Source organism: Camellia sinensis, chromosome 9 (assembly GCF_055761805.1).
Source record: "Camellia sinensis isolate YWXY chromosome 9, ASM5576180v1, whole genome shotgun sequence".
NCBI classification, from domain to species: domain Eukaryota; kingdom Viridiplantae; phylum Streptophyta; class Magnoliopsida; order Ericales; family Theaceae; genus Camellia; species Camellia sinensis.
In genome coordinates, this window is record NC_138969.1 from 574,918 (window position 1) to 719,096 (window position 144,179).

At 36.9% G+C, this 144,179-nt stretch overlaps 2 protein-coding genes, 1 long non-coding RNA gene and 1 pseudogene across 8 annotated transcripts; 2 read left to right on the top strand and 2 right to left on the bottom strand.

Annotated features, from left to right (window-relative positions):
• The first annotated feature begins 25,438 nt into the window (after positions 1-25,438).
• Positions 25,439-91,848, top strand: LOC114298406 (vacuolar protein sorting-associated protein 54, chloroplastic). Of its 5 annotated transcripts, none has more exons than XM_082885965.1 (20): positions 25,439-26,721; positions 28,186-28,248; positions 36,193-36,272; positions 39,625-39,742; positions 49,188-49,262; positions 51,615-51,771; positions 51,955-52,043; positions 53,817-54,073; positions 64,008-64,179; positions 64,300-64,383; positions 64,470-64,602; positions 64,729-64,897; positions 65,242-65,395; positions 76,965-77,046; positions 80,596-80,675; positions 83,552-83,713; positions 87,905-87,972; positions 90,957-91,037; positions 91,152-91,421; positions 91,530-91,848. In XM_082885965.1, exons 1-19 carry the CDS (start codon positions 25,891-25,893, stop codon positions 91,285-91,287), a joined length of 2,991 nt encoding a protein of 996 aa, XP_082742091.1. In that variant the 5' UTR covers positions 25,439-25,890; the 3' UTR covers positions 91,288-91,421; positions 91,530-91,848. The 5 variants fall into 5 exon arrangements, with proteins under 5 accessions (XP_082742091.1, XP_082742095.1, XP_082742093.1 ...); XM_082885969.1 differs by having other exon boundaries at positions 25,501-26,721; positions 76,965-77,929; positions 80,603-80,675; XM_082885967.1 differs by having other exon boundaries at positions 25,501-26,721; positions 80,603-80,675.
• LOC145798442 (uncharacterized) lies at positions 40,551-47,779 on the top strand. The gene is made up of 2 exons (XR_014339298.1): positions 40,551-41,462; positions 44,775-47,779. It is a non-coding gene; the product is annotated as an uncharacterized LOC145798442 (long non-coding RNA).
• Positions 43,201-44,702, bottom strand: LOC145798441 (plastidic glucose transporter 4 pseudogene; annotated as a pseudogene). Its single transcript, XR_014339297.1, has one exon. The product of XR_014339297.1 is annotated as a plastidic glucose transporter 4 pseudogene (transcript).
• A 23,067-nt stretch (positions 91,849-114,915) lies between the features above and the next one.
• On the bottom strand, positions 114,916-116,463 carry LOC145799002 (protein FAR1-RELATED SEQUENCE 5-like). The gene is made up of 3 exons (XM_082888507.1): positions 115,940-116,463; positions 115,501-115,789; positions 114,916-115,344 (listed from the first exon to the last, which is right to left on the bottom strand). The coding sequence occupies exons 1-3, from the start codon at positions 116,461-116,463 to the stop codon at positions 114,916-114,918; spliced, it is 1,242 nt and encodes a 413-aa protein (XP_082744633.1).
• Between the last annotated feature and the right edge of the window lie 27,716 nt (positions 116,464-144,179).

Sequence of the window (144,179 nt, forward strand, 5' to 3'; positions counted from 1 at the left end):
TTGTTATTTAAATTTTATGATGTTCCAAAAAAAAATTGGAGCATCTTAAATTTTATGATGTTCCAAAAAGAAATTTGAAGCGTCACACTTATAGTCGCGAAGGGGGCAGAAAGTGGAGGCGGCAGGGAGAGACGAAAGCGAAGGAAGATCGCGGTGGTGGGCAATGAAGGCGGAGGGAGATTGTAGTGGTGCGCCAATCTTCTTCTCAGGCAAAGGGTAGTCGTAGTGGTGGAGAAGAGGCAACGAGAAGAGTAGATGAGGGGAGAGGCAGCGGCCATGGAGGGTGATGGTGTAAACTGATGGTTTGAGAGAGTTCAAGTTAGGGTTTGGGGAAAGGGATATTTTGGTGATTTAATTTTAGGACAAAAATGTAATAAAAAAAATCATTAAGTGTGTGGAAAAAGAAGAAGTGGTGTGTGCAAATAGAAGCTCCCGAAAATAAGAGTGAAATTTAGCTTTTTCATACACTGAGGAGATATTTAAAGACCCGAATATCGCAGTCGCGGTCCTAACATTTGTGGGCACAAATAACACATTCGCGGGGACGGTCTACCCCATCACAAGTATGACCAAGCAGCTCACCGCCCATCACGAGCCATGCAATATTCTTGGCCCAAGCACTTGAAGGTGTATTTTGGTCACGGCCAATGGCGGGCGCAACCTCCATACTCACGGACTCGACCCTATTTGTCGTGGGTGCGACCACACCAACTTGGCAGATAAACATAGCAATGCCGAGTTCGAAACTGAGGCCCCCAATGACAAAAGTGTTAGAAATGGTTTTGGGAAATTAAATTTTTCCTAAACTTTGGTCTATTTTTTAGGTGGGACCCATGCACCAAAGTTGGCGGGTCAAAGTGGTAACGCGTTCTATGTCGCGTTGTGATTCACTTAGTATATTTGGTTGCTCAAAACCATTATCGAGTGAATAGGAAATTGAAGCCAAAGTGAGCTCTATGGAAATGAAATGTTTGGTGGAAATTCCTTAAGGTTTGAATAAAGGCTTGTCCCACATTGGTTTGGTGGGAAGAATTTTGTGGGTTTATAAGGCATGGGTTTGTAACTTGGGGAGGGCCCCAAGAGGCACCCCAAGTTTGTAGAAGGAAGATGTTATGGTCAAATTGAGCTAGACCCATTGGACCCAAAAATAAACACACACGCGCGCCATCGCCGCCGTCCGGGCGAGCTGGGCTGCGCTTAGGCGCGGGTGCGTGGTGTGAGGTTGGGTTGGGCTTATCCGGCCCAATACTTATCTTTTTGGTCCAAAAACATTTAAATTCAATTTTATTTTTTTGGTAAAATAAAATCTGTCCAGTTTAAATTTCAATTTTTTGAATTCAAATTTGTTGCATCTCTTCAGAATTTTCTGTACAAGTTCATTGTCCAAACAGATCCGAATCTATCCAGATTCAAACCCAAAACAGTTTTTATCTGTTTGAAATTCAAACTAGATCTGTTGATCTGTCCGAACAAGTACCATACTTGTTGGATTCAAACAGAACAACCACCATTTTCATCTATAAATAGACTAGTCCTCACTTGGTTTTTTCACTCAATTTTCGTCCAAAAAATTCTACAATTATTCTCTACATTTTGCTGCATTATTTTCTTGTGAAAAAGTGTATAAACACAAAGTGTGTTCATTGTGTTCATCTGTGTTATTTATTTTATTTTATTTTCTGGTTTAATTTTTGTAATCAAACAAATTCTCTCATTTCATTTATTTCTTCTGTATTCCGTTTGTTGTTAAGTATACAAACATAATTTTTTTTTAAATACAGTTAAGATTGACCAACAATCTTAAGATAGACTTTTTTTTTTTTGGTGTCTTCATTATATTTAATTTTTTGTGATTTCACAAAGTGATATTCTGGTTGGAAAATATAAATAGTAGTAATATACTGTTTGACAAATAGTAGTAATATACTATTTATTTTCTTTGACAACTAGTAGCCATATATTGGTGTCATTAACAATTGCAGAATATTAAGTTGTATTATAGAAAAATTATTGTGGTATTTTATTTTTCTTGTTTTAGTAACAAGAAAAATAAAATTATTTTGTGTTACAATTTCTTTTATGGTTTTAGTAAGTAGAAAATTAATTTGTGTTTTGGTTTTTTCTGATTTTTGTAATCAAAAATTATGGCTGCTGAAAGTAGTACTCCAAATCCGATCGTTACAACGAGTCCGATTTTTATCCAGAACCAAGTTCAAGTTCTGATAAATCATGGAGAAACATCGAGAAAATTTAGTGGCACTGAGCTTAAGAGATGGCAGCAGAAAATATTGTTCTATCTTATAACTCTAAATTTGGTCTTGTTTCTCGTTGAAGAGGCTCCAGTACTTAGAGAGGATGAAAGTGATCGGCAAGTTGTTGCCGCTGTAGATGCTTGGAAACATTTTGATTTCTTGTACAGAAACTACATCCTCAATGGCCTTAACAACATGCTGTGTAATGTTTACAGCCCTCTGAAAACAATAAAAGAATTATGGGACTCTTTGGAGAAAAAAATACAAGACAAAGGATGCCAGCACAAAGAAATTTGTTGTCGGTAAATTTCTGGATTTCATTATGGTAGACTCCCAAACGGTAATTTCTCAAGTTCAAAATTTTCAAATAATTTTGCATGATATTCATTCTGAAAGTATGTCTCTTAGCGAGTATAACAACCCTCACTTTACTCTAGTCATGCTTGCATATATTACATGATCTTGTCTTGATATGTTGTATTTGCAAAACCTTGATTTGTCTTGCATAAGTGTTACTTGCATGCTTTGTCCCTTGTTTGGTATGTGTGTTTAGCCTAGGTTAATCCAAGCTGAGGTCACCTTAAGCTTAGAACCATCTGGGAACCACTTTGGTTGACCTCCACCTTCACCAAGGCATGTTGGCCGAGATGTCATCATCTAGGCCGAGGTGTTCATCACCAAGGCCGAGATATGTATTATCTAGGCCGAGATGTTATCTTTGCGCCTAAGTGATCTTGTTCCTGGATTGGTGCAACCTAGACCGGGGTGTGGCACATCTAGGCCGGGGTGTGGCACAGCTAGGCCAAGTGTCGTCCTTCCTAGCCGAGATCATTGAGACCTTACTTGCCGATGCCTTGTTCTTAGCCAAGATCATTACCTGCCGGAGTGCCTATGCCATCTTGCTTGTTGAAGACACTTTGTCATAGTCTTGTCTTTTCACTCAGTCACTTTTTTAGAAAAACCAACCAACCATTGCCACGTGTCTGAGCTGAGTGTTAAATCAGCCGACAGAGAGAGGAATGCATCATTTTGTATCATATCTCATTCTTGAGGAGAGAGAAGTTCTTAGAGGAGGAATAGATTTCCAAGCTTGATCCTTAGAGTTTAAACCGTTTGATTCGTATTTTGAGGTTAGAATCTTAATCTTCTCTTGTTGTTCTTATTGATCATCTAGCTGCATTGCATGATCGAACCTGATTTGCAAGCCATGTATCGATTTAAAGTTGGGTTTAGAAAGAGAAGGTAGTATTCATGTGTTCTTGAGGAAAAGCCTTGTTTGATCCGAAAGTTTGCATTAAGATTCTTGCTTTTATGTTTGTTTTCATAAAATCTTCGAGTATGGGTGCCCAGGTCCATGTTTTGAATTCAAAGCATGAAATCTCAGATTTTGTAATAACAAGTTATGCTCTTTGCATTCATGTTCTTCATGTTCTTCAAAGAAAGGGAACCCCAGATTTTCCCGACTTCGTTTCCTTGAATGTGGCCATCGGGACCACACCTCGGCAAGGAGGTGTGGGACCTCGGCCAAGACCTGGTTGGTGCCCATTATGTTTTCCCGAGATGAGGAACAGTGTTTTGTTTTGGTTCGACTTAGTTTTGAAGGAATGCCGAGATCATTTGCATTCATGTAAAGCTTGTTTGATAGTGCATTCAATGGGATTTGTTATGTGCTTGTAGGCCTTGGATCCTTGCTTGTAACCCTGACGTTTGAAGAACTATGTGAGTGGTATTTTTAATAAAACTATGTTATAACGTTTTGATAAAGCTTTGCTTTGTCTTCTTTTGGAAAAGTATTTGTTAAGCATGAATGACTATCCCTATTTTGTGTGTCAAGTATTAGCCTTGGTTTTGGTAAAACCCTTGAAAGTCCGTACGTGCTAGGGGACTATAAGCATTTGTAGCACAACCCTTGAAAGTTCGTACGTGCTAGGGGACTATAAGCATTTGTAGCACAACCTTTGTTAATGTTATCCGTTGAAACTTGAAAGCCTTGAAAGACTTTGATTGATGAAGCTTGAAAGATTGTTAGATGAACTTGATTCATCCCATGTTTTGTTACAAGCTATGATTATGTATTGTTTTGTTAAAGATCTCGGATATCATGCATGCAAACCCTTTATTTCTTGTACCATTCACTGAGTATCCAAGCTCACCCTCTCTATATATATGTAGGTGATGAGCAGGACGGCGGCAACACCTAAATGTGCTTTGCAACTTGTTTTGGATTCGCATTTTGTAGCATCTTGAAAATCATGCTTCTTAGCTTGTATTTCATTGTATTTTGTATATGATGGCTCGAGAAGCCTTTTGGTCAAGATGTATTTTTGTACTTCATTTTATTGTACCCAGGTTGTAAGACCTTGTTAAGATGTACGTCATTCCATTTGACTTATGCACAACTCTTATGGACTAATTAGAATTGTATATATTGCTTCCGTACTTGTGAGCCCCATATATTTATACTCTGATTGTTTGTGAATTTTGGAAGATGGCCTTCGGTAATCTCGGATTACTGGCCATCACGGCACCATTCTACTAGGGGCGGAATGGGGTCGTGACAGCGAGTTGAGGAGGATAACTGAAAGGCTGAAAAGAGGAATAGTAGAAATCACATTGAGTCCAAGGCTAATGTGGTTGAACAAGTGCACAAACCACATAACAAAAAAAGGAAGTTTACTGGAGATGGTCCTAAACAAGGCAACAACAATGGCAATAAAAAGTTCAAAGATAAATGCTATAACTGTGGCAAGATCGGGCATCGAGCTTTTGATTGCCGCCGCCCTAAGAAGGATCGCGGAAGTACAAGCAAGAAGACCATCAATCAGGCCAATGTGACAGAATTAGATTATATCTCTGACGGGGTAAATGACATTTATCTCTCTGTTGTGGTGTCTGAGGCTAATTTGGTTGGAAATCCCAAAGAATGGTGGGTTGATACTGGGGCAGCTCGTCACATTTATGCGGACAAGAAGATGTTCACAACTTACAATGAGGCTGCAAATGGTGAACAACTTTTCATGGGAAATTCTTCTACTTCTACTGTGACTGGACAAGGAAAAGTGATCTTGAAGATGACATCAGGGAATAAACTGACCCTCAACAATGTACTACATGTACTAGACATCCGAAAGAATTTAGTTTCTGGTTCTTTGTTAAGTAAAAATGGTTTTAGGCTTATTTTTTAGTCAGATAAATTTGTATTAATAAAGAGTGGTATGTATGTTGGTAAGAGATACATGAGTGATGGTCTCTTCAAGTTGAATGTAATGACGGTTATACCAAAACTTGCTATTAATGAGAATAACACATCTTTTGCTTATATTCTTGAGTCGAATTTATGGCATGGTAGATTAGGACATGTAAATTTTGATGCTTTGCGTAGATTAATTGGTTTAGATTATATACCAAAGTTTGAAATTGATCCTAATCACAAATGTGAGATTTATGTAGAAGTGAAACTAACTAAGGCTCCATTTAAATCGTTTGAAAGAAAAATTGAACCTCTGGAATTAATTCATACAGATGTATGTGGTCTTAAATTTATTCAAACTAGAGGAGGCAAAAAGTATTTCATAACATTTATCGATGATTGCACAAGATATTGTTATGTATACTTACTTAGAAGTAAAGATGAAACCTTAGAAATGTTTAAACTCTACAAAACTAAAGTTGAAAATCAACTTGGAAAAACCATTAAAATGGTTAGAAGTGACAAGGGTGGTGAATATGATGCGTCTTTAAATGAATTTTGTGCACAACATGGCATTATTCATCAAACTACAGCACCTTATTTTCCACAGTAAAATGGAATTGCTGAAAGAAAGAATAGAACCCTTAAAGAAATGATGAATGTCATATTACTAAATTCAGGCTTACTGCAGAACTTGTGAGGGGAAGTAATATTGTCTACTAATTATGTTCTTAATAGAATATCCCACAAGAAAACTAATAGCACTCTTTATGAATTATGGAAAGGTCGACCACTTTCCCACAAATACTTAAAAATGTGGGGGTGTTTGGCAAAGGTAGAAGTTTCTATTCCTAAAAAGACTAAGATAGGACCAAAAATAATGGATTATATGTTTATTGGTTATGCTCAGAATAGTAGTACATATCGGTTTCTGACTTATAAATTAGAAATACCTGATATAAATGTGAACACTATTATAGAGTCAAGAAATGTTGTGTTTTTTGAACATGTCTTTCCTTACAAGAAATGATAGGAATTAAGTTCATAGAAAAGAACTTATGATTGTACACAAAGTGAAGAGACTAATGACAATCAAACACAAGAGACTAGTAATGGTCTCGACCAGCAGGATATAACTGATGATGAACCAAGACGAAGTAAGAGAGCAAGAACATCAAAATTCTTTAGTCTAGATTTTCTGACATACCTATTAGAAAATAAACCTTAAAGCTTTAAGGAAGCAATGACGGGTCCTGAAGCACCTTTGTAGAAAGAGGCTGTTAATAATAAAATTGAATTCATTATGCAAAATCATACTTGGGAATTTGTGGATCTTCCACCGGGATCTAAACCTCTTGGATAGAAATAGATATTCAAGAGAAAAATGAAAGTAGATGGTTCAATAGACAAGTATAAAGCAAGACTTGTGGTAAAAGGTTACAGACAAAAGGAAGGTTTGAACTATTTTGACACATATTCTCTTGTGACAAGAATAACATCCATTCCCATGCTTATTGCTATTGCAGCGTTGTATAATTTACAAATACATCGAATGGATGTTAAGACAGCTTTCTTAAATGGTGATCTAAATGAAGAGATCTATATGGAGCAATTCGAAGGAGTTGTAGTGCCAGGGCAAGAAAAGAAAGTTTGTCGACTTGTAAAATCTCTTTATAGATTAAAATAAGCACCTAAGCAATGGCATGAAAAATTTGATCATGCTATGCTTACTAATGGGTTTAAGATAAACGAATGTGACAAGTGCGTCTATGTTAAAAACACTGATCAAGGATATGTCATAGTTTGTCTTTATGTGGATGACATGCTTATCATTGGAAGCAGTCCAAACATGATCAAATCAATTAAGCAAATGTTGAACAAAAGATTTGATATAAAAGATATGAAGGTCGCAGATGTAATATTAAGAATGAAAATTACTAAAACATCTGATAGATATGCATTGTCTCAATCACATTATATTGAGAAAATTCTTAGTAAATTTATCAAGGATGATATGAATGTAACTAGAACACCTGTAGATATCAGTTTTTATTTATCAAAAAATAAAGGTGATGCTGTGTCTCAGTTAAAATACTCCTAGATCATTGGAAGCCTAATGTACCTAATAAATTGTACTCATCCTGATATAGCTTATGCTGTCAGTAAATTGAGTAGGTACACTAGTAACCCCGAAGAAGACCATTGGAAAATGATCATTCGGGTTCTTAGATATCTAAGATTTACCCGTGATCATGGTTTAAACTTTACTCGATATCCAGCAGTACTTGAAGTTTATTGTGATGCCAAGAGACGGAAGGGAGAATGGGGGGCAACTAGTCAAATAAAGGCTTTCCACTTTACTATTAGCATCATATTATCTTAAATAGTTATTACTATTGTCATGTATGTTTCTTATAAAAGGGATTTGGCAAATGCATAATTTTATGGATGGATTTAACTAAAATAAATAAATGGCTGCAGATCATCAGGCTTGCAAGGAAGTTGCCAGCTGGTGATGTGAGTGCACTGAGGGCTAATGCAGCCGAAGAACAGGAGGAGACACTAGATGAAGATGACCTGACTTCTTAGCTTATCTTGCCTGCCAACTCATCTTGATTGATCCGCGTTCCTTTTTTACAAGTGTGTGTATTTTCCTCTGTTTATATGCAAGATATGAACATAACTTGGTACTTTGACATTTACAATGTGCTCTTGTTCTATATTCTAGAATGTAAAAACACTAGTAATGAATGGGGAGTACTAGCATATATGGATATTGGACAAATTTATTTGATATTTTCAAATTTTTTTTCTTTTTTCTTTTTCGTGTGTATGTACAAACATAATTTTTGTACATTATTCTCACACAAAATGATGTGACCTTCTGTAGTTTTTTCCACTGTCAAAACACTCATCATTGTGACTCATATTTTAAAAACATGCAAATGATTCCTAAAGTATGCATATTGTATCATTTTGATTTTCAATATTTTAAATATGCCATTTTGGTCCCCAATCTTTTAATGTTGTCACTAAAAAGGTTCTACCTCTAGTTTTGTCACAAATTGATCACGGAAGTAAAGAAATTTTGGTCAAACCACCTATGACATCAATAAATTTAGGATTAAATAGACATTAGGGACCAAATTAAAATAAATCAAATACTTTGAGGACTATTAGGGACCAAATTAAAATGAATCAAATACTTTGAGGACTATTTTGTTTCTTGTTTTGCAAATGTATATATGTTGTTTGACAGGAATACTCTTATCTCCATTGTTAATTGTGGACCAAATCAGTGGAGAAGTTACTGATGAAAATACCCTTATCAATTTGATACCCTTTCATGCGTTCAAAAAAAAATTTGATACCCTTTCCTAATTTTTCCCTCCTTATGGAAAAGTTATTCAATGGTTTTGCGATATATATCATTGTCCATTATTGTAATTTACAAAAGTGGACTTACAACTTTATATTGGGACATGAAAAAACAATATGAAAATTTTACATTTAAAAAGAAAAAACTCTATTTATATATAAAATTTATATAAAAAACTTCACAATAACAATGTTGCAATACTATTTTTGTATACACACATTGCATCAATGGAGCACAGATTAGTTTTCATCATCTAGGTTCTCAAGATCAGCATATAGAATGGTTTCCTTTACCTCAGGTTTGGGTTGGAAATACCCGACAGAATCATCCTTTCATCCTAGGACTTAATTTCATCCTTAGCTTACAAGGTGGCATGTTACTCAGTCAAAACAACATTAGTTTCTTCAAGCGAACTGTAAATACACCAACAGCTTATGCCCTTAGCACCATCGCCCACTCCTCAGAGTTGCGTGCGAAGCGTGGTGGTACCATAGGAGTAGATTCAGTTCCAGCTAGTTTTTTATTTCCAAGTAGAAATATTTTTCCCGACCTAGCCCAAAAATACATACCTAATGAGATAGCAAATACGTCTTTCGAAAATTTAGATACAGAAAATTATGATTTAGAAGAATTTGATTTTGAAAATAAGGAAGATTATTGGAACCTAGAAGATTTTAAACAACCAGCTAATTTAGAATTAATTTTTGCAAAAATAGGAAAAATAAAGAAAAAACAAATATACAGGAGAACTGAAAATGATTTAGATGAGATAATAAGATTAGCTGAAACAACAGAAATTTTAGGAGAACAGCCCATGAAATATTGGGAAAGAAATAAAATTTTAGCTAGTCTAGATATAAAAAACAAAGATTATAGGATTACCTCAGCACAAATAGATCATACACCAGCAGACATAGAAGAATTTAGAACACAGATCAAAGAATTACTAGATCTAGGAGTAATTAGACCCAGCAATAGCCCGCACAGGAGCGCATCATTTATGGTTAGAAATCATGCAGAAATAAAAAGAGGAAAAGCTAGAATGGTGATAAATTATAAAAGATTAAATGATAATACAGAAGACGATAAATATAATATACCAGATAAAGACAACCTCATAAATAGAATACAGACAGCAAAGATATTTAGCAAATTTGATTGTAAGTCAGGATTTTGGCAGATAAAAATGGAAAAGGAAAGCATACCATGGACAGCCTTCTGTTGCCCTCAAGGACATTATGAGTGGCTAGTTATGCCTTTTGGATTAAAAAATGCACCTTCCATATTTCAGCGCAAAATGGATAGTATATTTAATAAATATAGTTTTATACTGGTATATATAGATGACATATTAGTGTTCAGTCCAGATAAAAGTAGTCATATAGATCATTTGTATATAACATTAGAAGAATTCATAAATAATGGAATAATAATCAGTAAGAAAAAGATGGTATTAAATAAACCCTACATAGAATTTTTAAGAACGGAGCTAGGAGATGGAAAAATTAGGTTACAACCTCACATAGTCAAGAAAATTTTGGACTATCCAGATAAATTAGAAGATACAAAGCAACTGCAATCCTTTTTAGGAATTTTAAATTATGCACGAATGTATATTCCTAACCTTAGTAAAATAATAGGACCCCTTTATAGTAAGACCACACCCACTGGACAGAAATATTTCAATCAGCAAGATATAGCTCTAGTCAGAAAAATAAAAGACATTTGTAAAAACCTACCAGACCTACAACTTTCCTTAGAATCTGAATACATAGTTGTAGAAACAGACGCAAGTCAATTAGGATGGGGAACAATATTATTAGCTAAACCCAGTAAATATGATAGTAAAAATAAAGAACGCATTTGTAGATACAGTTCTGGAAAATTTAAAGAAAAAGATACAACTATGACCAGCCTAGATTTTGAAATACTAGGAGTAGTATACGCAATAAATAAATTTAGATTATTTTTGCACAAACCTTTTACAATAAGGACAGATTGTGAAGCCATAGTTAGATTTCATAACAAACTAAACGAGCGTAAATTAAGTACTAGAAGATGGGCAAAATTTTTAGATTGTATAGTAGGACAGGGATATAAAGTAGAATTTGAGCATATTAAAGGAAGCGATAATAAGCTAACGGACTGGTTAAGTAGAAAAATTTATTTAGAAAAAGAAGATAACCAGTTTAATTTTTGTGCAGATAATGGAGAACAGCAAGACCATGAACTTTGGGGGATTTTCTCTTCCCATTCATGAAGGCAGAACCAAGTTCAGACCCTTAACAGGGATTGAGCTAGACCCAGTTCAACAGTGTCTTTTAGATAACCTTTGGACCAGCCAAAACCACCCAGCTAAACGCCTTTCAGCCCTAAACTCTCTCTGCATATATTTTTCAAAAATCCAAAACAAGCCCTTGTCTAAAAGTTTTTCTTTCTATGTAGTAGCTAAAGGAACCAAGCCCGGTATTTACCATGATTGGATAGAGGTAGAACCTTTAGTCAAAAATTTTCCCACACCTCAGTTTAAAGGATTTTATGATTTTGAGTCAACCAATGCCTATGCCCGAAGACAAATAGGAACCAGTTACTTTATTAGCCAGATAGCTAAAGATTACCTGGACACATTGAGCAAGATGAGATCTACCATCTTTGCTACCAGTGGCGTTCCAGTCAGCCAGACAAGTGGAAGCAGTAGTACAAGCAGCAGTAGTTCTAATCCTCAGATAGATTCCCAGAATCCGCTCCAAATGTGCAGACATTGTGAAGGCCTTTCCAGAAATTTCAAGAAAATTATGGATAAAGGCAAGAAGGTCAGTGAAGAGCTAGACCAGCTCCGAGACGAAGAAAAACAATTGAGAGCGACCATTAGAACCTTAACCAACCAGCTTAAAAAATTAGCTCCAGAAAGAACACCTACCTCCTTACCTAGCCCAGAAATCAAACAACTCACCAGTGAGGAATTTGACCAATTGAGTGCTAGAATGTATTTCTTCAGGCATTCTATCATTCGATCCCTTTGTGAGAAAAACCAAGTAATGGAGGACCTAAAACCCTATATTTATACCTTAGCTGGAGATAGCAGAAACGACGAGTTAGTCATTATTCAGCAGTTTCTTCAAGATCTCTCCATAGCAAGAGTTGACTGCCCCGGCCTAGCTTACCAATGGACCTATACCTATGAAGATGAAGAGCAACCCTGCTTAGACGAAGAAAGATGCAATAAGAGGTCAGAACATTTTGGTAGATGTCATTGTAACCTAGACTTCAGCATTTGTCTTTGCCAGATAAATTTAGCTACATTCGAGCCGCTGGAGATAGAAATTAGGGGCGAAACTTGTTATCTAATAGCTCCAAAATTGTTAGATTACGGCTTTGTCTCTAGACTAATTTTCACAGATCCAGATCAGACAGATAACTTCGGACACAAGCTTGCTCATGCAGTACTATGCGTAATGGAAGAACATCATCCGTATGTGGAAGCTTTAATAGATAGCAAACTACCAGAGTGGAAGGAAATATGGTGCAATCCAGCTAAACACAAAATGTACCTCAGAGGAACTTCCACATTTCCGGGATACCCAGGACTTCTCAATAGGAGACCCTGGCCATGCAGAAGATTTTCACTCAAAGACCAGCTCAATAAATGGAGAAAATTTGCTAGAAACTCTCTCCTAGCCTATAATGGAAATTATGGACATCTAGTCTGTGAAGATAGACATCAGAAGATACATTGTAATTTAGCCATCCCAGGATATCCATTCAGCAAAGAGACATTTATCGATGAAAGTCAGTACCCAAACTACCAACATGGCGTCTCTCATGAATCACCAGTGATGGGAGAAAATGATCAAGAATGGGACGATGAACCACCCATGGGAGGTGGAGATGATTTTTACGAACAACTTTCAGCAGCAGATCTTGACGACCTAGCAGATAGAATGTATGGATAAAAAAAAAAAAAAAAAAAAAAAAACAGGGGGTCCCACTACAAGACTCATATAATCTTGTAAGGTTTCTACGTGACTCTTCCAATTTTGCATAGCATTCAAGAATCCACCTACAAACATCACTCCATGGGTCAGCATCAATAATTGGCTCTCCGTCAGAAGAAGACAAAAACCAAAGAAGATAGAGATTCTCCTCAGATATCAGAAAAAATGCACGCCAAGAAAAGACAAAAAAGATTTTTGTAGATATTTTGTGAGTCAGTCAGTAATAAAGGTTTTCCTTCAATCACTACTTTAATAAAGTAGATATCTCTTATCCTACTTTATTAAAGAAAAGCTGTGAAAATCTTTATACGTGTCTTATTATAGTGTCAAAATTTTGTCAAAAAAGAAGGATTGAATGATATGCGATGGGGCCCAGAGTAGTACCCGATATCATTATCCTAATCTTTTATTGATAAAATTTATCTATATCTAGAATAGTGATTTGAGTCAAGCATATAATTGAGTCAAGCATATAATTGTATACATATAGGTCTTGTCTTTATATGCACACAATTTTCAATCTTTCGTCAAAGATGGCATAAGATTAGAAAAATTTTCAAAAGCCTAAAAAGCCTAGAGTCTAGGATAGTCATAGGACTAGATTAGGATTCTTGTTTTTATCTTTCTTTTGAGTTGTATAAATTGGCTTGCATGCCAACGGATGAAGCAGAATGAAAAACACCACTTCACTCTGCATTGTAAATTTTCCAACCCCTCTCAAAAAACCTCTAAGTGTATTAAGTTTTTCAGAGTTTCAGAGTCTGTAATATAATCTCTGTAAGTATATTTCTTATTAATATGAAGTGTGAGTAGTTTCTCTTTTTCCTTAAATATTTCGAAAGGGTAACTCTTTTATTCTAAAAAATTTATTTTCTTTTTGGAAAAACTACGTTTATGGAATGCTTGTTTGCTCATTTATATTACATGCTTTGAACCTTCGTAGTATCTTTAGTTTTCTATTTTGTTACTGAGTGACCTTAGCTGAAGAGCCCGTGTGAGCCGTGGTTAGGCGTTGGAGGGCGAATTGTAGGCAGAAAAGGAAAAGTAAAAAATGGAAAATAAAAATATACTATGTTGAACGAGGCTTAGTCTCAAGGTGGGAGTACATGTAATGAAAACAAACATTTCTTAAAAATAGTTTTTACCATAGAAAAGAATTTTAGAATATAAGGAGTACAACCCGAGTAGAAATATTAAGGAAATATTGTCCATATAAGAATTTCAAAAAATCAAAATTTATATGCCCTTAGACGAAATGTAACGCCCTCAAAATAACAACATTAAACCCATCAGATAAGACATGCATTTACATATAAACTAACCACATACTTTTATTCATTAGAGTTCCATTACATAAGTATTACATGTTAACATCAAAACAAAATGCCCTACGGGCTTACAGCTTTCCAAGTTAACACTTGGTTACAACAAAGAGTACTAACTCGTTTACACATTAAGCCCTTGGCTTGAAATTACATGTAATACATCAAAAGTTAAGCGACAAAAGTATGTCCGCCTCTAGCCTCCCAGCTATGTCCTTGGAGGTGGCATGCTACCTGCACCTGAAAATGATATTCCCATATAGGGTGAGCCACAGCCCAGTAGAAATACACTAAACCAACCATGAACAATGACTAAAATATTAGCAATTGACAGATGGCTAACACAGTTACATTCACATAAATTACACATTTATGTCATACAACTTATGAGTCTAAGTTACCTTTCATTTTCCCTTTTTCAACAGATAAGCATGCTAGCTCTATCATCATTTCCACAGATATGTATAAAAACTATATCCCACATTCAGATAAGCATATAAGCTATATCCACATTCTCAACAGATATGTATAACAACAATATCCCACATTCACAGATAAGCATATAAGCTCTATCTTCACTTCTCTAGACAAGCATATGAGCTGTGTCTACGGAGTTCATCCCCTATCTTCTCCCAACACTATCCGGTTTAGAGGTACATCCCCTATCTTCCCCTAAACCGCGGAGTACATCCCCTATCTCCTCCTCTACACATAACGTATACAAACACATTGGTTCTATATACAATCACCCAATACATACAATTAATGTATTCTATCAACCGTCAAGTTCCATGACACATTCCATTGATTAGTTTCTGTTTGCCTAATCATCATGCATTGTCTACAACAATCACGACTATCCTCCACCGATAGCCCAAAGCAGTTATTTCTAAACAGAAAATAAATGCACAATGGATATTCAATCAACATTTCATTTCCTCATTTCTCACAATTAATTATCCCAATTAATTAAACAATGTAATTAGGTTGTTATCCATAATTACCATTTCAACCCTTAGGTCCCATTTTCATCAATGATTCAACATTTATTCCATTTCTCCATGCCAAACATGCATCTAGGTTTATTATGAATAAAACCCCAACTTTTGTAAAATTACACAAAAGCCCCAAACTTTTACCAAATTACCAAACCAAGCCCAACATCTCAAAATACCAAAATTTAAAGACAAAATCCATAGAGAGGAGTAGGATATCCCTACCTCAAAGTTTGAGCCAAAAAGGAGATGAAGACTCGAAGATCAACTTGCTCCAAATCCAAACTTTTTCAGATTAAATCAAAGCTCTCAACGCCCTCTATCTTTTTAACAAAGGCTCTAGGCTAGATTCACACTCTAGGGAGATCAATTCTTAGAGAGAATGTAAGTTTAGAGAGAGAGAGTCTCGGATTTAGGGTTTGATCAAAGAAAGGAAGTGAAAAAGTGATGTTTAAAACGCTACTGTCCGCTGATATAAAACACGCTCGCTCAAGCGAAGCCTTTGTCGCTCGAGCGACCAGACACAGAAACTCTCGCTCGAGCCAAGAAGTTCTCGATCGAGCGAAGAAAAACCCAGACCGCTCGAGCGAAGGAAGCTCGCTCGAGCCAAGAAAGGCAACTCTCAGGTCCAGAGCCAGACGCGACACTCGCTCGAGCGAAGCCACCCTGGCTCGACCCACCAGACACGAACCTCACTCTCGCTCGAGCGACCAACTCCTCGCTCGAGCGAAGGTCCAAAAATCTGGGCAGCAACACTAGGCTCCCAAACACAACCAACCTGTAACAAACCTGCCCAACACATCTTATAATTCAATATACAAAGTAAAGAGGATGCAAACATGATAATAAACAACTACCAACATCCACGGACACATGTCCGGATCACTGTACAACAAGGGTAAACCCGGGATCGCTATACGAAAACCTTAGGAATAAAATTAAAATTAGTATTGAACTAATACAAGAATTAGAAGATCAAAAATTTAGATATCAGTTTCTTTTAACATTAGCTTTTAACAGATCTCTAGAAAATTACAGTTTAAAAAATCAGTTTCTTTTATCATTAGCTTCTGGTAGATCCCTAGAAAATTACAGTTTAAAAATTTCTCAAATAAATAGACAGCTAACTGAAAAACAAGAGGACTTAAAAATAGCTATACAACAGCTTGAAGATCTATAACTGTAGAATTAGTCAGATAATTCTCAGCCCAATTTCAAAATAGTGGTAAACCACTAACTCAACCCCACACACCCCAAATAGCTAAGCAAATAGAACAAATTAATCAAATTCAAGATAATTTAAAACAAAAATTAGAAATTTTAGAACAACTTGTAAGGTCTTAGTTTATGAGTAGTGATAAGAAAGCTAATAGAGATTACCAGACTATTTTAAAACAAGCAGAAGATTTTCATAATAACCCGGAAGGAATTAGTACTTATCAAGGAATAAATCAATCAGATAAAATAACAGTAAGACAAAATAATATAGAAATTTTATTTTTAATTCGATTGTGCGAAAAACTTGAATACCTATCAGAACAACTACATAGTTTAGAAAATCGTCTAGCGTCTTTAGAAAAAATAGTTCAGAAAGAAAAAGGAATAGAAGGACAATCTAACAAACCTCAATCTCAAGTAAACGAGGAAGATATAGCCAGATATTTTGAAAAGCTTAAATTACCTAGGAAACCAGTGTGTAGAATTTACAGAAAATAAAAATGTTTAAACATCTAATAAAAGGAAGTAGTAGTAAAAAGCGTATTGATGATGAAGATGTTAAAGTGGAAGAATTTATAGATGTAGAACAGCAGATAGAAAAATTTAAAAAGGAAAAGTTAGAGTTAATTCCAGCTAAATATGTGTATAAGCTAGGTAAGATTCATAAAAAACAATATTTATTTAAACACTATGGTGAACGAATGATTAGCGTGACTCAAGAAGATGGAAAATAGAGCTAAATTTAATAGAAAGAGAAAGCTATAAATATGCAGTAAATGAACACCTTAAAATGACTCATTTAGGATTAGTAGTGGTAGGAGTTAAGGCTTTAACCAGAGAAAATTTAGGAACTAAAGTATTTATATGTCTCTATGATGATAGGTTTAATGATGTTGGACAAAGTATTTTAGGAAGTTATGAACTAGATATGAATTCAAAAGGAGGAATAGTTTATTTTACACCAGACTTTTTATTACCAACTTCAACCTTCCATAAAAAGATAAAAATAGGAATAAAGAGTAGAGGATATAAAATGAAAAAGGGAGAAAAGAATTTATTAGTTTGCACAGGATTTTTAGGTCTAGCAGTCTCAGAAAGCAATACTCACTATAGACTTACTAATGATCAGATAGTTAAATTATTAGGCGCAAAAGGAATAAAAGCATTACTAGCTAAAAAATTTAATTCTGAAGATAATGCAGCACTAGATTGGAAACTAGGAGATTTTCTAGGACAAAAGAGATTAGCCCCTCAAGATAATTTATTATACCAAACAGCAGATGGAAATTATGCAGTAAGATTTACTCAGTATACTTATGTAGCACCAGAAAAATCTGAAGATGATGAATTCAGTAGTATAGATAGGGAAGAAAATCAAGATAATCGTAGTGAAATAAATCAGCTTTACGTAATGACAGAAGAAAAAACTATATCACAAAATAAGATATATAATATTGATGAGATAGATTTAGAAAAATTTACCCTAGAAGACATGAATAAAATACTAGATGCTAGATATTATGAATACTTAGCCAGAGGAGATACTCATGACGAAGCAGTGTCATTTTTGGATCAGGAATTTCATACGGAATATGTAGATGATATCATAGAAGATAATATACATCCCAGCAAAATATTTAGAATACCAGAACAACCTAACCACCTAGAAGAAACTTTTTATATGACTATAGAAAGTTCAGGAACCAATAATCCACAACCAGCTGTAGAAGATCCAATAGAACCAATGCAGTATGCAGTAGGAGGAAGAAGACCATTAGCCAGTTCAGGACGTAGTCAAGCAGACCCAGATAAAAGCTATATATTTCATGGAAAGCGTAGACAACTAGATAGGAGTATAGAATTACAGCCAGTCCATAATCAAGGAACCCTTTTAGATTTAGCTAGATTCGACCCTCAGATATGGCAGGAAGTAATAGAAAGATGGGAAAAAGATGCAGTAAAAGCATGGATGACTAGCCCCTATGAATCAACAGATATGTGGGAATATATGGAGACACTTTTAGGAGATTCAGCTTATAATATTTATTTAACTTTTAAGGGGAAATATGAAGAAACAATTAAACAGCTCAAAGAATTAGGAAATAACCCGTGGAATTTTACAAATTTTATTAAAGAGATACTTATAGGATATGATCCTTCTAGAGGAAATGTCTCCGCTCAAAGCATAGCATTAACCGAGTTAGACCAAATGACATTAGGAAGTTGGAAATATATTGTACCTTTTAGTAGAGAATACTTAGCCATAGCAGCAAGAACTGGAAAAAGCTTTGATGAAGAAATAGGAAATAAATATTTTAGAAAATTACCAGGAGAATTAGGAAGAGAGATAGAAAACAAATGGTCAGTTTATTATGCAAGTTTACCAGCAAGAATAGCCACTGGAGAATTAAGAATAAGAGGAACTTTAGGAATAGGACCTAGAATAATTTTTACATTTTATAAGCTCAAAGAAAAATGTATAGAAGTAAAAATACAAAAAGACTTGAAAAAACAAAGTTACGGCTTTTGTAGCAGTGTAATATATACTCCTCAGCAATATGAAGATGAACATAATGGGAAAAAATACAAAAAATATGGAAAATATAAAAAAGAAAAATATTGGAAGAAAAATTATAGAAAACCATGGAAAAAACAAAAATTCATTAGAAAAAGTAGAACTTTTAATAGGACAAATTATAAGAAATTACCCAGAGAAGAAAAAGATAAAAGAAAACAAAGATATGTTAGAAAACCCAATAGCAAAAAATGCAATTGTTTTATATGTGGAGAACCCAATCATTTTGCAAAGAACTGCCCAAAAAGACAAAGACCAAATACTAATAAATAGATAGAAAGACTACATATTATAGAAGACTTAGAAGAAGATATAGTTAGCATAACTAGTGATGATTCAGAAATATATAGTATAGTCAGCGATTATGAATATCAAATAGAAGCCATAAGTTCAGATAGTGATTCAGAAAGTGATACTAATATAGATAATCTTTTAGGACAACTCAACCAAGAAATAGGATTAACACCTTCTCAAGAAACTTTCTTTATGATGGAATGTAATCCAGATACTGAATGTCAGCATAACTTTCAAATAGGATTAGGATTTGATACCACTAGATGCAGCTATTGTAATTGGTTTCCAGCTAAAGATAAACGAACTCAATGTTTATTATGCAGTATAACTTATTGTATAGTCTGTCTAGAAAAATTAAACATGACACATAAAATAGCATTAGGAAATACTAAAGAAGATCATAGTCTAGAAAACAGAGAATTACATTTAACAATTAGAGAATTAGAACTACAAGTAAGAAAGCTTAAGATACAAATACACGAGATAGAAACCAAGACTAGCTTTGACATAGAATGTTTAGAATTAGAAAATAGACAGCTTAAACAGCAGCTAGAACAATTTCATAATAAGTACCCTTTAAAAGACAAACTGATTGAAGAGCATATGAATTCATTAGAATTAGTCAACCTAGTTGATTCTCAACCCTTTAGTCAATATTCTAAAGCCCAACCAGATACTACATCCTTACCATTTAATTATCCGGTTATACCTAAACCAAATCTAGTTGAGATCTCTTGTGTAATCAAGTTTGCAGCAAAAACCCTTAGTATAGATGCCATGATAGATACAGGAGCTAGTAAATCATATATTGAACAACAAGTAGTTCCCCCAGGATGGAGCACGACTTTAACAACCCCAGCTTTAGTTAGTATAGCAGACGGCACTAAACAGATATACACACATTGCATCAATGGAGCACAGATTAGTTTTCATCATCTAGGTTCTCAAGATCAGCATATAGAATGGTTTCCTTTACCTCAGGTTTGGGTTGGAAATACCCGACAGAATCATCCTTTCATTCTAGGACTTAATTTCATCCTTAGCTTACAAGGTGGCATGTTACTCAGTCAAAACAACATTAGTTTCTTCAAGCGAACTGTAAATACACCAACAGCTTATGCCCTTAGGTACCATAGGAGTAGATTCAGTTCCAGCTAGTTTTTTATTTCCAAGTAGAAATATTTTTTCCGACCTAGCCCAAAAATACATACCAAATGAGATAGCAAATACGTCTTTAGAAAATTTAGATACAGAAAATTATGATTTAGAAGAATTTGATTTTGAAAATAAGGAAGATTATTGGAACCTAGAAGATTTTAAACAACCAGCTAATTTAGAATTAATTTTTGCAAAAATAGGAAAAATAAAGAAAAAACAAATATACAGGAGAACTGAAAATGATTTAGATGAGATAATAAGATTAGCTGAAACAACAGAAATTTTAGGAGAACAGCCCATGAAATATTGGGAAAGAAATAAAATTTTAGCTAGTCTAGATATAAAAAACAAAGATTATAGGATTACCTCAGCACAAATAGATCATACACCAGCAGACATAGAAGAATTTAGAACACAGATCAAAGAATTACTAGATCTAGGAGTAATTAGACCCAGCAATAGCCCGCACAGGAGCGCATCATTTATGGTTAGAAATCATGCAGAAATAAAAAGAGGAAAAGCTAGAATGGTGATAAATTATAAAAGATTAAATGATAATACAGAAGACGATAAATATAATATACCAGATAAAGACCAACTCATAAATAGAATACAGACAGCAAAGATATTTAGCAAATTTGATTGTAAGTCAGGATTTTGGCAGATAAAAATGGAAAAGGAAAGCATACCATGGACAGCCTTCTGTTGCCCTCAGGGACATTATGAGTGGCTAGTTATGCCCTTTGGATTAAAAAATGCACCTTCCATATTTCAGCGCAAAATGGATAGTATATTTAATAAATATAGTTTTATACTGGTATATATAGATGACATATTAGTGTTCAGTCTAGATAAAAGTAGTCACATAGATCATTTGTATATAACATTAGAAGAATTCATAAATAATGGAATAATAATCAGTAAGAAAAAGATGGTATTAAATAAACCTTACATAGAATTCTTAGGAATGGAGCTAGGAGATGGAAAAATTAGGTTACAACCTCACATAGTCAAGAAAATTTTAGACTATCTAGATAAATTAGAAGATACAAAGCAACTGCAATCCTTTTTAGGAATTTTAAATTATGCACGAATGTATATTCCTAACCATAGTAAAATAATAGGACCCCTTTATAGTAAGACCACACCCACTGGACAGAAATATTTCAATCAGCAAGATATAGCTCTAGTTAGAAAAATAAAAGACATTTGTAAAAACCTACCAGATCTACAACTTCCTTTAGAATCTGAATACATAGTTGTAGAAACAGACGCAAGTCAATTAGGATGGGGAACAATATTATTAGCTAAACCCAGTAAATATGACAGTAAAAATAAAGAACGCATTTGTAGACACAGTTCTGGCAAATTTAAAGAGAAAGATACAACTATGACCAGCCTAGATTTTGAAATACTAGGAGTTGTATACGCAATAAATAAATTTAGATTATTTTTGCACAAACCTTTTACAATAAGGACAGATTGTGAAGCCATAGTTAGATTTCATAACAAACTAAACGAGCGTAAATTAAGTACTAGAAGATAGGCAAAATTTTTAGATTGTATAGTAGGACAGGGATATAAAGTAGAATTTGAGCATATTAAAGGAAGCGATAATAAATTAACGGACTGGTTAAGTAGAAAAATTTATTTAGAAAAAGAAGATAACCAGTTTAATTTTTGTGCAGATAATGGAGAACAGCAAGACCATGAACTTTGGGGGATTTTCTCTTCCCATTCATGAAGGCAGAACCAAGTTCAGACCCTTAACAGGGATTGAGCTAGACCCAGTTCAACAGTGTCTTTTAGATAACCTTTGGACCAGCCAAAACCACCCAGCTAAACGCCTTTCAGTCCTAAACTCTCTCAGTATATATTTTTCAAAAATCCAAAACAAGCCCCTGTCTAAAAGTTTTTCTTTCTATGTAGTAGCTAAAGGAACCAAGCCTGGTATTTACCATGATTGGATAGAAGTAGAACCTTTAGTCAAAAATTTTCCCACACCTCAGTTTAAAGGATTTTATGATTTTGAGTCAGCCAGTACCTATGCCCGAAGACAAATAGGAACCAGTTACTTTATTAGCCAGATAGCTAAAGATTACCTGGACACATTGAGCAAGATGAGATCTACCATCTTTGCTACCAGTGGCGTTCCAGTCAGCCAGACAAGTGGAAGCAGTAGCACAAACAGCAGTAGTTCTAATCCTCAGATAGATTCCCAGAATCCGCTCCAAATGTGCAGACATTGTGAAGGCCTTTCCAGAAATTTCAAGAAAATTATGGATAAAGGCAAGAAGGTCAGTGAAGAGCTAGACCAGCTCCGAGACGAAGAAAAACAATTGAGAGAAACCATTAGAACCTTAACCAACCAGCTTAAAAAATTAGCTCCAGAAAGAACGCCTACCTCCTTACCTAGCCCAGAAATCAAACAACTCACCAGTGAGGAATTTGACCAATTGAGTGCTAGAATGTATTTCTTCAGGCATTCTATCATTCGATCCCTTTGTGAGAAAAACCAAGTAATGGAAGACCTAAAACCCTATATTTATACCTTAGCTGGAGATAGCAGAAACGACGAGTTAGTCATTATTCAGCAGTTTCTTCAAGATCTCTCCATAGCAAGAGTTGACTGCCCCGGCCTAGCTTACCAATGGACCTATACCTATGAAGATGAAGAGCAACCCTGCTTAGACGAAGAAAGATGCAATAAGAGGTCAGAACATTTTGGTAGATGTCATTGTAACCTAGACTTCAGCATTTGTCTTTGCCAGATAAATTTAGCTACATTCGAGCCGCTGGAGATAGAAATTAGGGGCGAAACTTGTTATCTAACAGCTCCAAAATTGTTAGATTACGGCTTTGTCTCTAGACTAATTTTCACAGATCCAGATCAGACAGATAACTTCGGACACAAGCTTGCTCATGCAGTACTGTGCGTAATGGAAGAACATCATTCGTATGTGGAAGCTTTAATAGATAGCAAACTACCAGAGTGGAAGGAAATATGGTGCAATCCAGCTAAACACAAAATGTATCTCAGAGGAATTTCCACATTTCCGGGATACCCAGGACTTCTCAATAGGAGACCCTGGCCATGCAGAAGATTTTCACTCAAAGACCAGCTCAATAAATGGAGAAAATTTGCTAGAAACTCTCTCTTAGCCTATAATGGAAATTATGGACATCTAGTCTGTGAAGATAGACATCAAAAGATACATTGTGATTTAGCCATCCCAGGATATCCATTCAGCAAAGAGACATTTGTCGATGAAAGTCAGTACCCGAACTACCAGCATGACGTCTTTTATGAATCACCAGTAATGGGAGAAAATGATCAAGAATGGAACGATGAACCATCCATGGGAGATGGGGATGACTTTTACGACCAACTCTCAGCAGCAGATCTTGACGACTTAGTAGACCGAATGAATGGGTAGTTTAAAAAAAAAAAAAAAAAAAAAAAACAAGGGGTCCCACACTACAATACTCATATAATCTTGTAATATTTCTACGTGACTCTTCCAATCTTGCATAACATTCAAGAATCCGCCTACAAACATCACTCCATGGGTCAGCATCAATAATTGGCTCTCCGTCAGAAGAAGACAAAAACCATAGAAGATAGAGATTTTCCTCAGATATCAGAAAAAATGCACGCCAAGAAAAGACAAAAAAGATTTTTGTAGATATTTTGTGAGTCTGTCAGTCATAAGGATTTTCCTTCAATCACTACTTTAATAAAGTAGATATCTCTTATCCTACTTTATTAAAGAAAAGCTGTGAAAATCTTTATACGTGTCTTGTAATAAATTATAGTGTCAAAATTTTGTCAAAAAAGAAGGATTGAATAATATACGATGGGGCCCAAAGTAGTACCCGATATCATTATCCTAATCTTTTATTGATAAAATTTGTCTACATCCAGAATAGTGATTTGAGTCAAGCATATAATTGTATACATTTAGGTCTTGTCCTTTTATGCACACAATTTTCAATCTTTCGTCAAAGATGGCATAAGATTAGAAAAGTTTTTCAAAAAGTTTTTCAACGGATGAAGCAGAATGAAAAACACCACTTCACTCTGCATTGTAAATTTTCCAACCCCTCTCAAAAAACCTCTAAGTGTATTAAGTTTTTCAGAGTTTCAGAGTCTGTAATATAATCTCTGTAAGTATATTTCTTATTAATATGAAGTGTGAGTAGTTTCTCTTTTTCCTTAAATATTTCGAAAGGGTAACTCTTTTATTCTAAAAAAATTATTTTCTTTTTGGAAAAACTACGTTTATGGAATGCTTGTTTGCTCATTTATATTACATGCTTTGAACCTTCGTAGTATCTTCAGTTTTCTATTTTGTTACTGCGTGACCTTAGCTGAAGAGCCCGTGTGAGCCGTGGTTAGGCGTTGGAGGGCGAATTGTAGGCAGAAAGGGAAAAGTAAAAAATGGAAAATAAAAATATACTATGTTGAATGAGGCTTAGTCTCAAGGTGGGAGTACATGTAATGAAAACAAACATTTCTTAAAAATAGTTTTTACCATAGAAAAGAATTTTAGAATATAAGGAGTACAACCCGAGTAGAAATATTAAGGAAATATTGTCTATATAAGAATTTCAAAAAATCAAAATTTATATGCCCTTAGACGAAGACCTTAGGAATAAAATTAAAATTAGTATTGAACTAATACAAGAATTAGAAGATCAAAAATTTAGATATCAGTTTCTTTTAACATTAGCTTCTAACAGATCTCTAGAAAATTACAATTTAAAAAATCAGTTTCTTTTATCATTAGCTTCTGGCAGATCCCTAGAAAATTATAGTTTAAAAATTTCTCAAATAAATAGACAGTTAACTGAAAAACAAGAGGACTTAAAAATAGTTATACAACAGCTTGAAGATCTATAACTGTAAAATTAGTCAGATAATTCTCAGCCCAATTTCAAAATAGTGGTAAACCACTAACTCAACCCCCACACCCCAAAATATTCATTTTTATGTATAATTTTTTTTTACGTATACGGCATTATTTTTTAAGAGAGGGTAAAAACATGTGTGGACACCTAATAATTTTTCGTAAAGGCCGGAGTGATTGTAAAAAAGATTCAACATGCTCTCAGACATGTCAATATGGGTCGGACGGTCTAAATGAAAAAGTTACCGGGGTGGTTCTTTTAAGTTGCCGAGCCCGGCTGGTCCATTATGAGTTTATAAGAATTGGCTAATCGTTACCCTCTCCCGTCTTCCAGTCCAAACTCCAGATCCATATCAAAGCTGAGAGAGAGAGAGAGAGAAACGCAGCGATCTCTCTCATTTGCAAAATACAACCAAGTTGGAAAATTGTTTCTCTGTGAAACCTTCTCAGCTCTCTCTAGAACACTTCTTCTTCTTCTTCACGTAGATCTACTTCACCTGCTCTTTTTACTACGATCGCAGTATACATTTCTCCGATTGCTCATTGTTGCTGTTCCAGGGTTCAACCAATTGGGTTCAATTCATGATCTTGGGATCGTGAAAATGGATTCGCAGCCTTCCCAATCGGGAAGGTTCTTAGACCATAGTAGTAGTAGTAGTAGTTACAGTGAGAAGGGCATTCACCTTGGCCGAACCAGTTCGTCCCCGTCCAAATCAATCTCCGATGGCAGTAGCCAAAGCTTAGCTTCAATTCTTAACAACCCTCATGTCGGCAAATCCGGCGTTTATGGCTCCGACGCCTCGTGGGTCGGGTGGTGGTCGTCGTCCACTGCCGTGACTGCTTCCGAATTCGCGCCTTTGGCGGCGAACAAGGTCGGCTCAGAAGTGAGCCGATCTGATTTTCAACAGTATTTGGCTTCGATCTCGGAACCGTATGGCCGATTTGAGGACATTCGAAACCATAGCAACAAGGAAAGTGTTGATTTGGAGAGCATTGGAGGTCAGGGCGAAGCGTTGGTGGCGTGTCTGCGCGAAGTCCCGGCATTGTATTTCAAGGAGGACTTTGCGTTGGAGGACGGAGGCACTTTCCGGGCGGCGTGTCCCTTCTCAACGATGTCGGAGAATTTGGTGTTGCAGGAAAAGCTGTCCCAATATTTGGATGTGGTCGAATTGCATTTGGTAAAGGAGATTTCACTGAGGTCCAATTCATTTTTTGAGGCACAGGGGCAGTTGGAAGATTTGAACGTGAAGATTGTGGAGGGATGTAGTCGGATCAGGGAACTGAAGGAGACCATAAGGCTCTTGGATGCGGACTTGGTGGATTCCGCCCAACAAATTCACGACTTGAATGCTACAAGGAGTAATTTATTGGCTCTGCAACAGAAATTGAGGCTTATATTATATGTCAACCAAGCTCTTTCAGCTCTTAAACTGGTATTGTTCTTCTTCTTCTTCTTCTTGCTTCTATAGCTACATGCATAGTGTGTGCGCGCGTGTGTATGGTATTTTTATTTTCTTTCTTTCTTCTGATAAGTAAAATTCTACAAGAGGTAGACAAGTACACGGCAGAGCAGGGGGCCTAAGCACATGGCAAGTATACAGCACCACATCTACATGGCTCCTTTAAAAACTGAAATCACATATAGTCGCTACAAAGACTACAAATTATTTAGACAACCAGAAGGAGAGTATTAGGTATGTGTCACCACATCGAGGGTGTACTGGAAAGATCGTTGCTTTATAATCAGGATCCTCCTTTCCATGGAGACGGGTTTGGGGATCCAAGGCACCCCTGATGAAGGTTGTATTTTTTGTGTGGTTGGCTACCCATGTGGATTTGTAAATTTACAATATGTATGTGTATGCATATGTGCATGCATTCAAGTTTTTCCTTAAAAGAGAATGAAACTTTAATAAAGAACAGAAGGAGATGTGTAAATAAGGATGAGGCATCCTTCTGAGACAATAATTGAAGACTAGCACAAAATGAAGAATACATCCTAACCTCATAGCACAAGCTCATGGAAGGTGAATGCAATGATTGAAATTTTATTTTGGTGTGTTGTTTTGGTCATCTTCGAAATGAAAACATTTAAAACAACATTTTGGAAATGCGAGGAAAATAGAAATGAAGGCTTTGTGGCATGGGGGCAAGGCATAAGCACTTGCAAGCAGAGGTTGTGGGTTCAACTACCCTAGGTGGTAATCTAGCAATTAAGCACCGACTTTCACTGAACAAAAATAAAAATAAAAATGAGGTAAACAGTAATTGGAAACACATGATAATGTTTGAAAACAAAACTAAAACCCATTTAAATGTATACATAAGCCAACAATTAAATGATTGAACATGTTTGAGTTCTACTCATCCATTTACATAAGCGATTTAGGTGTGCAATTTGGTACTACGGCCTCATTTGGGGAGTAATTATATTAGTCAAAAAGTCAAAAAGTTACTATAAGTTGTCAGATCACTTTTTTTACGTTTCTGCACATCTTTTCATAAATAATAAGTTTCTAAAATAGCTTGTTTCCAAATGAGGCCTAAATGTTATTGTGAACCGAAAATCATTAGATTAAAGTCTAAGAAAGCGAGTATCAGATGCAACAGTTTCCCATTACTGTAATCATCGTAATGACTTTGGGTGGAGTTTGTCATTTCAGTTGTCTCTTATGGAAAAATATTATTCTTTGTTGAAATGCTCTGTTTCAACTTGAGTAAAGAGAAATTGATGGATTCATGTTTAAAATTCACTTAGAAAAATGATACTTGCTTAATCATTTTAAGGACTGTATCAAATATCAATGATTTTAGAGACTACGGATTTAATACCTAACTAGCTATTTTGTTAATTATTTGTATACAAACTGATTGTTTTCTTTTTGCTTCTTGCACAGCTTGTTGCATCCGCAGATTGTGCTGGGGCATTAGACGTCACTGATGATTTGCAACATTTGCTGGTATATTCACAACTACTATGAATTTGTTCTAGTTACTGAATGTTGTGATTCTAAAGTTCTAAAAGTCGTAGTTTAGTCATCCTTAACTTGTTGTCTATGATTAACTTTTTGGTTCATGATATAGGTTCTAAAGCTTTGGCCTTCTTCATTCAATTTTCACGCCATATGAAAGAAATATTATCTATACACAATCTATGCATTTTTTGTGTATATCTATAGATGTCTTTGGAAAGGAAAGACACAAAAAAGGTACAAAGGATGACAAGAAATCCTCGATGAAAAAAAAAAAAAAAAAATGGAAAAATAAAAGATAACAAAACTACAAATCACACACAACTCACCAGCCCTTACTAATTAGAAACAAAATGATCTCCTTGAGTGCCAAAGACACTGCAATCCAAAAGAAGTCAAATTGCACACTTTTTCTGTGAATCTCATCCAACATATCCTCAAGGATTCATTTTTTGCCCCACCAAATACCCCAAAGCACAAGCTAATCAATGCAAGTAACATTTTCCTAAAGAACTTGGCTTGTCCTATTATAACCAAAACCCCTGAAATTTATTACTAACATTTGAACACAGCACATGAAGCAGGTATCACCCAATCCACCCTTGCCAAACCAAATACCTTCGACCACAAATCCAAAGCCACAGGAGAATGCAAAACTAGATGATAAAAATTTTCCTCTTCTTTCGTGCACATAACACGCCATTGTGAACATAAATAGCAATTAGATCTCCGTATTTTGAATAGGATGTTACATAACTTAGGGGTGGGTGTGGGTCAGTTGCGGCTACGAAACTTCCAATCCGCTATCCGTTTGTCAGATTGGTGGATTAGAGAAAATCAATCCGCATCTGTTTGCCAATCCGGCAGATGTGGATTGAGCGAATTGGCGAATTGATGTGAATCGGTTTGGCGATTTAAAATTTTATGAATTTTCAACATAATTCAATTTGTGTACTTCTTCTTCTTCTTCTTCTTCTTCAAAAAAAAAAAAAAAAAAAAATTACAATCAACAACTTAAAAATGTATTACAATCTCTGCATGCCTCATCCACATATTATAATCACAGCATATTTCATCCACATAAAGTATTACAATATGTGGTTCTTAAAATATAAAAACAATTGAAACTTCCAAAATCATGAACAGAGCAGTAGTAGAGATTGTATGCCTCTATATTGTTACATCTATATCTGTTTTTGAAAACAAAAACCAACCAACATATATCATCTCTTTTATTTATTATTTTTAGAGTTAAATTTAAATACTAAAAAATATAGATAAATAATACATTTATTTTTTTCAATTCAAAAAATATATTCAAGTTGAAAACTCTTTTTCAACATAACATATTCAACAGAACTATTTTTCAAATGAAAACAGAAACAGAATATCTAAACAAATTGAAAATAGAAAGTCTTTCAAATTATTAGGGGTGCTCACGGTTTGGCGGTTCGGTTGCGGTTAGAGGAACCTTAAATTCGCCATCCGTCCAAAATTAGGCGGATTGAAAAAAATCAATCCGCAACCGTCCGCTCGTCAGCACGCATTCATCCAAAGTGCAGCGGATCGCTTCGATTTGGTTGGTTTGAACGGATCGGTATATCCGCTGCTCACCCCTAACGTAATTCCATTTTTTGTTAAGTTATAAGGTGATTTTAGCCACTTCCAACCAACCTTAAGTTTTAACTCCACAATAAATAATTTATCAAAAAATAAAAAAACTCCACAAGAAATAATGATATTGGCCTTTTCTTCCTCCCAACCATATTGGAACCTCACAAAAAACCCCTTTTTTATTAAAAACAATTGAGCCCATACCAATGAATTATTATTGCTACTGTATTTTCTGAAGAGTGATAGCATCCATAACTTCTGCTGCCGCTCTTAGAGCTTGGCTTAGCCAAAAAGCTCCACCCAAGTCCAGCGATAAGGATTAGCTTCATACCCTATTTTCCTCTGTAACTCTATTTTCTAACCTCTACAAACTTTGTCAATCTGGATAATGAAATTTCTTTTCTCAATCTTTAAATCCCCATCATGAATTCTATATGGTCTGATGTTGAAATGGTATCCGCTTGGAAAAGATCTTAAAAGAGTGATTAGAAAGAGTAATGCAACTACAACAATAGAAACAAAGATACAAAGAGCCATCATGTGAATTGAAATGAAATTGAAAGAGAATGGAAGAGCAAAGAAGGTAGAAGATGAAGGGTTTACGGTAACAAACTCACACATGAGAAGGAAAAAATGAAAAGATTGTAGTTTTGGGGAAGAGAAAGAGTTAGGGAATGAGTTAGACTTCATTCCCTTTTATATTGATAATACTAAGTAATTACAGGAGTGCCATAAGGCATAACATAAGGAAACACAATCACACAATTACGTATTTCCTATTCTAATGCTTCCCCTCAAGCTAATGCGAACATATCTCTCATGCCCAGCTTGTTGAAGATGCCATGAAATGATTTGCTCCCTAGCCCATTGGTGAGAACATCGGCTAGTTGGTCTTTAGTCTTCACAAATGGAATACATATGATACCACTAGTGAGTTTTTCCTTGATGAAGTGCCTATCAATCTCCACATGCTTAGTTCTATCATGTTTAACTGGATTATGAGCTATGTTCATTGCGGCCTTGTTGTCACAGTATAGTCGCATAGAGTCATTCTGATGGATTCTCAAGTCTCCCAACAAAAGCTTAATCCATAGTAACTCATTTACACCCTGAGTTATAGTCCTGAATTCTGCCTCAGTACTAGATCTAGCAACCACATTCTGTTTCTTACTTCGTCATGTGACTAGGTTGCCACCAACAAATTTGCAATATTCGAAAGTTGATCATCTGTCAGTGACGGATCTAGCCCAATCTGTATCAGTAAATGCCTCCACACTGAGATGGCTATATTTTGAGAAATAGAAACCCTTTCTAGGAGAAAATTTTAGGTATCTCAGGATTCTCATAACTGCCTCTAAGTGGGAAGTTCTCGGAGCATGTATAAACTGACTCACCATACACATGGCAATGGCAATGGCAATGGCAATGGCAATGTCTGGACGTGAGTGGGATAAGTATATGAACTTTCCCACTAGTCTCTGGTATCTCCCCCTGTCTACTGGATCTCCCTCTTGATCCTTCCTCAGTTTCTGGCCCGGTTCTAGAGGTGTATCACAAGGTCTACCTTCAAGCATTCCGGTTTCCTTTACCAAGTCAAGTATATACTTCCTCTGGCATTTGAAAATGCCATTCTTGGACCAAGCTACTTCAATGGCCAAAAAATACTTCAAATAGCCTAAGTCTTTAATTTCAAACTCCTTGGCTAAGTATTCTTTTAAACGAGGAATTTTCTCAACATCATCTCCTGTCAGAATAATATCATCAATATAGACAATAAAAAGCTGTGGTCTTTCCATGTGAGGAGTGTTTCACAAACAAGATATGATCATCTTGACTTTGCTTGAACCCATAGTTCAGCATAGCTTGAGCAAACCTTTCGAACCAAGCCCTAGGAGATTGCTTTAGCCCATAAAGTGACTTTCGAAGCCTGCATACTTTACCGTTGGACTTTGCATCCGCAAAATCAGGAGAAATATCCATATACACCTTTTCTGCTAGATCTCCATGAAGGAATGCATTCTTCACATCAAACTGATGAAGTGGCCAATCCAAATTTGCAGTAAGAGAGAGTAAGATTCTCACAGAATTCATCTTAACAACCGGTGCGAATGTCTCCTGGTAATCCACCCCATAAGTTTGAGTGAAACCTTTAGCAACCAGTCTTGCTTTGTATCGTTCTATGGAACCATCGGTTTTGTGTTTTACCGTGTACACCCACTTATACCCAACTGGATTTTTGCCTCTAGGTAACTCCACTAACTCCCAAGTGCCACTCTTGCTGAGAGCTTTCATCTCTTCCATCATGGCATGCTTCCATTCAGAAATAGAGAGACCATCCTGAAAATTGGTAAGTAGACTCACAGAAGACACTTTAGACAGAAAGGCTTTATATGACGAAGACATATTAGAATAAGAGACATGATTAGTAATCGGATGCTGAGTACATGACCTAACCCCCTTCCTATTAGCAATGGGAACATCAAGATTTGAAAAATTAGGAATAGGAGTACTAGAATCAGAATTACCTGGACTCTTAGGACACTCATCTGGAGAAGAAGTTGGCAGTAGAGGAACGAAAGTTGTCTCTTGCATCCATGTGGCTTGCTGTCTGTCCTTGTCCCTGATATAAACTTTGCTTGTCTTTTCTTCAACAACTGCTGGCTCATCATCCTCTATATGGTCAACCACGGGCGGAAGTGGAACAAGAATCTCTTCACATCAAGGCTCCCCTTGAAGGGATGACGGTGATACCGGAGAGGGCGGAAAGTAAGGTTGAGACTCAAAGAAAGTGACATCTATGGAGACAAACCATTTGTGAGTGGGAGGATGATAACACTTATAACCCTTTTTGGTGACAGAATAACCCAGAAAAACACACTTAATGGACCTATTTAATTTACCACGAGTGGGTGAATGATTATGGACAAAGCAAACACAGCCAAAAGTCTTAGAAGAAATGGAGAATCCGAAAGTGGTAGACCCAAACAAAACTTGAAGAGGTGTTTGTTTTTGAAGACGATTAATCAAATAAACGGCAGTGCAAACTGCTTCCCCCAATAGGATCAAGGAACCTGCATCTCAAAGGATAGACAATGGGCGACATCAAGGAGATGGCGATTTTTGCGTTTGGCAACACCATTTTATTGAGGGGTATTAGTGTATGAAGTCTGGTGAATAATGCCATGAGTGACGAAGTAAGTGACAAGACCAGAGTTGATATATTCCCCCCCATTATCAGAACGGAGAATTTTAACAACCGCCCCAAACTGAGTACAAACCATTTTATGGAAGTTTTGAAACACAGAAAACACCTTGCTTTTATCTGTCATCAAATATACCCAAGTGGCCCTGGAGTAATCATCTATGAAGGTACAAACCATTTTTGACCGGTTAAAGACACAAAACGGGACGGACCCCAGACATCAAAATGAATAAAAGAAAAAGGAACTGAACTTTTATTAATAGGAGCAAAAAAGGCTCTATGTTGTTTTCCAAGTTGACAAGACTCGCATTGAAAATCAGACATTATTTTTCTCAAAGACAGAAGGAAATAAATACTTAAATAATAAAAAAGAGGGATGGCCTAAGCAACGGTGCCACAGCCAAATGTCGTCCTTGGTGGATGGGAATTGAATAGATGAATGGGTCAGCTTGTCTGTCTGATCCAGAATGTAGAGACTATGGTTCTCTCTACCACTGCCAATCCTCTTTTCCGTGATAAGGTCCTGAAAAAGACAATGATCAGGAAAAACGTCACGCTACAATTTAAGTCACGGGTAATACGACTCAAAGATAAAAGATTAACACTAAAATTAGGAATATGGAGGACAGAAGACAAAGGAAGGGAAGAGGTGGTATGAATTAAACCTTTCTCTGACACAGATGAAAAAGTACCATCAACAATACACGCTTTGTCCTGACCAGAGGAGGGGTTATAATCTGAAAATAAATTTGAAGAGCCAGACATATGGTTGGAAGCACCAGAATCAATAATTCATAGTACAGGCGTATGAGATAGCAATGCACATTGAGAGGAAGCCAATTTACTTGAATTGGCAAAGAAAGAAGAGGGTGCACCTGGAGCAAAAGTGGAGGCTCGACGATCTAGCAAGTGTCGAAGAGCAATCTCAAAATCCGACGCAGAGAACCGCGAAACATCAACAGCAGGGGAGACAACCGGAGATGAAGATAGTGGCTTAACCGTGCCTGAAAGATGTGCCTGAGCATTGGCCTCTCGGCCTCTAGATGGACCAGACCTACCCCCTCAAGTACTAGGAAGGTCTCCTCGACCACCAGAAGGAGCCCCATGTAGCTTCTAACAGGTCTCTCGTGTGTGGCGAGGTCGACAACAGTAGTCACAGAAAAGATCATCCTTCTTAGAGGAAGGACAAGAACCACGAGTCACACGGTCGCCATCGCAAGGGGGTGCAGAGACCGGGGCCGAGCTTAGGAGTGGCAGAGGGAGGCATCGCAGAGCAACGACTCTCCTCATTCTACACAAAAGCAAAGGCTTCCTGGAGAGAAAGAAACACATTCATGCCAAGGACTCTACTCCGCACTGGATCATACTCCACATTTAGGCTTTCTAAAATCTTGAAGACTCGTTCTTGGGCACAAACTTTCGGTAACCCATAGAATCAGTGGGACAGACTGGTTTGTAATCCTGAAGATGATTAAGTTGCTTCCACCCATTGCTAAGGAAGGTAAAATACTGAAGGATAATCATCTCATCTTGTACCGACTTTTCAATGGAGCAACGTAACTCGAAAGCCTGGGAAAAGTTCCCCTTCCGGGAGTAAGTAGTAGTCATGGCCTCCCAAATATCTTGTGCAGTGTCCATAGAGAGATAGCCTTCTTCAATCTCCGGGACCATAGAATGGATCAACCAACCCATAATGAGGGAGTTAGTGATCTCCCACTGATCATAACTCAGGTCCGTGGTGGTGGGTGCCTGTATCCTATCATCAACATAACCCATTTTCCCTCTGTTCGTCAAGAAAATAGTCAGACTCTGCGACCACGCTAGATAGTTCTTACCATTGAATAGAGAGGTGGTGATTTTTAGGCCAGGGTTGAGATTATCAGTCATAGTAGAAGGTAGAAGGGAGCTCTCGCTCTTAAGCGACTGAGAAGTTGTTGACTCACTAGTGAACTTTGCCATGAATATTCTACTAAGGAACCTTCGAACCCAGGGCAAATCACAAACCCGGAAGATAATAGTAGAAGGAAAGGCACAACTCACCCTATGAAAGCATAAAGAAGAATAGAAAATTGTTTTTTTTAATTTTTTTTGGTTTTGTTTTGTTTGTTTGTTTGTTTGTTTGTTTTTTTTTTGTTGTTTTATACAGAGACGACTAGTTACATGCGTGAGGCTAGCCGACGAACCAGGGAGCACCGAAGGCCCTAGTTGACCACCTAGGAAGCCACGACAGTCCTAGTCGAACAAGTTAGGGCTGCTGACGAGCCTGGGCAATCCTGGAAGAGGGAGGCTGCCGACAGACCCCTAGAAGGCCAAAGGGGCTGTCGACTAGGCCTAAGAGGCTGTCGGGAGGCACAGGGAGGCTGCCAATGGACTGAACGAAAGTGTGGGAGGTTCGGATTGACTATAGGGGGCTTGGGTGATAGGCTACAGAAGTCGACAGAGAGAGGTGACTGTCGACAGAGGTATAGGCTAGGGTTTAAGCTCTGATACCATGTAGTTTTGGAGAAGAGAAAGAGTTAAGGAATGAGTTAGACTTTATTTTCTTTTATATTGATAATACTGAGTAGTTACAGGAGTGCCATAAGGCATAATATATGGAAACACAATCACACAATTACGTATTTCCTAGTCTAACAAAGATGACTCACCATAGAAGAGGAATCATTTGTGAAGATGAAGATACCATCTTTCAAAAAATTCCATTTCCACCATATTGAATCTGACTTCAGTATCAAAACATTTCTGTCTCAAGTTCCAGTTCATAGTATTTCTGCAGCTATAGGTTTGTCGTTGATGCATGAGACTGTTGAGAAGGTTGAAATGGTGAAGAAATTTGCTGGAGAAGAAGCCCAGATTGCCGAGTAATTAGTTAGCTAGAGAATGTAACAAAATACTGATAGGGCTGAGGCCTGGTTGTTTTCTGTTTGATATTATTTAGAAGTTTTGTGTCTCAAGAGTTTCAGTGTTTTGTATCAACTTATGCTGAAAGGCCATTAAATGTAATGCTTCCACACTCAAAAGTTGAACCACTACAAGAAAAAGAAAAAAGGAGCTTTCTTGGCTTCATATTCATTGTATATTGCTGTAAATCTTACGTTTTCATTGCTGTTTGACAGGATGGTGACGAGCTGGCTGGTCTACATTGCTTTCGTCACCTTCGAGATCATTTAGCAGCTTCAATAGATACCATAAACAGGTTAGTCTATTCATTAGCGGTGACTCTTTCTTCCCCTTTATTTTATTTTATTTAATATTTTTAACAAACTCTATGGTTTAAGTCATTAGTGAAGCTTCGCATTTGAGGTAACTAAGGGAGGGAAGGAATCTCTCTTTTGGTTGAAACATTTGAAAATGATACTTTGTTGATGAAAGTAGATGAGTACATAATGCTCCATTCTTATGAGCTATGGCTATCAAGATTGAGAATGATTATTGGAATTTGAAGGCAGCCACTTGAGATTAGGTTTGTTGTGTGGATCACATATCATGCCACCCTGCATTGACAACATCACCCGATGGAACCAATTGGGTGGTGGCATTTTTATTAGTTAGTATAAATTATATCTTGTAAAAGGTTTATTCAACTTACATGTTTTGAAATGAAAAAACCTTGCTTCTTTTTTGATATCTTGATGTAGCAGAACATGAATTCTGGATCCATTTAACTTAATCTTTTGTTAAGCCATATTTGTGATGGAGTCAATCCTTATTTGCTAAAAAGATGGCAGTCTATATGGAAAATGTATAGGAAACTTATAGACTTTGGATATGAAATAATAATTTAGTTTATTGAAGGTGGATAGCAGAAAAGGCCCAAGCATGAGCCTAGCACAAATTAATTGTAATTCCCACATGATAAAAACAGAAAAATTTCTCAAGAAGAAGTTATCCAATTTGATTGTTGTATATTGCTATCATCAGATGGAACAATTGAGGATCTCCAGTAATTGACCAAGCCGCTAATAGATAAACAAGTGATGAATGTGGATGATGAAGAGTGAGCTAGCTGTGGAGTTCCCTTCGAGAAGATGGTGGACACTAGTATGGCTGAGGCCCAAGCCACTAGAGGTGGAAAATGAGAGAGGTATAAGGCCAGCCTTAGCAGAGAGAAAGGATGGTAATGGAGAGCTTGTATGCCGGAGGAGCAAAGGGGATGCAATGGATGCCTGTGTGTGTAGGGTGAACCTCCTTTATGTAGAGCGGTGAGCCAGGTTGAACCAACTCAGATAGGATCAGACGGCTCAACTCCCTTGACTAGGCAAAATGAAGGGAAATTGGGTGAACCCTGCAATCTCTAATGCACGCCTCATAGGATGTATCATATAAAGGTAGGGGGCAGGTAATAGGTATGATACATCCCTTTCCAGATATTAGAGCAGCTTAGAGGTAGGTATGATATGAATGAACCTTTGAACTCTAACCTCCAATCCACAAGACCTATGGCGGTCTGAAACAAGGTACTTGGCCTTGCCCCCGACCCAAGCAACGTTGTTAAAATGTCTTGGTCATTTAGGATTGGAACCTCGCTTAGTGGGGCTACCTGTGAGCCAAGTGATTGAGCATGCTTGATTCGAGCACAAGTTGGTCTGGCAAGGCCGAGCGCAACAATAAAGCTTGGCCTGCTAATTGGCCTACATGTGTGTTAGCTTCAGATGACACGTGGTGTACAAAGCTTACAGGGGAAGCTATCGTAGGTGACGTGGTGACAATGTGGTGATGCCATGTAGTGGGGGCTTGACCCATGTACCTACAACGAATCCGTTAGTAAAATGGGTTTTACAGAGTTTGTCTTCCATGAGCCAAAACCCACCCTAGATGGAGTAGGATGTGACCGGCCAATAGCCACGAGCTACTAATGACCTACTTATATCAAGTGGAAGGTGCATTTGAAAAATATATGGAATTTGTTTAAATTCTCGTTTATTAAGTGAAAGCGTGCTGATTTAAATCTGTGTAATCCTAGTGATATAATAAACTCATTAGACCAAGTGCTTAAGTCTCAATATTTTCCGTGTACTGTATACAAAGTAATAATACATCTTCTATATATACAAGGTTCTCAATACAGATAACATGGTAATCATCTCAAAAGACCAACTGATCTCCATATGCATCCAGTGCAAATTACATGGAAAGTCTGTCCTCCTAGCACATATGTTTAAAAGACGGTGAGGCAATTGTCATAACATTTGAATCATAGACCCAAGGACCAATGTGCATGGGACTTTCGAAAAAAAAAAAAAAATGGTAGCTCCCCCTCTTTTAAATAAGTTATTATTTCTGAAATTTGATTGTGAATAAGGTACTTAAACATAAGGACCTTCATTATTTGAAGCAAGTGTGGAGACTTCAACCCCCTTGCCACTTATTTCCCTGTTAAGTTGTATGTTGGTTGCAACTTGGACCCCTCTAAAATTAAAGATTTTTCAGGAATCAGCTCTTTAGACCCACATACCTTGTGGTAGAGATAAGAGGAAGAATTATCTTTACCACCCAACTACTCACAATGGTATGGAATCAGTGCATTTGAAAGATTACATTCTTATGCGCTTAGTATGCTGTTTCTCGTTGGCCTTTGGCTTAAACAGTTCCCTCTTACATGTGTTAGGTTGATGAAAGTTAGAGAAGAGATACATGTTAAGTATATATTTAGGGTATGCACGTGTATGACTAAGAAGACCATCTTTTCAACCTTAGATCAACACAAACCCATTGGTACTAGGAGCCAAAGTATTAATTGCAGACTGTGTTTCTCTAATGTACCCATTGGTGTCTTACTGGTGGCAGAGAGAAGGTTGGGTTTACCGATGAAAATGAAGAGGTTGACTCATATGGTATAAGGTTTAGGTTGGATTGTTTATGGGCAGGTGGACGACAATTTTGTGTATATCAGTAAGCAGGTTGGATCGGTTTGTAGGAGGGTTGACAAATTTTAAACCAAATGTCAACCGACCCACCATTTTTAACCATCTAACCTACCCAAACCATCTCGGGTATTTTGCACACCCGTCAGTCTTATTTGATGTGCCAAACATGGGATAAGAAGTGATGTCTATGGTCATGGGGCCTTATTCTTACCCTTTAGTTCCCTTACTCATTTGAAGCAAAAAAAATAATATATATTTACTTATATTCCTTGCTTAGTAGTTGTAGCATTAATTGTATTTTTTTTACTAAGATACACTTCATTAACAGGGGCCATCCTTTGGTCCTTTAAATTGAGGGTGCTCCAAGAGGTAGACTGGATACAAAGTGCAACCTAATCTTTTGCATTATATGCAGTATGCATATAATGGCTGCTTTCAGACTCAAACCCGCAATCTCATACTTAACAGCCTGAGCTTTTACAGACTGAACCAAGCAATGGCCCTTATATTTTGGTTACTAACTAATGGAGCTTTTCTTTTTTGTAACTGTTTTGTAAAATTTATTATTGCTTTCAATACATGCTTCATTTGGTTACAAAAATGTCTTTCACACAAAATTCAGTAGTATACATTAATTATTACAAATGTGTACAATGTGACTTACCAAATTCATTATTGTAGCATTCTTTCAGCAGAATTCATGCGTACATCTATACATGATGCTGGTAATATAGATGCAGTAATATTGTCAAAAGCAAAAGCAAGGGAAAGCCTACCCACAAATGGAAGAGATGATGAAGTAAGCATGATATGTGCTTTTGAATCACACAACCATTTGCCATGTTTTGAATCATAACCTTATGATGTTCAATTTTCTTTCTGTTATTTTAGTGTAGTTGATTAATTTTAAGTTTGTTTCAATGTCTGGCACGCTTAATTCTCCTTTTTTATGGCTTCCCCCTCCTAAGTAGGGGAAGAATTATAGTCCTTTATATGTCTGGGCCTATTTGTGTCTGGTCCACAGCTGGAAATTGACATTTCTTCTGCATAGAAGTAAAATATGATAATGTAAGATTTACTAAGGTAAATTAGTTTTTTATCTGGTAATCACAAGGATATAGAAATTTCAACAATTTGTGGGTCGGTAAGGCGAGATGAGGCTAAGTCAACAACTCAATCCAGCTAATTTTTGTCCATTGTTTTCATCCTGTTAAAATATGAGGTCTTTGTAAAAATTTTCACTTAATTCTGATTGGTCAAGAAAATTTAGTATGCATTTGAAGATCTAAGGCAGAGTATCTTAATGTAGTTAGATTCAAGTCTTTGCTTAATTTGGTGGATTTTAGTAGTTACCAATGATTCAAGAGATTGAATATTTGTTGAAAGTGTTGTGATCCCTGAAATTGAATGTGCAACCTTCAATACGCAAATGACAAATTTCTTTTAACTCAACCTTAATATGTAATCAGCTGCAAAAGATCTCGTTAACTCATTATTCGCAATGTCCTTCATTCCCAAAATTGATCTAGATCAGGCTGGAAAAAATCTGTTAGTTAAAAGCATTTTCCATCTTAATTTATCAATTTTTTTTTTTTTTTTTTTTTTCCATCTTAGCTTTTTTTCTTCTTCTTTTTTGATAGGTAAGATAAAGAAACTCAAATTTGAGATTGGGGAAATGTGATCTAAGCCACCACGGTGTCCCCTAGGACATTTTCCATCTTAGCTAAACTATGACTAAAACTTGTAGTTAGAGACTAAATAAATTAATACTAATGCACGGAGGACTATTGGAAGTAAAGTAGTAAAAACTTAAGCTAATTATAATTACTAAATCCCTAAAGAAGTGTGAGTTGGTACTAATATTCTTATCTTGAAATGTCCATGCAACCTCCTACTATTAGTTGGACATTGCTCTAATATAGGAGGAGCACACTATCACAGCCTCGAATTTTCTAAGCCACCTGTGCAGCCTTGGATGCTTGACATCCCACTTGGTTTGCACCTAAGAAAGCCTTACTGGGAAGAGAGCTATGGAAGTTAGCGCGCACAGATTTTAGAGAGGAAGACACTTTAGAGAGAGAAGCTCTTGGAGAATGTTTTGCTTTTGTTCACTTGGTTCTCCTTGGATATGCCTTGGATGCTTTGGCCAAACAAGGCCTCCCCTTATAGAGCCAACCTAGCCTTCTAGGAATGCTCTAGAACACTTATTAATTATGGTGTGTAGAAGCTTCATGCAACTTTCTACAACCTTACAAGAATATTCTAGAACCTATTCTAGAATCATCTCTGTACAAGAATCCCTCATTCTTTCAAGTCTTCCAAGAGGTTCCGGATTCTTCCATTAGCCTCCTATGTCAGAAGCATGAAACAAACTTGAGGCTCGTAAAATGTAAGAAATCCTAGATACAAGAGCTATTAGACTAACATTTTTCTTAAGAGGCCTCCAGATCTGGACCTGTTTCATAGCTTCCATGTTTTAACCAGTTGTCAACAAATGGAGAACTGGATGAGGAACATAGGTGTAGAAATTTTAATGTATAAAGAGAAATAGAGAATTGTATAGATATTGATTGTATTATTGATTGATATAATGTTATATTTATTACAATGATTCATGATTCCTATATATAGAAGAGGGTGAGTGTGTAGGAGGTAAGGAGTAGGTGAAATGGAGGTGGTAGTGGTGTAGTGGGTTAGGTTTAGTGGAGTAGGTGAGGTGGTAGTGGTGTAGTGGGTTAGGTTTAGTGGAGTAGGTTTAAGTGGGTGAAGTAGGTGATAGGTTTTAACAGCCCCCCGCAAACTCAAGGGGGATAGGAACTAGCCAACTTGAGTTTGGAGAGAGTAACAAAACAAGAAAATACATAAAAATAAAAGAGGATAGGAGACACTGTATGGTCGTGTCAGACCATTGGTGAAGACACTGGATGGTGGTGTCATAACGTTGTAGAGGACACTGTATGGGGGTGTCATAACGTTGTAGAGGACACTGTATGGTGGTGTCATAACGGTGTAGAGAACACTGGATGGCGGTGTCAGACCGATGTAGAAGACAGTTTATGGGGTCATGTCGGACCGTTGTAGCAGACAATGTTGTGACAGTTTACAGAGTCTTGCTGGACCCTTGTAGAAACTAACCGGAATCAATGTCGGGACAGTTTACAGAGTCTTGTCGGACCCATGAAGGAGCTAACCGGAATCAATGTCGGGACAGTTTACAGAGTCTTGTCGTACCCTTGAAGGAGCTAACCGGAATCAATGTCGGGACAGTTTACAGAGTCTTGTCGGACCCTTAAAAAATACACTGTATGATGGTGTATATAGGCTGCCCAAATATATATATATATATATGGATATATATAGTGAGCCCTCAAAAGTCGCGCCCTCAAAAGGCGCGCCCACTTCATCAAAAGGCGTGCCTGACAGAAAGCGTCGAGCCATCAAAAGGTGAGCCGGAGACGCGGTGAGGCACGTGAGCGACAGAGTGGCGTGTCGGCCTCGGCTATTTAACCAAGGTTGAGGCGGAGGCTGTGCAAACCAGTCTGAAACCGCCGAAAATCCTTTGAAAAAACTCTTCCGTTTCTGAGAGAGAGATTCTGGAACACTCGGTTGCCATTCTGTAACCAACCTTTCTCTGAAACACTCAGCAACCCAAAAAACATGGCCTCTTCTTCCCTTTCAGCTACCCAGAACATGGCCTCTTCTTCCCGTGGTCTGCTCACTCTCTTTCCTGACCTCAACGAGTCAACAGGAGAGATAACTGGTGCGGTGGCCCGTGAATCTCAACCAAACACCTCTGGTTTTGCTCCGTTGAACTTTCCGATGCGGTCGGTGGAGCAAAAAATGGCAGTGTAAACGGATATTGAGGCCAATCAGTATACATTGAAGTCATGTGTGGAAACCATGACTGAGGTCACAAACTTGTCGCACCGGCTGCAGAGTAGGACAAATGAGGTGCAGCAGTTAAACGCCCAACTGGCTCTGCTCCAGCGCATGTATAAGGATGCGCGAGCAGAGATAAGTGTGCTAAAGGCGGAAAATAAGGAGCTGAAGCGGAAGGCCACCGTTATGTTCCGATTTGGAAGTCCGCCATATGCTGTAGTGGAGGAGCAGGGTGGAGTGATCGTGCCTAGTGGAGTGGGAAACACGGAGGCAACACCGTCAAGGGCCGCCCAGGACGGAGGCAAGAAGAAAAGACCGGCGGCAGAATAGAGGAAGTGAGGTCGGTGGGTGACCGTCTGCAGAAAAGAAAACAAATCGTTTTGTGTTTGTTTGTTTGTTTTTTTTTTTTTTTTTGTGTGTAAAAATGTGATCGGGGTTTATCCCTGAGAAGAATAAAATATGGTTTGGTGTGCAAAGCTAGATGGTATGAATGGAATTTGAAAACGATTAAAAATAATGTGAAAGAAAAATAAAGAAAGAAATAATAAAAATATATTTGAAATCAAAATGAAAGATGGGGGAAATAAGGAAAGTGGTTTGGAGAAAATAAATAAAAATAATGGATTTTGGAATCAAATGGAGGAGAGTGTGAACATATTGACGATGAAAAGTGGGAACCAACCCATGTGGGTGGAGGTGGTGTGTAGGGTGTTTAAACACTTAATTAAAAGGAAGAGAGAGAGACTTTGCTTTCTGTGCTGAAATAGAAACTGTGCAGGTTACTGTCTTACACTTCTTCAGGCTTGACTCACTGCTCTCTGTTTTTACTTCTCACACACTGACCGTCCAAGTGAGTGACAAGGAAAGCAATAGCATTGAAGCTGCCATTCCAGCAAAGCTTGTCATTAAAAGACTTTTCCTTCCTTGTTTGTCCATCAAAGAGGATGCTATTGTTGTACCAAAAACATTTGATGCCCCAACGAGAGCACTGGCTGCAACATCAGATGCGATTCCAACACTGCGAAATACAGACGTAGAATAATATACAACAGCATTTATTCCAGTCAACTGTTGAAACAAGAAAAGTGCTGCCCCAACACTGACAACTTTCCAATAGCGGCTACTAAAAAGATCAAACCAACCAGCTTCTGGTTCTGAAGAACCTTGACTAGCTGCACTTAAGTCATTCATAACCTCAGCAACTTTTTCTTTTCCAAATAGAGTTTTTATAGACATTTCAGCTTGAGAAATTTTTCCTTGCTGATAAAGCCACCGAGGGTTTTCTGGAGAAAATGCCATTCCCAATGCCAATAGAACAGAGGGTATCATTGCAATACCAAACATTGACCTCCACCATAAAGGGTTTCCTGCTAAGGGCAACCCAGCCACCAATGCTGCAAGAATCCCAATACAGATAAACAGTTGGTTGACAGATCCAAGTGTGCCACGAATTTCAGTTGGTGAGATCTCAGATATGTAAAGTGGCACAATAGCAGATGAGATGCCAATTCCAATTCCAGCAAGTAAACGGCAAGAAGCTCACATCAAGACAGCTCGTTGACTTCTACCTGAACCGAATCCAGGAGCTGAATCCGGTGCTTCGCGGCGTAGTGGAAGTGATGCAGAAACAGTTGAGAGATGAGAGGTCCGGCGGGCGGCCAAGGCAAGGCTGCCGCCCGCCGGTGAAGCGAAAATGCTAGGCTCAACCTTGCTCTGATACCATGTAGAAATTTTAATGTATAAAGAGAAATAGAGAATTGTATAGATATTGATTGTATTATTGATTGATATAATGTTATATTTATTACAATGATTCATGATTCCTATATATAGAAGAGGGTGAGTGTGTAGTAGGTAAGGAGTAGGTGAAGTGGAGGTGGTAGTGGTGTAGTGGGTTAGGTTTAGTGGAGTAGGTTTAAGTGGGTGAATCAGGTGATAGGTTTTAACAATAGGATTATTGAAGCATGGGGTAGCTGATTCATGATGCTATGTTGGGTAAAAGTGGATTCATTGTAGTGACCAAAGTTAACTAATAAATTTGTCTTGATGATGCACGGAGCATTCTCTAAATGGTGATTGATATCTTTACCCTTTTTTGTTATTGTTTCATTTATTTTGTTTTGTATTTTTTGTTTTTGTTTTTGTTTTTTTTTGTTTTTTTGTTTTTGAAGGGGCGTGGGGATTCCAAATACTGCCCCTAACATTTTACAACTAGGCACTTAGAGCCCACATGATGTTTGAAAGATAGGCAGGGCCCTCCTTTGAATAAATATAAAATAGAACAAAAGTAAAGGAGAATACGATCTTCTTTCCCCCATTTCCTTTCCCAAATTGAGTTTGAGCATCCTTGGAAGCATCACTACCATTGGTAGGAGCTTGCAAACATTGCATCATCTCTAACAATGTGGCAATTTTCCTTCTCAACTCTTTCATCTCATCTTGTTGATTTGGATCGCCAATGTTCCTTCCAAGCAAAGGATTCATCTTAACTTCATCTCTCAAATTCGCAGCAAAACGTCTATCTTTACCTCACCTTCTACCTATACCTTTGTGAGCCATCTCAAAAAACAGCATTGTATCAATTGTGAGTCACAAGATCTGAACCAAATCTAACAAAGTTGGTAACAATTTGGATTTAGAATTGATCAAATCAAATATCAGGTTAAATTCAAATCGCCACTTCAATTTCTGTCCGAATTGAGTTAATTAGGTTTGAATTGGATTAACAAACCATATCTTAGGAACTATGAAGCACGGGTACTCCAAAAATGGTGCCGTACGAGTACTGGTATGATGGTACGCATACCGGGTACGACAAATACATTTGGGTACGTCATGGGTATGGCACTGATACGGCGAGATTTTTTTTTTTTTTTTTTTTGTAGCTACTAGAATTTATTACAACCTTTATTATTCTTCTTTCAATTTTGAAAATATCAAGTAATTTATTTCTAACACTCTTTACTCATGAGTTATGGTTTTGTTCTCTTTTGTATCCTATTTTAGACAATCAAAAAAGAAAAAGAAAGAATTATATAACTTTTTAGACAAGCTGTTCTCTTTTTAGTTTTGATATTGAAATTTTGATTTGTATGTTGGATATTTAGCTATAATTTTTTTTTTTTAAAAAAAAATGACATACCCCAGCTGTACCTGTACCTGTACCTGTACCCTACTTTTGTAAGAATTTACTGTATCGGTGTACCCATATCGTACTCGCACCCGCACCTGCACCCGCACCCGTGCTTCATAGCTTAGGAAATTAAACTAGATTCAAAGCGGAGAAGGCTTTGATGAAGTCACTTGAACCATTTAGAGTCGAATCATCTAGATAGTGTTAGAATTTTTCGAAACTCTAATCACGACTATGAATTGAGGGTTGAACAGGCTTTTCAAATCGAAATGAATCTCCTACTGATGGTAGTGATGCTCCCAAGGATGGTCAAATCGAATTTGAGAATCCTTTTGGTGTCTGCAGAAGCGTCGGGCGAATCTGGGAAGATTTGAGTACAAATGGGAGAATAACATCAAGGTGAGCTTCTTGAATTTCATGGAAGTCTCAATCTGGATGGGTTTGCAAATTGTTGAACGCTAATGAACGAGTGTTTGTATGTGCCAAAGGAAGAATTTCCACTTGGTGGGAACAAATGCAAGTGAGTAGACAATGACGAGTTAAAAGAAAGATTAGGCATTGGGAGAAAATGAAGAACAAGCTCAATGAGCAATTCTTGCATTTCAACTATATGCAAACTTTGTACCAAAACTTGTATAACCTCAAGGAATTTGGTAGGGTTGAGTATATGAAAGCATTTTATCAACTTGTTGCAAGAGTTGATCTTAATGAGAGTGAAGATCAAATGGTTGCAAGGTACGTAAGTGGTTTGAAGTTCTCCATCCAAGAAGTACTTGGCCTTTACACTTTGTGGTCCTTTTCAGAGGCTAATAATAAAGCTTTGGTGGTTGAAAAGCAACAAAACCTAAGTGTTTCAAGGTCCCAACAGCTTTGTGAAGTCGAAATCAAAGTTTGATTATGAAATCGAAGTCGCAGGTCAAAGTCGAATTCGATGCGATGTTTGATTTACTTAGTTGATGTGCAATTGAACATCATGTAACGCTATCAAGAATCGATCGAAGATTCATACGACTTTGTAACTGTGATCGAAGGCTACTATTGGCTAATATCGATGTCGATCGACAAGCCTTGAAGCTCTATAATTCTTCTCATGATGGAGGTTTCTGACTTCAAAACTTTGATTTTCTTTAGAGGCTCGCAATCAACACTTGCGAACTCAACCAAAAACAATGTCGACACTCAATTGATTGCTAGAAAGGCTTCGAATCTCAACCAGATGTGTACTTGCTTGTTTAAATAGAGGTAATACAAGTTTTTGAAAAAAATTTGCCACTCGAATCCGAAGGAATTCTAAATTAAATCATTAGTTGGGCAACAATTAGGAAGGAAAATGATCAAACCTAATGCTTTGATACCAAATGATGGAAACAAATCAAGAGGATTGATTTGTTAGAGAGAATTCCCAAATCTAGGGATACAAGAGATAGAGCTGTAAAATTACAATCTCAAATGATCAGAACTGATTATTAGAAGTCTAAACACCTATTTATGGGCATGGGGCAGACCACACACAAGTACAGCTTACGAACTAACTAAACTATGAATTGAACTACATCACAAAGGGAGAAAATTTGAAAGCAAGGTTTTAAAAAGTGGCTGCAACCGTTACGTAACGGTTGTGGTAGTTACCGCCACCCGTTATGGCCACTATAGCGGTGTGATGGAAATTCACATGTGTAATGGCCGTTTCGGTGTTACATAACGGCTGTGGGGGTACCATAACGGTCGTAACGGTCTGTTAGACACTGTTACACCTTTTTATAATATTCTGAATAGTTTCCTTTTCTCAAAAAAAAAAAAAAAAAACAAAAACAAAAACAAAAACTTACAAAAAAGAACAAATACTCAAGTGATCCAAACTCAAAGAAAAAATCTTATATGATTTTTTTTTTATATAATTTGTGGCACAATTTTTATTTTATAATCCTTTCATTTAATAATTGTGAAATCATTATTAGTAAAAAATAATTTGTAGACATTTAAAATCAATTATTCTTAAAATAATTAACTATTGAAATAAAATGTAAAAAGTTCTTTTTATAGTGATTTGAAAATATGAAATATATTGGATCATGCTTAAAAATTAACAAAAATTGATCAAAATTTATTTTAAATCTCAATAAATGTGATTTTGAAAAAAATATATGTATGTGTATTGGTAAGTTTTCTTCAAATTGTGCAAAAAATAAAAAAAATCACAGTTCTGGTTACCACAACCATTTTGCTACGGCCTTTACACCCCGCAACCGCTACCGCGTTACCGCAACTGTTACGGCGACCACAACCGCATTTCAAAACCTTGTTGCAGAGACTTCTGGGCATGGAATGTTGGTGGATGCTGGTATAGTGGTGGAAAAAGTTGGTCATGTTTATGGGTTACAGAAAATAGAGATAGAAAGGAAGGTTCAAGATGTGGTTTTTATCAATAGTAAGGAAATTTCATTGGACAGTCTTTTTAAAAAATTTATTTGAAGTAATCTTGTTTTTTGGCATGTTATTTAATCTTACAAAGGTAATTTCACATTACAATGTCAACTAGTCAAAAAAATTAGGATGGCAAAATATGAAATTGTATGGCTGGGCAAAATGAAAAAAGGAAGAGTCGCATTGGAATCTACTAAAAATCCTAAGACATTTCAAACAATAGCCTAAGTTATTGAATAGCTGTACAATTTGTATTTTGAAGCTTTCAAATATTCCTTCTGCGTGTTGGCTCATTTGTGCTGTTATGTCAATCCATAACTGCATGCTTTGATGACCATCTAAGATGCCAGTACTGAATCAACCATTACCAATTATGTACTTAAAGTAAATGCTATCTTGAGATTGCTGCTGTTGTATAACATCTACATGGTATTTAGTTTTTCATTTGCTCACCCACACCATTTCGTAATTAAGTTTTGGACAACAATGTCTCCTTTAGCTTGTGTGGCTCCATCTTTGATATCTATTGGCTTCTCCTTTTGGGGCTGCAATTGTTTGTCTCCTCGATGCCTCAAATACAAGATACTGGGCTGGCTGAGTGACTTTTTGAGTTAGGCATGTTTAGAATGTTTTTGTCCTTTCTTAAAAGTTTATCATCAGTGCTCTAATGTGATATGTTTAGAATGTTGTCCACTTCCTCTGTGTTTGATTATTTTTTCCTTAAATCTGTGCAAGTTTGTGTTTGATATTGGGAACAGGTTCTTTGCTTAAATTATTGAACTGATGATTGGGGTTGACTTGATAACAGATTAAATTAGATGAAGAAGAAACCTCAAGTTTTCGAGATCGACTCCTACCTCTTATAATCGGGTTGCTGAGAACAGTAAGTAATTACTTGCAGTCTTCATGTCTGACACTTCCTGTTATGGATTTATCTGAACTATGTTGTGCAGGTGTAATAGTTTTTTCATGCACATTATTCTTCTTAGGTTTTTATTTTACTTGCTTTGGCCTGTGGAATGCACATTGTAGCATTTATTACAAATTTTTTCTGTTATTTTTATTTAATATCTTAATCTTTCTATTTGGCTTTATTTATTTTTTTCCTTTCTTTCTCTCTCTCTCTCTCTTAATCTTTCTACTGGGATAAAAATCAGAAAATATTTGAATTTAAAAAGACGGTCGAAGATAGAAGGATGAAAATTGTCATGTGAGGAGGATCAACCTCACATTACAGTAAAAAGCTTACTGCTGTCTGCTACAAGTATTTCTACTAATGTGGGTCACTGGATTCTTTGATTGGCCTATGTTCACTTAAATTGGACTGCGTCTACAAATTGCAGTGTTTTCGCTTTGTTCATTAAGATTGCTGCTTTCATGACCATTGGGCGATCACACAGTTTGCTTGAATGATATGAATGTGGTCAGAGGTCATGAAATCTGTGAAAATTGTAGAGCAGATAATAAGAATCATTATAAAAGTAACAAACGACATTCAAAGATAAGAACTGGGATCTATATGTGGGAAAGGAACACATGGAGCAGAGCGAGAATACATACAAGAGTAATTAGGTTGAATCCCTTTCTCTGTCGCTTCTGCCTTCTTTTATGGCCTTGTTCACCACCTATTTGATCTAGCATGGGATTCTTGTCCAGTAAGGACTCCTACCATTGCGGATAATGTTGATCCCAAAGACCTAGTGTCGTACTTGCATCTTCTACGAATCAATGGGACCATGAAACTGGGCCGGCTTGCTGACCGAGCACACTGCTCTTCTCCGTTTGACTGTGTCATTGATCATGGGAACCCAACCTAGCTCTAGGTAACCGAGCCGAACCTGATTATTTGGAAGCCGATTTGGGCTGTGCCAGTCGACACCTGGGTCGTTGATGATTCACAACTCGCTTCATTTGCCCAGTCCCAAACTGGGCTCAATCTCACTGGGCCCCTGACTAGCCCCACTTGGTCACTCAAGTAAGCCTTTATATTGAGCCATCGCACAAGCTCATTGCGGGCCCAAGACATAACCTGGCAGCCCAATGGGCTATGCTTGCCCAGTCAGAATTGCTCCCACAGGTATAATGTCTGAAAAAGAATTTGGTGTTATGTTGTGAACCTTGAGATGTTGTTTAAGAAGGATTTGAGATGTTTCTGCCCGTTTGTATGGTAATTAGAAGGATGTAAGAGAAGAAATAAGGCCCTTAGTTGTGATCCTGTCAATTTTGAGTTCCCCTACCTCATGGGTGGGCACAGACCCTACTTCCATCTTTATTTGCACAAAGTGGCTGTCCTTTGAGTTCTACCTACATATTTGCAATTGTTAGCCAAGGATCAAAATTTCGTTTTAGTATTTTGTTTTGGTTTGCTTGGAAATAGATACATTTTGATAGCATTCTGGAAACATAAGGGAGATGATAAAAGAATTTGAAAACATATGAAAATTGCCTGGAAGCAAAAAGTAAAACCTCCTTAAAAGTTACTACAATATCAATAATCAAATAAGTGAACATGCTAGGTCCGTGAATATTAAAAACTTATAAACAAAAAGTTTAAAGGCCTAGTTGGGAAAGGAAGTTGTTTATTATAAGTAAAAAACATTATTAAAAAAAAAAAAAAGAAAAAAAAAGAAGTCTAGTAGCTATAGGGATGAAAAAAAAAATGCCAGTAATAATATTTATAAAGAAAAAGTACCTTGCAGTAATAAAGTACGAAAATAAGAGACTCAAATAATGTCGTTATCTTCTGTATTTCTTCTCCTTTTTAGTTTCTCAAATTCTCTAATAAATTTAATATTTTTCTTGGTTCTCAGCTCCTTTTTTATTTTTATTTTTATTTTTTGTGGCAAAAAAAGGCGAATTGAAATGTCCTTTGTCAGATATTACTATTTGATTGTGAAACAAATTTCGGTATGTTTCATTGTGTTTTGATGTGTTACTGTATGTTTTGGCGGAAACATTGGAATTTCATTATTCCACTAATGTTTTGTTTTGGTTTCCTACGAAACTAAAATATTTCAGCTGGTTTAATGGATTTTTGTTTCAGTTTGAAGATTTATTCTTGTTGCTCAACTCTCAACTTGTTATCTCATTATTGTCAATTCTATTTGCTAAATTGTTATTGTTATTTTTCCCCCCATGGACAATCCTATCTGAAGCTACTGATTTCACTTTGTCAAAGTTGGATTGGCCAATGTCCAATTTAGGAAATTTCTCAAAGAATACTGGTTATTTTCAGGCAAAACTACCGTATGTGTTGAGAATATATTGTGATACACTTACTGCTGATATGAAAACTGCTATCAAGACTGCAGTTGCAGACCTCCTTCCTGTTCTTCTCACCCGACCTTTGGAGTCAGATTTTACACCAGGAGAACGAATGGTGGATGCAGATGGTGGGTTAAACAATCTAAACTGATTATCAGTATTTACATAAAAAAGTGTGGTGCAAATATTATTTCAAGTCAACCCTGTTTATTTTCTTGCTTGAATCTCTACACAGCCCATGTTTGACAGTTGGAACAAGTGTGCGATGTTCTTTTACTGTTTTTTGTTTTTACTCACTTATGCTGACTCAGGTGGTGGCTCATCGCTTGCAAGCAAGTTAAGGAGCTTGTCATCTGAAAGCTTTGTTCAACTTTTGGCAGCTATTTTCAATATTGTACGGGTAATGTAGACGTGGCCATTCCTTTTATACCGCTTAGGTTTTCTTTATTGATGTTTGTTTGTATTCAAACCAAAGTTAATTAAGTTGTTGAGAATAAAATGTGGTATGTGACATACTCTAATAATACTTTAAGATATGGGTAAGCTTGCAGTGATAGCATATTTTTGAATGTGTTGAGGTATCTTGATGCAAACCGTATAATCTGTATATAGGGTAATGTTTATGGATGCCATTCGTAAAAGGGCGTTTGTATCATTTCTAGTTTTTAAGCCTAAAGTGGCCTGGCTGAATCTATTTGAAGGTTTTTGGGTCTTTGGGGTGTGGGTTGTTATCTGTGTAATATTTTTGAGGGTGTCAGAGGAATGTTTTGTATTTTGGACAATTAGTGCAAAAGTTTTGAGTTGGCTTGGCTTTATATAAAAAAGGTGCTGATCTGCAGAGAAAGGGTCTTTTGCTGAGAAAATACAGATTTGAGTGAAGGACCGCTCCAGAGAGCTACAACTCCTAACCAGTTGGTGCTTTGAAGAGTTGGAGGCTAGGGTTTTCAGGATTTGACCATGTGTTGTCTACCGATCTCTCTGATGCTATTGTATGCGCGAAGAGGTCATCAAAGCTGTTGTTTTGCTTGTCCAGATCTGGAATAGTCCCAGATTCATGTATTTCCCTCGTGTTTGGGGAAGAAGCATCACTTGCTGCCTTAATATTAGTTCTAGCTCCAGTGCTATGCTAGAATATTATGTTTATTGGTTCTAGTGTACTTAATATCATACAGTAGAAGTTGTTTGTGCTCGGTTCTTGTTCTATTTCCTGATTTCAAGTGTCCATAAACTTCATTGGTTGGTTGCGTCTATCTGCCTATTTGTTACTTCTATTTGCAACAGTTTGGCATAAGGGTTCAATCTATTTGCATCATTTCGCTAGATACAAGAGTGAGTTTCTCTAAAATATGGACGGGTAATGGAGCAAAATATTGTTTTAAATCTATCAAATTGTAATGTTTGGTGTGCTACCATTATTTTTCTCCTGAAAAGACTTCTATTTCTTCATTTTTATGTACTCATTCTTAGAAGGGAAAAAAAATCGGTGAGAAAAAAGGGTGCACTTTTGTAATTAGGGCAAGCCCACTGCTCCTTGCTGTCGAGCCAAGTGCTCACCACGCCTTGCTGTCAAACCAAGTGCAAGTCTTCGCCCACTGATTGTAATGAACCCACAAGCAAGCCATGCCAAGCATTCGGTCCAAGTCCATCTTGTGCCTTGCATTTGCTATGCTGCCCATACTTGTCCACAGGCTAAGTGCCGCTGCCACTTGGTCACTGTCATGCATCCACCTTGCTGTCTAGGCATGCCTCCCTCATGCCTTGGTCTGGTTGACATGGGCGCAAGGTGCACAAACCAATCATGCAACCCTCATGTCCAGGGAGCTAACAGCAGTCCACTTTACAGCCCATAAAAAGTTAAATAAATTGCCCCCCCGACATATAAATCGTAAGAAAATATTATAAAAAAAAAACATTTGAGCCTAAAACCAGTTAATTCCCTAGGAAGGTTTTAAACTAGAATCTTGCCAAATAACTACATCACCCTTGTAATCCAGTTTTCCTTTTATCTGGTAAAGTTTTCCAATGTTTCATTGTGTCTCCTTTGCGAAAGTGGATATGCATAATTATTGTAGTAGTATGTAATACTGTAGTAGTCTGGTACCAAATTTAATTTTAAATTTTAATCATTATTTCGTTGCAATGTAATTTGATTCTTTTCCTTTAGTGATTGCAGGCACATTTAGTGCGGGCCTCTGAAGTAAAAAAGGCCGTTGAGTGGATTATGTGCAATATTGATGGTCACTATGCAGCCGATTCAGTTGCTGCTGCAATTGCACTGGGTGCAGCGGTTGCAGAAGCAGCTCAAGAAACTGATGGTCAAGCTGGTTCCTTTCTGTTATATTCTCCTCAGAGGAATGCTGCAAAGATGCCTTCAATGCAAGGAAAGGCAAATAATGGAGCTAATTCATCAAATGTGTCAAAGAATTTCAGGTGACCTATTATTCCTTCTTGATCTTAAAGCTGTGATGTTGCTTATATGTTCTCGAGTGTTGTGTAGACTCCTCCCCACTTTTGGAAGGAATCCTATTACTGTGATTCAAATTGAAGTTTTTATTCAACTTTTTTTTGGGCCTTATTAATTTGCTCATCTTATTTGTACTATGGAAGGAGCTCCATGCTCTACATTTGTTTATTCCCTCATGGATTTCCTTTCCCATTTAGCCACTCTTTTTTTGTTCAACAACAAAGAAAAATTTATTAATAAGGGAAAGAAGAGAAGTACAAAAAAAGTACATCTTGCACACTACTCTCCAATCCTTACTATTCAAGGACAAAACAATCCCCTTGAAGGATGGAGACATTGAATCCCAAAAGGGGGCAAAATAACAAATCATATCCCATAATGTCTTCAAACATCTTAAAAATTTCTTGTATTCCTTTCCAAATTCCAACCAAATAACTTGAAACATTGGACAAACTTCACTATTCTAAAGAACTCGAACTTTATTATCTGAAATCAATCATCAACATTAGAGTAAGCTAATATCCACTCCAACTCTACTAATCGAAACAACCTCCATCATAAGGCCAGAGCTACATGGATATGCATGAGAAAATGATTAATACTCTCCTCCTCCCTCCTACACACAACATAATGTACAGTTGTGGATGTGAATAGCAATTAGGTCTCTTGATCTTCAAGCATGTCATCGTATGAGGGCTGAAGATAGGTACATGTGGATCATCACTATCCATATTAAAATAATTTGCAAGAGAAACATCAGATGAATGGATAGTTCATAATCTCTTGTCAACCACACTCTGCCTGAAAGAAACACCCTCAAGTATAGATAACAAAGAAGCAAGTTTGTTAACCTCACGATCATCATATTTTTGAAAGAAATTGAAATTCCAAGTAATTAGAGTGGAATAAGATGAAACTAAAGAAGCAATAGACACGGGATTGATATAGTCGATACAATCTAGGAAACAAATGTAGAAATGGAACCTCATGACTCCAAGCAACTTCCCAAAAACAGATTTCCCTCCCATTTCCAACAATTTAACGAACAAATGAGGAGAATTGAGACAATCTGTTCATGGCATCATCTTTGGTATGGGAGGAGAGGTTGGAGCTGTTTTTTCAGGTATTTGGCCAGGATTATGGTCGGTAGAGGAGCTACAATTATTGATGATTTCAGGATAGAGGATCATTTTTTTAGGACATTTTGTTTCATAGCGAGTTGAACGATTTGGAGGTGGAAGACTTGTTCAGGCTTCTTCGGATGCTCTACCGGAGTTTGTTTAGGGGGAGGCAGATGCTCTGTTTTGGATGGCTTCTAAATCTGGGAGGTTTTGAGGCTAGTCTAATTATGGTTCTTTTGGTCTGGAAAGATGTTTCCTTTCCTAAAAGGCTATTTGAGGGACTAAGGCCGCAACCAATGTGGTCTTTTTTGTTTGGACTGTAATGCACTAGAAGATTCTTACTATTGATTTTCTTATTCAGGGAAGCAAAATCATGTGAACTGGTAATGTTTATGTAAGATATGGGTGCAAGTTTTCTGAATGAATCTCTATATTCAATTGTGTAATAATACAAATAATACATATGATTATATAGTAAACCTAACCCTAAGACTAAAGGAAACACTACTGTATATACACCTAAAACACTACCATATATATAAACCTAACCTAAAGGAAACACTGCCATATATATATACACCTAAAATACTGCCATATATATATACCTATACAATCTCTGAAAAAAGGAAACACTGCCTAACTTAATATTCTTACACCTCCTCTCAACTCAAGGTGTTGTAGCAGAAAATACTGAGAGTTTGCCAAGAAACTGAAATCGTGCAGTGGTGTGAGTCTTGGTAAAAAAATTAACAAGTTGCAAAGCTCAAGTGACAAAAGGAAGTGAGATAGAGCCGGACTGCAGATGCCGATAGACAAAGTGACAATCAATCTCAATGTGCTTTGTTCACTCATGGAAGACAATGTTATGGGCAATCTGAATAGCACAACGGTTATCACAATAGAGGGAGGTCGGAGAAGACTGAGGGACGCCCAAGTCAGAGAGAAAACAACAAAGGCAGACAACTTTAGCAGTAGCGTAAGCCATATCATGGCACTCAGCTTCGGCAGTAGAACGAGCAACAACAGTTTGTTTTTTGCTTTTCCAAGAAATCAAGGAATCGCCAAAAAAATACAAAAACTAAAAGTGGACTTACGATCGGTAACATCACTAGCCCAATCAGCATCAACATAGGCAACTAAAGCCAAGGAAGTAGTAGAGGACAACAACAATCCTTAGAAGATAGTACTACGAAGATAGCGAAGAATCTGAACCAAAGTAGCCCAATGTGTAGAACGAGGATCAGAAATGAACTAATTAATCACATGAACAACATAGACAAGATCAAGATGAGTAACCATCAGATAGACTAAGCAACCCATGAGTTCCCCATATAAAGTAGGATCAGGCAGAGGAACACCATCAGTAGTATTAAGTTTCACATTAAGCTCAATGAGGGTATCAGCAATCTTAGTACCAGTAAGACTAGCATGGTTAATAACTTCATTAACATACTTGGCGTGAGACAAAAAGTAGTCATTGGGAGAAGAAGTCACCTCAATAACAAGAAAGTACCGCAATGGGCCCAAATCCTTCATTTCAAAGGTGCGGAAGTGATGCTACTTGACCTCAGAGATAGCAGAAGAATCAGGGCCAATAATAATTATATCATCCACATACAGTAATAAGGCAACAAACCCAACAGAGGTATGGAGGAGAAACAAAGCAGAATCCTGGGCAGAAGGATGAAACCTAAGCTCAGTAACAGCAGTCTGAAAGCGATCATACCAAGCATGAGGAGATTGCTTCAGACTATACAGAGCACGCTGAAGACGACAAACCTATCTAGAGGAATGGTGAAGGCCAGGGGAAGGACACATGTAAATCTTTTCAGCGAAATGACCATTAAGAAAAGCATTCTTAACATTCATCTGATAAAGAGGCCAATGATGAACAGCAGCGACAGATATCAAAATGCAGACATTAGTCATCTTAGCAACAGGGGCAAAGGTCTTCTTATAATCAATACCATACTCCTAAGAAAAATCGTTGGCAACCAGGCGAGCCTTGTAGCGCTCAAGAGAACTATCAGAATGAGTTTGGACTTTATAGACCCATTTGCAATCAACTAGATTCTTACTAGCAGAGAAAGAAACCAACTCCCAAGTACTAGTTTTCTGCAAAGCAGACAACTCATCCTCCATAACTTGAATCCAATGAGGATCCTGACAGGCCTCCTTGTAAGACTGAGGTTCTGAAAAAGAGTGTATAGCAGACAAAAACATACAGTAGGAAGGAGAAAAACATGTTTTAGTAAAACCAAGTTTGATTACCTGTTTATGGATGTGAAGGGGATACTTATGGTTAGCAAGATTAGAGTCGTCAGAAGAAGGGGGATTAGCAGCAGGGGTAGAGACAATTGGTAGAGGGAGAGCCTTGCGACGAGAATAGACTAACAATGGAGGGGGAGAAGGTGGAGAGGATGTACTAGACGCATGGAGTACAGTGGAGAAGGACTTAGCAGGAGGGAGGTTAGAAGGAGAAGAGGGAACAAGCTCATGGGGAATAGTAGAGATGTATTCATCAGGAAGGACATTAGAAGGAAATAGATCAATGTGAACCAAATCCTCTTTGGAAACTGGAGTCGTGAGAGGCGGAAGCTGAAAGTAAGCTAGACGTTCCAAAAAGGCAACATGGCGGGAGATATAAAGGCAACGGAAAACATGATCGTAACAGCGATAGCCTTTCTGAGTAAGACTATAACCCAAAACGACACATAGGACAAACCGAGGACAAATCGGGCACTAAGTTTTGTCCAATCTTTCTGGGAAAGAAGGTCAAAACACGCAGACCGAAAAACATAAAGGAGAGAGTAATTAGAAAGTTGGAAAAATAGAGTCTCATAACGAGAACGACCAGATAGTAGGGCGTAGGCATATGGTTAAGAAGAAAAGCAGCGGTAAGAACGGCTTCCCCCCCAAAAGGGAGCCGGAACAGAGGTAGAAAGGAGAGATCTAGCTGTCTCAAGAAAATGACAATGTTTACGCTCAGCACGACCATTTTGGGCAAGAGTATCAGTACAGGAAGTTTGGTGAATGGTACCTAAATTGGCCAGATACTCACAGAACTCAGTTTTAAAATATTCGCTACCCAAATCAGGTCGTAACAATTTAATGGTAACTCCAAACTGTGTAGTGATCGTAGACTGAAAGGTGCGGTATATTTGGTAGAAGTCAGATTTGTGAGTCATAAGATAAACCCAAGTATAGTGGGTGCAATCATCAACAAAAGACACGTAATAGGCAGAACCCCTTTTAGTGAGAATAGGAGAGGGTCCCCAGACATCCGTATGCACAAGAGAAAAAGGAGAAACAGAAATAGTATGCATGAGAGAAAAAGGAGAAACAGAAATAGAAGTACTTTTATTAAATGGTAAGGTGGACATTTTGGCAAATTTACACCCTCGACATTCATCAATTTGATCAGGAGAAACTTTACCCAACACTCTTGACTGAGCTAAAGACCGTAAGTGGTCAACAGACAAATGACTTAGGCAAGAATGCCATAAATAAAACTGACTCGATTGAGAATCTAATTGAAACGAGGAAAGTGCAACTGGATAGATGAATAGAGGGAGATGCAAGTTTCTACTAGATAGAGATCTCCAACTCTACGGCCAGTCCCAAACTGTTTCTTGGACACCCGATTCTGCACACAACAGACAGAAGAGGAAAAAATAACATTAAAATCAGAACTATTAAGTTGGCTGATATATAATAAACTGACAAATAACTGAGGAACATAAAGAACAGAGGGAATAGTAACTGCAGACATGGCAGGGGGTAAGACTGACCTAATAGACAGAATAGACATACCAGACCCATTAGCAATATTAATAGTAATAGGAAAGGGAGGGGGGATACAGTTTTGAAGTAAGGAAAGGTGAGTCATATTATGAGAAGCACTAGAGTCAAAAAGCCCGACAGAAAAAGATATACCTGAAGAGGACCCAAACAAACCTGAATGAAGAGAGGAGGCAAATGGGAATGGCTGAGAGGTGGACAAGAGGTGCTGAAGCTGAGCAATCTGAGCACTTAAGGAAGCCAAGTCAGGATCTAGAGCCGGAGTAGATGTAATATAAGTGGCAGGAGGGCGAAAGGTATTTTGAGTAGGAGCTCGGGATTGTGATTGAGACTGCTGAGAAGACGCACGACCTTTCTTAGGATAGTTGTACTTCCAGTGGCCCCTCTGATGGTAGAAAACACACTCATCGAAAGTTAGGGGGCCCTTTCTTGGGCTTTGTAGTGGTCGGAAGCTAATGAGATAGTGGGGTCGACAACAAAGAAGGCTGAGTAGGATCCAAGAAAACAGATAGAGACAAAGTTTGACTAAGGGGAGCTCACGAACAATAATATCCACAGAGGGAAGAGGAGACTGGTAAAGGATGCCACCACGGATAACCTCATACTAAGGGGAGAGAGCCGATAAAAACTACACTAAACGACCCTGTTCCCGAAACTCAATATAAGCATCTAAAACTTGAGGCTTGATGGTTCCATAAGAGCCAAATGATCCCAAAGACTTGTCATCTCTATATAGAAGTCCTGAATGGACTGATCCCGTTGATGAGCACCCTGAATGGCTGTTTCCAACTCATACCGCTTGGCAAAGTTGGACTATCAATAAAAACTTTATGAAGAATCCCACACCTCTTTGGTAGTATTGTATTTAGAAAACATCATCCCCATACAGTCATCCATAAAACTATGAAACCATGTCAGAACTTGGTCATTATCACAATCCCAAGCGTCACAAGAAGTCAGATATTCTTCTTTTTTCTGGTTTGATGGACAAGGAACAGATCTAGAAACGTAGCCTCATTTTTTCTAACCAAGAAGAAAATTCTTTGTAACACTGGCTCAATAGGCATAATTGGCACCAGTGAGTTTGCATGAGATGGCTTGAATTTTGGTGTCTGACATTGTAATTAAAACAAAGTTTATAGAAGTTATGAGGCTAAAGTATAATAAAGGAAGAATCTGAAGAGAAAAATATAATAAAGGAAGAATTTGAGGAGCCAAACCAAAATCAACTCCTATTATAGTACAGATTTCCAGACTCAGATGAGAGAGTGAGAAATAGACCTCCGCAAGATGAGAGAGAGAGGGAGCAGACCTTCACGCGAGGCACGAGAGAGGCAGAGACAGATGACTAGAGTCCTCTCGACTCAGATGGGCTGCGACGAGGATCTTCACAACCTAGACGAGTTACGACGATGGGTCACAACTAGCACCCAGATGTGCTCGATGAAACAAACGAGGCAAGAGCCCAAAGAACTAGAGAGGGATGAACTGGGTTCTTTGAAGCAAATGACCTTCGATGTACTAGATGGGTCTCGCGAGCCTAATCGAAGCAAAGGCTTGACTTAATGCTAACTAAAGAGTTCAATCAAGTCCAGAGAATAGAGTCGAACCAAAAGTCAGAACTAGAAAGGATTTCATGATGGCTACTAGGGTTTGAAAACTAGCTCTGATACCATGTAAGTTTTCTGAATGGATCTCTATATTCAATTGTGTAATAATTCAAAGAGTACATTTGATTATATAGTAAACCTAACCCTAAGAGTGAAGGAAACACTGTAATATATATACACCTAAAACACTGCCATATATATAAATCAAACCTAAAGGAAACACTGCCATATATATACACCTATACAATCTCTCAAAAAAGGAAACATTACCTAACCTAATATTATCATAATGGCTAGTCAATGGACCATCTTCGTATTCATTGTTCAGTGGCCCACTAGATTGGTCTTTGTTCCTTGCTTTGTTTGAGATGTCTTGGGTCTTCCCTTCTTCTGTCTTGAAGTTGTTATTCTCTTGGAAGGGAGCCAGAGTTGAAAGCAGTTGAAAGAGGTCTTGGTGTTTGGGCCTCTTGTCATTAATGTGAACCATTTAGTGCAATAGAACTTTTGATGGAGTTGTGACTCTTATTTTTGTTTTAAAAAGCATATTTTTTGTTATTTCTTATAGTTTGTTCTCGGGTGGGGTTGACCCATCCTTGGGACCAATTTTGGGCTTTTATTGAGCTTTTACAGCAGTTTAATGTATAGTTTTGACCTTTATTTTGTACATGGGTGGCACGCCCTTGGTGCTTCTTTTTTTGAATATATATCACATAAAATAAAAAAAATAAAAAAAGAAGAATTTCCATGAAGATCTATAATTTCTCCAATTCACCACATGCGAATTTCCATACTTCTAATGATAGCATCCCCACTCTGTTTCTATTAATTTGGCTGTGCAGTGTGGCATAAATTATGCAATCCTCTTGAAATTTGGTGTTAAGAATTTTTCATTTTTTATTTTTTATTATCTTGGTTCATAAGCTCTTTATTCTTAGAAGAGGTTTTGTTGGATATGACGTTGACAATAATGTTATCTAGAAGAGGAGAAAATTACAATACTATTCATCCAACGTCTGTTACAAAATGTGTTTAATACAAAATAAATAGAAAACAACCCTAACTATTAAGAGAGAACAAAATACAAAAATTCCCTTAACTCAAATAGAAAACATAGAAAAAAAAACCAACAACAAAAAAATACATCCAAAAATACCTCTTCATAAATGCGCCAGTCTTTGTTTGCAATCAGTGCATCGAGATCCATTGTAGATAGTTACTTGGGGTTGGTAAATCCATAAAAAGGTATATTAAGGAAGTAGTGCAAGAGCAGTTCATTGTGTTTGGAAAGAAGCAATCTATTTTTTCTTGCCTTCTGTGGTTTGTTTTCTTGATTTGATTGAAAATGGTTGGAATTTGGGAAACTACTTTCCACTGTGTCGCGGATTTCCCTCTCGAGGCCAATTCCGTGACGGTTTGCATGTCCTGTGTGGCCTTTGGAAGTGTCTTTGAGAATGGCATTGAGATTCCAAGTCATTGATTCGACACCCCAACTTGGCCCGAAGGTTGGCCCCAATCTGCCCAATGCATGCATGCCAACAGCAGCCAGCAGCAGCCCACACCCGCCCTCGCGCCCACACCAGCATCAGCAGCCTATTGGGGCAGATTTTGACAGTGAGTTTGAGGCACCAAACGACTGAGTTAAAGGCCAAAAGTTTTCTTGGGATGAGCCCTAGGGTGGAGAGTTTCTGCATCCAAGTTTGGTGATTTTTCTCAATTTGTGGAAATTTTGAAAAATTATTATGACTCCTCAAACATAAAGCATGTTTCCTTTTGCCAAGTTGAAGAAGGCTCAAAGTGCTATATTAAGGGTGGAGTGGAGAGCCACATGCCAGCCTCCTTGGGCCAAAATCTGCAGTGGGCATCCCCAAGGGAGATTGGGGGTGGACTTTGGGCACCAAAAAGAGGTGTTCAAGGTCTCCATGTGGGATAGGGAGCCCCATGGACAGTGCCATCAAGGGGCATGAGTGCCAGCACCTCATGGTCTTCTCGACATGAGGTTTATGGACATGCATCCCTGATGTCCCACGTCTTCTTGGGGGTGTCCTTACACCGATTGAGCTATCGAGGCGGCACCTCGAGCCTCATGTGCCAACTCACGAGCTAGGTTTGGGTTCGGCCTTGCACATGTGGTACTTGTGGCTTAAGGCATGAGGCAAAGAGGCAATGCTGCACATGTGGGCTATCAAATGAAGGCCCACATGTGCTTGCTGACCAAGACATTGCCTTATTCGGACAACACATTAGTGCAACGATAAGGACACGCAAGGGCCTTAGGCGGAATCTAGCACATGTGCATGCATGACGACTATTTTTTTTTTTTTCAAATTCTTATCTCTTTGATAAATATATGTTAGTCCTAGAGTTCTTGAGTCTAGGTAATTTGTTTGGCAATTCCGTTTGGACAAACTCTTTTTGGATGCAATCCTTTAATTTTGTTAAGTTATAATTGTTCTAGTCTATAGGTTCTGTTTTGCTTCTTATTTAAGGCGACTCCACTTGTTTTGGACCTAAGGTTGAGTGCGTTGGGGTGATCAAGACTTTGCCACGTGGTAGAGTTAATGAGGTCACTTCTTGAGCCATGAAGTGTGCGCTCAAGCAGTCAAGGTCAGGTTGGACACTTTTGTCATGCAATCTGATCCAGATTTAGCTGACTGACTGACTGACTGGGGTTTCTCTCTCCAAGGATGAAAACAATCTCAAAGCTCATGGAGAAAGAAATTGACAGATCTATGAATCTATGGTGATGGAGTGAGTTCTTCAAGGTCAATTACACTTCAAACCTTTCATACTTTTCTCTTGTAAGTCTTTTGGTGGTTCTCAAAGGTGATTCGGGAGATTGTTAGTGGATTCTGACAAGGTGAATCAAGGCAAGGGAACCTGGAGTGATGAACGTGGACTCGGCAAGATGGTCTTTGATCCGTGGGATGTTGATTCATTTAAGGGATTGTAAGCTAACTTCTGTAATCACTCAACTTTTGTGCCTGTGGATTTTTCCTGAATTGAATCTTCAATTAAGGTTTTCCACGTTAAAATTGTTTGTCTCTTGTCAATTTAATCGTTTACATTTTATTGTAATTTTAATGATGGATTTGATAATTATCTCTAGATCTAGGCTAATTGTCCTTATTTGGATCTACATTGTTCTGATTAGTTTAAGTTTCTTGAGTGGTTGTGTTGAACTCCTGAAAAGTCTGTATTTGCATTGGGATTTTCAATATTCGTTCTCAAAATTGACTAACTGCTTCCTAAACTGTTCTTTGGATTGTTGGCTTGTTTGTCATGGGTTTGATCTATAATCTTTTTTTCAATATTTGCAAAAAGTATGTCGCCAAATGTTTGAAATTATCTGATATTATTTTCCTTGACAGAGCTGATGTTTTGCGAGAAAACACAGAAGCTGTGTTTGCAGCTTGTGACGCTGCTCATGGAAGATGGGCAAAGCTTCTTGGGGTCCGTGCTCTTCTTCATCCTAGGTTGAGATTGCAGGAGTTCTTAGGCATATATAATATCACCCAGGAGTTCATAACTGCTACTGAGAAGGTATTATTATTATTATTATTTTTATAATTTTAGGATAGTATCTTTTCTCTTAATTTTTCCACTGTGAAGGTGACTTTCAATTTGTTTGTGGTTATGATGCCAAATTACTGACATAAACAGATTGGTGGAAGGTTGGGATATAGCATTCGAGGAATGCTACAGTCACAGGCCAAGGCTTTTGTTGATTTCCAGCATGAATCTAAGGTTAGCTTTTGTTCCTCTGTATTCACTAGTTTTTAGTGGCATGTTACACCTCGTTACGGGACTTGCTATTTCACTGCTTGTTATAGATGGCAAAAATCAAGGCGGTACTTGACCAAGAAACTTGGGTTGAAGTGGATGTTCCTGATGAATTTCAGGCCATCGTCACTTCTCTGTTTTGTTCTGAGCCTTTAACTGCTGAGCACACAGATGATGGTCAAGGTAATGTTGCAAACAGGTTACATTGAAATGGCCTCAAGCAATGATGGTTCACTCATGGCAGACAGACTGAACCATCAAATTCTCAGCACCTTATTGCCCAAACTAAATCTATTGAATCATCTACAGATAACACTGCACAGGTGAATTCTTTGCCCGTGATTGAGCCAACTGAGAACAATAAATCTGATGTTTTAACTTCTCTGGGTCAGAGCAACAGCACTAACAATAAGCAACGTGGAAAATCTTCCTCTCAAACACTTTTATTCAGAGGTGTTGGTTATCACATGGTAAACTGGTTAGTTTTCTTGTTTTACCATTATCTTGTTCTTTTCTTGTTTTTGTCATCTGTCCTTCGATCTTCCTTCTTCCTATAGAATCTCAGATTCCCATTGCAGTTGGTATGTTTTCCTCTCATAATAATTGTTTTTTATGCATCTTTCTGAGGATTAGTTGATACCATATTCAGAGCTATTTAATTTTCAATACGGTCTTCATATTCGATAATTGATTAATCTCCAATTGTGACTGATATGTCTTTTTTAATTTCTCATCCAATATTTATCTCCATGAATCCAGCTTCAATGAGCATTAAAGAAATTTACTGAGTGAACTAACTTTACGGCGTTTCTTGCTTATCAGCGGCTTAATTTTGCTGAAGATGTTGTCGGAGTACATAGATATGAGTAATTATTTGCCAGTGCTGTCTTCGGAAGTTGTTCATCGTGTAGTTGAAATCTTGAAGTTTTTCAATACAAGAACTTGTCAGCTTGTTCTTGGTGCTGGTGCCATGCAGGTATTTGTTTTTGGCATATATTTTGATTTTTTTGGACAAAAATTTGCTAAAAAAATGTCACTGATGGAATGCTACCACACACAAAAGAGAAGGAAAAAGGAAAGGAAAAAAAAAAAAAAAACTATACACCTCCACATCCAAACTACTTCTGACTCCCAAATCTCAACTATACAAATAGCTTATAAATGAATTTGCCCAATACATTGGAACCTCTATACCATCGAAAGGCATACAATTCCGCTCATCCATATAATCCACATTAGGCACAAGGAAATCAACATCCACAACTAGTTCCTATGCTTCCTCACTTGAACCCTACCAACTGTGAAGGAGCTCAACTAGTCCATGAGGAAATACACACCCCACCCTAAACTAATATTACATTGAACTCCAAAGCTTCTCTCATCGCATGGCAATGGGCAAGCAAATGTGTTAAAAATGATGTATTATTGATAGATGTTGATTCTGTTACAATTGATTGATTATATAGATGTAGGTTAGGTGGTGGTAGGTGAGGAGTAGGTGAGTGTAGTAGGTGAGTGTGTGGTAGGTGATGGTAAGTGTGTGGTAGGTGATGGTAAATTCTAACAGCCCCCGCAAACTCAAGGAGGATAGAAACTAACCAATTTGAGTTTGAAGAGAGGAACAAAAGCAAGAAAATACATAAAAATAAAAAAGGATAGGAGATACTGTATGGTCGTGTCAGACCATTGGTGAAGACACTGAATGGTGGTGTCATAACGTTGTAGAGGACACTGTATGGGGGTGTCATAACGTTGTAGAGGACACTGTATGGGGGTGTCATAACGTTGTAGAGGACACTGTATGGTGGTGTCATAACGGTGTAGAGGACACTGGATGGCGGTGTCAGACCGATGTAGAAGACAGTTTATGGGGTCATGTCGGACCGTTGTAGCAGACAATGTTGTGACAGTTTACGGAGTCTTGCTGGACCCTTGTAGAAACTAACCGGAATCAATGTCGGGACAGTTTACAAAGTCTTGTCGGACCCATGAAGGAGCTAACCGGAATCAATGTCAGGACAGTTTACAGAGTCTTGTCGGACCCATAAAGGAGCTAACCGGAATCAATGTCGGGACAGTTTACAGAGTCTTGTCGGACCCTTGGAGATGCTAACCGGAATCAAATGTCGGGACAGTTTATAGGGTCATGTCGGACCGTTGTAGAAACTAACCGGAATCAATGTCGGGACAGTTTACAGAGTCTTGTCGGACCCTTAAAAAGTCGCACCCTCAAAAAGTGTGCCCAATCTATCAAAAGGCGTGCCATCAAAAAGGCGTGCCCAATTCATCAAAAGGCGTGCCATCAAAAGGCGTGCCCATTTTATCAAAAGGTGTACCGGACATGATGGCGAGGCGCGTGACTTGGCTTGCGCGCCCAGGTTGTCGTCTAGCGCCGAGCGGCGCATGATACGCGTGGCTGCCTTGGCTATATAACCAAGACGAAGGCAGAGGCTGAGGCAGAGAAAAAACTGAGAGAAACCTCTGAAAAATCCTTCGTGTTGCTGAGAAAGAGAGTTCCTTGTGCTGAGAGAGATAGTCTGTAACACTTTGTTGCCCAGAAAATGGCCTCGTCTTCCCGTGGACTGCTCACTCTCTTTCCCGACCTCAACGAGTCAACAAGAGAGAGAACTGGTGCGGTGGCACTGGAACCTCAACCAAGCGCCCCGGAGTTTGCTCCGTTGAACTTTCCGATGCGGTCTGTGGAGCAAAGAATGGCAGTGCAGACGGATGTGGAAGCCAATCAGTATACATTGAAGTCATGTGTGGAAACCATGACTGCGGTTACAAACTTGTCGAATCGGCTGCAGAGTAGGGCAAATGAGGTGCAACATTTAAACTCCCAACTGGCTCTGCTCCAACGCATGTATAAGGATGCGCGAGCAGAGATAAGTGTGCTGAAAGCAGAAAATAAGGAGCTGAAGCGGAAGGCCACCGTTATGTTCCGATTTGGAGGGCCGCCATATGCTGCAGTGGAGGAACAGGGAGTAAATGTGCTCGGTGGCGTGGGAAATTCGGAGGCAACACCGGCAAGGACCGTCCAGGACGGAGGCAAGAAGAAGAGACCTGCAGCAGAGTAGAGAAGAAAAATCCCACTGTGGGTGTTTGTTTGTTGGTTGGTTTTTTTTTTTTTTGTTTTGTTTTTTGGTGTAAAATTGTGATCGGGGTTGATCCCCGGATATGAATAAAATAAATGTGTTGTGCAAACCCGGATGGTAGGAAGGACATGCAGAAAAAAAAAAAGGGTGAGAATGTGTGAATTGTTTTATTTATTTATTTTTTGTTGAAAGAAAGAAGATAAAATAAAATAAATAAAAAAGAGTATGAGTGTGGGCAAAACCAGCAGGATACCTAATGGCCAATGTAATATATCATACTATAATAATATAATATATTATAATAGAACATACCAAATTGCTTTAGTAGCATATGGCGGAGGGACATGCCCATGTGGGGCTTTTTTTTTTTTTTTTTTTTGTTAAAAATAAAATAATAAAATAAAGAAAGTGTCACAAAAGGATGCACATGGTTCTGAGGTGGTTCATAATAAGAATAAGAATAAACGGAAGTGGGAATAAAAGGGAAATATCGTGGGGGGCATGTGGGGGCATATGGGTTGATTATTAGAGAGAGAGAGAGAGAGACCAGAGATTCGAGACAACACAGCACCCACCTTTGCTTCTGCCATACAGAACTCTGTTCCGGCCATCACTTTTCTCATGGCAGCAGAGCTATATGAGCAAGCAATAAAGTATGAGAAAGGATCGTTCATAACGTCAAACGGAGCATTGGCTACTCTCTCTGGAGCTAAGACTGGGAGGTCCCCCAAGGACAAACGCGTCGTCAGAGACGAAACTACTGAGGATGATCTTTGGTGGGGAAAAGGTTCACCAAACATCGAAATGGACGAGTTGTTGAAACCCAGTTGATTGCCCACGATAAAGAGGTTTACGACATCGCTTGGGCTCCCCAGAGTCATCGCCATATTTGCGCTGCTGGGGATGAGATTAACCAGCTTCAGTGGTCAGCGGCGCTGCCTGATTGGATTGCAGTTGCCTTTTCAAACAAAATGCAGCTTCTGAAAGTTTGAGATCTCTGGTCCACGGGTCCAGTGATGTGCAACTGAGCAGCAATTTTGTGGGAAGGTCTACCTGGAAGCATTAGTGTCAATGCAAGGTCTACCTGAGAGAGAGCCGTGGGCCTTGGTGATCGATGGCGCAAGTGGCGAAGCCGGACTTGGCGAAGAGAACGGAGGTGAGCTGAATGAGCCAGCTTGACTCGCCGGTGAAGCCGTGGACGACGGCGACTATTCCGATGATTCAGTTATGGGATTTGTGGCAGCAGATGAAAGGTATGTGTAGAGGTCCGGCGGAATAGGTTGAGGTCCGGCGGGCGGCCAAGGCGAGGTTGCCGCCCGCCGGTGAAGCGAGAAATACGAAGGTATTAACCTTGCTCTGATACCATGTTAAAAATGATGTATTATTGATAGATGTTGATTCTGTTACAATTGATTGATTATATAGATGTAGGTTAGGTGGTGGTAGGTGAGGAGTAGGTGAGTGTAGTAGGTGAGTGTGTGGTAGGTGATGGTAAGTGTGTGGTAGGTGATAGTAAATTCTAACAAAATGATTTACCGATTTCTCATTCTATTTGCACATATAACACCAATTCAACTGTAATTAATGGATATGTGCTTCTCAGACTGTTGGTTGGTTGTTAAAACAACGAGATACTAATCTCTAACTGATAAATGATGTCCTCTTATGTTATCGTTTTTTAGTATGTGCTCGTATTTATGATGTTGATGTCTGTCCATGGTTATGTAAAATCTTAGCTTCACCATGAAATAAATTTTGGCCAGGTTGAACTTCTATTCTTAAAGCTTATGTTCTGACAATAATCAGCATAGTATGTAGACCATTTTGGTACTTGCAGTCCACCTTTAAATAATTTGGGGAAATAACGCTTCAGTTGTAACTTCAAAATTATTTACAAAATAATGAAAAAGTTTATGATTTCAATTATTAATATTTATAATGTTTTTCACTTTTTTGTAAATCTTTTCCACTGACACACTGTCAGTGTAATTCCCCCAAATAATTTCAAGAAGAATCACTTAGAGACCCCTGTTTTCAAGGAAATTGTTTGAACCTTATTACTTTCATTATGTGGTTCTCTGTTGTTCTCCCACACTTAGAAACTTAAGGTCTTTGGTCGGACAGATGGGGTATTGGAAGGGAAGATGAAAATGATCTAAAATTTAATCCTTGGGCAATGGAAATTGCCTCCCTTCTTTTTGCAAGAATGATCGGAATGTATGGTGTAAGGGGTGTCGATACTATTGGTATGCCCTTGTATATTAAGGAAGTGTTGTTGTTTGAAAAGAAAGAAAGAAAAAAAAAGAAAAAAAAGAAAAAAAAAAAAAGAGGAAAGGTCTTCTCTCCTCCATTGCCTTCTTTTTGCCCACTTTTGTGGGATAGATAAAATAGAAGGCACCTGGTGGACCAAACAAGAGGGGAATTCCTTCATTTCTCTCTTCCTTTCTGTCTTTCTGTTCCTATGAAATGATAAAAAAATCTATCCATCCTTCCTCTTTCTATTGACTCTTTTGTGAACTCCCATTCTTGTACCAATTATCCATCACAGAAATATTGACATATATGTGTCTTCCATCCCAAAATAATAGTCGAACAGGAAAAATTCAAGTAGTAGTTTTTACTCAGTTTCCTACTATGCACTTACAAAAACAATTATTGTTTGACCACATATTTTGACAACCCTCAACCCACATCATACATTGTTGATGTTTATGATCGGTCAGTAGCAATTGCTACCTGAGGCCTTGCTAAACTGAAGTATTGTGCACCCGATATGTATTCATTTTTCATAATAATATATCATAAGTGTATAATAAACATGGAATAATTGATGTACATCAAGGATCAAAATTTCGTTTCGGTATGTTGTTTTGGTTAGCTTGGAAATGGAAACTTTTGGAAACATTGTGGATATATTTCAGAAACATGAGGAAATGAGAAGAAAAAAAAATTGAAAACATTTGAAAAATGCCTAGAAAGAAAAACTAAAACCCATATAAATGTTAATACATTTTCAATAATTAAATAGTTGAATATTTTGAGGCCTATGAATATTAAAGTTCATGAACAAAAGGGTTAAAGGCTTTATATTGGGAATAGGTTTGCAAAATTCTAGTACTATTAAGGATGGAAAAACAAAAATAGAAAAAGTACTTTGCGGTAACAAAGGAAGAGAACAAGTGACTTAATTATGCTTTTTGTATGTTCTCCTTTCTATCTGTCCCCTTCTCCTTTCTAGTTTCTTAGATTCTCTACTATATTTAATTTTTTTTGTTTATTCTCAAATAAATTCTTTTGACAGAAAGTGGCAAATAGAAATAAATTCTCAACTCCTTGTTTCAGTATGTTTTGTGGTGTTTCAGTGAGTTTCGGTGTTTCACTATTTTTTTTTTTTTGTTACTTGATGTACATATCATAATCCATTCATCAGAGCAAGTGCCCAAGTCCCAATCTTCATTTCATTACCCAAAAGGCTTGATAGAACAAGTCATTACAACCTGGCCATTCCCGCAGGCCACATCCACATACACGCCGTTGTCTCATAGAGATAATACGTTGTACCTCATAATTAAACATAGCACAACTTCATTCAGATCACCATATTACACAAATGCACACAAATTCTAGAATCCAAATCTCAAGTTTCATCCTCTGAAATATGTAAATGAATGGGATGAGCTTTACTAAATCGGTGAATAATAAGAATACTGGAGCATACATTACACCATGGATACATACATTGTAATCAAACATAATATGATCAATGAATAATCAAAGATAACATGATCTCCTTTGAAAATCTTCATAATCATTATATAGTCACTCATCACAAGGTAGCTTTCAAACACTTTTCTATACATGTAAAATGCATTGTAAAATGCATTTAGAATATAGCAATTGATACAGAACATAAGCATAGCATTGTACATATATAGAGCATTTGATACCGAAATCCCCTTTTGGTCCATCCACTTTCTATTGTGACAGTTAATCTCTTACACTTTAGGTCAAGAGTTATTTACATGGAGACCCCCTAAACTATTGAAAAGTATTACTTTGACCCCTTGAACTATAAAAACGTACAAATGGACCACTTAAACTCTTGAGAAGTATCGCTTTGCCTTCTAAATTATAAAAGCATACGAATGGACCCTATGAAGCACGGGTACTGGTACGATACAGGTACGTCGATACGGTAAAATCTAAAAACAGTAGGGTACGAGTATAGCTTGGTACACTTTGTAAAAACATATTTATTTTTAATTTAGAGTAATGCAAAAATTAATTAAATGGTTTAATTTGTCAAGATCCGACCTATAATTAACATTTAATGCCAAAAGTAAAGGTATAAATCAAAATTAAATGTCAATATATTAGATAACTTACAAACCATAGTTTAATTTTAAAATCATGCTAAGTATAAAACTAAAAATAAAAAAGAAGTCTAATGAAAGGAGTTTTGAAGAAAATATTGTTTCAACTGAGGTATGGTATGGTTTGGGTATATACGAGGTACATTGGGGTACGCTAAAAATTAAGAAGAAAAAATTTGGGCACGTGTTTCATGTACCTCATACGTATACAAAAGTACCATGCAAAGTACCATACGCCGGTAAATACCAGGTACGGGTAAGGCATATTGTTCGAAGTACCCATGTTTCATAAAATGGACCCCTAAATTATAAAAACATAGCAATTTGACCCTCTAATGGAAGAGGTCAAAGTGAAACACGTCAATAGTTTAGAGGGTCTATTTGTATGCTTGTATAGTTTAGGGAGCAAAGTGATACTTCACAATAGTTTAGAAGGTCAATTTGTATGCTTTTATAGTTCAAGGGGTCCAAGTGATACTTTTCAATAGTTTAGAGTGTCTCCATGTAAACAACCCTTAGGTCAACTAGCAATGTCATTCTCTGTTCATCTATCGTTAATGAGGTTGAAGGGAATTGGTATGCATTGTTGGACCCCTTTCCTTGTAGCTTAAGATTTTGGGACTTGTGATCTTTCTCTATATTTTTGGATGTTTGCATCTCTAAATGCAAGATGGGATTGTGCGTGATGGAGTGTGTAAGAAGGGTTAACTTGAGCCCACTAAATTAATTGGGCCTAATCAAAGCCCAATCGGAAAGTCCAAAAATTGGTGAGCTTGGAGAAATTATTGTCAAATGGGCTAAGTGAATTCTATTAAACAGGCCCATAAGAAAGTCAACAAATTAGGCCGAGGAGGATACATTTTAGGCATATATGTCTAAAAGAAGGTCGAGATCATACGGGTGTTCGAGGAGGTTAACTTTTGCTTCGGAAGGGATGAAACCCTCAGAGGAGATCCATTCTCCGAGGTATTTGCGTAGTCTTGAAAGGGTTCGGAATCACGAACCTAGAGATTTATTTGAGCTCGGACTCGAAAGGGTTCGGAACCACGAACCCAGAGACTTATTTGAGCTCGGACTCGAAAGGGTTTGGATCTACGAACTTATAAATCCGAAGCGTTTGGCTTCGAACGGATTTGGACACAATCTAAAAGCCACTCCATTAATGAGTCCCAGAACACTTGCGGGCTCAGAGCTTTGCGGCATCTATGCACCAAAGCCATGGGCATAATAGAGTTCAAACAAAGGACCCAATCTCGAGGACGGTGAGCGGAGATAAATTCACTCTTAGGTTAAACTAGTCTATACCTAGGTCAAGGTAGCACAATCTAGGGGGGTGCTTGAGACTCAACAATATTTGCGGTAGGGCGTTCTCTTGAATTACCCCTGACCCTTACGGCAGGACGTCCTCTAGGACTACCCTTGACCCCTTGGGATGATTGGAGATCATTGGTTGGGTGTGGCTAAGAAAAAGGATTTGCCGAGAGGTTGATCTCCTCTTCGAGGTTTTCCTCATCCTCAGAGAGGTCACATTCTCGGACAAGGTGATTAGAGGTAATATTTCCCATGTGCCTTGCACATGGGCTCCATCCTATATCATGAGATGTCTATAAATAGCACTCACCCATAGCTTTACAAGGGAGGGATTTTGGATAGACAATTCTTGGGAGAAAATTAATTTCCCTTCTCCATCATCTATCTTGAGAGTGAAAAGTGGGAGAGCCTTGCCATTATTCTCTCTCTAACTACTTTGCATTTTTTTCCACCCAATCTCTTATTTCCATCATCTCTTTGCTATTGTGTTTCTAGTTGCGACCGTTAAAGAATTTAAGCCTCTCACCATTTCTAGAGAATTCGAGTTTTCTGGCAACCTTCGAAGATCTTTGAATTTTCTGGCGAGCCTTTGAATTTTTCGGCAGCATTCTGGAACCCACTGATACAAAGTGTATTAGAGAGGTTGATATATATATATATATATATATTCTTAGCCCTTTCCTAACAACTTAAACTTTTGGAAATAGTGATGATCTAAAAAAAATTTACTTATAAAATCCCAAGGTTGGCCTGGTGGCAAGGCCTTGGGTCTTGGGGGTGTGCTCCTTCTAATGTTCAAGGATCAAAACCTCTTAGGTGCTAACAATTTCTTGGGACTATTGGATTGGGGAAAACCCTTTGAATTAACTATGGTGCACTTGCGAGAAATGCCTTACTGTGGGCCTATGCACCCCTAGGGATTAGTCGGGCTTTAATTCGAACACTCCGGTGCCAATCCAAAAAAAATATTTGACCATTTCGAGTTGTAGTCATGGTTCTAAATCTCGGTATCGGGCCTATCGAGTGATACGTATAGAGAATCAAGTGTTAATCGTGAATTTTGTTTAAATCATCAGCAACCCCTCAATATACTCATTTTTACCTTTTTAAATATAATTTTTTACAGTTAAATCAATATTTTGCTATATAGAAGCATTATTTTACTACAAACTAGACGAATTTTTAATTTATTTGTAATGATTTCAACTTTTTTATTGTTGCATTTATAAGTTTTAACCTATCAGATACCGATACTCCTTGGATACTTACGGATACATATCAAATACTTAATTAAAAGTATCAGATGCTGCTTAATTAATTTTTCATTAATTTTGAAGTATCGGATACTTAGTTTTGAAGTATCGGATGCTCCAAGTCACATATTATCGGATATTTCTTAATTAATTTTGAAGTATCAAATGCTCCAAGTCACGTATTACTCCTTTTACGAAATTAGAATTGTATCATTTCTTGCATAACATCATAATATAATATAATTATAAGGATAAATAGAATATTTTTACAATACTTTGCTTAGTTTTTTTTATAAAAATAACATAGTAAGCTAAAGTAATAGAATTCATCAAATTGACATATCTTCATTGTATCATGCATGTCCCCTATAACTACATAGAAATAAGGATTAATAAGATAATATAACAATAGTAAAATTAAATATCAATAAATAAATAAGCAAATAAACTTGCATATAATATTTTTGACAAGTGCAAAAAGAAAAAATATAGAGTGAAGTTGTGAATTGTTTTGATATTATAATATCAACATATTAACTTGATATTGAAATGAAATATTTGCAAGACCTATTGAAAATTTAAAAACTAAACTAGCTACTAGCTTAAATTAATATCTAATTCTTAAAGATTAGTATTTTGCATTATAAAGTTACTGTGATTTCTCAACATTCTTGAGCTTATGTGTAACTTAATACTAATAATTTTTTTTATTTTTTTATTTTTTACAAACGTATCCTGGCCGTACCGTATCTTATGTTTTTAGGTTTTATCGTATCGTCGTATCCGTATCGTATCATATCCGTATCTTGTATCCGTATCCATATCCGTGCTTTCTAGGTTTTAACAAATAATTTTTAGATTATAGTCAGTTTTTAAAGGTGAATGCGTAACTGAGGCGTTTTACCCCTCATGAGGCGTAAGCATTTATAAATTAAATATTTTAAAATAGTGAAAAACAAATAAAAATTAAATACAGAGGTATAAATACTTTTCTGCTTAAGGCATCGAACATTTCACTGCAGAGAATGAAGCTTGCCTTCATTGAAAGTGAAATTGGCATTCTTAGCTTTAGTGATTGAGCTTCTCTATTGGGCATTAACTTTGTATTTTTTGTCTATTGTTCATTTACTTAAATTTTTTTCTATAGAATATAGTCACAAAAGAGGTTCTTTTTTATTTTTGGCCTTTTGATGTTTAAACTATCTACTAGACTAAGTTTAACAAATGTCTGAGGCAACCTCTTCATATGCATACTCGTCATAGGCTCATGTGCAAAAGGCATACAAGGTGCACCTAAGGTGCATGCCTCAGATTGTGATGCGCAAGCCTTTAGGGAGAGTAGCCTAAAAATCAAAGCCTTGATGCATTTTACCTTAGCCTTGAGGTGAGGCGAGCCTCATTAAAACCTACGAAAACTTATTTTAATCAGATAAAAGATTCACATGAAATAAACCTTTTTGCAAATTATATTATTGAACACCAAGCCCACATTTAAAAAGCACTAGCAAATTCTTCAAATTTGAGAATGTATAAAAGAAGCTTCAAGTGCGTTTTTTCTTCATTTATGTTGCTGTCCCAAATCAAATTCACAAGGAAAGTATCACTGAGTGTATTGCTTTGCTTATAAAGGTGCCAGCCTATCAGTTCATCTATGGCTTTACGGTTCGCTTTTGACCATGTAGCCATGCCTTTGTGTGCCACATGCTTCCATGAATGAGGCAAATTGTTGGCTGTTAAAGGATATATTTGGAGTACAAATATTTTATTATTAAGAAAAGCGGTTCGAACCGGACTGATATTGTCTGAGTATTGCTGTTATAACTGGTTTTTCCTGATACGTAACGGAAACCACCGGTTCACCTTTGAAATCTGTTCACACTGTTATATCGGTATGTAACCAAATCGGTGTCTAATTTCCGGTACGAACCGTCCGGTACGCTACGTACTGGCCGATTTTTAGAACCTTGGTTGGAGCAGAGTTAGGGTTGAATAGGTGTTTTTTTCTTCTTCCTTTTTTGGGAATGGTGATGCGCCACACAACAGGGGATAGTCTTCCCCATTTGTAACCCCCTACAATTGGTTAATGGCAGGGTTTGATCCCAGGAATTCGTAGGGCTACCAATAGACTTTGCATGTTAAGCTAATTGGCACCTTCATTATCAAATGCATTGGAACATATTAAGCAGCGAAAAATATCAAATTCTGATGAATTAAGGTGATTGAATTTTGTAAAAGTTGTAGAGTTTCAATTCCCGTCGGACTTTAAAATCACATTGTCTTTGAACACCATTGACATTTCGGTATCTTGGATTCAAACTGTTTTGTTGTGACACCATCTAAAAAGAACACCAGTTAAGTATTTTTGTTAGATTCATATCCGACTTCTTCTTGTAAAAAAATGTTTTCCATAATTTATTCCTATTTTTTATCTGCATTCAGTTGGATTTCCTAAATGCTTTCTTTATGAGTGAGTTTTCATAAGTTTTCCATAATTTGTTTTCTGCATGGAGCAGGTGTCTGGTCTGAAATCTATTACATCTAAACACTTGGCGTTGGCAAGTCAGGTTGTCAGTTTTACATATGCTATTATTCCTGGTAGGTGATGACACATTAAAATGTTGCTATTCCCTTAAAGTTGTTTCATGTAGTCTTGTGTGCCGTCATAACATGTGGATGCATATTTGTGTATATGCGTGCATTTTTGCCACAATGCTATGTTGTTGAACATCAACTTGCACTGGAAATCAAGAATATGAGTTGGCATATAGAACAAAAACTACCATTTTGGATGTTCTCTTTATCATACAGCTCTTGGATGTCATCAAGATTCAATTAGTTGGCGAGTGAAATCTGAACTCTATAGACCTTACATTTAATTTGTGGAGCGACTTTTCTATAAAAGAAGATTGAAGTTATCCCCATTTTCCTCAATTTGAACTTTTCCAAGTTGTATTGTTATATGTATTAGCTATGTTCAAGTAATTTGTGGAAACATGTAACACAGCCTGTGTGATGGATTGAGTTTAGGGTTAGTTTAGCTTGTCTCAATTCATATTTTCATCTTTCTAGTATTTTCATGTACTTGGGCCCCAATCATTTATTTATTTTAAGTTGTTTATATATTTGATGAATTTTAGAATTACATTAAGCTCAGTTCTCAAATTCTATTGCAGTTTTCTCACTTTATTCGTTTCATGGTTAGCAAGGGGTATAATATTAGTTTCTAAAACGATACCTTCATTTCCTCTTTTGTTCCCTCATTTATATCATGCATCTTGTTTTCATAATTCTACAATTGCTTACATGATTTCCTCTTATTTTGATCCAATCAATTAAAATTTTAATTTCTTAAGAAATCTTAATGATTTTGAGGTTATTGAACTTGTTTCTTTGTAATATGTTCTTGAGTGTTTTTCTTTGAATAACACTACTGGTGATAATAGGTTTTGGACTCTGCATTCATTCGAAACTTTCTCTGGTAAATCCTTTTTTTAATAAGATTTGTGATGATCCAAATGTACTAGTCCTTTTGACCCTCATAGAATGCTTTGGAGTGCAAATGTCTCTTACAGTTTTGTTTTGTTCTTCTTATTATTTATTTATTTGTTTATTTATTATTTTTTAATGGTGCCTTTTAAATGAAGGTTTTTGCGTGGTCTTTGGCTCATGGGAAACTTAATACCATTGATATGATTTAGATGAGAAGACCAAATTTCTATTTACATCCACAATGGTGTTATGTGTAGAAGGGATTAGGAAAAAAGGATGATAGGGTGGGTCAGTTTTTTGCCATCATTAAAGAAACGGATTAGGACAATATTATTGATTATCTATTTTTTCATTGGCCTTATGGTGGAGAGTGCTTGATGTGCCAAGGTGGTTTTTACCCTCTTCTTCTGTTCAAATGCGTTTGTGTTGATTTTAGGGGGTTTGCTTTTAATTCACAAGCCCATGTTATTTGTAAATATGTAGGGTGTGTTTGGTTTGTGTTTTGAGATAAATTTTCGAAAAAAAAAATTGGGGAGAGTTCAGAAATTTTTTTGGTTTGTTTGGTTGTATATTTTGAAAATAGTTTTGGAGTTTAGGAGTTTGGGATGATTTGATATTTTGTTATAGTTGAGTAGATATGTGTAAGAGAAAGAATGATTGATTGATGTGTATGAAGGAGAGAGTGAATTTGGAAAAAAATTTCAAAAAATTTGAACCAAACAAAATTTTGAAAATTTTTCTCAAAAATTGTATCTTGAGATACAAACCAAACAAGTCCGTAGTTTCTCTCTCTATTGTGCCACATATTAATTGTAATTTGTAGGAAATAAAATCGTAAGATTCCTTTTACCCAATAAGAAATCATGTGATTCTTGCTGCAAGACATTAAACAAATTACCTCACTCCTATAGCTATTTTCTTCGTCTTCTGTTATATGCACTTTTACTCTCTTCTTCATCCCAACGCTTTTGTTATAGATAATAGCAAGCATCAAGTGTCGGTCTTCAGCTTTAGTTTCAAAGGAGATTTTGTAAAATCAAATGTTTCTTCCTAATGATGAACTAATGAACGCCCGTGAGATTGCTTGCTAAAAGGCTATGTTATGATCTCAAGGCAGGTACAAGTATCGGGTGCAAGTGCATGCCTAAGTGTCAAACCTTTATATACCCAAGTCTTAAGATAATGGAATATGTATCCAAAAGCTGGATATAAGTGTGCGGACGAGCCATGGACACATATATATTGCATAATGTTTAATATTCTTAGATATGATGTTGTAAATTATGTAGAAATGTCCTTAAATTGATTATGATTTAAGAAAAATATGGAATTTCTATCTCTCATCCATTTGAGAGGCTAGAAATGTTTATTTAATAGCATATATGAGTTTTTTAAGGGGGTTGGAGAGGAGGCTTTTTTTTTTTTTTTGGGAGGGTGGGGGGGTATTTACGAAAGGTGTTTTTTCGGTTTTGTCATACTATCGGATTTTGTGTGGCGAGGTGGAGGGGAAGTTCCCTTGGCGGTGTGTTTGGGTCACAGGCGTTCCGTCGAATGTGGTTTTCTTCAGGGACGATAGCTCTTGATAGGATTCTCACTATTGATAATTTGGTTCGATGTTATCACATTCTGGTACATTGGTGTTGCATGTGTTGTGGTAATGCGAAGTCAGTGGATCATTTGCCTATTTACTGTCTGGTGGCTTCTTGGTTGTGGGCACTTATTTTTTCTACTTTTGAAGTGGTGTGGGTTCAGGAAAAAGGGGTGTTGGAGGTCCTATGTACTTGGGGTGGGGGTGGGGGTGGGGGTTCGGTGGGAAAGTGACAATTGAAGGCTTGGGCTTTGGCTCCATTGTGCTTAATGCGGTTGGTTTGATTGGAACAGAATCATCGTACTTTTCAGGGGGTTGCTCAATTGGTGCCATGGTTAAAGAATAGGTTTTTCTAAGTTTTGTATAGTTGGGTGTCAGGAAGGGTGGATCCAAATGTGTTTGCTTTTCTGGATTTTGTAGATGACTTAATTGGTTAGGTGTTTTCCCCTTTGTTGTGGGGGTTCTATTTTTGTATTCTTAAGCATCGTCTTGATGCTTTCAGCAATAATTTTATTTATCAAAAAAACATGAGTTTCTTTTTCTTCAAACATCGTAAAAAATTAGAGGATCCAAGTGTTTAAATTGGGTAGGGGTATTGGACACATATCCTACACCATTACCCTAGTTATATCCAGTGGACACGGGGTACTTTGCTAGAAACAAAAGATTCCATGTGACACAGCCTAAAGGTGCTTAGGATAACCATTCATTAAAGTCAAAAATCAAAAGAAAATTTACAATGCTCTCGTTTGAGTGTCTCTCTCTCTCTCCATTGTGATTATTAGTGTCTTGTATTACTTGTTGGCAATATAATCTTATCAAATCATGGGATCTCCATATATTATGATATTTTCCGTTTCTTCTGATATCTTTGACAATATAATCTTATCTCCAACATTATTTTCTTATAACCATCTTCTACTGTCTCCTAGCTTTTATTCTTGGATGTTATTATTTCTAAAATGCAACATATAGTGGTCGCTGAAACTATGCTCTGCATTCATATGATTTAATAATTAGCTAAATTTTAGTGTTATGATATTATGTTTTTTGCATGTGGGACTAAGAAATCAGGAGGATTCTGCTCAGTAAAGTACCTGATACACGAAAGGCATTACTACTGTCAGAGATTGATCGTGTAGCGCAGGTAAATTAATTTTCTATTAATCAGTTATCTGTTCCTGCTTGACTAAAATTTTGTATCATCATTAACTATACGTGAACTGAGCTGTTGATAAACAGCTCGGGCTTGGCTTGGCTTGGCTTGGCTTGGCTTGACTTGGCTTGTCTTATGAGTTCGTTTGGCATCATTTGCCTTTCATAACGACCCAAGCATCTGCAGCATTTTAAGTTTGGTGTTTTATGGAGAGTTCAACTCAGCTAGGCTCAGTAACATTGCGGGATGTGTGTTTAGTAGATGATTGCAAAAGTGAATGTTTGTGTAAGCTTATTAGAAGAAACAGTTCTTTCAAATTAATTAGTTTTTTATGGAATTGATTGAGAATTTTCCATTTCAATAAGAGATGCTTATAGGAATGACTAGTTTCATCATTTTAGTACAAAACTGTTCCAGATCAGAACGAATAAGCTGGATTAGCATTGGCAACGGCCTTCATTGTGCTTATAAATCTGGTAGTGACTTTCAATCCATACACTGCTAGGAGAGAGAGTCAAAGCTGAACTAAGTCGTTATGATTCAATCAGAGTGTATCCAACTATAGGAAGACACAGGTACATAGGTTGGCATGACATTCATGCCACTTGATTACTGTTCTTCCTGCAGAGAACTTTCTGTGTCCGTTCTTGTTGCTGTGTTTTTTCTCTTTTTTCTTTTTTCCTTTCTTTTACATCTAGTATGGATCTGACCTCCTATATAAATCAATGTTCTTTTCACTCTGATCCATTCTTTAGATGTCCTTTGAATTTCAAAATCGAGATTGTGGCTGTTTTAAGTCTTGAAACCATCCATATTCGTTGTTTAATTCAAATTTGGAGTCATCGTCGGGTTTGAGGCAAGAATTCCTACTTCCTTGGCTCTTAATAGACTCATTATCGTGTTGTCTATCATGGTTAGTCTTATCCAATGTTGGCTTCAGTTGAAACCCTAGCTCTACTAAACTTTTGTTAGCATGCTGAAGTCTAGATAGGAATACCTAGGCATGTCTGGAGGCCAAACTTTAGCACAGCCTGAGTGTGACCCAGCAGAGCTTGAACAACTGAACCGTGTCAATTCTTTTTGGCCAACTCTTTGGACATCAATTCCTACTTGTCATAGTAATTGAACTAATATATTCAAATGGGCTTTGCCTCCAATGTTTACTTTTGATATTGTCACTATATTGTTTCCTTTTCTGTACTTTTTTTTTAATTTTTATTTTTAATTTTTTAATTTTTTAATTTTTTTTTTTTTTTTAGTGTTTCTTTAGTATCTCTATTGAAGAAACTTAAGTTGTTGATTTCAGTTTTTGTTATACCTGGAATTGTCTTCATGGTGTACAGAGGAACTTCAATTGTTGATTCAGTTGTTATTGGGGTCTTCTATCCATATCACCTTACACATCGTCTACCTTTCTCATGCTATTTGTGATGCTAGTTGCTGCAGTGGCAAATCCACTTTTGAGTCCTTCCTTTTTTCAACCATTAACAATCCAGTTTGCATTATTGCATTATTTTTATTTGGCAACCTTTCTTCCGTGATGTAGATTTTTTGGGGCGGATGGATTTGCCTAGAGTGAGGATAGGATTCTTTTATGTGCTGATATTTGATTACTTGGTCGGAAAGGATTGCCTGAAGTTTTTAAGATAAGTTTGAGTTCATCACTTCTCTTATTAGCTTGAGTTCCAGAGTGTTTCGGAGCCTGCCCTTTATTGTTTGTGGCTTCCACCTTCTGAGCCATGAATTTTGACCTTCAAAAGCATCCTTCAGAATACGGGGTTGAGCTTAATCTTGTGGGGTTTCGTTGGAAAAGTTCAGCAGCTCAGAGTAGTCGGTGATTCAAGGCATTATGTCAGAAATATTATGGGTGTGTTTGGTTTGGTTTTGAGAGATAAATTTTCAAAAAATATTTTGGAGAGAAAGTTCAGAAATTTTTTTGGTTTGTTTGGTTGTATATTTTGGAAATAGTTTTGGAGTATGAGAGTTTGGAATGATTTTATATTTTGTTGTAGTTGAGTAGATGTATGTGAGAGAAAAAGTGATTGAGAATGAGAGAGGAGAGAGAAAAAGTGATTGATTGATGCATAGGAGAGAGGAAGTGATTTTGGAATTTTTTTTCCAAAATCACTAAACCAAACAAAATTTAAAAAAATTTCTCCAAAATTACTCTCCCCAAAACAAACCAAACAAGGCCTATATTTCTTATTCTAGGTTGGCCTCTGAAAATTCTTTGAGATAAGTATTTCTTAGCCTTCTATTGGAAGAATGCAAGGCGCTTGGTTCTGAAAGGGGGACTGGAGAGTGGTCATTGGTCTGTTGAGTAAGAAGAATTAGTGGCTGTGCTGTTATGCACTTATCTCAAGGCAAACTGTTTTTTTTTTTTTGTTTTTTCATGCTACTTTTACATTAGCTCAAGATTAGCTTATTTGAGGTTGACTTATGTTTAAGAGACTACCTTGTAGTACCTCAGACTACATAAGACGCTTTATCCTCCTTCAGTTGCACTTGTTTCATTGTTTTTCATTGGTTTTTGTCTTGTGGTTTGTTCTATGCTTTGGAGATTGACACCTCATCCATTTATGGTTTGTGATTTTGTCCTACGTGTTTTTTTTTTCTTTAATAAATAATGAAAAAATAATAATTTTGACTTAAGTTGAACACTTTTTGTTTTACTGCTTCGATGCCTCAGTTTGACAAACCTATTATTTGGCATCACATTAATAAATTTTGCCATTGATAATGTTGAGCATCAAGTTTTTAACAACGAACGATATTTTTAAGTTTAATTAGTGACAAATGAATATTATTTCTAGGACTCGACTGCATAAATCATGCCTCACAGTTGTATTTATTTTTCTAAATGTTAGGATTATAAAGTCCACACAGATGAGATGCATACGAAGCAGGTTCAAATAATGAGAGAAAGGCTGTTGATTCATCTTCGTGGTTTACCACAAATTGTTGAGGGCTGGAACAGGCTAGAAGATTCTGATTCACAGCCTAGTCAGTTTGCGCGGTCCCTCACAAAGGTAACAAAAATCAAATTTGCATTCAGTAATGCACCTTTTTAGTTATTATTGAATTGTTGACCACTAACTCATCTAAAAGAATAAGCTATTAGAGGGAGGGGCAACTTCATTATTTATATTATATTCTCAGCAAACCACCTCACATGTGTCCGGGCTCTCCTCCATAAATGGGCCAAACACGTGCAAGTATTTTTAATTACTGGGTAAGCAGTGAGGTTCGAACAGGATCTAATTGCTTGCTCTGATACCATATTTAATTGTTGAACACCAACACATCTAAAAGCTTAAGTTATTAGAGAGATGGGAAACTTTATTATTTATATTATATTCTCTAACACCTGTTTTTGTTAAAATATGTAGAATTGGAGATTGTTTTGTGTGAATTTGTTTAAGAAAGGAATTAATGTCAATAAGTGAAAAAATCTGGTTTCTTGGTTGAGAGAGGAAAAAGGGGGTGAAAAAATAAAATACATTAAAATAAAGGAAAATGTGAGGTGGAATTTCCAGCAGCTCAGCATGTAAACTTTATGTGATGATTACTGTGTACTAGAATCTTTGGATCTTGAAGCCTTAGACACCATCATCCCATATGACCGGCAACTAATGATTGTGGACCTTAAGAGAAACAAGATAAAAGGTGCTGTAGGTGTGGAATTCAGTGTTTTAAAAAGCACGCTTAGGCGCTTGCCTAAGCGCGAGGCTCCACGAGGAAGAGAGAACGACATGGTCTAGTTGTAGCGCCCTCAAAATAATACATAAATCCCCACATTCTTGACATGCATTGATATAAGAGAAATAAACACTTTTTCATTCATTAGAGTAGTCCTTACAAATGTATTACATGTTGACAACAAAAGTAAATGCCCAACGGCTTACAACTTTCCAAGCCAACACTTGGTTACACAAAAGAGAGTACTAACTCATATCATATTAAGCCTTTGGCCTGAATTTACATGTAATACAACAAAAGATAACAAAACAATAAAAGAGTCTTCAACAAAAGATAACAAAACAACAAAAGAGTCTTCGACTCCCAAAACCTTCCAAGCTATGTCCTTGGAGGTGGCATGTGGCATGTCACCTGGACCTGAAAATGATGTCCCATATAGGGTGAGTCACAGCCCAGTAGAGATATACTAAACCAAATATAAACAATGACTAAAATAATAGCATTAGATAGATGGTTAACACTTATAAACCAATTATATCACAATACAGTTCCATGACACTTGTGTCCATGTTAAATTCCATTTTCCTTTACTTATCCAATTCATTTCATATACGTGGCTCAGAACCTGGCCAAACAATTCAATGAGACTATAACTCATATACTAACACTTCTATATTTCACAATAGATACACATATTTGCTGTATCAATACTTCAATTTAATACACATATTTGCTGTATTAATGGAGTCCATCCCCTATCTCCTCCCAAACAGGTTTGAGAGTCCATCCCCTATCTTCCCTCAAACCATGGAGTACATCCCCTATCTCCTCCCACACAATACACTATTCCAAGTATATAAACAATTATCATATACAGGGATCACTCAATACACAAATTTAATGTATTATTCCAACTGTCATATTTAATGACACATTCAATGTGATTAGTTTCAGTTTTCCCTAATCAACATACAGTGTCTACAACAATCAAAACTATCCTCCACCGATAGCCCAAAACAGTTATTTCTAAACTGAAAAATAAATGCATTAAATAGATATAATATCAACTTACTCCATAGGTGAGTGATTAATTTATTCAACTACACCCTTCAATCCCATAATTTCCCAATTTCATTATTCTCAACTCAATTCCATATTTTCACATTTTTCCAAAATTAATTATACAAATTAATTTAGTTCATAATTAGGGCATTCTTCCCCCTTTATCACATTTCAACTCAAAGGCTCGAATTCAACAATACAACAACATTAATTCCATTTTTGTTGGTCTCAAACACCCATAGGATTTAACCTTTTGAAAACCCCTTTTTATAAATTACAAATCAAATCCTAACTTTTTCAAAAATTACCCGACAACCCCAACATATCAAAATGCCCAAAATTTATGACAAAACTCATAGGATGGAGTAGGGTATCCCTACCTCGAAATGAAGAGCTCAAATGAAGAAGATGAGCAAAACCTGAAGTGCTCCAAATCCGAGATTTTTCAGATTAAAATGTAGCCCACACAACCCTCTATCTTTCTTACAAAGAATTTAGGGTAGAAACACTCAAGAACTAGATCAATCCCTAGAGAGAAGGTAAGTGTAGAGAGAGGAGCCGCCGGATCTAGGGTTTAGACAAGAGGAGATGAAAAAGTGAAGTGTAATCCCGTTGCTGCCTACTGATATAACATAGGCTCGCTCGAGCGAAGGATTGGTCGCTCGAGCGACCAGACACAGAACTCTCGCTTGAGCGTAGGAAGCCTCGCTCGAGCCAAGAATGCGAAGCTTCAGGTCTGCAACCCAGAAGCACGCTCGAGCGACAGAATGCTCGCTTGAGTGAAGAAACTCAGAACATACACCTCGCTTGCTCGAGCGAAGGAAAGCTCGCTCGAGCGAAGAATTGCAACCTTCAGGTCCAGAACCAGACGCAAACGCAAGCTCGAGCGAAGGACTTCTCGCTCGAGCCACCAGATACAAAAACTCTCGCTCAAGCTAAGGAACCCTGGCTTGAGCGAATGATCTAAAACACAGAGCTCGCTCGAGCGACAAAAGTCTCGCTCGAGCGAAGGACCAAAAATCTGGGTAGCAACCATTTGCTCCCAATCACACCCAACCTGTAACAAACCTGCCCAACACATCCCATAACTCAAAAATAAGGAATTAAAGGATGACATCAAGATATATACAACAACAAGCTCCACGGAACCTAAGTCCGGATACAACAACCAAATGGGGAAAGACCGGGATCGCTATAGTCTTCTTTATCCATGATTGACGTCGTCTTCTTCAGGTCCTTATGTTCTGTTCTGTTGTCTTCTTCTTCACTGGATTTCTTCTTTTTGTCTGCCCGCCTTTTGTTTTTGGTCTTGCCACTGTTCTTCTTTTTCTTCTTCATTTTTTCTTCTCTACTCCAAGTTCCAATCATTTTTCCCCCTTTCTGTCATTGGGTTCTCTCTATCAGCCACCACATTTTCATCTTCTTCTTCATTATGCAACCAATGATTGAATGTTTGCTGTTTTGGTTTTTTAAATGGTGAAACTTGCTTTATGATTTTTGGAATGCTATGTATATTTGTTTATGTTGAAAACTTCGCCTATAATAGAATTTTTCTTATCTTTTACAACTTGCGCCTCGCTTAGGCTATAGGAGACTTTATCACCTCAGTGTGCGCAGAGCCTTTTAAAACACTAGTGGAATTGAACTAGTTCTGTTGAGGATGAAAGCTCTATATGACATCATGCTATCAAAGACCAATTCATGGGGAGTTAAGGTTCTTTTAAAATAAGAATGTATCTAATTTCCACTCAAGGAAACTGGGTGCCCTATCATTTCATTGCTTGAGATTATTACTAATCCGTTCTCATATATGTGTCTCTTAGGGCTATTTTTTAAAGCTTCCATAATTGGAATTTCACCGACACTGGAGTGAGAAAAATAGGGTAAAACAATGAAATAGATGGAACTTCCCTTGGGTCTTGTATTGCTTCTGTTAACTTCCTACATTTTCATTCGAGTGAGAAGGTTTCCAAAAAGACAAATTTTCCTTAAGACATTGAGTTTATGTTGGGTAATTTTGTTGGAATTATATCTATGAAGCACAGACATCTCTTCTGAGGTCACATACCAGTGTCCAACATGTGTCAAACAGACACATTCCGGACACGTGTCAGACATGGAGGAGGAATCAGATGTGATGTCTTCCTTTCTTCTTCTTTTTTTCTTTCTTTTTTTTTTTTTTTTTTTTAATTTCACCAGAGTAGCATACCCAAGGTTGATGAACTTGATGAGAATAAATATTTGGCATAGAATAAATATATAAGATTAAAAATATGACATAATAAACGTACAAAATTATATGTTTGGCATAAGTCCCCCTACATGTTGGGTCCTGCTTTTTTTTAATAATTTGTGTCCCCTTGTCAGTTTAGTGTCATGTGTCCATGTTCGTGTCCGTGCTTAGATAAATTTGCATTTGATTATTGGATTTGATTTGATTTGATTTGATTTTTTTGCAGGAAGTTGGCTTTTTTCAGCGTGTCTTATCTCGAACTCTACATGAAGTAGATGTGCAAGCAATTTTCAGGTGAGGCTTAACATTATCATTTCAATGTCCAATGACTCAGAGATTCAGTAAGTTGTTTATTTATTTGTTTGTTTTAATATGGAAAGCTTTTTATTTAGGTTATTGCGCCAAATTGAATTTACTAATGGAAGAAGGCTATGCACCATATCTATTGACTTAAAAAAGATCAATGAAATGTCTTAGTAACCAGGTCTCTTAATATTAAATAGAAGAAAGCAAATAGGAGATTGGGAGGCTCCCCATCTCAGCTGTAATATATTCTTGCTGTGGATCCTTTTATTAGTCTCTTCTTTGATTGTTACATGCCACATACTTACAGTAAGGAACATATGAGTGCAAATGAACCAAGATGAACTGAGTTCTTGACTGTTGGGGCTCTGTCCTTTAGTTTGGTTCTATTTTTCTACATGCAGGGGTGGGGGGTTAGGGGTGGAGTTGGTAGTTTCTGAGGGCTGCAGGTGGTTGCTGCTGTGTCACCTTTATGGTGTTCTTCTCAGGAGTAGAGATGGATAAGGTAGCAGCGGATTGATGGAAATGAACTTATGGTGATATTGGCAATGCAATATGTTCGTGCTAATGGTGCTTGTATGCCTTTCAGAATTTATCTAGTATCTCACAACAAAGGAATTTGGCAACTATAGTTCCTCCGTTCAATTTCAGAGCAAGGAGTTGTTGACATTTCCCCTCGTTCAATTCTTGTATGGGATTTTCAAGCCTTTTTCTCTCCCTTGTTTTTCTGGTGTGCTAGAATGGGAAAAAAAAAAAAAAAAAAAACTGAATGTAGACTATGAAGTACAGATATGGATATAGGATATGTATATGGCTAGGATACATTCATAAAGTATGGGGGTGTTTAATAACCTAATTCAACACTTAAAACTGAATGTATTAAGTGATGATCAATTAATCCCGTTTGATAACTATAATTGATATCACTTAAAAATTTAAGTGCCTCTTAAAATGTAGGCTAAAATTAAAGTAAATTTTAAGTCATATCAAACTTACTTAATTTTGATTAAATTTATAAATACTAAACATAAGTATCTGTATACACTATTATAAACTCACTATCACCACCATGCCATCGCTGCCACCACCACCATCGCTACCGCCGCCAACGCCACCGCCACCGCCATCATCAAGCCACCGCCACCACCCCCACTAGCTTCATTATCATTGTCATTGTTGCTATAAGCACCACCATCACCACCACCACCACCACCACCACCATGCCAACACCATCACTATCACTCCCGCCGCCGCCGCCACCACCGCCACCACCATTATCATGCCACCACCACCACCTTCATCACCATTGTAATTGTTGTCATAAGCACCACCAATTTTACTACCACTACCATTGCTACCACCACTATCATCACAATATAAAAATTAAAATATACAATTTAAAAATAATATATTTCAAATTTAATCTTATAAATATAAGTTATTTTTAGTTCAGCACTTAAATTTTTATCAAACAACTTCTTAGCTTAAAAAATTCAGCATTCAATTTTTAGTCTTCAGTTTTTAGTTTTCAACTTTATCAAACAACAGCTATATGTATATATTTTTATAATTTTTAGTGGTGTATTGTACATCAACTCAAAGAATAGGGAGAAACCATTCTTTAGCAATTCGGTATTAGTTTTGGAGTCAATAGTCAGTTTACTTTTAAATTTTCAATAGATCCTATTAAAATTTCATTTCAAATGTCAAGTCGAATAGTTTATGTAGCCCATATGCTTTTTCCTTTCACACTTGCTGTTTTATGCAAAAGTGTTGTATGCAATTTTACTTGCTTATTTAATTGTTGAAATCTGATTTTAATATCGTTATATTTTCTTATTTTTCCTTACTATAAAGTATGGATACGAATGTAAGACACATGTATATCTCAATAAGGATCTGCCAAATTCAATAAATTTTGAAAAAAGTTGGGTGCTACTTTAATTTCACTATTTTCTTTTTTCTCTAAGAAGTAAACAAACTATTGAAAAACTATTCTTTTATTTATCCTAACAAGTATACTCTAATGCTATGTGAGAATTATTACAATATCAATTTCTTACTAGTTCAAATACATGACCTATAGTATCCAAATACTTCTCAAAATTAAAGAAATTGATACGTATCCGCAAGTATCCATAGAATATGGGTATTCGTATATCCGATATGAATATGATACAGATACGAGCCCCTTTTAGAAGTATTAGTGCTTCATAGGACTCTTCTAGTATGACATGACAGTGTTCAGTGCTGTGGGTATGAGATATTTCATCATACATAATTACTTGTATCCATGTATACCTATACACACTGACCCTTTGTGATGGTGGAAGAAGAAAGCCTTGTATTTGACGGTAAAAAATGTTTCCTGCTTTTGACGAGGAGAGACAAATGGAAATCCCTTTATAATACCACATTCCATTTAATTTGAATTCTATTCAAGCATATCCTTGTGAAATATTAACATTCTGTTCATAGTCCAGCTTGAAATGTATCCAAGAGTTTGCTGTGAGTAGATGGACAGGTCTTGTGGATTCATGCTCGATTTCCAAACTTGTCTACGGAAGACTTGCGGTTTGGGGAGGTCCAACACCTGAACAGGAATTTGCACCAAATACACACTTGAGCTTATGTAACATAGCAAAAGATTGGTGTTCAAGGGACTCATAGATGTATTCTTACAAGATGTTCCCATTTGAACATGCAGTTAAAGAATATGCAAAGTTAGTCCGTCTGAAGTAGTATCAGACCATGCCATTTTCCTTGGTTGTGTTCTGCCAATAACTTACAGTTTGTAAAGGACATATCCTGTTTTATTTTGTCGCACTCAATTTATTTCCATCCACCTTAGACCTCGGTTCTTTAATTAGTTATTTTGTGTTTGTGTTTTCTTGTTAAAATATGAAAGAGATGACTTGCTTGAAATTTCTCGCTATTTTCTCTACATAATGACCTCCATGTTGTGCTACTTGCAGGCAAGTTGTTATAATCTTCCACTCACAAATTTCGGAAGCATTTTCCAACTTAGATATTAGCACTCCACAATCAAAAACCAGGTATTGCATTTTTATTTTCTATAACCTTTTCGAAACCCTGCTGTTTGTTTTTTTTTTTTTTTGTAGGACACAGTTCTTTCATCTCTTTATAGCATCTTTTGTTCTGCTTGCTAGGCTGCATCGGGACGTTCAGCATATTCTTGGATGCATCCGGTCATTGCCTTCTGATAATATAAGTAAAACTGATATCCCGAACTGGGGGCAACTTGATGAATTCTTGGCACAAAGATTTCCTCCTGAAGCTGATTAATAGTTATTTATCTGAAGTAGCAAATTGGTTATATTATTTCTCTAATGAAAGGCTAACCAGATTTGATGAGCATGTTAAGGGGATGATAGAAGCAACCTTCAAAATGTGCTTGTACATTGTGTGATTGATTTCAGGTAAACAAGATAAGACAGTTTATTAAACAAAAATAATTTTCTTTTACTTGTGCTTAGTGGCTTTTGTTTTGTTATTCATATGTACTTCAAAATTTCAACTTTGTCCAGGTATTTGCATTATTGCTCATGGGGTGAAGTTCTGTATCACATTCAATGTTGTGGGGGAGAAGGGCCCTTTACACAATTTTTGTAGCAGCCATACTGAATATACAATATGTAATGAATAGGGCCCTTTACAATTTGTTATTATGATTGTAATTTATTGGTTTAGATGAAACCGCTCTTCTTTTCTTTTCTTTTTCTTTTTTGCCTTCTATATTTTGCTTTCCAGGAGGCTTAAATCATTTTTCAAATAGAATTGTATCAGTGCTTGCTTGCTGCATAAATGTTTTTCGAAGTTAAACTGCGGGTACTACAACTTTGAACATCGGATCCAAGTACTTATCCATCTTCCATGAATTTTGACTTGTATGCATGAGTATCTCATTTGGACATTTTCTATATGAATTCTGAACCTTGTGGCATTTTTGCCTGGCTTGTTCTTCAAGCTAGCTTACATGCAAATCTTCTCTTCAAGCTAGCATACAAAATTGACCAAAGTGAATTTTTAGGTTGGAAATCTTCTCTTAAAGCTTTTTTTTGATTGGCTTCCCTATAGGAGGGGGTGCTAACCAAATGTTGCTTTCTTTGTGTTGCACTCTTTTCTCCGCCCTCTCTTTTGGAGTATTTATAAGGGAAATTTGGTCATAAATCTCTCTTAGCTTCCTTTTCTTGTTAAAAGGACAAAAAAAAAATTTGGTACTTTTAAAACTCTTATAATTATAAAATTCTGTATAAAGGGCAAAATTTGTTATTTGAATATTTTATTTAATTACTATACCCTCTCTTTCTTCCATTTCTTGTACAACTCTCTCTCTCTCTCTCTCTCTCTCTCTCTTCACTAACTTGATGGTTGTTCGTCATCTCCACCATCTTCATCGTTTATCAACGTTGCTTATTCTCACCGTCGACTAGCAACCACCATTTTCATTAAACTACCACCATCTCAGATTTGATACCTACGAACTCATATTTGAAATCATTAACTTCATATCAGAGATAAATATAAAAAAAAAATAAAAAAAGAGAACACACACACTTAGATTTGACATAAAAATAAGAAATTGAGATATTGCAATGAAAAATTATGAGTTTTTTGTTTGTTTCTTCATAGATTTAAAAGTAAAATTTGATTCTAGTTCGTTCATTTAATATATACTCTGTTTTCGTAACAGTAAAATTTTACTCTGGTTAACAAGATATTGATGTGCTTAATGACAGTAAAATTTTACTTTCTTTTTTTAGTTACAGAGTAAAATTTTACTCTAAATCAGAGTAAAGTTTATTATAATTCAAAGTAAAATTTTACTCTGAAATAAGTTGTGGTGATGGCTTTAGAGAGGAGTTTTGTGTTATGAACCAGAGTAAAATTTTATTGTTGAAAAAATAGAGCATCATGAGAAGAAGAAAGAGAGATAGAGAGACGGTGTTCGAAAGCAGAGGATCAAGAGAAGAAGAAGAAGAAGAAAAAGAAGAAGAGAGAGAGAGAGAGAGAGAGTGTGTGTGTGAAGGATCTCATATTTGAGGTTTGCAAACCTTTGCAAATTGTCATTTTCTAGTGACGACAATTGTAAATGATCTTAGATTTGAAATTGTAGATGCAACAAATGATGGTAGTGATGAAGATAGTAGAAAAAGAGTTCCATGGTGAGTGGTGGTGCCGATGGAGAGTAGGGATGGCACTGATGAAGAGAATAGTGATAGGTGCGAGACAGAGAGAAGAGAGATTGAGATAAGAGAAAGTGATTACAAGGTACACATACATATATAAGTTTTAAAATACGAGGATATTTTGAAAGGATCTATATAATTCTTGTCCTTTTGAAGGACAAGTTAAACACTGAGGGGTCTATCACCAAATCCCCCTTATGTATAAAATAGTTGACTATCAACTCATTTACAACCTTGAGTTTGAGAGAAATAGGTAACTTTTTTATTTATATTCTCAATATGGCCTCTTCACTAGTTACTAAACTCTTCTTTATAAGCAGGTAGTAGGTGATGAAATTCTACAAATGACCTATTACTTGCTTACAATATATTAATTTATTGACTAATAACTTATTTGAAAGCTTAATTTGTTAAAAAGTGTGCCATTTTTATTACGGCTACTTCTACAGCATAATTTATTCTTTCAATACCCAAAACTAGAACATGTAGAACTCAGATAAATATCTATGGTTAGCCAGCCTGTTGAACTGTGTCAGCATGACATGCATGCTAAACCTGTTGAGAGAGCATATCAGGTTTGAAGTTCGTTTAGATTTGAGATGTAGTTGAGAGTGGTTCTCCTCCAATGTTTGCACATGTTTTTTATGCATTGATGCCCCATAATACATTCTGTTTAGTTTTTCTGACAGACTTTCTAAGTAGAAAACTCGGAAAATGGAGGCTTTTCTCAAATTAAGCCAAATTAACAACTTAATTTTTAAACTAGGCTTAGTTTGAACGGAATTTTCAAACTAGGCAAAAACGTGGTTATGAACCACGCTTTTAACGTTTTTGTGCCTATCACACGGAAATTTTGTGAAATTGTAAAAGCGTGTTTCCAAACCACGCTTTTAACTAAGAAAGCGTGGTTTTAATTATTATTATTATTTTTATTTTTATTTTTATTTATTTATTTTTTTTTTGAAAACGTGATTGTGAACCACACTTCTAACCAAAATGTAAAAACGTGTTTTGAAAACACGTTTTTAACACAAAACCACACTCAGGGGATTCATTCTCACTCTCTCTCTCTCTCATATATAATTTTTAATAAAACTGAGACTAATATTATTTTAATATAAATTTTTAATATATTATTTATAATATATATAAATTTTATTTTATAAAATTGAGACTAATATTAAATATATAATAATAATTTATAATAGCAAATAATAATCAATTATACAATTTTTATAATTTTTGTAAATATAAATCATTTTTATATAATTTTAGAAATATTTTTTTACAAATTAAATTGAAACAACCATACATATGTATGTATATAACTTGTCCAAAAGTTAAAATGATAATTATTCTTTACCCTTAAATGATAATTATTTTTTATTTTTTATTTCTTAACCAAATTAATTTTTAATTTTTTAAAAAAAATTCTAAAAACCAAACCATACATAGTCTAAAAATCTTTTGATAAGTCATTTTTTACGTTGATAACTTATTTAATTATTTGTTAATTTTACGACATTTTTACCATCTGAAGCATGTTTGGTAACTATTTCGTTTTTAGTTTTCAATTTATATTTACAAAAAATTAAAAAACTATCATAAAAACTTGTTTGATAATTTTTTTAGTTTATAAATAGTTGTCTCAATTTGTAATTTTGAGAAAAAATGTAAATTCAAAAAATGAGTTTACAATGGTTTTTAAACAAAAATTTAAAAATTTTGCAAACAATTTTTTTTTTCAATTAATTTTTTTTCAAATAAATTCAAAAAATAAGTTTACGTTTTTTCAAAAAAACTCATTTTTTGAATTTACGTTTTTTTCTCAAATTTACAAATTGAGACAACCATTTATAAACTAAAAAAATTATCAAACAAGTTTTTATGATAGTTTTTAAAATTTTTGTAAATATAAATTGAAAACTGAAAACAAAATGGTTACCAAACATGTCTCAGATGGTAAAAATATCGTAAAATTAACAAATAATTAAATAAGTTACCAACATAAAAAATGACTTATCAAAAAAAATTTAGGCTATGTATGGTTTGATTTAAAATTTTTTTTTTTAAAAATAAAAAATTAATTTGGTTAAGAAATAAAAAATAAAAAAAAATTATCATTTAAGGGTAAAAAATAATTATCATTTTAACTTTTGGACAGGTTATATACATTCGTATGTATGGTTGTTTCAATTTGATTTGTAAAAAATTATTTCTAAAATTATATAAAAATGATTTATATTTACAAAAATTATAAAAATTATACAATTAATTATTATTTGCTATTATAAATTATTATTATATATATTTAATATTAGTCTCAATTTTATAAAATAAAATTTATATATATTATAAATTATATATTAAAATAATATTAGTCTCAATTTTATTAAAAATTAAATATGTGTGTCAGAGCGAGAGAGAGAGTGTGTGTGAGAATAGAGCCTCTGAGTGTGGTTTTGTGTTGAAAACGTGTTTTCAAAACACGTTTTTACATTTTGGTTAAAAGCATGATTCACAATCACGTTTTCAAAAAAAAAAAAAATTAGTTAAAAGCGTGGTTCAGCACCACACTTTCAGGAAAAAAAGAAAATTAATTAAAAGTGTGGTGTGTAACCACGCTTTCTTAATTAAAAGCGTGGTTTGGAAACACGCTTTTACGATTTCACAAAATTTCCGCGTGATAGGCACAAAAACGTTGAAAGCGTGGTTCACAACCACGTTTTAGCGTAGTTTGAAAATTTCGTCCAAACTAAGCCTAATTTAAAAATTAAGTTGCTAATTTAACTTAATTTGGGAAAAGCCCTAGAAAATGGGAGTAGACAAGCATAGAGAGACCATCCAAGAAAAAATTCATGGCCGGTTTAAAAATTCATAAAGCTAACAAAGACCCTTGTCTCTGTCCTAATCTTTTAAAAATGTACATTATAGTTAAGACTTTATGTTGCATCTACATTTTCTTTGGAAAAATTGCCCAATCCAATTGAAGATCTCATAAATTTAAAAAATAAAAATAAAATACATTTGTCAAATCATTTCTACGAATACAAGGATTGTAGGGTCGTTGACAATATAATATAAATGATAAAAACTGTTAATTTCTCTAACAATTTAGACTTTAAATGAATTTGTGGTTAACAATTCAGTGTAGCTAGTATCTTTAAAAGAGATGTATTTGAATTTGTAGATGAATGAAGAGAGTAAGCAATGGGAGAAAGGGTGCCAATAGTTGGTGGAGAGAAGGGATGGTGGTTAGGTGGCGGTGGTTGGCAGAGGAGAAGGGTGGTTGTGGGGGGGGGGGGAGGGTGATAGAAAGAAAGATGAAAGGGTATAAAGGGAAATGTGAAGGGAAAAATTTGAGACTTTTAGTTTTTAATAGTAAGTTAACAAAGGGATAAAAATATATATAAAAATGAGAGGTGTAATGAGCTGAAAGTGTTGAGTAAATAGGATTTTTCAGATCAGTGGTGAAAAGTATACATCCATGGGGCTATATATTATTCGATCCAATGTTTGATCTTTTATGGCGATAAAAGACATTTTTAATGAAATTGTTTGGTGATAAGAACAAATTATTTTTTTCAATGATTTTTTTTCTTTTTCAATTGTATCCCCACTACCCACCAAACCGCTGGGTTGGGCGCTAGGAAGTTCATCGGCACCGTAAAGTTTGTTGAAAAAATTGTCAACGACGACAGTAGGTAGTAGCCAGTAACAACAGTGATAGTGGTGATAATATGGACAGATAGATAGATTAAGTGGATTTATACATGGACAGCTAGTAGGATGATACGTGAATAGATAAACAAATGGGTAGGGATAAAATGATCTTTCAAATTATAATTGTCCTTTAGTCCCAAAAGAATAGAGTTTGGGGTTTGTACGGGAAAGAAATAAACATTCTCGTATAATCCTGTTGATCAAGTCTGCGCTCCTCTGTACGTCGTCGCTTTATCACCTGAAAACACAAACGTGAGCTTGCCGGCGGGTGTGTGCCGGAAACCTCTCCGATGCCTAAGTCAGTAAGCTTGACCAATAGACAAAAGCTCTGTGTATTCAGAAAGCAAAGTTGGGTGTTACCTCTCCAAAGGTGATGTTTGTGAGCTTTTATAGGTTTCGTATGGCACAATCCTAGTAGGACTTCTACTCCTCCATGCAGAGTCCTCCTAGGATTCATACTCCTGAAAGATAATGCTTATCCTTCAACACCCCCCTCACTGCTTAAACCAAGTGAGATTGTTTTTACCATGGCCGAACTCCAATATGACCGAAGTAATCATGGTTATGCTGGGCCGCTGAGTAGGCCGAACTATCCTTAGTTCGGTTCTTCCTTTCACTACACCTTATCTCGGTTCTCTTATGTACAAACCATGGTGTGATCAGACCGAGCTACCGAATAGTAAGGTTCTGACCGTTCTAACCACAATACGCCATGACCGGGCTAACTCTGAGACCGGACTAACTTCAAAGTGTCTTTAGACCGGACTAACTTCAAGTCTCCTCCGGGCCGGACTAGCTTCGGGGCTCTTGGACCGGACTAACTTTAAAGCCTTTTTACTCAGCCCTTTGTATTGCGGCCCATGACGGCCCATTACCCAGCTCGGCCCAATTTTCATATAAATTACTCTCTCAATTGTCCCTTAATTCCATCTGCGTAGCGTGATAGGGATTACCTGTTTTATCAGCTGAGCTAAGGTTTTTAAGCCTTTCCAGCCGAGCCAAAACCCTATAGCTTTTCCAACCGAGCTAAAAAACCCTTTAGCCTATCCAACCGAGCTAAATTCACGCCAGGCTCTAGCTGTCTGGTCAAAACGTCTCATCAATCACAGCAACTGAATCGCTTCTTATTCCAATGACACGTGGCAGGCGTTGATTGGCTCAATGCAGCTGTCACGCCGCCTTCGTACTCCATGTTTTTTGAACAGTCCCGCCCAAATTTTGGGTTTTCTAACAAAAACAAATCCTAAGGCCAAAAATCCTCCCACTTCTACTATTCATCCTCCTCCTCTTTGAGTTCTCATTGTTCTTCATCTTCTGAAAGAGCTTGTGTTTTGCTGCTGCCTTTTACTTCCATCTCCAGTTCTTGCCTCTTCATCTGGTTAGTATTGCACCACTAACTTGCTTTCCCTTGTTTTCGTACTTTGTTTTGTGTGTTTTGTAAAATACATTTTTTTTCCATGTGCTTTGCTTCTTCTGAAAACACCATGTTAGTATAATCCTCAGGTATTCATGAAATAACCTGTAGAACACTGCTTTTGATCCAAAATTACACATAACCGAACTAGTAAACCGTTTGTAGTTTGATGCCAGTGAGACCAGACTATACAACCGAACTAACACTCGTACCAGTAGTTTCATTAAGTCAAACCTTTTCTTGATAGATCTTTAGCCGAGGTAAACGAACCGAACTAAGTCAGAACGTAGCATACTGAAACCTTATCTTTCGACCGAGCTAGGTCTTTGGGGCTAAGCCAGCTTTCTAAGTTTTTAGACCGAACTTAAAAAGCTGCCCCTAGAGGCTCAACCGGTCTGACTGAGCCTTCCTTTTAACCGAGATAACGAATTGTTTGCCAAGACCGAGCTATCCAACCCCCCGCTCAATCCGAGCTACAAAAGCACCTTGTTGAAACCGAGACAGGACCTGTAGCATCCTCATAGTCGAAGCAGGACTTCTATTTTTGCTTTTGTTTTGTAGCACGGTCCAATGATCTGTGCTTAACCCCTTTGTTTTCCACTTTGCAAACTTAGGTTGCCCAGGCGCTCCACTGCGCGCTCAACCGAGCTATTGAGCATAATTTTGCGACCGAACTAAGTTATACATAACTTAAAGAATAAATGGGGAAGTATAGGTTTTTGGTAGAAACCCTTGGTGGCCTAGCCAAATTCCGAAGGGATTACAACATCCTTGAAGACGTTCAGCTTATTCTGGCCGAACAAGATACTCTTCCATGGGGAAAACAGGGCTATGTACCTTCATCCTCCTTTCAATAATAGAAACCGGACTAAGATTCCCCATTCAACCCTTGATCTGCGAATTTCTAAGACAAACCAGAATATGCCCAACTCAGCTTTCCACCAATTCTTACCGTATAATAATGGGTATAGCCGAACTAAACCGCCGAGCCGGTCATAACCTCGGTCTAGCCGAACTATTCCACCAATACTCCATTGGCTCCAAAGATGACGGCTGGGTCTACTACTTTAGGATACGCCGTCGTAGAGAAAAAATAATAAAAGATACGCCGGAAAGGACTTAAACGATGATGACTTTTTCTGGGTGTCTGGCAATTTTGAAGACCAGCAAGCCCTGATCCCTGGCCGAAGTATAAACTGGAATAAAGGAGAACCTGGTATAATTACTTCGGTTTTTGGTATGCTTTACTTTATTTCAGTTACCTGCTCCTGAACCGAACTAACAGTTGTCTTCTTTATGCAGATTCAACCCATCTTCAATCACTTTACAGCTACCCCAATCTAGGCACTCTCCGCGCAGCACTACGACATCCAGAACGGAGTTGGGCCAAGTTATTAAATTTTGAACCGACATACAGATACAGCGGCCGCCGAAAAGCGAGAGTGACCGACTTTCTGCTAGAGGAGGCCCCCGAACCGGACCTAACCTTGCCACAAATTAGACTAATCCCACTCACAGCCGAACAAGAAATGGCTAAGAGAAATAGAGTCAGGGCCCTCTTGACCGAAACCCACAGACCCGAAGTACCACAACCGAGCCAAACCCAAGAGACCGTGGTGGCGCTGCCAACGCAACAACCTTTTTCATCTCGGTCAAAGAAGCGTGCTCGGACTAACCAAACCGAGCCACGCTTAGTAGATGAGGATGAAACCATCCTTCCGCCGAGCCCCCCACCAAACCCACAACCCGAGCCATCTGACCGATCTACCTCCAAAAGTGTGTGCCTTCCAAAAGACATGGAGCACCACAATCAATTGAACACCGAGTTGAAGGCCATCCGATCTTCAACAAAATCCATGATCCTGGTAGGTAATTCTCTTCTTTACTTTTTCATCTTTAGCGTTTTTTCCCAATCTTTTAGTTCGGTTAAAAAAAGAAAGTTTCTACACTATTGCAGGCCATTCAGAAAAACAACATCGCACACAAGCGAGTGTTGGAGCTCAGGAGAACTACAAGGGAGGCCATGGCAGAAGCTGAAGCCAAGACCACCGAGCTCAAACAATCACAAGCAAAGATGGCCGAGCTAGAGGCCGAGGTAACTCGCTTAACCGGACTGGTTACCTCGGCTAATTCTGACAAACAAAGAGCTCTAACCGAAATGAAAGACAAGCATTTGTGGGAGCTCACAAAGCTTGAAAGCACCAAAGACACCGAACCGAAATGAAAGACAAGCATTTGTGGGAGCTCACAAAGCTTGAAAGCACCAAAGACACCGAAATACAAGATTTGAAGAAGAAAGCTGATGACGCCGAGCTAAAGGGCTATATAGAAGGCGAGGCTGCTTATATCCAACAATGCGAGGCAGCAAAGGACTTATTTTTCAAGTGCGGCTGGAGAAGTGCTGTGGAGCAGCTCGGCTGTGGGTCTGAAACCGAGGTCTACAATGCTCCGCAGTATTTTATTCCGACCTCACTAACTCAGTATGCTGCATCCATTCAGCAGCAGTTCCTTGAGAGTTTTGACGATGATGAAGAAGAGCCAACCGGTACCTCGGTCGGTAATGTTCTAACAAATCAATCAGCTCGGGCGGAGCACACGGTGGAAGACCTGATCATTGAGCAACCAACCGAGACCGTGTTTCTGACCGAGACCATACTTGCGACCGAGACCGAGCTCCAGTCAGAGACTGGGCTTCGGGATGATGGTGATGCCGATCTGGACGCTGAGATAGATGATTTGTTTAACTGATTCCTGTATTTTTCTTTTGCCTTTTGTTTTGGACTTGTAACTGGGCTGCGGCCCCTCATTTGTATTTGCTTTTTGATGAATGAAAATTTTCTTATTTTGAACTCTTACTTCTGTTGATCTGCATGTTTGTACTTGTAATGACTTGAACCTTTCACTTCCAACTGTTATCTCGGTTTAAATTCCTGTTCGAGCTTGCTTTCTAATAGTAGTGTGGCCGAGATATTTTATTCTGGTTTTAGCTGAGCAATTTGACTGAGTTTACTAGCCAACCACTCTTTAGCCGAAATCCTTACTTCGGCTAAAGAGTACTAAGAGTTGGTTTAATCCAGCCAACCACTCTTCAACCATACCCTTACTTCGGCTGATGAGTAGCAAGAGTTAGTTTAATCCAGCCAACCACTCTTCAACCATACCCTTACTTCGGCTGAAGAGTAATAAGAGTTAGTTTAATCCAGCCAACCACTCTTCAGCCATATCCTTACTTCGGCTGAAGAGTAATAAGAGTTGGTTTCATCCAGCCAACTTAGAAAAAAAATTTGGTTATTCCGACCAAACGTCCTGCCGCCTGGATCCTTATCCTGGGCTCAGGAGGGGTGTTGGTTTAATCCAGCCAACCTCTAAGTTAGTTTTTCCAGCCAACTTAGAATAGAATTTTTGGTTATTCCGACCAAACGTCCTGCAGCCTGGATCCTTATCCTGGGCTTAGGAGGGGTGTTGGTTTAATCCAGCCAACCTCTAAGTTAGTTTTTCCAGCCAACTTAGAATAGAATGTTTGGTTATTTCGACCAAACGTCCTGCAGCCTGGATCCTTATCCTGTTCTTAGGAAGGGTGTTGGTTTTTCCAGCCAACTTATAGATTGGTTTTTCCAGCCAACCTATAGATTGGTTTTTCCAGCCAACCTTACTTTTGATGTCCCTAACTCACTAATACAATCTCATACAAAAAATAATTTATGCTGAAAAGAATTGATTTTGTTTTATTGAGAGAAAGGAAAATTACACATACTCGTAAAAAAAAGCTAAAAATAAAATAGTTTGAGATTGGCAGTGTTCCATGGCCTTGGAATGGCTTTGTCGTCCTCATCTTCCAGGTGGTATGCCCCTTTGCCAGCTAATCCGACCACTTTGTAAGGTCCTTCCCAATTTGGCCCTAACTTGCCATCTCCTGGTATCAAGGTGTTTCCCATCACTTTGCACGGTACCCAATCTCCGATCTTGAATTGTCTTGGATGCACTGTTTTGTTGTATTTCCTGGATAACTCTTGTTGGTATGAGGCAATGTGAACCAGTGCTCTTTCTCTTCTTTCTTCCGCAAGGTCGAGCTCCAATGTTATGGCTTCTCCATTCAAGTCTGGATCAAAATTTTCGCTTCTAATTGTGGAAAGGCCAACTTCGAGTGGGATTACTGCTTCCATACCATAGGCTAAGGAGAATGGAGTTTCTCCTGTTGACCGTCGTGGTGTGGTGCGGTAAGCCCATAAAACATAAGGGAGTTCCTCTGCCCACTTGCCTTTGACTTTTTCTAACCGTTTTTTCAGTCCATCCAATACTACCTTGTTTGATGCTTCTACCTGACCATTTGCTTGGGGATATGCCGGTGTGGAATTGTAGAACTCTATCTTATATTTTTCACAAAAGTCTCTAAAAATTTTGCCGTCGAACTGAGTGCCGTTGTCTGATATGAGGGCTTTAGGTATGCCGAATCGTGTAATGATATTTTGCCAGACGAACTTCTTCACATCTTTTTCCTTGATTGATGCCAATGCTTCTGCTTCCACCCACTTTGTGAAGTAGTCTGTTGCTGCGAGAAAGAACTTTCTATTTTCGGGTGCCGTTGGAAGTGGTCCTACTATGTCCAACCCCCACATTGCAAAGGGCCATGGGCTGGTCAATGGTAGGAGTTCTCTGGCTGGCTGATGTATTTGATGTGCGAACTTCTGACATTTCTCGCACTTTTGCATGTATGGCCACCAGTATCCTTGCGAAATGGCTCTGTAAGCTAACAATCTTCCTCCTTGGTGGCTTCCGCACACCCCTTCGTGTATTTCGAACAAGAATGTTTCCACCTTGCTGGGGTGAACACACTTTAGATAGGGTCCTGAGAACGATTTTTTGTACAATGCCATGGATGGAGAAAGCCAAAATCGCTGTGACTTTGCTCGAATTTTGTTGGCTTCTTTCTTTTCTTTCGGTAAGATGTCGTCTTTTAAGAACAGTATAATGGGATCTATCCATGAGGGGCCTAATTCAGCGCAACATACCTCTTCTGCTTCAGGGTCTTCAATGCTTGGTCTTGGTAAGAAGTCGATGAGCAACGGATGAGGGATAGAAGTATCTGCCATTGAAGCGAAGCTTGCTAGTTCGTCTGCTCTGCTGTTTTCCTCCCTGCCAATCTGTTCTATCCTCACTACTTCAAATTTCTTGATCTCTGTTCTGACTAATTCTTGGTACCTAACCATCCTATCATCCCTTGCTTCATAGTTGCCAGAAATTTGGTTTACCACCAACTGTGAGTCGCTGTAGACCATTAATTCGGTGGCCTTCATCTAGGATGCTGTTTTGAGTCCTACAAGGAGTGCCTCGTACTCCGCTTCGTTGTTTGATGCTGGGAAGCCAAGGTTGATTGCTTGCTCCACAACCAGGCCGTTTGGTGAGATGAGGACTATGCCAAGTCCTGCACCATGCCGGTTGGATGCTCCATCCACAAAGAGCTTCCACATCTCTCCAACGAACAACTTCCAGCAAGTGGAGGGGTCAGATGATGTCGTGGGGTCAAGAATGTTGCTGGTGTTTTCTTCAAGGTCCATGTTTGCTGTCTGCCCCTCGCTATCTGATTGTACCAAGTCTGTATTTGTTGGTGAGTCTTGGTTTGCTTCTTTCTTGCTGTCTCTAGTCTGGTCTGCCTTGGAGTCTGACCGAGTGCCTTCTGCTAGGGGTTGCGCTATTCCGGCGTCAACTTCCATCCCTAGTTCGGTTGTGTCAGTTAGGTCGACTGGGCAGATATGATGACTTCCAAGAGTAAACTCTGCGATGAAGTCTGCCAATGATTGGGCCTTTACTGCGGTTCTGGGTTGGAACTTGATGTCGAATTGTCCCAACTCTACTGCCCACTTCAAGATTCGCCCAGAAAAGTTCGCCCTCTCAAACAAAGCTTTTAGTGGAAAAGCTGTGAAGACGACTATGGTGTGGGCGTGAAAGTAGTGTGCCAATTTCCTGGAGGCCATCATTAAGGCCAATGCTAATTTTTCCAGTGGCAAGTACCTTGTTTCGGCTCCCAGCAATGTCTTGCTGACATAAAAGATGGGTAGATGTTGGATTCCTTCTGCACGAACCAATACTGCGCTAATTGCGTGCTAAGAGACTGTCAGGTACAAGAAAAGTTCTTCACCAGGTACTGGGGTAACAAGCAGTGGTGGGGAAGACATATATTCCTTCAAGCTTTCCAGAGCTCGGTCGCATTCTTCGTCCCACTCGAACTTGACTTTTAATGCTTGAAAAAATGGTCGTAGTCTGTCTGACGACCAGCTGATAAATCAGTTGAGTGCAGCCACCATGCCGGTGAGATGCTGTACTTCTTTCACCGAGTTAGGCCTTTCCAGATCCTGGATTGCTTTGATCTGGGAGGGGTCTGCCTCTATAACCCGGTTGGTTACCAGGAAACCCAGGAATTTGCCAGATCCTACTCCGAATGCACACTTGGACGCATTGAGGCGCAACTTGTGCTTCTTCAGGATCTCAAACATCTTGCCTAGGTCCTTGAGATGGTCATTCTCATCCTTGCTCTTGACCACCATGTCGTCGATGTAAGCTTCCATTGTTCTGCCTAACAATGGTTCAAACATCTTGGTGACCATCCGTTAGAATGTCGCCCCTGCGTTCTTTAGGCCAAAGGGCATGACCTTGTAACAGTACAGTCCTCTTGGAGTTGTAAAGGATGTGACCTCTTGGTCTGGTTTATGCATGGCGATTTGGTGATAGCCTCTGTATGCATCCAGAAAGCTAAGTCGGTTGTGCCCCGCCGTTAGGTCGACCAGTTGATCTATCCGCGGTAGAGGAAAACTGTCTTTTGGACGTGCCTTGTTGACTGTTTTATAGTCGATGCAGACACGCCACTTTCCATTCTTCTTTGGTACTACGACTGTGTTGGAGATCCATCTTGGGTAGTGCACTTCTCTAATTGCTCCTACCTCCAGCAGGTTACCTACTTCTTCCGCCACTATCTCGGCATGGTGGAGTGCTGTTCTGCGTGTGCGTTGGATGACTGGTCTGGCGGATGGGTGGACATTGAGTTGGTGACAGATGAAGTTTGGATCAATGCCTGGCATGTCGTAGGGCGTCCAGGCGAACACTTCGATGTTAGAGGTTAAGAATTCCAAGACCTCTAATCTCTCAGTGCTGGACAACGATGAACCGAGCAAAAAGAACTTATCCGGGTTCTTTTCATCTAGTCTTACCTCTACCAAGTCCTCCACTGCTTTCTGATCAGCCGCTTTGCCGACATCTGCGAATAGCTCATTGCTCTCAGGTTCTTCCACCAAATGAATGTATCCTTTGGCAGCGCGGTTGCCATTCACCGTGACGAAGCATTGCTTCGACATGATCTGATCTCCATAGACTTCTTCAATTACCCCGGTATCATTAGGGAACCGCATTACTTGGTGGTAGGATGACGCCACCGATCGCATGGCATGCAGCCATGTTCTGCCCAAGATGATGTTGTAAGTGGAGGGGACCTTCAATACCCAAAACTCCACTTGCTTCGTCACGCTTCCTACTCTGACTGGAAGAATTATTTTGCCGACGGGCCATTCTGGCATGGAGTTGAATCCAATTAGGGGAGATACGGCTGGCGCCAAGTCTTTGTCTTGTAGCTTCAATTGTTTGAATGTTTCGTAGTACATGATTTCACATGAACTACCCTGGTCAATCAGAATCTGCTTGACGTCAAAATCCTTGACTCGGAGAGTGACGACCAGGGCATCATTGTGAGGGCAATATATCCGTTCCAAGTCTTTATCCGAAAAAGACATGACGTTTGTGGCCTTTGTCTTCCCCTTCTTGATGGCAGGTTGGGCACTTAGCACCTCTCTTAAGTGTTCTGCCTTTTTGATTGATCCCCTGAGCTCGCATACACGCTCAGGTTCAAAGACTCCATGTATCACATTGATAACGCCTTGAAGTGGGGTGTCGATTGGCATTCCGTTGGGGTTGTTATGGTCCTGGGGGACTGGTTGGGCCCCTCTTTCAATGTATTTGTCCAGGTGACCTACTGCCACCAACTCCTCCAGGTGCTGTCTCAATGGCGTGCAATTTTCAGTGCGGTGCCCCTTTTCTTTGTGGAAGGTGCACCGTGATCTTTCGTCATAGTCTTTCTGAGCTTCCCCTAGTTTGTCTGGCCATCTGACGAAAGGCTCATCTCTTATTTCACTTAGAATTCGATAGATCGGTTTCTTAAATACCGTGGTTATAGCCGTGCGGACCCTCAACCATCTTTTATCTTGGTCCCCTCCGTTGTCTCGTCTGCCACGCCCGTTTCTGTTCGGACGATCTACCGCGTTGACCTTTGCTGAGGCCTTCTTTTCTGGTGCTGTGGTCGCGCCAGATTTTGCTTTGGTACGTGCGTCATCCTCCTCCACCGTGATGTGCTGATGCACTCTTTCCATCAGGGCTTCCATGGTGAGGGGCGGTGTCATGGTGATTGAGTCCCTTAGTCTATTCCCGACTGGTAGGCCTCTTTTGTATTGTGCAATGGCGAGATTGGTGGGGCAGTCCCCAATCTGGTTGAATGTTTCCCAGTATCGACTATTGTAGGATCTTAGCGTCTCCTTTTCGCCCATGTCGATGGAGAGTAGTTGGTCAATCTCCACCGGGGTTTTGGTGTTTGTTCTGAATCTTGTGACAAATGCCTCTGCCAATTGCGCCCATGAGGCTATGTTGCCTTCTGGAAGTTTTTCAAACCAAGTCAAGCCTAGATCGCCAAGGCTTGATGGGAAGAGGATACACATTAGAGCCTTGTTTCGCCGATATACCGCCATAACTTGGCGGAAGTGGCTTAGGTGAATGTAGGGGTTCGTCTTCCCCTCGTACGTAGTGAATTTGGGCTGAAGGAAGCCTGTAGGTAGGGTTGCGTTTTCAATTGCCGGAACGAACGGCGAGGTCTGCAGCCTTGCTAATGCTTTGTCCGTCAGTTCATAGGCAGGGCGTGGTAATGGCATTCCAACCTCGACGCTTCCATGCGATCGAGGAGCCAATCGTTGAAGGGCAGAAACTCTGCGAGGGTTGTGCGCCCTGGTATCCTCCTTCCATCGTGCCTTTTCTTCTAGCATGATCCGCAAATCGGATGATCTGGGCAGCTCCGTCTGTTTGGATGATGTTTGGTGCGAGTGTGAGGGTCGGTAGGTACTTCCCTCTGTGTAAGACCTCAATGATCTCGTTCTCTCAGACCTGAAGTAACGAGTTCTGGAGGTTCTAGACTGAGTATCGCCTGTCCTGAGGCTTCTGCTCTCTGCTTGTGATGGTGTGGATTGCCTTCCATGGTCTTCTGAGCGACAAGGGGGCGTCTTGTTTATGCGCCCCTCTCCTGTCGTCACTCCTTTTCCCTTCATCTGGCACTTCAAGGTCTCCATGTCCGCCGCCATCTTCCTTATTAATACGTCTTGCTCCTTCACGCGGTCCTCCAGAACTTGAGGATCAATCCTCCGCCTTTGCCTGTCAGGACTTTGTGAATGAGAGTGATGGGGGCTGTAAGTCCGCCTCCCCCTAGTATCTCTCCTGGAGTTATGTCGTTGGGGCTCCAAGTCTGCCATGGGAGGGATAGAAGGTAATCCTTCACGCCTTGCACCCCCATCTGGTGTTTACCCATCGATGGCGGACTGTGGTAATTCTTCAATGTGCGCCATTGTTCCTAAAGAAGTAAAGCTTGATCAAGAGGTTTTGTCCTGTCTGTTTTTCCCACAGACGGCGCCAATTGTACAGGAAAGAAATAAACCTTCTTGTATAATCCTGTTGATCAAGTTTGCGCTCCTCTGTATGTCGTCGCTTTATCACCTGAAAACACAAACGTGAGCTTGCTGGCGGGTGCGTGCCGGAAACCTCTCCGATGCCTAAGTCAGTAAGCTTGACCAATAGACAAAAGCTCTGTGTATTCAGAAAGCAAAGTTGGGTGTTACCTCTCCAAAGGTGATGTTTGTGAGCTTTTATAGGTTTCGTGTGGCACAATCCTAGTAGGACTTATACTCCTCCATGCAGAGTCCTCCTAGGATTCATACTCCTGAAAGATAATGCTTATCCTTCAACACCCCCCTCACTGCTTAAACCAAGTGAGATGGTTTTTACCATGGCCGAACTCCAATATGACCGAAGTAATCATGGTTATGCTGGGCCGCTGAGTAGGCCGAACTATCCTTAGTTCAGTTCTTCCTTTCGCTACACCTTATCTCGGTTCTCTCATGTACAAACCATGGTGTGATCAGACCGAGCTACCGAATAGTAAGGTTCTGACCGTTCTAACCACAATACGCCATGACCGGGCTAACTCTGAGACCGGACTAACTTCAAAGTGTCTTTAGACCGGACTAACTTCAAGTCTCCTCCGGGCCGGACTAGCTTCGGGGCTCTTGGACCGGACTAACTTTAAAGCCTTTTTACTCAGCCCTTTGTATTGCGGCCCATGACGGCCCATTACCCAGCTCGGCCCAATTTTCATATAAATTACCCTCTCAGGGTTATTGGCCCAACAAAAGTTTTAGAAATGAAACTCAAGCATGAGTACACTTTATAATTTGTTAAAATTACATAAATGATGAATACTTTTGGGAAGTGAAATATGATGTGCAAAAAATTGAAGTGTTCGGGAATGGATTTTTTTCCCCCGTTTTAAGGAAAAACACACAAAAGTAAAGAGAATGATGTTTAATCTTTGACTTTTTTGCATGATTTTTTTACGTTTTGACTAAATTAACGTATTACCAAATGAAGCCTAAAAATAAGAAAAATTAAATTTACATTAATGGATAATAAAGTACAATTGAAATATGAAATTAGCTAATAATTTAGAAAGAATTGATTAATGAGATATTTACACACAAGTCCCAATTTATAAATTTATATTCCATTAAATCTTAACTAAGATTTTTTGGACCTTCAAGTCCCATTAAATTTTTAATAGTCGAAATTATCCTTCAAATAATGATTGTTCATCATTTATGATTATCTATAAAGGAACATGATGATTTGACATTTTGATTTTCAAAACTTTAAAATATTAACTTTTAGATTGAAAAAACAAAAAAAAAAAAACAAAAATTATGTGCAAAAAATTTTAAAAATTGAATTATTTTTTTGTGCAAAATTGAAAATTTTGTGTCTATAAAGGAGTACGATGATAGAAAATTGACATGCAAAACTAGAAAAAAATAAATAAATCTTAAAAATAAAAAATAAAAAACTGATAATGTTCTCAGTTTTAAAATTGGAAAAAAGTAATAATGTTCTTGATTTTATTAGATAGTTGAATCAAACCAGTAAGTAGAAGAGCAAAAACATTGCTCTGTTTTTTTATCAGTTAGTGAAACAATTATCTGGAACATTATTATGCAAAATTGATGATGTTTTAAGTTTTAAAAATTGATACTATTCACAATTCTACTAAATATGATTTATTGGTTCAAAAAAATTTAAATAGGACCTAAGCTATTATAATATTTGTAAATAGAATTTTTAGATAATTCTTAATTAATTAACAAGATATAATTTACTGAAAAATATTTGCTAAAAGTTAAAAGTAGAGTTGACAAAAATTGATCTTGATTGTCAACTGGAATTGGGATCCTTTCTCTAGAAACTCCCTCTCCATATGGTGTAGAAGTTGAACCACAACCATCCATTTCAATTTGAAGGTATGGTATGGAAACTTTGAATCACATCCATCCATTACAATTTGACGGTATGGTATGAAAACTTTGAACCACAATCATCCATTATAAGGGTGAAAGAATAATCACTGAAACCGAACCAATCGATTGCACCGAACCAAACTGTCGATTTACGGTCTGTTTATTTTTTGTAACTCGGTCGGTTAGTACAATCTTTTTAAAATTTCAGTTTTCGGTTTGGTTTATGTAAATGTTATACCTAACCGAACCAAACCGCACCAAATTATACTCCCATCTAAGCCATCCACATGTTTTAATCCTAACTGTTCACTCAATAATATATATATATATATATATATGTATAACATAAGTACAACCTTTTGGCCATCCAAGTACCCACAGTGGAAAGAAAAGTTGAGACACTTTTTGGTTCTTTCACTGACTCATTCTCTCTGTCTCTTACTTTGTCTTCTTCCGCTTCAAACAGATTAGGGCTTTTTTACAAAGGGTGAAAAATCAATCAGAGTTTTTACCAAGGCACTCTCAGGTGGTCCACCATTATCATCCATTACTCAAATCTTGAAGCAAAGTCTTGGTAGCAGGCAAATTTCATCCCTAATTTTTTATTTTGAAAGCCCTATTTTTTATTGTTTTACTTTTTGAACAAACCCTCTATTTTTTTTTTATTAAAACACCTTGTTTATGACACAAATCTCTAATTTTTTTTTACACTTTTCAAAAGCCCTAGTGTAAATTGACTTTTGTGTCAAAGTAAACCCTGTTTATATATATAAATCCTGTTTGTGAATGTTTGTGAATGAATCACTTGATTTTGATGGTGTTTTAGATCCATAAAAAGATAAAATAATAATAATAATTTGGATATGTTTAGTTTATTGGATATGTTTGATATATTTTGGTGCTGGATATATTTTGATAAATTTTGGTATGTTTGGGTTGTTGGATATGTTTTATGCTTGTTGGATAGGTTTGTATAGGTTTGTTGGATATGTTTGTTTCAACAAAAAATTTTTGAATAGGTATGTTGGATATGTTTGGTTTGTTGGATATGTGTGATACATTTTCATTTTTTAAATTTTTTAACTCTTATTGGACGAGGATTTCAAAGCCCAATTCATATAGTTTTTTTTTTGATAAATAAAGCCCAATTTAATTTGATAAAGCATATGTAAAAATTATGCTTAGGTGTTGTTGGACTTTAGTTTCCAAGGCCCAAATTCATTTTTTGTAATAGATAAAAGTAGGCCTAAAATGTAAGGCCCAAAACCGTAGCACCGCACCGCACCACACCGAAACCGAATAAAATGGTTTGGTTCGGTTTTGTAGGTACTTTTCGGTTTGTTCGATTTTTCAAAAAATAAAATTGTGATTTTTGGTTCGATTTAAAAACTACGAAAAAACCAGCCGAACTGCACCGATTTTACCCCTAACCCATTACAATATTAAGGTAATTGTTTTTAATAATCGGATATTCAAATTAATTTACACGCACTTCGATTAATCTCAGAATCTATGCAAAACATTCGTTTTATGTAGATCAGACAAATTTTGAACAGAGCCCATAGGCGTAATCCCAAGGAATTGATAGCGGGCTATATTTGGAAAGATGATTAAAAACCATCTTTCAGCTTTTAATCTATTTTGGGTCACATATTCTCTCACATTTTTTATACGTTTTTTCAAAAAAAACCAAAAAGTTAACCTTTAATCATTTTTCCAAAACAACCCAGCATCTAGTGGGAGTTGAATTTGAAATCTAAATCGGGCACACTCCTAAGTCTCAAACTATACCACTAGTCCAACCCTTTAAGGTGATCTAACCACAACCATCCATTACAATATTAAAGTGATCTAATGGTATGAAACTTCCAAAAGCGATAGTGGTGGTGACGATAATGATATAGATAGGTTTTTTTTTTTTTTTTTTTGAACATAAATAGATAAGTAGACTAGGTAGATAGATATGTGACATATAGACAAATAATGAGATGATATTTAGATAGATAAGTAGTAGGGATGATCGCGGATTGGATTGAATCAAGTGGAATCCCATCCACCATCCGTCCAAAATTAGGTAGATTAGAAAAAATCAATCTGCATCCATCCACTAGTTTGGTAGATGCAGACTGAGCGGGGCGTGTAGGTTGGCGGATGGATGTGATTGGTTTGACAATTTAAACCTTACAAATTATTGGCATTTTTTCAAATTATAGTTAATTACTTTTCAATCTCCAATAACTAATAAAAAAAAAATGTATTATTTGTCCATAATTAACCATGACACCACAGATGCATATATATATATATATATATATATATTTTAATTTCATCTATAGGCGGATTGAGTTCATACGGATACAAGATGATTGATTTGTCATCCGAACCATTTTCACAATTTTTAAAATATTTCATCTACATTGTTGGCCGAAAAGTACGCACCCACTCAAAATCAATCAAATTGAGTGGATTGGATGGGTGCTTGATCAAGCAGGGAACATATAAATACATATGGGTAAAATGGTTTTTTTTAATTATAATTGTCTTTTCCACCCAAAACAATAGAAGTTGACCTATAGCTCAAAAAAATGTAGAAATGAACCTATAACCTGAATACTTTAGAAACTACCCTCTAATATTGTTCAACTGCCAAAATTTATGCTTACCTGTGCAAAGTGATCCATATTCATTGACTTGAATTTATTCCTAGCAACCATTACTCCCTATCTCCCGCATTTTGTAAAGGAGATCACACCAGATTATGTTGCATGTCCCATTCATGAGAAATTTTTGCGTGCAGGTATGTACCAAGCTGGCATGCTTATTTGGTACCTTCGCCAATGACAACTCAACATGGAGTCCTAATATCAGTGCAGAATTTTGTGACGTCAGCCTCAAGCTATTCCATAGAAACGGGACTTCAACTACCGCATACATTTTCTCTCTCTTTCTATACAAACAAATCCAGCAACATGTTTTCACTCACTTCATATGAATTCCAAGAAATTACTTTTTTCTCTCTACTCTTCTATCTGCAAAATCAATTTTGAATTCAACTGAAATTGAAAATCACTCCCATTCAATAGAACACATATTAATATAGTTTTCTAATTCTTTTAAAATTTATTTGCATTTAAACCACTCACTGATGAATAAAGATCTCTTTTAGTTACTGACATAGGCGGGCCTATAGAAGCTTTTGGCCCATTACCCAGAACCCAATACATAATTCAAACATTGAAGCCCAACACTGCTGAAGCTCAACGTGACATTAAGAACCAATGACATCTAAATACGTGGCAAGCGAAGAACCAGCCACATCAGCAGACAAAGATCCTACAAAGTTATTGCACCACATATCAGCCATTAATGAGTTTCCCTGAGGCATTTATTGCGATAACTCTTCACGTCGGAACAGAATAGCCTCACCATGAACAAGGCAAGTTAGGATATAGACTTTCGGCCAACATGACGGCTCGGAGTGGACAAGGAAATGATGAGCAATGGATATAAGCAGGCTTCTACAACAAAGAAAAGTTAAGCTTCTCTATCACCAATCTATCCTTACATTCAACCATCCTCTCCCTTCTCTAACTTGATCGTCGGAGGGTTCGCTGGGGGACTACCCGTTCCCCATTGGACTATTTTGCAGGTTCCACGGTGGGTCCTACAACCGGGCAACGACTTGAGAAGTATGGATAGTCCCGACACGCTCCATCAGTGGTTGGCAGTACTATCAGTTACAACATAAAAATAACCAAAGAATAGAGAACGGCTACCGGCGTTTGGCCCCGACGACCCCCGTGAAAATGCCAATTTGATATAGAACCGTTGAAGAAATGAAGAAGAAAACAACCATTGAAGAGGCTGGTTTGCTAATCTGATTATGAACCTACTTTAATAATATGGTTATGATAATTCATATTGTGCTTTATTTCTTCTTTATATATATATATATATATATTGTAGAAAAATTTCTTCAAAATCCAAAACCTTGTTCTTTTTTTTATTTTATTTTTTGGTTTTTCTTCCAAAATCAAATATTCATTTAGACCCAAATTAACTGTGGGCCAAACACAGGTAAATATAGGCTTTGCAGATAGTAGAAACGTTATAATTCTGATGGTTTGTTCTTCTCTACCATATGAATCCATTGCACCTCCTATGTTTTGATTTATATAGGTGAAGCGACCATCAGATTGGAGGAGTGGGATAAGAAGAAAATTGATTTTGTGGAAGAGGCTTACATTTCTTCAAGAATGATTAATGATTGAATTGCTATAATGTTAAAAAAAAAATAAATAAATAAATAAAAAGTTGAACTGAATATACACTTTACCTTTGCTTCTTTTTTTTTTTTTTTTGGCTGTTTCCTTGAACCGATTGACTATTTGATCTACTTTGGCAACCTTTCGTTTTGTAACTAGATGGCTTCTTCACCAAGAAACCAAAGGACTAATCACCTTCCTAGTAGTAGACACTATTGTAGAACCGGTGGCAATCGAAATTTTCTAGAAGATGGTATCAAATTAGTACAAGCTGGTAAATTACTCCCATCACCAAATTCATCTTTCATGACTCTATCCTTTATTTCATCCATCACAAGGTCTATCATTTTAATTTTCCTTTCACAGTTACCAGCAAGTTGTACAATGTCAATCAATTACTTGTTCATCCTCTCAAAGCAACTTGCATTGAAATCACCCCCAAAGCCACTGTATGTGGTTTTGATGCATGTGTACTCTCCAACCAAATCTTTTCTCCAGCGTGGCAAAATGTATTTATTCGGCACCTCATTTATGTACCTTCTCATAAGTACAACGAGTGAGTGAGCACACATAATGCCTCTAAACTCAAACAACCGACACATACATTGAACTTCACATTCAATTGAATTAAAATAGACAACAAAGTCCACATGCTTCATCTTCTCATAAACTACCATAACTTATTGGACATTATATGTACAAATTGATCCCTCCTCTTTCACAATCACCGCCTGACAGTAAAGTAATCTCTTCAACTCTTCTTGAACTTCTTTGAATTTTGCATTGGTGTATGCTTGCTGAAATTGCTTCTCAAAGCCATATATAGTTAGGCAATCAAACAATTCGTGTCGAGACTTGAAGTCTGATTTCTTCTCTTTCTCTACCTTATTTCTCAATGCATTGTCATATTGTTCAACAAATTGCTTTAATATAGTCTTTGTGTTGACATATCCATCAAAAACTGCATTCATGCTTTCACTTTGTTGTGTAGTTAACATGCCAGCCCAAAATATGCCTTTAACATATACAGGAACCCATCGAAGCCGCTCATCATATAGTACCTTCAACCACTCATTATCATAAAGATTGAATTTTGTAAGCATCTCTTCCTATTGATTCTCAAATTCATCTCTTGTCAAACAGTCATAAACTACATTTTGCATAGCCAACTTTATGCGTTCATACTCAGCATATCCTTTCAACTTCTCCGGAATTTTCTTCATTATATGCCATAAGCACCATCGATGTCAAGCTTGTGGAAATACAATTTCTATAGCATTTTGCATAACTTTGTACTGATCAGTTATGATAGCTTTTGGATGATGATTTGACATGCAACTTAACCACAACTTAAATAGCCAAACAAATGTGTCAATGTCTTCACTAGATAACAATCCACAACCAAGCAAAATGGACTGTCCATGGTGATTAACTCCTACAAATGGAGCAAATGGCATGTCATATTTGTTTGTCAGATAAGTTGTGTCAAATGAAACAACATCTCCAAATGCTTCATAAGTAGCCCGACTCCTTGTATCAACCCAAAACAAGTTTCTAATGTGAAACTCGTCGTCAACATCAATCACATAAAAGAATCTCTCGCTATGTGCTTACATCCTCATAAAATAACTTTGAAGTGATTTGGCATCACCTTCCCCAAGCCTTAATCTTCTAGCTTTATCAATGTAAGTCCTTGCATCTCACTCATCAAATGTCAATGACTTGTATCCCCCTGCTTCAACAACCATTGAATGATAGTTCCTAGACACCCCAATCCCTGCTTGATCATTAATTTCTAATCGTCTCTTCACAGGAGTAAGAATTTTCTTATTCATTGCAAAATGACATGAGTCAGTGGGAATCAAATCATGCTTATGCTCAAGGTTAACTTTGGTTAACATATATCTCACATTCTTTTGTAGACTACCTCGTACCCTTACTTTGCAACCAATTTTTGTAGACAAAGATGGCTTCAAAGGGTTCACTTCTGATTTTTTTTTTTTCCTCTTCCTCGCTTGAGAACATTCAATTGCAAAGTTTTCTAATTGCCCATCATCTCCAAAATGTTGTACTCTATGAGCTATAGAAAATCCAACATGCTTAGCATATTTGCCATAAAATGTGTACACTTCTTCCCTTGAGCTAAAACACATACCCGTCTTAGGTTCTTCAACTTGTCCACCCTCATTTACTGAAGGATTGTCACCACCATTTGAATAAACCTCCATTCTTCCATTTTGAAAAATGAAATTGGAATAGAATGATTTTAGAATGTTTATTGGGTAAGTCCCAGTTTTCAAACACTAATAAATTATAGCAACTTCATCTAATAAGTAATAGTTGACATGTTTAGAAGTTCCACAAACAAAACTAAGACACTAAAGTTTGTTAAAAAAAAAAGATAAGAAAAACAGAGACTGAGACTTAATTTTGGGGAAATAAAGAGAGCATAAGAGGCAAATTCAAACAGATCAGAGACAATCTTACTATAATTTCAGTGAATAACAAACTGATTAACACTGCTAAGGGTTGTTCATACATTAACAAACTGATTAACAAACTAATTTCAATGTAAAATATAATGTGCTCACATTAACAAATTGATTAACAAACTATAAAATGAACACAGAACACATGTAAATATAATGTGTGAAAAACTAAAAAACTGATTAACTCTCTCTATTTCTCAAACTGGAACACAGAACACATTAATAGAGAGATTGATGAATGTATTCACACAGAACAAATTATTTCTGAATGTATTCTCAAACTGAAACTGATTAAGTCTCTCTAATGTGTTCATACTCGGCATTACAGACATACAGAGAGATTGATGAATGTATTCACACAAAACAAATTATTTTTGAATGTACTATCAAACTGAAACTGATTAAGTCTCTCTAATGTGTTCACACTCGACATTGCAGACATACACAAAGATTGATGAATGTATGTATGTATGAAAGCAAGAAAGAGAGACAGAGAATGGGGGAAAAATATTACCTCAGAAAATGATCGAAGATTCAGAAAACCGAGAGATAGACGGACCAAGGAAGAGGGCTATGGAGGATGATGGTCGTCGATTTCCGGAGAGCTATGGCCGTCGATTTCTTGGGAAAGAGAGCTATGGCGGGCGGACGGACGGACTAGGGAAGCGGGAATCAGGAGAGCGAGAGACAGAGACGAAGCGGATAAACAACAAGTTCTCGGATAGCTATGGCCATCGATTTCTGGGAAAGAGAGCTATGGCGGATGGAGGAGGAAAAAGGGACAGGGAAGAGGGATGAAGGAGGGAAGAGTAAAGAGTGAGGTTAGGGTGCTTATTTTTTTTATTTTTTATTTTTTTATCTCACAGGTGTGTGTATCACACCTTATTAGAGTGCAATTATTCCTCACATGGCTAAAGGCAGTTGCCAGCTCAGTGGGGGTGCTGGGGGTGGTCTTCTGTGGTGTCACGACCCAAACCCGCCCTTGTGGGTTTAGGACCGTAACTGGCCAGTAATCCGTGGATTACCAAAGGCCTCTGAACAGATTAGTAAATAATAAGGGGCTGCGGAAGCAATAATACAAAATAGACAAGGTCCAATGAGCTGTGATAACGTACATGGGTTAGAACATTTCAAAAACTTATTTATATATGTGTAACCATGCCAGTCCAGATACACAATATATGCAAGATATTCACAGAAGTGAGCTTCCCAAGACCTGACTTAACAAAACAGTTATAGAGACTAGCATGGAAACAAAACAGCCATGGCATTAGACTTCGATCGGAACCTCCTTGGGAGGCACGACGGTTGGCTGACAAAATAGTACAGAAGGCCGTCAACTCTGGCCCTGGTCACACGCCGGCTCACCTACATACATAATATAAATTGTGAGTGAAAGCCTAGTGAATAATAACAGAGTAACGGGATTTTATGAATGATTTTCAGCACAAGTTAGGATCCAGTATTTAAATCAGAACATATTCAGACTTCAAAACAGAAATAGATTTAGATACACACTCACGTTCATATTTAGATTTTGCATAAGATCATACGTGGTACACCCATTAGCTATTAGATAAATTTGGTCCAGAGACCCACATGCATAGTTGGTACCAATGACCATAAAGGCCCATATCTTGCGCGCAAGTAGCCATGGTATTGTTACCCCCAGGCAAGGGCCACGTGCAGATTGGCCACGGTATTGTTACCCCCAGGCAAGGGCCACGTGCAGATTGGCCGCGGTATTGTTACCCCCGGGCGAGGGCCACGTGAACTAAGGGTGCCACAAATACTTTTCAGAAAATTGGACATTCATTCATAACGCGTAAGATAGCATTTCAGAAAACAGATCATACTATACCAGTCAGAAAATACTTAAGTTAAACATAACTTTACAGAGTCATTACTCACAGTGGGCCTTGAGACAAACAGACGGAGCAGGTTAGTCAGACAGGATGTGGCACGTGACCTACATAACACATAACAGATACACACTTGAAACACACGTTCTAATTGTACAAAACTTATTTCGTTGGCTCTTAGTGTGTTTCTAATCTCTTATCCTCATTAAAGGGTTTTAAACATGGCCTAGGAATGCCTAGGATGGAATGAGGATGCAAGAATGCATTGAAAACCATTTCTCAAATTTTGCTGAAGATAAGGTCCACGCTCAAGCGTGGCTTTCCCCGCTCCAGCGGACATGCAGATAAAGAAGCTCCACTCGAGCGTGGACTTCCCCGCTCGAGCGAACTACAAACTTATGAAAAAGTGCTGGATGCAAGAAATTCACGCTCGACGGGCGCTCGACCCCCGCTCGAGCGTGTGACACAGACCCTCGCTCAAGCGTGGCTTCCCCCACTCGAGCGGACTGCAAAACACACAAACTTCTGGGTATACGCATTTCACACTCGAGCGTGACTCTCGCCGCTCAAGCGGAAGTGCATGTACTCAGGCTTCACGCTCGAGCGTGAAAGTCCCCGCTCGAGCGTGGGTCAAATTTCTTGAAAATCCAGATTGACCTCCAAGCATGAAACTCAACCCTCAACCATCCAAAACTCAATTTCCTAGGCCAAAACTTTGGAAAACACTTGGTAACCCATAAAACAACATGTTTAAAGCTTTAATTCAAGAAATCATGGCCCAAGAGTAAACCAATTTATGCAAAATCAACATGAACTTTATGAACATGTTATTAATTCAACATGCAAGAACCTCCTTGAATTCAAACCCTTCAAAACATAACCAAACTTAATAATTTGATGGAAAATAAGTTGAATGGCTATAATATGAGTGAAATTGACACATGCATGGAAGAAATCTTAGAATTCCAACTCAAAACATGGAAATTGTGCATGCATGCATGGACTCCTTAGAAGGACAACTCAAGTGCTATGAATTACACATGCATATATGTATTGAGATTCAATTCACCAATCTTAGCTTAAACCTAACATGAGTCCATTTAATTCACTAGAATTCTTTCATTAACAAATCAATTCCATAATTAATAGGGTGAATGCCTACCTCAAGTCTTGAATTCCAAATCTAGGAGCTCAAATTTGCAAAGCCTCTTCAATTCTCCTAAGTTCCAAGCCAAATCTCTAGATGAATTCAAGTTTCTCTGACTCTCCCTCTAACTCACGGTTTAGGCAAGGAATAAGGCTGAGAATGGTGTAATATAGTTGATCTCAAATTAAGCCACTAAGTGGCAAGCTTGTAATAACTCAAACAAGTGTAAATTAACATTATTTAATCTAATTTAATTGTCCCGAACCGAATTTTTATTAAACCTACCATAAAATTCCATAAATCCTAATTAGCACATAAATCAAGTCAATTTCTGATTCGGACGCCGATAAGGCTTTCAATTCGCAAATCGAAACTAAAACATGAACAGATCTTTCTACGCCTAACAGATAGAAATACAAAGATGATGCAATACTCATGCAAATTAGTTCCAAATCCTTTCTAAATTATTGTTAGGCTTAACTAAGCACGAATTAACGTTAATCTGGGGTCGGGGTTATTACATGTGGGGGTCTGAATTGGAACTGAATTGCTAATTGGCTAAAGGAACCAAATAAACATGCCATCTTGGTACCTACTTGCACACAAAAATTTCTCTTCATTCACTACTGACATTATTGTTTGTACAACATTTTTTTTTTTTGTGTGTAGAACATGAGAAATAATATATTAATAAAAAAAATAATAGCATATAAATAAGACTTCAAAGGACTATCCTAACCAAATAACAAAATAAAAATAAAAAAAATAAAAAATAAAAACAAATCCATAAAAAAACAATTACGATCTAGAAAAAATCACCGATCTACTCAAAGATGTGATTTGGAAAGCAAGATCTGATTGAAAGCTTGTTGTCCCCGTCACTGTTGGCCAACTTTGTCGCCGCTTCCACCGGAGAAGGAAGTACACCCACAATGGTATGGGAGAAGACTTGAGAGAGGAAGGAACCATCTAGGTGTTAAAAATCTAAAAATCTATGCCGAAATCGGAGGAGAAAACTCTCAAAACTTCTATTTCGGATATAAAAATATAAATCTACACTCTAAAACTATAAATTTATACTCTAAAAGTGTAAATCTATACTTTAAAAATATAAAATGAATCGTCTAAATATCACCAAAGCACCACCAACATATTACCAGAAATCACCTAGAGAAATCTCTCTCGACCTTATGTATAAATAACAATCTTTCTTAACCATATCAGCAAAAATATATGACATGCGGCTAACCTTCCTCTTTAATTAGGAAGAGGTTGTTACTCTATTTGTCTGATTATTAGGAAGAATTATAAGTATCAGCCAAAAACGAAATTAATGAAACTCATAATTTTGGTCATGTAATCCTCTTACACTTTGTTTGGATGGAGGAATTTGGTGAGAAAAGAAAAGAAATAACGAGAATAAAAATCCTTTCATTTATTTAGATGATTAAATAAAATAAGAAATAATGAGAGATTATGGAAAAGAAGAAAAAAAACTGAGTTTAATAAAACTTTTTTAAAATATCAAAATTATTCTTATAAAAAAAATATAAATTCCAATATTTATTCCAAGATTTAACATATGACTATTTCACACTTACTATTGAAGACCAACCACCTGCTTATGAGACTCTGCTGTTAATAACTATTTTGCTGAGAACTTACATTTGCTCAGGTTTTTGCTTTGCTTTTTTTTTTATTGAATACACTTTACAACTATGTATATAAATATTATATTTGAAAAGACGAATGGAAATTGTTGGCCATATATTTTATATTAGCTAATCACAGCTTGATACGTGATCCATCAAGGATAATTTGAGGAATTAGTGAAAATCTCCAGTCATCAGAGGCCATGTAGCAAATTATATCAATGACAATGGATTTGCGAAGCACTGAAACAATCAAGATGAGCAAGATGATGTTACCAAACAATTGCTGGAGGTTTAAATTCAAATTCGAGAGGGAAACCCAACTGCAAGAGTGACTTAGTGCTTGGAACCATGTCCCATGACCATGGAGGTTACTTTGACAATTATCATCCATTTTGACAATTATCAGCCACTTCGACGGTTACCACCAGAGCATATATATAGAGGAGAAAGCTTATATATAGAGGAGAAAGCTGCTAGTGAAGGCACCAGAACCAGATCCAAAAACCAGTCATTTTATTTTACATTTTCCTAGTTCTTTATTTTCTAGTTATTTACTTTTCAATTCTTTACATTCCAGTCATTTACTTTCCCGCACTGCATTTCAGTTTCTTAGGAGTAGTTCTAAATTATTCTGTTTATGCTGTAATCCCCTTCAAGACTGTGGAAGTGCGAAGGTATATTTATAAACATTGGTTTAGTTAATGAAATCTAATTTCTGACATTGTTTTCTCCCTCATTCTTTTACTTTTGTGATGAATTCTTCTGAATTTTATCCTAAAACATGCCACCAGTAAAAGAATTTCAAAACAATTGTCTAATTAATTGGTTGGCATTTTGGTACGCTCTAATTATATTTTTAACTTTCGAAAGCCAAAAAAGCCAACAGAAATATAATATTTATGTTTGGATTAGTTTTTAAAATAGGGGATCAAAGAATAAAAAAGTTTATTTGGCAAACAAAATTTTAAAATATAACTCAATTTTTTTTTTCTCTCATCTCTCATTCTCTCATATTTTACATAACAATCAATTAAATTTTGGGGAAATTGGTCTAAGATCCTTGCCCAACTTTTGGTAGGAGGAGAGGTCCACAATAATATTTTTTGATGCCTAAGGTTCCTTAACCTTATTTTTTGTTGTAAAATACCTAATTTACCCTTCTTTATAACATACGTTTGTTTGGATTTTGGCAAACTGAATATTCTATTGTTGTTTTGTAGAAGATTTCATGAGGATGGACTTCATGGTGGAGATTTCGTAGGGATTTCGCAAGTGTTGCAATGGACTTGACGATGGAGATTTCTATGATCGTGTAGGTGTTACAATGGTGTTGATCGTGTAGGTTTTTCAACGGAATTGAATCAGGTATGTTTTCGAAAGAGATTCCATATGGATTTCAATTTTTGTTTTGAATTGTATGTATGGACTCCGATTTCATATTAGTTTTTCGAGTGTATTTTGCATTAGGTTTTTGTTTTTAGTTTTGATCAATTTAAAAGAGAGGCTAGCTCAATGAAGTTGTTTATGATTTTTGGAGTTGATTTTTCATTATCTATTATTGATCGATTTTAGAGAGAGGCCAGCTTGATAAAGTTGATTTTGATTTTTGGAGTTTATTTTTCATTCTCTGTTTTTTGATTAATTTCAAAGAGAGTTGATAGTGGAGTTGATTTTTATTTTTAGAGTTCATTTTTCGTGCTCTATTTTTCATCAACATGCTTATAAATGATAATTTTTGTTCTCTATTTTTTCAAACCAAAGAAATTTAATTCTCTAAGTTTTGTTCTCTGTTTTTTCTGCACTTTTGTTGTTATAGTCCAAAGAAAATTGTAAGTTTGTTATTACAATCCAACGAAAATCACAGAGAAAATTATAAGTTCATGTGGAAATATTATTATAAGTTTCTAATGCAGATATAATCACAGAGAAAATTATAAGTTTGTAATTCAGTGAAAATCATAGAGAAAATTATAAGTTTGCAGTCCAGTGAAAATCATAGAGAAAATTGTAATTTGTTATGGATATGTTTTTATAAGTTTGTTATTTTATTTTTATTTTTTTTCTCATTTGAATGTTTTGTGAGCATAACAGATCTTCTCTATGAGTTTCTCTGAGTTTGTGTGGAATAGTTAGCATTTTTGTCAATTTGATGTTAATGTGTTTTTGTTTTTGTGATCTTGAAAGCGAATATAAGTTCTTAAATTTCTCTGGACTTTTATTTGTAGTTTAGAGAAAATTATAAGTTTGTTATTATAATTAAAAGAAAATCATAATTTTATTTGGACATGTTATTATAAGTTTGTTATTTTTTATTTTTAATGTCCTCTACACTAGATATATGGATTGAGGATTTAATTGAATGTTTTGTGATTAAATTTGAATGTTTCATTTCTGAGCAAAAGTTATTTTTTTGTGTTTTTTCTTTCAGTTTAGATGGACAGTGTAGTATTTTTTGTTATCTTGAAAGTGTATATAAGTTTGTAAATTTCTCTGGATTTTGATTTGAGTGCAATACTGCACAATCACACAGAGAAAATTGTAAGCTTGTAATCTAGTGAAAATCACAGAGAAACTTATAATTTCATAACATATCTTCTATGTGATTTTTGTCTATGCTTGTGTTTAATAGTTAACATTAAATTTCTCTGTGATTCTCTCTGGATTCATTAAGTTTTCTGTGATTTTGTTTTTGTTATCTTGAAGATGAATATAAGTTTATAAATGTAACAACCCCGACTTGTGATTGGCCTTTAATCCATGATTAATTATGCCTAAGAAGAATTAAGATGACATTCTGAATTTATTTGCATATATGTACGATATTATTTGTGTTTTTATCTGTCCATCGTAGAAATATCTATTTGTCGTTCTGTTCTGTTCTGTGAATTGAAGGCCTTATTGGCATCCGATCGCGAAATTGACTTGAATTACGTGTTAGTTAGAATTTTTAAAATTTTATGGTAGTTTTAATTAAGATTTGATTCAAAACGAATTAAATTAGAATAATTAATAGCAATTAATTAGCCACTAATGATATTCTCTAATCAAGCCTATATAAGGCCAAGAAATGACTCAAGAATATTATATACACACTAATTTCCTCATCTCTTAAGCCTACAAACGCGAGAGAGAGAGAAAGAGAGAGAGAGAGAGACCAAGAAGGAAGTGATCAACAAGGGAATTGCTAAAGAACTTGGAGGTTTTGGCTTGGGACTTCCAACAATTAACCATTTAGAGTGTAATTGATCATCTAAGGTAAGAATTCAACCTTCTAGTTTTTGGATTGAGTCACTTAGCACATGAATTCAAAGAATTAAGTTGTGTAATGCTAGAATTGAGCTAAAATGAAAGAATATAGATCATAACATGCATGCAGGTCTATATCGTGGCATCTTAAGGAAGTTTTCAAAGAATTCTCCCATGCATGTTATCATTCTACCTTAGTTTTGAGAATTCATCTTGTTTTCCATCAATTTGTCTCATTTGATCATGTTTTGAAAGCTTTAAACTTGCATCTTTACATGCATGATGTGTAATTAATGTTATGATTTTTACCATTTCAAGTTTGGTTTAATTCAATTAGCAAAGCTTTTGGGCTTGATTTTGCGAAATGCTTTTGAATTCACCATGTCTTATAAGTTTGTACAAGTTCCCTTCAGTTTTTGGCCCAAAAGATTATGAATTTCAACTTTGAATTCAAGTCTTGAGCTAGGGAGTGCAATCTAGAAATTCCAAATTCTACTTCTTCACTTGAGCGACCACTCTGTGATCTTACACTTCCACTCGAGCGACCTGAATCGCGCTCGAGTGTGAAATGCAAGATCCTAGAAGTTTCACGTTTTTGCAGACCGCTCGAGTGACAAGAGTTGCGCTCGAACGAGGACCTAAGTCTCACGCTTGAGTGATTGTCGAGCGCCTATCGAGTGTGAAAATCACATAACCAATACTTTTTCAAAGTTTGCAGACCGCTCGAGCGAAGGAAGTTGTGCTCGAGCGGCCCCTCACATATTTACATGTCCACTCGTGCGAAGGAAGTTGCGCTCAAGCGGGGCCCCTATTTCCAGCATTTGTGACCAAGTATTTTCAAATACGTTTTTACATCCTCATTGTATCCTAGGCATTCTTAGGCCAAGATTAAGACTCAATAATGAGGATAAAGGCTAATAACACGCTAAGAATGGAACGTAATGAGTAAAGTATATCTTGAGCATATGTTTCAAATGTATATCTATTATGTGTTGTGTAGGTCACGCGCTGTAGGCTATTCGGTTATCTGTTTTGTCCATCTGCTTTGGAGCCATCTGTGAGTAATAACTTTGTAAAACTATGTTCAATTTATAAGTATTTTCTGAATGATATAAGATTAATTGTTTTCTGAAATATTATTTTCTGTATGACTGAATGGTTGTCCAATGTTTATGAAATGTACTCGTGGCATCATTAGTTTCAGATGACATCTGTTATCTGTTCTGTTATGTCCCAATTATGGGCCAAATGTACGTCTCATGAGCCAACTGTTATGGATTATTCTGTATACTTCTCTTTATGGGTCAACTATACGTCTCATGAGCCAACTGTACCATCTCCGTACATGTGAGTCAATTGTATGCCTTTATGGCCGTCCCTTTATGGGTCAACTATTTCTGCTAGTGCTAATGAATGTACCACGTATGATTAACTGCAAATTTTGATTATGAATACGATTCTGATTCTATATCTATTAACTACTGAATTTTGTTTTCTGTAACTGTTATGGACAACATTCATTTAAACCCTTTACTCTATTATTATTCACTGGGCTTCCGCTCACTATTTATATTATGTATGTAGGTGATCAGGCGCGTGACCAGACTCAGAGTTGAGGACCTGGTGTGTAACAACCCTCACCTTACTCTTGTCATACTTGCATACATTCTTGCATGGTCTTGCTTTATTATGTTAATTGGAAGGATTTGTTTGCCTTGTTTTGTTAATATTACTTGCGTGATCTTGTCCCTTGTTCGGTGTGTGCGTAGCCGAGGTCATCTTGAGCTTAGTCCGCCTTTGAACCTTGTACTTAGAACTATTTTGAGATCTTGTTCAACCCCATCTTCACCTCGGGCATTCATTGTCGAGATGTTTTGCACTTAGTGAACCTTGTCCTTGGGCAGGTATGGCCTAGGCCGAGATGTGGCACACCCCGGCCAAGGTGTGGCACAGCTTAGTCAAGTGTCGTCCTCCCTAGCCGATGTTTTGCTATCCTGTTGCTGGATCCTTGATTTGAGCCGATGTCATCTTGTTGCCGATGTGTCTTACCCGAGCTTGCTGTATACGCTTTGTCAGAGACTTGTCTTGTCTATCAATCACCTTTTTGGAGCTGAACCAACCCGATAACGCCACGTGTCCGAGCTGATTGTTAAGGCAGCCGGCAGACCTTGAAACAAATCATTTTCTTGTCTCAAATCTTTGTCTTAGAGAGAGAAGCTCTAGAGAGGAGGAAGAAGAGTTCTTGAGTGAGAGTAGTCTTCCAAGCTTGATCTTCGTGGCTTGAACCATTAGATTCGAGCTTTGGGGTAAGATTCTTGATCTACTTTGAATGTTGTTATGGATTATCTAGCTGCATTGCATGATCGGATTTGTGTTGCATGTCATGCATCGTTTTGAAGTTGGTTTTGGAAAGAGAAAATGGTTTCCCATGTGTTCTTGAAGAAAGTCTCATTCTGATCGAAAAGTTTGGAACGAAAACCATGTTTTGTGTTTGTTCTTGCATGACTTTCTTTAATGGGTACCCAGGTCCATATATTTTGAATTTTTGGCATGAAAACTCAGATTTTTGTAACAAGTTGTGAGCTTGCATCCATCTTTCAAATGATCATGTTCTTCATACCCTTCAAAGGAAAACCCAGGTTTTTCCTGACCTTGTTTAGCGGGACCTCGGCATAGTCCGGGACGGTACCCAGTGTGTTTTCGAGAAACGGGAGCAGTGATTAAGCTCCCAGCTTGTTTTGCTTTGTCTTTGACTTGGATCTGGCAAGAATGCCGAGATCATCTGCATGTATATAGAGCTTGCTTTGAGAATGTGACTTGCCATGTGATTGTAGGTCCTTGATATTTGCTTTGAGTCTACACCTGAAGAACTAGGTGAGTGGTATTTCTAATAAAGATATGTTACACTTGCTTTTGATAAATCTTGTTTGTTTGTTTTGACGTGGTATTTGCTAAGCATGAATAAATGGCCTTGTTTGATTGTTATCCTCGGAAAGTCCCTTGTGCTGGAGGACTCTAAACTTTCGCAGTACTAAGTATAAAAGGATACGGTCCTTGTTAAATCGGGCTACGGGCCTAAGTAACACAAGTCCCTTGTATTGGAGGACTCTAAACTTTTGCAGTACTAAGTATAAAAGGATACGGTCCTTGTTAAATCGGGCTACGGGCCTAAGTAACACAAGTCCCTTGTGCTGGAGGACTATAAACTTTCGCAGTACCTTTGACCAAACGATTACGGATCGTACAGCCCTATGATACTTGAATGATGAATACGGTTCATCCCTTGCTTCGCCGATGTTATGATACTTGAATGATGAATACGGTTCATCCCTTGCTTCGCCGATGTTATGATACTTGAATGATGGATACGGTTCATCCCTTGCTTCGCCGATGTTATGATACTTGAATGATGAATACGGTTCATCCCTTGCTTCGCCGATGTTATGATACTTGAATGATGAATACGGTTCATCCCTTGCTTCGCCGATGTTATGATACTTGAATGATGGATACGGTTCATCCCTTGCTTCGCCGATGTTATGATACTTGAATGATGAATACGGTTCATCCCTTGCTTCGCCGATGTTATGATACTTGACTGATGAATACGGTTCATCCCTTGTTTTGCCTATGTTAGTGAACATCTTTGGATACTTGTAATATTTGATTGATGAATACGGTTCATCCCTCGTCTTGATAAAGTTGATGAGTTTTGTTTTGAAGGACCCCGGCTATATTCATGCAAAACCTTTATTATTAGTACCATTCACTGAGTATTTGTACTCACCCCTCTATATATATGTAGGTGATGAGCAGGACGGCGGCGACGCCTAGATCATTTTGGATGCTTGTTTTGGATTCGTGCTTATGTCGGCTTTGTTTTTGTATTTACGTCGGCGATGCCCTGCTTTGCATGTCGGCAAATCTTGAAAATCATGCTTCTTGACTTGTATTAGCTGTATTTTGTATATGTCGGCTCGAGAAGCCTTTTGATCAAGATGTAACATATATTTTACGCTGTTGTATTCAAGATTGTAAAGTTAATTGGAAATGTTTGGCATTGCTTTGATCTACGCACAGCTCTTATGGACCACTTGTATTTGATTTATTGCTTCCGCATTTGTGAGCCCCCTATATCCATACTCTGATTGTGTTAAGTTTTGAAAAGTTGGCCTTCGGTAATTACGGATTACTGGCCATCACGGCACCAAAACTACTAGGGGCGGTTTGGGGTCGTGACATGGTGTCTCAGTTTTGTCAACCAGTTGTTGTGCCTCCGAGGAGGTTCCCTTTTGTGAGTGAGTCAAGTCTAAATGGCATATGTTTAAGACCTTGTCTTCTTTGAATTATGAATAAGTTTTTTGTTATGTGTATATTGGGCTAAGTCCCTTTTTCGCTACATCTGTATTGAATGTGACGTATGACCTACATTATGACGTCACGTATATGTGTAATAGGTTTAAAATTTATGTCCCATATGTCTCTACAGCTCAATAGACTATGTATGTTTCTATATTTGCTTCCGTAGCCCCTATTTATAAGTTATTATGTTCAGAGGCCTTTGGTAATCCAAGAATTACTGGCCGGTTATGACGCTAAATCTATAGGGGTGGGTTTGGGTTGTGACAGTAAATGTCTCTGGACTTTTATTTGAATTTAGAGAAAATTATAAACTTGTTATTATAATCCAGAGAAAATTATAATTATCAGAAAATTCTCTAGACTTTTATGTTATTCTTGTGAAGTGTTTTTATATTGAACAAGTTATTTTTCTTGTTTTTTCTTTCAGTTTAGATGGACAGTGCAGTGTTGTTGCTATGCAAATATGGGAATGATACTATTATCATTAATGTTTCATGCGAATTGAATTTTGAGGAATTGGTTGGTATTTTGTGTAAAACGTGGGAGAATTTGAAACCTGAGACGATGTGTATTTCATATTCTATTGTAGGCCATCTGAATCTATGGTTCGAAATAATATTGATTTTCTAAATATGTTGAGGGTTATTTGTGCACGTGGTGTTGATATAGTTGATATTTCAATTATTAGGTGTAGTACTTCTGATCAAGAGGATGAAGTGGGGTCTAATTAAGTAGATGTTATGAATGGTGAATGTGATAGGCTCTTGGATATTGAAAGGAATTCACTCTCTAAGTTTTGTTCTCACCAAGAAAATGTGTTATTATCAGCTGGTTGGCGAAATAATATTACGAGTGTGGACAAAAGTTTGAGGGTGGTGTGGTTGAGTTCCATACTATTTTATGCAAGTATGCTATTGAGGTTGGTTTTCAGTTTACGTATGTTAAAAATGACAAGCTGAGGGTTACAGCAGAATGTGCATATAAGGAATCAAGGGGATATATGTGGCATGTACATGCTTTAGTTGAAAAAACAAATGGGTTCTTTTACATAAGAACTTTGAACAATGAACATACGTGTGTGGCAGTTCGTACTAGTAAACATGCTAGGATGACTTCCAACTTAGTTTTTGGGCTGATACTTGAAGAGCTAAGTGCAAAACCTTTAACTCGTCCAGTGGATGTTGTCAAAGAAATGAAAGACAAGTATAGGGTCTCAATTAGTTATAACTGTGGTTGGTTGGGGGTTGAAAAAGAAAAATGCAGTACATATGGAGATTTTTGTTTATCATCCGATCAATTACGGTGGTATTTTGATGAGGCATTGAAGAACAATCTAAGTAGTCGTTTTGAGTTAGATTTTGAAGATAACAAGCATTTCAAAAGCGTGTTTATGGCTTGTCATGCATGCATTGCTGGTTTTAAATATTGTCAGTCATTGTTGTTTCTGGATGGAACATTTTTGAAAGGACGATACAAAAGAGTTATGCTTGCCGCGACAGGGAAATATGGGAATGAAGGTAATTGTAAATATATCTAATTTTCTCTAAGTATATGAATTTTCTATACATATGGGAATTGAGTGAATTTTCTATTTTTGTGGTTATGTTTTGTAATTTTTCTCTGACACTTTGAATTTTCTCTAGAAGTGGGCACTGTGTGAATTTTCTCTAGAGGTGGCCATTGTGTGAATTTTCTCCGGATTTTGGTCAGTGTGTGAATTTTCTCTGAATGTTGTCATTGTGTGAATTTTATCTATAATTGGTCACTAAGTGAATTTTTTCTAGATGTTGCCAATGTGGAATTTTCTCTAGAGTTGGTCACTAAGTGAATTTTCTCTAGATTTGGTCACTAAGTGAATTTTCTCTGGATTTAGCCATTGTGTGAAGTTTCTTTGGATGTTGACAGTGTCAAATTTCTCTGGTTGTTTATTGTTGTAATTTTCTCTGCATGTGTATATCTAATATGCTTGTTTCTATTTGTTTTGTAGGTTTTTTTCCTTATAGCTTTTGTTGTTGTTGATGCTGAGAATAAAGACAATTGGTGTTGGTTCCTTGAACATTTATGTAAAATATTGGGATCGGAGAGGGTGATAAGTTTCATATCAGATCGATATTATGGTATTGTGAAAGGAATTGCTAGGTTTTTCCCTAATTGCTATCATAGATTTTGTCTTGAACATCTAAAGAGAAATTTGAGGGATAGGTTGTCATGTGGAAACACAAATTTGGTTAGGGAGACGATTGTGTCTAAGTTTTCAAAATGTGCATATGCGCTAACAAAGGCTTCATTTCATTTCAAGTTAAATGAATTAAAAAGTGAGGGAGGAGACATTGTGAGTGTTTTCTTGAGAAGTTTACCATATGAAAATTAGAGTGATGCATATTTTGAGGGGAAATGTTATGGTGAAATGTATTCTAATGTTGCTGAGTTATTTAATTCATGGATACGAGAAACTCGACACTTGCCAATAACAAATTTGATGGATATGATACGATTACAAATCATGAATATGAGGTCTAATAGGAGGCTACTTTCTAGTAAATGGAATAAAATTCTATGTCTTCTTATGGATAGTGTGTTAGAGAAGGCTTTTATGGATGGGAGGACATGGAATGTGAGTTTATCATCTGATAATGTGTTTGAAGTGCATTTTTTTTCCTTCGGTTTTGATTGATCTTGGATTGAAAACTTGTTAATGTCGAAAACAGGAAATAAATGGGTATCCATATCAACATGTTGTTGCTGTAATTTTTAGGAGTGGAAAGAATTTGAATTCATTTGTTGAACCATTTTTTCATGCTGATATGTATCGTCAAGCATACTCGTTTTCGATTGGCCTAGTTCCAACTGTTGAAAAACCTGTGTGTAGCATTGATGATGCTATGATTTTACCTCCATTGAGTAAGAGACCAGCTGGGAGGCCAAAGAAGAACAAAATTGCTTCTACTGGAGAGTTTAATAGGGTGATGAAGTGTAGTCGATATAAGAGTATTGGTCACCATAATAAGAGGATACGCAAGGAACCTTTGTTAAATAGTTGAGGATAATACATTTTATTGATTGAATAATACATTTGAGGATGTTAGAGGATCTTATTACAAAAATAACATATCTGTTGTGCATTGTGTTTAGTATTTTCTCTAAATTTTTTTCTGTAATTTTTGGATCAATGCACCTGTGTTTTTGAAACATACTTTGGGTAGTGTGTTTATAATACCAATCAAATTAATCTAGAGAAATTTTCCAGTAGTGGAGAAAATTACTCTATATTTTGTTTTTTAAAATGTACTTTTTGGACAGTGCCCAATCAAATTCATCTAGAGAAACTCTCCAATAGCAGAGAAAATTACTTTTTGTATTGTGTTTTTAGAAACACACTTTGAGAGTGCATTTATGATACCAGTCAAATTCATCCAGAGATATTTGCCAATAGCAGAGAAATTTAATATGTGCATCGTGTTTGTTGAAACATACTATAGGCAGTGTGTTTATAATACCAGTCATATTCATCCAGAGAAATTTGTCACTAGCAGAGAAAATTACTCTGTGCATTGTGTTGTGAGGTCAAATTCATTTAGAGAAATTTGCAAATAGCAGAGAAATTTACTGTGTGCATTGTGTTTGTTAAAGCATACTATAGGCAGTGTGTTTATAATACCAATGAAATTCACCCAGAGAAAATTTACCAATAGCAGAGAAATTTGCTATGTACATTGTGTTTGTTGAAACATACTATAGGTAGTATGTTTATAATAGCAGTCATATTCATGCAGAGAAATTTGCCAATAGCAGAGAAATTTAATATGTGCATCGTGTTTGTTGAAACATACTATAGGCAGTGTGTTTATAATACTAGTCATATTCATCCAGAGAAATTTGTCACTATGAGAGAAAATTACTCTGTGCATTGTGTTGTGAGGTCAAATTCATTCAGAGAAATTTGCAAATAGCAGAGAAATTTACTGTGTGCATTGTGTTTGTTAAAGCATACTATAGGTAGTGTGTTTATAATACCAATGAAATTCACCCAGAGAAAATTTACCAATAGCAGAGAAATTTGCTATGTACATTGTGTTTGTTGAAACATACTATAGGTAGTATGTTTATAATAGCAGCCATATTCATGCAGAGAAATTTGCCAATAGCAGATAAATTTACTATGTGCATTGTGTTTTTTGAAATATACTATAGGCAGTGTGTTTATAATACCAGCCATATTCATGCAAAGAAGTTTGCCAATGGTAGAGAAATTTACCGTGTGCATTGTGTTTTTTAAATTTGATGATTGTTTTTTACTAACACAATGCGTTACAAATTACATGATCATATAGGCACCCTCTTGGCACGATACGAATTAAATTTCTCTATGAAATTCTGGTAACTTCATACCGGAGAAATTTCTTCAGACAATTTTCTCTATGTGGATTGTGTTGGCAATCACCAATTAGTATGCATTATAAAAAATATATATTTAACCATTGATAGCTATTAAATTTACATTAGTCAAAAAAAGATATATACATACATGTCAAACATCATCATTCCTTCAATGTATGAAAAAAAATAAAAAAAATTGAAGGGTTATCCCTAATTATATTGTGTGCATTGTCTTCCTTTCACTAGTGTCCTTTCACTATTATACTTTTGGTTATTCTTTTGGTGGTATTTGAATTGGTTCTGTCCATGACCGGCCAACTTTGGTCGTAAATCTCTCTGTGATTTCTGCCCTCATCAACCTCACGTCTTGTGTCGACAATGTTGAGCTGATAGGTTCATGGTTGATATATTGTCTCATCATGCAACATACAAAGAGGCCACAATCTACACTGCATACAAATTATAGGTAGAGTTAGTGTTAAGAAACATTCAAATTAGATTATCTTATTTATAGATGTTGTATGAAACTTACGAATCACTGTCTTGTTGTGGAGCATTAATGACATATTGAAAGTCATAATTTATGTTTTGTGAGTCTATCAATTTGAAAGATGGTTGTGGTTGTGCCTCTCTTTCAAGGCAAGTTTTCAAAAAATTCTCCACATAATCTTGCTTCAAAATAAAATAATTTTTAAATGATAGAGAAATTTACACACAAATTAATGGGATTCTATGAAAATTATCATCACATAAATATTATCATGGATCAGAGAAATTTGCACTCGTTACCAATTGTTTTGCATCTTTGAGATATTTGTCTTGTACATCATCCCTCATTGGCCTTAGTGAGTTGTAGTACCTCCATAAATTGTCTTGTTTGTCTAAGACAAGCAAGGTCCAATGATTTCCATCTGTTGACTTCTCATTGCCCCCAGTATTTATTGGGAAATAGAGGAACCTGTAGTTCCTCCATGTGGTTTCAAGATGCCTGTCAAACAATGAGACTCGGAAAGTTTGATTTTTTGTTATCTTGATGAAGTTCTGCAGTCAAAGAAAATCAAAAAATGGTTATGAGAAAGTTGAAATGACAGGAATGTCAGAACACAACTAGCCAGAGAAAATTAGACAAGTGACACAACTAGCTTCAAGAAGTATCTTAACAAGAGGAAGTACTAAGTAAATTCCAAAGAAAATCAAATAAAAGAGTAGTAACATACCAAGCTCATGCATGTGAAAAAAATGAAGTTGTTTTTCGTCATTTTCTCCTTTGGTCAGCAAATAGGATCTCTCCATAACCATCAATGACTTGAAAAATATCATTTAGAATTATAACATTGGTTTATAAAGGCTGATGGAACATTGCAAAGAAATTTGATGAAAGACTTGCATTGTTGGAAATTTCTTTTTCCTTTATTAGGTTTCTGATATCTTCAAAAGTAATGAGATTCAACTCATTTGACCAGATTAAAGCCCCACAAGATGACAAAGAAATGATTTAATAGTTGTTAATCCAATAAAAGTTAGTAAATTGTTGTTTGTTGTCTTCTATTTTATTTGTTGTACTTACTCTAGTCCAGACACATTTGATATGTGCTGCAAGATATCTTTGACATGTTCTTTTACCAATTTTGCAACCGGTAGACTTTGTGGAAAAACTCAAGATTTTCTGATACTTGTTGGTTGAGGCAAGACATAGTCATTAGCAGCAAGTACTTCTTTGTCTTTGGTGGTTTGCTCCATTGGCTTTGCAGCTTGCTTTGAACCTCTAGTGATCTTTACAACTTTGGGACATTGAAAGTCTGGATCTTGTTTTTCTTTCCTTTCTTTTGCCTTTAAATTCTTAATAATTGATGTAGGATCTTTTTTTCACTGTAGACAGTGAAAATATCAGTAAAAGTTAAATTTCTCTGAAGTAAAAGATCATATTTCAATATGCAAATTTATTTGATTTAATATTTTTCAATTACCATAGACTTTTGTCTTTTGTTTTGGTTGTTGTTTGTGTGCCAGTTTTTCTTGTTGGGTGATTGGTTGTTGTTCCACTTCTATTCCAACTATACATAGTGAAAATCAAACAAGTCCCAAAAATCAACGCGGTCAGAGAAGTTATAAATGTAGAGAAAATTACACAAATATGGAATCAAATAGACAGAGAAAATCAAATAAGTAGCAGAAATCAAAACTGGCCAAACCAATCTGGTCAGAGAAATTTAACTTCCAGAGAAAATTACCATCGACAGAGAAAATTGTAATAAATAGAAATTTCTTTGAGTTATGTGGTTCAAGATTTTCACTGACCTTAGAGTTGAACTTGTGTTGGTGTTTGGTAAGGTTGTGTTGCTAGTTGGACGGATAGTTCTTGAATTTGTTCATGCAATCTAGCATTTTCAGTTTCAAGTTTTGAAATTGAACATCTCAACCGTTGAATTGTTTTTTATCATCTTCTTTTTAAATCTCCAACATCTTTAGTTTCATTTGGTTTGTGCTGTCTCTTTCTTAAAGTTCCGAGTTGTTTGATGTCAAGGTTCTTATTGCAATGTCCTTTTCTTGAAGTAATTCATTCCAATTTTTCTCTTCTTCTAGTTTGGATTTAGAAAAGTGTCTTTAGTCTTTAAAGTAGATTAGCAATTTGAGCATCCTTTGATTCCTCAAATTCTTGAGGCTGATGCATTATTGAGCCACAAATGCTATCATGGTGTTGGTCCACCGGCTCATTATGTTCTTCTTCATCATTTTCCTCATTGTTTTCTTTTTCTTCTTTCGATTCAGTGCCTTCATCATCTTCTTCATTGTCTTCTTCTTCTTTCTGTTCATTTTCTTCTTTGTCTTCTACTTCTTCATTTTCTTCTCTAGCTTCCCCTTCTGCACTGCTTGCTTGATCTTCTTCTCCATTGCTTGCTTCTTGTTCTTCTGTGTTGCATTCTCCTTCTTCATTCCCTCATTCTTCTTTAGATGACTCTTCTAATATCTCCTTGAATTTGGTCAATGCCTTTTTTGATTCTTTCTTTTTTTTTTTACCAAGACAAAACTCCTCTGATGTGTTTTTAACTAACTCCTTGTTATCTATTTGTAACAGGAGGCTCTTTTATTAGAGAAATATTTAAAATTCATTGAGAGAAAAATTCAAATAAGCCAGATAAAATTCATCTAAATCATACTAATGGAAAACAAACTTCAAAGAAAATTGTATGGGCAAGAGAAAATTAGACACAAGGAGACATAATTTTATGGGTCAAAGAAAATTATGAAAGAAACAGCATAATTTAGATATCAGAAAAAATCAAATAGGGCATATAAGTTAATGTTACTATAATTGTGGTTAGAGAAATTTGGGTTCTAGAGAAAATTTATTACAAGGGCAGGAATAAACAGTGTTAATCCAAGAAGCAACATAAATTCAAATTTCAGAGAAAATTGATCTCAATCAGTCAAGGCACATAAGTTATGGGCCAGATAAAATTACACACAATGAGAAATAATTTTATGGGCCAGAGAAAATTATGAAACAAACAACATAATTTAGATATCAGAGAAAATCAACCAAGGCATATAAGTTAATGTTACTATAATTGTGGTCAGAGAAATTTGGATTCCATAGAGAATTCATTACTATGGCAGAAGTAAACCAGTGGTAATCAAAGAAGCAACATAAATTGAAATTTTAGAGAAAATTGATCTCAATCAGTCAGGACACATAAGTTATTCCATATAAGATATTGCATCGCAGAGAAAATTGATCAAATCAAGCAAGGCAAAAGGATAGAAACAAACCAGTGGTCAGAGAAATTTTGGAATTTCATTGAGATTTCAGTGGTGATAGAAATCTAACCTGTCGAGGTGCAAGAGAGTGGACTGGTGTCTTCTGCAGCTGTTTGGTCAACCTTTGCAGGTTCCACTTGGCACATATTGGGAATTTAATTGTGTCACTGTCTTCCCAGTCAATGATATTTACATGTTCACATAACCAATACTGTGATGGAAATTAAAGTAACTAAATTTTTCTAAACACACATATTTGTAAGTATCATAACTGTAAATTTGAATGAAAATTCTACTTACCAGCAATGTAATGACACACCCCGTAACTTTTTCTGGAGTTTTGTTCAATGCCGTGATAGAATCGATCAATGTTGCTATGATTGCTTTTGGCCAATCATACTGTTTCATTGATTCAAGAGGTTCTAGGCACTTGATAAAAACCCACCCTGTTGAATTTCCACGTTTTGCAAAAAATAGGGTGAGGCACAAGTACAAGATAACAATGATTGTTACATCTTTGAAGTCAGTTGGTTGCTTGCCTTTCATTGCTTTAACCAAGGCATTTTTAAGAACTGGACCAGTGAGTCTTCTATCCTTTGGGAATCTTCGCCTTAGGTGCAGTGTTTGGCTTTTTTGAGTATCTCAATGACATGGCTCATTTACCACCTTGCAAACCAAAAATCAAGGTTATGTCATTAGTTGTAAAGGTTAAGTTTTTTTTATCAACTGTGAATGCTTTTGTTTTTTCATTGTAACATTGGATTATTGCTACTACATCATCATCAGATCTCCTAGACTTCCTTGGATCCAACATTCTAGTGATTAGAGCTTGGATCAAATACCAGAATGGAGTCTTTTGAAGCTCTTCAAGTTGGGTTGAATTGAATTTAAGGGTTTCAAAAAAGGAGACAACAAATGAGACGTTGGATTGGTATTGAATGCTGCAATGAGCTCTCCTTCTTTAGAGTTTAATAGGTTTTTCCCCCCTTGTGCTTGAGTCTTTTGAAGTTGCGGTATTCATCTTGATGTTTGTTGCTTCATCACCTTAGACTTGTGTTTTTTGGTGAGGAGTTTGTGGTGTTTTGCTACTTTTTGATCTAAGATCATAAGAAGACTCATAGAGTTTTTGTTTCTATCGCGGTGTTTCTGGTGTTTTGCTGCTTTTGCATTTCGCCATTTCTAGACAATAAAAACATAAAGATGTCAACATTAAATCCCAGATAAAAGTGAACATGCCAAAGAAAATTGAACATGTTAGAGAAAATTAAGGTGGCCAGAGAAAATTAGACACTAAAAGGCAAAGCAATGTAAACATGCCACAGAAACTTACAGACCAAAGAAACCAAGAATTGAACAAAATAAACATATCAGAGAAAATTTCAAAAAAAAAAAACATAAATCTAGCAAGCCACATAATATTAAAATGCCAGAGAAATTTACAGATACAACCAGAGAAACTTAAACATGGCAGACAGACACAAGGGAGAAAAGTAATGTGAAATACATGCAGCCACAGTTAATTTCCATTCCCAAAGAAAATAAACAAAGCAATATAAACATGACTGACAAATTTTGAATAATTGCCAAAAATTACATATAGATGTAAAATATAGCAAGAGAAAGTTCAAGAAAGAATTACAAATCTAGCAAGCACAGAAAACGAAAATGACAGAGAAAATTACACATTCCAGAGAAAATTAAACATGGCAAGCCAGAGAAAATTTCCATTCCATAATATGAAAATACCAGAGAAAATTAAATATGACCGACACACATAAGGGAGAAAAGTGATGTGGCTAGAGCAAATTATAAATGCTAGAGAAACATAGACACAGACAAGAGAGTAAAATTACATATAGATGTAAAATATAGCCAGAGAAAATTCAAGAAAGAACCATAAATCTAGCAAGTACAAAAAATGAAAATGACAGAGAAAATTACACATTCTAGAGAAATTTATAGAGCAGAGAAATTTGAATGAATTGTATTTGAAAATTACACAGAGAAATTAACCGTGCCAGAGAAAATGGGGGAATAAATAGAAACAAATGGGAGAAAAAATATGCCAAAGAAAATTCAAAGAAGAAACATAGATCAAGCAAATGCCAGAGAAATTCAAATGACAGCGAAATTTATAGACAAAATCACATAAACATTTTCAAGAATAAGTTCAAAACTCAGAAAAATAATTTTTTTCAAATTCATGTAGCTTTTTATTACGAAATTGAAACCCTAATTAATAGAAGGCTAATATAATATGCAATTAACTGTGTTTCCAGAGAAAAACTTGTTGGATTGTAGAAAACTTACCAAACTAAGGATGAAACCCTAATTACGAACTGATATACCCTAAGATGAAGATGAACTGATATGACGATGAACAATGAAAACAGAGTCAGAGAAATTTGTGAGGAAGAAATGGAAAAGATTTTGGCAGAAGATAATTGTAACATGCCCGGGGGGTACCCGTGCGTGTTAAACAGTTCGGACTCCCGAGATCTCTTTGATCTAGTCTCACAAGTACAATGTGAAACATAGATGAGAGTCCAGATTTGGCAACTTTCATTAAAAATCCATTTCATTGTAATTTTGTCAAAAATGGACTGCGTCATCAGATCTCAGAGTCGCTACCTAATATTTATTTTGGGAAAATTAGGAAACCCATGACTCGTGCCAAGGCCACTACTCGTCGTAACCAAGGATACTTGGCTCGGAACCTTAGGTATAAGAGGGGAAGGTTAATAATGAGCACCCTCGCTCACCCGATCAAAGATCGGCCTCTACTAAACCATGATAAATTGATTGGACGCTCCATCAAAGTACAACTTCCAAGTGTCTTCTTCCATAGGCATGACCTCATCATCTGGGAATGAGTACTCCGCATCTTCTCCTCCTTCAATTGGGTGATCAGCCAAAAATTCTGCTACGGCCCTTCCTTTGACAGATTTGTGAGTGACATTCTTAAGGTTAAATTCAGAAAGCAAGAGTAACCAACGAGCTAGCCTACCGGTAAGAGCTGGTTTCTCAAATAGATCTTTGATGGGGTCTAATCTTGAAACCAGAATTACCGAGTGAGCTAACAAGTAGTGTCTCAACTTCCTGGTGGCCCAAACCAAAACCAAGCAAGCCTTTTCCAAGGAAGTATAGCGGATCTCATAGTCAAGCATCTTCTTACTCAAGTAATAGATGGCTTTCTCCAGTTTCTCATCTGACTCTTGCACAAGCATACATCCCATGGTTTATTCAGTCACTGATAAATACAAAATTAGCGGTTTCCCTGGCTCGGGCGGTGACAACACAGGTGGATTCTGCAGATACTGCTTGACTTGCTCGAATGCAAACTGACATCGATTATTCCATTGGAACTTCTTCCATTTCTTTAGGAGACCAAACAGTGGTTCACAAGTCAAGGTTAGCTTTGAAATAAACCTCCTTATGAATTGCACATTTCCTAGAAAACCCCGCACCTCCTTTTCAGTCATTGGTAGCGACATTTCTAAGATGGCCTTAATTTTAGATGGATCAACTTCGATTCCTCGCTGTGTGATCAGAAATCCCAATATCTTGCCCGCAGTTACCCCAAAGGTGCATTTTTGTGGATTCAGCCTTAGCCTGTATTCCTTAATTCTCTCAAAGAATTTCTTCAATGCAGTGTAATGGCTTTCTCGATCTTTGGACTTGACAATCATGTCATCTACATACACCTCAACTTCCTTGTGGATCATATCATGCAAAAGAGTGGTAGCAGCTCTCTGATAAGTTGCCTCGGCATTCTTCAAACCGAATGGCATAACCCTATAGCAATATGTCCCCCATAGTGTGGTAAATGCTGTCTTTTCTCTATCCTCTGGAGCCATAAGGATCTGGTTATACCCTAAAAAACCATCTATGAATGACAGTAAGGCATGCCCTGCAGTGAAGTCTACCAATTCGTCAATATGTGGCAATGGGAAATCATCCTTCGGACTAGCCTTATTCAAATCTTGGAAGTCAACACAAACTCAGATTCTGCCATCTTTCTTCAGAACTGGCACAATATTGGCTAACCAAGTAGGATATTCTGATACGAGCAAAAACCCAACATTGATTTGCTTGGTAACCTCTTCTTTAATTTTCAAGGCCCAATCTGGACGAATTCAGCGAAGCTTCTGTTTGACAGGTTGGGCCTCAGGGTCGAGAGGGATCCTGTGTTGTACAATCTCAGGGTTAATTCCTGGCATGTCTTCGTAAGACGTGATAAGAGGGCAAATTTTCAAGGTGGTTGCATGGGATACTCCTTTATGAATGCAAACAAAACCTCTTTTTGACAATGGGGGATGATTAGGTATAATGGAGGATGAGTGGATGCACTTGAATGGATCAGAAAATAGGCAAATAGAGTGTCCCAACCGAACCAAAACCAAGAAAAATGGGCTATTGTTGTTTTGGGCCGAGCCAACAAAATCTACCATTAAGCCCAACTTCAAATGGGCATATGTCCCTCATCTGGACTTGGACTTAGGTGGTTCTTGGATCTAAATTGAAGCCCCAGAAGTCTACTTTCTAATGGTTATGGCCTCACATTTAAATTCCAAGTGTACAAAGAGATATGCCTAATTTAGTGAAGGCTATTCATTTCCCTCTTAATGATTTGATGCTCATTCTTTTCCTAAACTAGTTTTCTTCCATCCCCTCCTATTTCCTTCAACTCCAAACCTATAAACAAGATGTTTTTAAATATTTCTCAGGTCTAAAATAGTTTGGCCAAAAAAATGTGTAAATGTTGGAATTAAAGTTTAAATTACATCTCTCTTACTGAAGATTCTGAGAGAAACACATTCTAATTGTCATCATCGGGTAATCAAAAGAAAGCGCCCAAGTCTTAGGGCCAGTCAAAATGGGGTGTCTACAATAATGAAACCCCAACGTCGATAGTGAAGATGATTGTGAAACCCTAATTCTCCTGTTCTCTTGCTCGTAAAGATGATTAGATGTTTGGAATGGAACTGAGTCGTCGGGATCCAGTGGAGTGTTCTTAGTTGATTTGTGAAGGGTATTTTGGTCCAAGAAAGAATTAAAAATGCGCACGTTATAATTGATGGACCTGATGCATTATCCATTTTTTTGGTATCCTCTATCCTCTAAATTACTACTATTAGGGAGCTTAAAAAAAATTCCCCTCAAATTTTCCCTCACACATTCAACTAAAAATAAAAATTATAAATCACTCCAAAACTATTTTCAAAACTTATAACTAAACAAATTTTCAATTTTCAAAACTCTTTTCAACTATTTATCTTTCAAACTATGATACAAAACTCAAAATTTATTTTAAAAACTAAAGCAAACAGAGCCAATAATTTTTTTGTCAAGTGTTTCCAAGACATTTGATAATTTTATTTATTTATTTTTTTTAAATCGGTTTGATGTTGTTGATTATATGGTGAAACTAGGCACTATTTGACATCCCCTACAAAAGTATATATTTTTTTTGTCTTTTTTGAATCCCATTACCTTTTTACTTTTTTACATACATTTTTCATAAAAAGGTTAAAAAAATATACTTATTTAGATGATTCCAAACACCTTCCTAATTTATTTTTTTCATTAATTTTTTTAGTAAAACCAGATAATGTAATTCAAAAAACCGGTTTAGTAAAACCATTTTCTAGCCATTTTCATTAAAAAAAAAATTTCCTGTCGTCTTTGTTTTGGGTTAGAAGGTGATATACATGCTCTACAGTCCGAAGCACACCCACACACTCTGCAGTTCGATGAACAATGACAATGGGTGAGACGTGAAGAGCACCGCAGAGGAGGCCAAGAAGACGAAGGCCACTGCGAGAGCTGCAGCAAGAAAGAAGAAGAGAAAGATCTCAAATTTTGGTGATGTATTTTTTACATACGAATGGTACTTTTTCCGTTTTTTGCTATGTAATGTAACTTGTATGTAATTTGGTGTCTGATTACGAACAGGAACTTATGTAATGTAAATATTGGGTTGGAGTTGATGTTATTGTGATTCAATTGGTTTCGCTTATTTCATAAGGCTGATGTTGTGCAATGAATGAATGAATGGAAAGGTTATTTGTTTTATTCAATTGGTAGTGTATTTTTTGTAAGAATGAGAACGTTATTTGTTATATTCAATGAATAATGGTTACATTTTTGGGTTGTCACGATTGAGAAGATGAACAAGTTAAGAGAATGTGTATTTCCCCTAAAATAAATTTTGTCAACATTTTTGTAATAAAACTTAATACATAATATACGAAATCACTAATTTACTAAATACTCATGCAGGCATGAAAACAACATAACTGAAGTTGCAAATGTAACAGTTTTCAATTACATAGGTAGTACAGACATAAGTCTCCCACAAAAATACATTCTGGACACCATGAACTAAACATACAATACATACATCCTGGACACCCTGAACTGAACACACAATACATAAACATAACAGTTACATAGACAAATATTAGGCAGACAATCTGACAAACTCATTACCGAAACACTTAGTCTAACACACACATTACATATTAATGCATGACCTAATATTGCCGAAGTATAGACATAAAACCTAATTCGCGCTTAAATCGGCAATCTCAGAGTCTGAATAATCCGAAAGCTCAGGGTCAGAGACAAGTTCAGGATCCTCCATGATACCCTTGATAGCCGCAACATTTGGTTCTGTTCTGTTCTTCTGGGTATCCTTCTTAACTATGTATAGTTACATATCGCGGGCGAACCTACGGCGCATTTGAGAAATCTCACGTTGTAGTCTTTCACATAGTCGATCAACATTATCAGGATCTTCCTTTTGGAGCTCAACAGAACGTACTTTTAGGACCTTAAGTTGATTTTCCCGACTTAAGGTTTCCAGCTGTACCCGCTCTATAAATAGTGCGGGCCACTTGAGACGAGCAGCGTCAGATAAACCATATCCTGTTTGATTGTCAGATGGCTCCATACATGAACCTCCTTGAACTTGATAATACTTGGGCATCAAAAAATGTTGCTTCCCAAACCTATCACGATAACCACAAGCATAATCTAAAATAG

Bases quoted from the DNA above. Each gene is read 5' to 3' on its own strand.
- LOC114298406 (XM_082885965.1), top strand. From the start codon at position 25,891: ATGGATTCGCAGCCTTCCCAATCGGGAAGGTTCTTAGACCATAGTAGT. The intron at 49,263-51,614 runs GTAAGTAATTAC...GGTTATTTTCAG, and splicing joins TAATCGGGTTGCTGAGAACA to GCAAAACTACCGTATGTGTT. The intron at 64,180-64,299 runs GTATTATTATTA...TGACATAAACAG, and splicing joins TCATAACTGCTACTGAGAAG to ATTGGTGGAAGGTTGGGATA.
- LOC145799002 (XM_082888507.1), bottom strand. From the start codon at position 116,463: ATGGAGGTTTATTCAAATGGTGGTGACAATCCTTCAGTAAATGAGGGT. The intron at 115,790-115,939 runs GTGAGATGCAAG...GTTTCACATTAG, and splicing joins AAGTCATTGACATTTGATGA to AAACTTGTTTTGGGTTGATA. The intron at 115,345-115,500 runs GTATTTCCACAA...GAGAATCAATAG, and splicing joins TGCAAAATGCTATAGAAATT to GAAGAGATGCTTACAAAATT.